This window comes from Thalia democratica, chromosome 2, assembly GCF_965202585.1.
Source record: "Thalia democratica chromosome 2, ktThaDemo2.hap1.1, whole genome shotgun sequence".
Taxonomy (NCBI): domain Eukaryota; kingdom Metazoa; phylum Chordata; class Thaliacea; order Salpida; family Salpidae; genus Thalia; species Thalia democratica.
This window is the reverse complement of record NC_139166.1, coordinates 30,715,977-30,860,155: the sequence shown is the minus strand read 5'-3', so window position 1 is coordinate 30,860,155 and position 144,179 is coordinate 30,715,977. Positions and strand designations below refer to the sequence as shown.

At 25.1% G+C, this 144,179-nt stretch overlaps 6 protein-coding genes across 7 annotated transcripts in view; 4 read left to right on the top strand and 2 right to left on the bottom strand.

Moving 5' to 3' along the window:
• The window catches only part of LOC145829551 (calcium homeostasis modulator protein 6-like), a 6,107-nt gene extending 1,886 nt beyond the window's left edge, over nucleotides 1-4,221 (bottom strand). The window contains exons 1-6 of the mRNA XM_082937390.1: nucleotides 4,165-4,221; nucleotides 2,665-2,789; nucleotides 2,042-2,132; nucleotides 1,665-1,795; nucleotides 1,487-1,605; nucleotides 1-166 (exon numbers count right to left, since the gene is read on the bottom strand). The exon at nucleotides 1-166 is cut by the window's left edge and continues 17 nt beyond it. Coding sequence (XP_082793516.1) covers nucleotides 1-166; nucleotides 1,487-1,605; nucleotides 1,665-1,795; nucleotides 2,042-2,132; nucleotides 2,665-2,789; nucleotides 4,165-4,189 — 657 coding nt within the window. The 5' untranslated portion in view covers nucleotides 4,190-4,221. The remainder of the gene's footprint in view (nucleotides 167-1,486; nucleotides 1,606-1,664; nucleotides 1,796-2,041; nucleotides 2,133-2,664; nucleotides 2,790-4,164) is intronic.
• An 8,139-nt stretch (nucleotides 4,222-12,360) lies between these two features.
• On the bottom strand, nucleotides 12,361-22,610 carry LOC145829992 (methylosome subunit pICln-like). The gene is made up of 6 exons (XM_082937883.1): nucleotides 22,492-22,610; nucleotides 19,582-19,660; nucleotides 13,650-13,803; nucleotides 12,895-13,020; nucleotides 12,702-12,779; nucleotides 12,361-12,618 (listed from the first exon to the last, which is right to left on the bottom strand). Exons 1-6 carry the CDS (start codon nucleotides 22,605-22,607, stop codon nucleotides 12,560-12,562), a joined length of 612 nt encoding a protein of 203 aa, XP_082794009.1. The 5' UTR covers nucleotides 22,608-22,610; the 3' UTR covers nucleotides 12,361-12,559.
• A 9,566-nt stretch (nucleotides 22,611-32,176) lies between these two features.
• On the top strand, nucleotides 32,177-34,239 carry LOC145828536 (GILT-like protein C02D5.2). The gene is made up of 5 exons (XM_082936291.1): nucleotides 32,177-32,414; nucleotides 32,649-32,723; nucleotides 32,801-32,908; nucleotides 33,681-33,884; nucleotides 34,129-34,239. The coding sequence occupies exons 1-5, from the start codon at nucleotides 32,202-32,204 to the stop codon at nucleotides 34,237-34,239; spliced, it is 711 nt and encodes a 236-aa protein (XP_082792417.1). The 5' UTR covers nucleotides 32,177-32,201.
• A 7,816-nt stretch (nucleotides 34,240-42,055) lies between these two features.
• LOC145828535 (macrophage mannose receptor 1-like) lies at nucleotides 42,056-58,290 on the top strand. Its single transcript, XM_082936290.1, has 22 exons — nucleotides 42,056-42,136; nucleotides 42,266-42,393; nucleotides 43,103-43,251; nucleotides 43,928-44,115; nucleotides 44,255-44,387; nucleotides 45,762-45,897; nucleotides 46,140-46,314; nucleotides 46,860-46,998; nucleotides 47,739-47,878; nucleotides 48,096-48,217; nucleotides 48,760-48,916; nucleotides 50,818-50,997; nucleotides 51,204-51,281; nucleotides 51,516-51,627; nucleotides 51,821-51,979; nucleotides 53,257-53,436; nucleotides 53,683-53,808; nucleotides 54,044-54,255; nucleotides 54,518-54,706; nucleotides 55,275-55,435; nucleotides 57,313-57,467; nucleotides 58,112-58,290. The coding sequence occupies exons 1-22, from the start codon at nucleotides 42,056-42,058 to the stop codon at nucleotides 58,288-58,290; spliced, it is 3,279 nt and encodes a 1,092-aa protein (XP_082792416.1).
• A 4,026-nt stretch (nucleotides 58,291-62,316) lies between these two features.
• LOC145829519 (X-ray radiation resistance-associated protein 1-like) lies at nucleotides 62,317-86,289 on the top strand. Of its 2 annotated transcripts, none has more exons than XM_082937344.1 (17): nucleotides 62,317-62,440; nucleotides 63,748-63,827; nucleotides 63,893-63,937; nucleotides 65,712-65,856; nucleotides 66,396-66,493; nucleotides 66,973-67,118; nucleotides 67,507-67,654; nucleotides 67,788-67,905; nucleotides 68,188-68,242; nucleotides 68,630-68,748; nucleotides 69,363-69,478; nucleotides 71,656-71,812; nucleotides 74,315-74,418; nucleotides 75,069-75,165; nucleotides 76,418-76,625; nucleotides 77,172-77,276; nucleotides 86,161-86,289. In XM_082937344.1, exons 1-17 carry the CDS (start codon nucleotides 62,362-62,364, stop codon nucleotides 86,174-86,176), a joined length of 1,836 nt encoding a protein of 611 aa, XP_082793470.1. In that variant the 5' UTR covers nucleotides 62,317-62,361; the 3' UTR covers nucleotides 86,177-86,289. The 2 variants fall into 2 exon arrangements, with proteins under 2 accessions (XP_082793470.1, XP_082793469.1); XM_082937343.1 differs by lacking the exon at nucleotides 86,161-86,289 and adding an exon at nucleotides 82,231-82,476.
• A 4,732-nt stretch (nucleotides 86,290-91,021) lies between these two features.
• Nucleotides 91,022-108,645, top strand: LOC145829219 (uncharacterized). The gene is made up of 14 exons (XM_082936957.1): nucleotides 91,022-91,173; nucleotides 92,493-92,616; nucleotides 92,841-92,958; nucleotides 93,394-93,472; nucleotides 94,211-94,300; nucleotides 97,724-97,919; nucleotides 99,145-99,289; nucleotides 100,381-100,583; nucleotides 103,442-103,601; nucleotides 105,729-105,845; nucleotides 106,383-106,504; nucleotides 106,774-106,882; nucleotides 107,251-107,328; nucleotides 107,751-108,645. Exons 1-14 carry the CDS (start codon nucleotides 91,127-91,129, stop codon nucleotides 107,876-107,878), a joined length of 1,716 nt encoding a protein of 571 aa, XP_082793083.1. The 5' UTR covers nucleotides 91,022-91,126; the 3' UTR covers nucleotides 107,879-108,645.
• Nucleotides 108,646-144,179: the final 35,534 nt, after the last annotated feature.

The following is a 144,179-nucleotide window of genomic DNA, read 5'->3' as shown; positions in this document are numbered from 1 at the left end:
CTGTTCATAAGAGAATCTACTTCTGCATTTAGTAAAGCACATACTAAACACGCCAATCAGAAGTCCAGTACAAATGTAAAACCATCCAATAATATGGCTCTCAGCTCGCAAATTTCTTGCAATTATTTCTGCTTCCAATGAGTGAGAAAAATATTTCGGATCATAACTGCGAGTAAGTTTTGTTTCAATAACGATACTATTTAGTTAAAATTTTAGTTACAAATACTTTAAGATGTTTATAAACTATTTGTTAATTTTTCAAATGTTACGTTTAACAATTTTGTTAATGAGCTATTTAAAAATCTTATCAAGTATTTTGAAATACTTTTAAAGCTTAAATTAAATAAGGTCAAATTAAACAGTGTACAACTAGTAATTCATATATTACTTAGATAAATTTTATTTAGAACTGATATGAATAGTATTTCAATTAAAAGTATTTAATAAAACCAATATACATTTTTATTTTAAAGAATTCTCAAACTAAATGGGTACCCTGAAACGTTAGTTAAAAGAATAATAAAGTCGCGTTAACAAGGTTAAACAAAGCTAAACCTTATGGACCAGAAAAATGTCCGATATTATTGAAACAACCATATGTCAGTACTGAGTCAAAACTAATTGAGAAAAAGATAGTTGACATGACAAACAAAACCTATTTTTCAGTAAATCCTAGAATTCTTTTTACGTCTAAACCAATACTCCAACGACCAGGAAAAGACCCAATGCTATCAGAAGAAAAAAAAATCTTATAGTCTACAAGTTTAAATGCCACTTTGAAAGTAGTTACATTGGACAAACTTCTCGTAACCTAAAAACAAGAACAATAGAGTATGTTCCAAAATGTATTATCTCGCATATTAGTGACAAAAAAGATAAAAAGAGTGTAGCAGTCAAAAATCTGATGAAAAAATCAGCTATAGCTGAACATTTAGTAAACAATACTTGCCGTGGAAGCAGTTTTGATGTATAAAAACTAAGTATTATGATACAATATTCAAATACTTTGAAGTTAATAAGACTAGAAGCCATTCTAAAACATTTAAATAAACCTAATTCATGTAAAAAGAAAGAATTTTATTACACTTTAGCCTTGTTCAGTTAAAAACAATTTAATTTTTAATTTCAGTTATGTTGATTACGCTTGAACTTAGTTTATTGATTAATAAGTATATCTTGTAATATATATTGTTTGTGTTTTATCTTAGTTTATTGTTTCAACTGTACTTTCCCTGACGAAAATTAATGAAATATATTTGAAAGAAAACATTTCAGTCATTGTATTTATTTAGTAAAGTCAAAAATAAGTCTAATGTTTAAATTGTTAAAATAAATGAAGTTATTTAATTTTTTTTTGTCCAACTTTTACAGTTTTAAATGTTCTGTGATGTAAACTGTACAATTTACTAGTTAAAAAAAGTACTGTTGTAACTTTTTTTTAATAATATATACTTCCTACGTCTGTACCAAACATTTTATAACTTACTGGTGTTCACAAGGCTCTGGCAAGTTGCTGTTGTTTTGCTGAGGCATATGCAAACTAGATCGCGTTTCGTCCGTTTCTACATACGGATTCGGCCAATAAGCACACGCGTAGTAGTCACCCTTTAAGTTTCATATTACTTATTTAATATTGTATGTTTCAGCAATGTTCCTAAACTAACCTTTAGCAAAGCAAGTAAGAACCACGTGGCCGGTGCGATTATTGCCTTAGATCCAATTTGAGAAAATATGAAAACAAAATGAATTATTCTTTTACCGCCTTTACCCACACCTTGTGTTCTATGGCATAGTCCTGTTCAAAAATAAACATACAAAACAAGTTAGACTAGTTTTTGAATTTTTTTTTTTCAATAGTTTAGATTTTGACAGTTTTGTCAGTAAATAAAGTACTTTAAAATTGTTATAAAAGCATTAACTAAATTAAAAACAGGTCTAAACGTTAGAAAACGTAAAAAAAGCTTTCGACCAAATATACACTAAAATTTATGTTTTTATTCTTATACCTTTTTAATAAAATTTTCTATAGTTAATTTTGTACCTGTTATAAGTCTCCAAGTTCTTCTATTTGCTAAATACCCAGCAAGTAGTAATATTAAAGCAGGTCCCAAAATAAAAGATAATCCATATGTCTATAATTATAAAAAAGACACAAAATCAAAATTCATGTTACTTAATTTTAGAAGATCGAATACTATCTTAACTTAACGTATCTGAGTAACTAGTTACAACTTTAAATAGAATTAAAAAAAATTGCAAAAATATTCTATCCTTCATTGTAAACTTTGATCTACTTGGTAAGTCAAATTTCTTTATATTCTTTTATTTGTAATCTAACTTTTAAAGAAAATCAAGTTATAATTTTGTTATGTTAATAATAATAATAATGGTTATAATAATAGTAGTAATAATAACTAAAGTTTTACAACAATTTTTGTAATTATTATTGAGTATAAATACATAACATGTTAGTGTTTTCTAATTTATATCTTTTTTTGTTGAACTTGCAAGAGCAAAAAGCACTTAAACAAAACCAAAAAATATATTTAAAAAAACTGCTAAAAAAATCAAAATTTTGTAAAAAAAAATATTCTATTATGTGTAATGTCTTATTAGAAAGTTTATTTGTTATACTATGGTATGTAATGTAGTCTTAATACTAACCTTATTTTGTGGGTAGTTGCATGGACAGTAAAAGAAAACAAACTTTGCAAGTTCTTCAGTTGCTATTGTTATTCCAACAATCCCAAAGTTTTGAACTGAGCCTTTGTTATTACCAACAACTTTTCCTGTAAAATATTGTATGTTAGTTATAACTTAATGCTTGTCGTTTTTCATACAGTCTTTACTTTAAGGGATTTTTCAAAACACAATACGTTATAAAAAGTTATAAAGAACTTTTTATATGTTTTGAAATGACAAAGTTTTTTTTTACATTAACAAACTTTTAGTCGTAACAACGTGAAAATAGTTGCTTTGATGTTTTTTTTCTTTTGGTATATCTACTAGCTTTAATCAGTTTAAAAATAATTTTAACGACCGCAGTTGGTTTCGCGGAAAAGTGGTAAAGTACAAAATCCGGGTTAATAGTTTTTTGATTGCGTACTATTTGTATATGTCATGTTTAGTTAATGTTTGATAAAAACTTAAAAGTATAACTAAAAATAAAACTTCTATCAAAGCTAATTACCCTCCGAAATATCTAGTTTAAAATTTCCGCGAAAAAACTAAACTCGTTAGTGTAAATTTTTTTAACTAAACATACAGTTTTAGTTGTTTTTAAAATTTTAAAACATTTTTATTTTTTAACATTAAAACTTTTTTTTTTGATTAAGCTATCTTTAACATAAAAAAACTTTGTGAACTACTGAATTATATTTAAAAAGTTTTACTACTGATTTATTAATGAATAAGAAATTAATGTTTATCTGTTTTGAAAACCCAAACTATTGCTTTGTTTTTTTTGTTTTTGTTTTAAAAAATATTTAAAACCACTTTTATTATAAAAAAATGTTGAGTGTTACTTAGGATATAACTATTATATTATATAAAAAGTATAATATTTGAAAAAATTCATTATATTTCATAAAAAACTCTACAAAATTTTTATTTTATACTCATTATATTCTTTAAAGTACTTTCAGCAAACAAGTTGAATATAATAGTTTCTAAATATAGTATTAAGATAAAGACAAAAAATCACAAAAAATAATTTACATACCTAAGGACGATTTGAGAATTTTAAATATTATAATGTTATAACATTAAGATATGACATAAAAACTTTTTTTTTTTGCTGCAATTTTAACTGAAATGAAGCATTTTTAATGAATGCAAACCAAACTATATTACTAAAAAACCATTTTTTTTTTGTTTATTGATAACATCTAATTTTATAATATCTATATTATATATATTTGATGCATCTCATTATTAAAATAAGTCGTGAAACTATTTATAAAAGTTTATTGAATTTACAAAAAATTGTTTTAATTTATCTCTACATCAACCAAAGATCTAAAAACAAAAAGATATAAATTAAATAACTATTCATCTAAAAAATTAAGATCTATAAGCATATAATTAACGTGTACAAAAATTTTCAGACAGCAGTTTTAATAAAGTGAATTACTAGTTCACAATATAAAACATTAAAATACTTACCAAAACTTGCAAAAACCGTGGCCATCTATAAAATTTCTACTATAAATTATTATTTTTAATCTACAAAATTAAAACTTCTAGCTCATAAATTCCTAAGTCAAGATGACAGTTTAAAAAAATATCTTAGACGTGCTTAAGGTAAGCAAAACTAATTTTATTTTAAAAATAGTTAAAATTTTATTTGATGTTAACAGTTAAGAACCTTCATCACTTTTAAATTGGAAATAAGAAAAGTTTCATTATTAGGGCGGTGTCATGTCTATAGTATTAACAGAAGCCCAGCGGCATTTTATTAATTTTAAAATTGTCGTATTAAGTTGTTAACTTGAATAAAAACTACAACAAAAACAGATTTTAAATAAAAAAACTATAACATTTTGCACTACAATATTTTTGTCTGCTTTTCTATGTTTAAAACTATGAAAATACAAGCCTAAGCCTTAAAATAATAATTTTTTTAGTTTATGTAGTCTATTATGTGTTTACTTCATACTTTTAATTATTGCTTTTTGTAGAGCTTGCTTTCCAAGGCTTTTAAATATATTTTTCAAAAACTTTATTTTAAAAAAAGACAAGCTTTTTAAGTGAAACTTAGTTTTAACCAGTCACTGCTTATACTTAGCTAAAAATGAAATACTTAAGTTATATCAAAGTTTTATTCTGTTTATATGTATTTTTGTATTAAAAGCCTAATATAAAAATAGCAAAACTTGTAAATCACAGCTTGAAAATCAGATTAAAAACTGCATTCAAAAAACATCACTAATTCAGAATTTGATTGCATTTTACATTTAAAACTTTTTTCAAAGCGTTAAGTTCTGTTACACAACAAAATTACTAATTAATATCGTAAAATTATAAAATAAATTAGCGTAATTTATTATTTTATTAGTTAAATTATGAATTAAACTTGCAGAAAAACTTAAAATATTTATTATAAATAAATAAGTGTAATTAACTAATATGCATCCTCTTCTTAATAACAGTCTATTTACTTATAACTTTTTGTATAAAATAATCGTTTTAAGTAAACTTAATATTTTGTAAGGAAGATATTTTAACTTGCCTAAAGGGTTATTTATTATTCAAATTCTACAACCGCTAACAGCATACTTAAAATCTAAGCTATGTATGTAATTTAAGTCGCTAATGTTCCTAAATAGAACTGGTTTTTAGCCTTTTATGTTCGTTTAGAAACAAACTGTTGAAAAGTATGTAAAGTACATAAAAGTAATATTTAATTAAAATGTTTACTAAAAATATATTTTGACTGTGTTTTTGGCAATGTTTTGTTTGTAAATGTTTTATTTGATTACATAAGATTTTGGTATTTTATATATCTTTTTCAAAAATTATACTTATTTGTAAGTCACTTATAAATTTATACAAATTGAAATTTATCTTCGCTTTTTAAATATTTTTATTGAAGTAATCAACTGTTTGATAATTGATATATAATGACAAAACTTAAATACATAACATCTTAGTTTATGATAGTCTTTTAAAATATAACAAGAAAAAATTTCCACCTTCTAAAATCTAGAAATTGTAAATCTTAAAGTTTAGCAAAGTATTTTTAAACTTATTGTGATAAGTTTTTTTGAGTGATAAATATAACAATTTTGTTGTTTAGAATTTTTTTTTATTTATGGACTTTTTAAATATATATAGCTCATTATATGAAAGAGCTTTTTTCAAAATTAAGTTCATTAAGCACATTTATATGCGTCACTTTTTTCGTGTTAAAAAAAATTTTTGTTTACTAATTACTAGTATATTCGAAATCAGTGTTTCGCAATGTCGAATAAAAAGAAAATATCTAACACTAAAAAGAATATTTACTGTGCACAAAATACTTGATGTGTACAAAACATATTAATACATTTTTAAATTTCTGATTATAAAATTTAAGGGTTACATGACAATTCAAATTTGGATTTTATTTAAAAATCTTTAAAAACTTAAAAGGTCACAACTCAAAAAGGGATATATATAAATATTAAAATCCGCATGTAGGTCTTAAAAAGTACTTAAAAACACTATTTTATATTTAAAAAAAAATATTCTTTAAAAGAAAGTTTTAAAAACTGTTAAAAATCACTATAAACTAAAAATTATTTTATTTCTATCTCCAAATACATTTAAAACTTTTCGAAGAAAAAAAGTTTTTGACGATTAGTTAGACCTAAAAACGTATTTTTTATTTTTTCAAATATATATTACTTTTTTAGTTGTGATCTTTTAAAATATTTTTTTTAAGAATAATAAGTGTCGTCATTTGAACTGATCGAGTCTTAATATTTGTGTACCCAAATTTAAGACATTAAATAATATACGTTACAACAGTAGTCCTGATAATTATTAAACGATGATATAACAACAGAATAATAATAAATGACTGATGTTTTATAACTGTAAAAAAAACTAGATTTATTTTTATTTTTAATGTTTTATAAAATTACTTTATGTAAATAAGCAAAAAAATATTTTGCAAAAAAACTTTGCTTTTAACAAGAAGACAAATTCGCATACGTTTGATACGTTATCAAAGACAAAGCTAACCTTTCTATGACTTATATACAAAATTAACTCTTAAACGATTTTAACATATGAATAGATTTTATAAATTGGAAGAAATATTTCAATTTTCCGATAAGCAAAAAAACAATTAATTCATTAAATTAAAACAGTTTGTTATAAAATTTTAAAATGTTTACAATAACTAAACTTAAAAATTTAATTGCTAAACAATTACAAGGAGCAAGTTGTAGCAATACTTTCTAACATTACTCAGTTTGTCACATAATTTACTTTAGATTAGAAAAAATACAATGTATAGCAGGGTTAGCCAAAGTGGGTAATACTATTCATTTAGGGGCGATTTTGGCTATCAGTGGACGTTAATTAAAAATAATTAATAAGCGGCAAAACGTAAATTGGTAAATAACTAGTATAGGAGCAATATCTAATAACGGGTACGTTTCTTTGGTTAAAGGGGCATTTATGAAAATGAATTAAATAAGCCCTGATGTATAGCCACCTGTTTTATACCTGCAATAAAAATAAATGTTAACGAAGCTTTTTAATTACCAGTTTGGTAGTCTGTAATTTTTAAAAAACTAAGCTGTACAAAATTAGCTTTTCATAGTTTATTTTATTTTAGCCTAAAAATTAATTTAACATTACTTTTTTTTAATTGTTACAATGAAATATAACTGGGATATTTAAATAAAACAAGATAGTTTTATCTTACACTTAAAAATAACAGTATAGGCTTTAAATAGGTAAGCTTGTTGGAAAGACTGAAACCACACACAGTATTTACAGCACTTGCAATCTGCAATCTTGAGAAAATTACGAGAATGATATAAGTTGCAATTTAAATAAACGATGCACCTGCTAGCATTTAAAAAACTACGTTTCATAACTTGAATCTTCTATGTATTCTTAGTATAGTGCATTTTTATAAAGAATATCAATATGTAATTAATTAGTTGAATACAACATAAGATAAGGAAGAGCCAATAGATGTTAGTAACTGTAATTAAAGTTGACGAGCTACTAATTTTCTTGATTGTGTTTATACAAAGTCTGTAACTCTATAACAAAAAATGTTTTCATCAAAATGCAAGTATTAAAAAAACTTTCAAAATATTTTAAATTTAATATGCGAACAACAGAAAATATCTGCTAGATCCAAACGACAAGTTACACTAACAGACATGTTTTCAAGAGCATCTAGTTATAAAAAAAATCATTGTCGTTGTATGTTATTTTCATTTAATATCTAAAAACTGATACTAGACTTTTATACGGGTTTTACAACTAACTTTAGTTATGGGGTATGTAAATGTCAATTCCACAGATTATTATTTCCGTTTATCCAAACTTTTATGAAACTTTTTTAATTCTTTTGTTCCTATGCTATAATCAAAAGGCATGCGAATATCAATTGCATTGTACTTTATTAACGTAGATACTTAGATAAACTGCAATATTTTTTGGATTTGATATTTAAAATGTGGATTCACAGCTTTTTTTTTAATTCCTTTAGTTTTCGTTTTATTTAAATTGAATATAAGAAAAATTATTGCAAATTGATTGTAAAAATTTTGTGTTACTACTATCAGGTAACTATTTTTTATTTCAAAACAAAACTAATGCTTTTTGAACACGCTGTTTTTTGTTTAAAAAGTGCGTACTCAACAGAAAGTGCGTACTTAAGAAGTGCGTATCTAACCAGCAGGTTACTGTATACTGGAATTGTTCATTTAATGGTTATCACAATCTTAAGTTGATAAATAAACAACAGTTAAGTTTTATTTTATTTAAATATTTTATATTTCTTAGATTTTTTCAACTAAACTATAACTTAATTTTAAGTTATATTTACAAGCAAAACAAATAACTTATGTTTTCAAGTAGATTTCTTAGATTTTACTTTATTATCACTAACATAGTTTTTGCTCTTAAAATAGACCAATCGTTTTAAAATGTTTAAACACTAAATATGCATGTGGGATAAAGCAAGGCTGCGTACTTGTTCCAACTTTGTTTGGAATCTTCGATTTAGTCCTATAATAGCATGCTTTTGGTTTCTCAACAACTAAAATTGAGCTCCATAAAAGAACAGATGGACGACCTTGCAACCTAAAAGCTAAGCGAAATCTGAAGATTGTCACAGAAAGCGATCTTCTATTTGCTAATGATGCTCCACTAGTAGCTCACTCTACCCAAGAACTGCAAACACTACTGAGTCAGTTTTCATCGGCATACTCGGATTGCGACCTTACAATAAGTTTTAAGAAGACTAAAGTTCTAAGTCAAGGAACAGGTAACTTTCCAATTAATCAAGATCAATGACAAGTATGTCGAAAATAAAAAAAGAAATTGTATATTTTGGCTCAAATGTTGCGTTAAACGCATCATTGGACACATAAATGAATAGTCGTATTGGTAAGGCCTTAGGCACTTTCGCTCGTTTGATTGCAAGAGTTTGTGATAATAAAAAGTTAGGCATTTGCACAAAGGCTAACGTTTATTGTTCCTGTTGTTATACGGTAGCGAAACATGGACGTTGTCTAGCGTGTAGGAGAATAAAATCAATACCTTCCACCTATGTTACCTTCGTCGCACCTTTATAACAGCATGGCAACAAAAGATCACCAACGAGGAAGTGTTGAGACGTACTAGTCTTACCACCGTGTATTTTACCCTCAGTCCGCGCTGGCTTCGTCATGTTCTTAGAATGGGTGCTAAGCGAATCCCAAAGTCTCTGTTGTATGGCGAGTTGTTCCTTGGCAAACGCAACCGAAGTCGTCCAAAATTGCGTTTTAAGGACGTACGCAGGCGCAAACTAAAAAGCTTGAATATCAGAACTGATAAGTGGGAATCGCTTGTTTTAAAAAGTACTCAGAGCCATAGACTGAAATTAAGTATTGTTAATAAGTTTTAAATACCTATGAAGTTGTAATTAAAGCAAACTGAATTACTGTGCTAAAATTAAAAAAATATTTTTACTTAAAAAATTTGAAAAGTATATTAACTTTCGAATGGATACCATAGTGGTTAAAAAAAGGAAAATGCTAGAACCTAACTTTAAGGTTGAACTACAGATTTTGAGTAAATAGATAAAACATTTTTTTATATGTACAGTATAAAATTGGTGAAAACCTCCGTGCACCCTTAATATTTCGTGCAAAACTTAATAATTTTTGTTCACCTTAAAAATTTTGCCCTTAACATAAGACTACTGACATAAAACAACAGTTATTAATTTTAAGTAAACGCTCAACTACAGTAAACTATATGTGACAGTTATGTAAGCTATGGTAAAACTGTCAACTAGTTTTAATATAATAGGTGAAAGTTCACAACACAAACGCATCTAATATTAAACTTAAGTTAGATAACATTTAATAAGATAATTCATTTTGTTGGTTTAAGCTTTAAAATTATTGAAAAAATCATAAATGAATCGTTAAAAACATAAAAAACTGTCATAAGATTTGTAAATATCGAAAAGCTAAATGTACATAACTGAAAAAAATGTTCACAGAACTTGAAGTTTTAAGAAACTGTTTACAAATAAACGTACAAAATAAAAAATTCCTGTGTATTATGTTCTATCAGCAATGTATAAATTTAAATACATTGGTGCCTATTTAGTTTTTGCTACCTCAAAAATAAATTATATACGGTAGAACCTCAGCTGTTTTTAAATAATTTTTATAAAACCATTTAAATGATTAAAAAACTGTTTTCTCGCTAAGTATAAAAGTTTATTCGACTTTTTTTTTATTTGAGCTAGCAATGCTTAAGGGCAGTTTAAAAAAGTTAGAAACAAAAGAAACATATCTTAGCAAAACTAACTTTATTATTGACATGAAATACCTAGTGTTTAAAACAAGTATAATACCCATCACTTAGCTTTAAAACAATAGTTGAAAATATCAAGGTTACTAAAACATTTTCGTTTGAAATGGTTTACGGTCATTTCTAGCTCGGTTATTTTTAAATTTTTCATTTAAAGCTTTATTATTCCAATTTTTATCGTTTTCAACTTTTATCTTTGTAGGCATAACAAATTAATCAGCACAAGCCAAAAGTTCTTTGAAAAAATTGAAACCGGTTTCATTAAAGAAGGTTTTTAAGGATTAATGACAGTCAATAAACATAAAATATTTATTTATAATGGTTTATTAAGTTTTACTTCAAACTACATGTCTTTAAACTTATGAAAAATAATTTGCAAAAATCACATTTTATATTCTTTAAATTTTCTTCGTCATTAAATCAGTAAAATAACTAGCTAAAAACTATTGTGCAGATTGAGAACACAGTTTAGGAAAGAAAACAAGTCCCCAGATTATGACTTCAAAGACAACAACTTATTTACATTGTTATGCTTATAGAAAAAATCACAAATATTAAACAAACTTGAGTTGATTGATTTATCACACTAAAATTTAGGAGATAAAATTATGTAATTTAAACCACACTAGAAAGAAAAAAATCAGCTTTCCTTTAAATCATTTTATTTATTGTTGTACTTAGGGTTGCCATAGGTTATTTGTAAACTTTTTCCAGGTTTTTGAAAACATAAGTTTTTGTACATTCTTAGTATTAAACTAATTTGAAGGTAAAAAAGCTTTCATTAATAATATAAATGTTGAAAATATACTGTAATACTAATATAAGGTTTATAATAAATAAAACTCTAAATGATAAAAAAGTTATTGTACACCAAGTAATTTTCTAACATTAAACAACAGTTATTTATAAAAACATCTAAAACAGTTCATACAATTAATAATACAAAAATAATAAGAATATTTAATTGTATCTATATTATATTTTTTGTTTGCCAATATATATATAATATTAAAAAACGTTGCAACAAAATTTAGAAAAAGTACTTTGGTAATAATGAGAATGTGATACCTTAATGTAGGGTTGCAAGAATTTATAACAATGTTTAATTAATAAACTATTTATTCTCTAAACTTAAAATGTCATACTAGAATAATTTTATCTACTTTGTTGATGGATTAATTTAACTTTGATTAGGAATTATTAGAAATAATCGAAAATAATTATTTCAAGTTTAGCTAGCAAATTGAGTAGTTTAATTTTGCTTAATATACTTCTCGTACTAAAAAAATCTTTGACACCTATCTAGTTTTGTAACATTTTATTTAAGTTGAATTCAACTTTTTCACTAGCTTATTTTATTTATATTACTAAGCTTATTTTTAACTTTAAGATAAATAACTCACTACCAAATTCAAACTAGAATGTAAAATGATCAACAGTTAGTTAACCTAAAAAAAATTAAAAACTCGAAGTCCTGTCACTTTTATCATAAGTCAAATGTAGAAGCTGATAAAAGTAAGCGCTGTTTTACTTTTTTTAAGAGAATTATATAAATAGCAAACTTATTCAAGTATTTATTTTATAAGTAATATATTACTGGTAAATTTTAATCAATTATAAGGTTATAAATGTACTCAAAATTTTAAATATTTGTACAAAAATATCAAGTGTGATAAAAGTTACTCTTAATAATAAACAATGTTTACGACTGTAGATATTCATGCTAATATTAATGTTATTACGTTTTTTTGATAGCTTTTTGGTGAAAACTCAAAAAATAGCAATTTTGGCTATTTAATAATATTTTCTGACAAAAATAGATTTATTGAAAAATGCCACGAACGAAAACGAAACAAATATTAAATGAAGACTTACATCTATATGAAAGGTTTTTTTTTTGACAAATCAAGAAATTACTTTATAAGAAAAAATCTAAATCTAAAATTTAAAAAAACATTTCTTTCTACAGAAAAAAGTTTAATCTAAACAAATAAATTTCCTATTTTAACAGAACAAACTTCTAGCTCATCATTGTTTCTTCTGTTTTCATGTCCTCCATTGAAGCAACGAGCACTTCCTCTGAGTTTAATAAAATAAAAGTTAAACCAAGCAAAAATTAGAAGTTATAACAAAACAACATATTTGTAGTTTATTATACAAACCGTCAACTGGTGCATCCTCCATTTGTTCACATTGACTTTTTTCTAACAACTCGTTCAACCTCAACATAGTTATTTTACCTGTTACACAAATAATACTTTGAGTTTTTCTTCATCTGATAATTAGCAGTTCGAGTCAAGCAAACAACGAATAAAATATTAAATAGTTTGAAAAGTGATAAAAATTTAATGAAACCTTGCGAAGAAAGTTTTTCAAAGCCACTTTCATCAGAAAAATATTGATCTGCGTTACCACAGCCGTCATCACCTGAGGGTTCACTCAACCTGATGCAGTCGTTTATTACTTCAAATATTTCATGAGCTGTTCAATACAGATACCAATTAAATTACAGCACTATAACGTTTTTGCTTTATTATTTCTAAACAATTTAAACTCATAATTAAAAAAACATACTTATATCGTGTTACTTTTGATATTTCAGTTTAGTTTCAAAATACAAACTTTACAGAGAGTTTAAATTTTAAAACTTAGATATTTATTCAATAAATACTATTGTTAACAGCTGTATTTAAGGTTTGAAGAAAAACATGTTATCATTATTTAACTTTCATTTTTGTAGTGGTTTAGTTTCATATAAAAAGCTGTTTAGTTAGTATTAGTCATACTTGCCAGATTGGCTTTGAACTTATTGCCACACAATTACTAGAGCATAAAAATCTTAATAAAAAAAAACAAACTTTTAAGTCTTTTTATACCTGAAAATTTTCTTAAAATTCCAACAACATTGGCCTGAATAATATACCTTTAATTTAAGGTTTACTAAATATAAAAAATATAAACTGTTTTTGAAGTACTTAGTGTCCTATCTTAAACTTATGACACATTGAAGGACTGAGTTCTTTGAATTGAAAAGATAGCTTATACTTAAGTGAATTCCCTAACAAAATAGTAACTAATTAAGTTTAACACCAGCTATAATTGTTAACAACCTTGTGTTGATTTGCTTGGTGTGACATACACGAACACGTTTTCACCATCGCATATATCAAAGCCACCATCATCATCTTCAGCAACCTGCTGCACCGAATCTTCATGTGATGAACACATCAACATGACACACTCTTTTGTTGAATCAACACTGTCCTTTGCATATTTTCATTATTTAAAACAGTCTTAAAACTGAAAAATATTATCTTTGAAGAATACTTTTTATTCAAGTTACTAAAAACCTTTTGAATTTTCACAAAAAGTTTATTTTACTTGTAAGGATTTAATTCATAAATTTAAAAACATTTATAAATACAACTTGGAATTCAAAATCCAAGTGTTGAGTAGTTATAACTCTAAAAACAGTGCGTATTCGAAACTTGAATTAGAATTATAAAATGTTAATTATACCAAAACAAGTTTTCGTATTAAAATATCTAAGACAACTAACAGAATTATACACTGAAAAATTTCAAAATTGTTAAAAAGTAATTGAGTTAAATGCTGAGTTATAAAAACTTTTTTTTTCATACAAGGCTTAATTGATTTAGCCTGAATTTATTTTAGGCAAAAAAAAAAACTACAAACGTTAAAAAAAAACTTAAAAACTACTGAACTACTTCCAAAAATATAAAAACAGAGAACTTTAAAATAAACATAAGGTTCTATTTATCTAGCAATCCTTCATAATAAGTATACGTAAAAAAACTTTAATAAACCTCATGGTATGCTTAGTTTCTTTTCAGATGAAAAGCTAGAAAAATAGTAGCTATTAAAGAAACCGTGGTTGGTAAGCAAAATTTTGCAAAGTTAGACTAACATTCGACAACTAAGACTCACAATTTTTAAACCTTTGTTGGTTGGAACCAACTTGGGCTTATAACTGCATTAAACAATGTAAACTATTAGATTTGTGCGAACTGCGTAGCCTAATATTAGTATAAAGTTTTAGCACTTTTTTTTTTCAAAATAAGTACCTTACTATATATGGCCTTAGAAGTATATCATAATAATTCAGTTTTTGGATCTTATAGTGTTATTTAAGTGCTGCAGACCTATTGAGCATTTTACTTTCAGAGTGCTAGCTAACCCAGTCTTAGTTTTCTTAGTATAAACTTAATTACAGCTGCACTCAGTTTATGATTCACCTCTTCGCATGAATTCTTGAATGTGTCAATTGAAAAGTATATTTCTGGTAACAGGGTTCGCACTAAAATTAATAAAAAATATTGGGAAATCCTTAAAATATAGCAAATTTATAAGGAAATTAGCAAAAAAAAACAATGAATTTTGAAGGTTACGAACATATTTTGAGGTACATAAAGTAAAATATGTTATTAACTGTTAATCACCACAGTCTTAATAAAAAACTTACGAAAGTTCGAGGCTTTTTGAGCTCTAATTTTAGTTAAATAAGTAAACTTGAGATAAATTTTATTTAATATAAAAAGAAAATATATACGCTAGGTGGCGCAACAAAGTCACAGTATTGTAGTGAGATTGCAAAAATTTTGTTTAAAAAAATTATTCATTTTCTAAATGTTTTTTTTCACTACGCGGCGCTGCTGTTTTGGCTTTCTAATTTCAATCACCAAGCAAAAAATGTAACTTCTAGGGATTTTCATATATTTTTCAATTTCTTCTAAAGATTTATAGGGACTTTTCAGCATATTGCAAATTTATAGGGAAGTGGGAACCCTGTGGTAAGAAAGTTATGTTTACTTAAAACAAAAAAATCTGAAACGTCTTTTAGAAACTTTCAAACATTTGTTCTCACAAATATGGACGTATTGCTTAGAAAAAGCAAATGCTTATTTGGAAAGAAACTCATATAGAAAAAAATAATTCTTAATTTTTAATTAACAATAAACTTCACCGCGCAAATAACAACAACCGCATCCGAGACATTCACGACCGGTTTCGTCCTTTTTAGGACTCATCAGGCAGGCATAGTCGCGAGAAACAGCTGTTGTGATCATAACCAAGCAGGATTAAGTGATGAAGTGAAGCAACCGTTTGTGCAAAAAGCCGAAAAAATTGACGCACCCAACATCTAAGACATTGTCAGCTTAATGTGATATTTAGTCTCTCTACTTGTTTTTATCAGTTTTAGCCAGTATTTATTTCGGCCAATCATCAAAAAAGTTTAGATGTTTTCCGCCATCTACAATAAACAATGAACTTAACCGCACGACCAACAACAACAGCATCCGAAACAACCTACGACCGGTTTCGTCCTTTTTAGGACTCATCAGGCAGGCATAGTCGCAAAAAGCCGCTGTTGTGATTTTGACCGAGCTGGCTAAATATTTTTTTTAATTTAGTAATTTTTTAGCATTTAAAATGACAAAAACTGATTATTTGTTAATTAATCTTTCTTTTGATTTAGTAAATTAAGGATGCAAAAATAAAATGCTTATTTAAAATATTTTCACAACTTAACAATTTACTCAAAAAGAAAAATTGACTGTCAAATTTTAAAGCATTTTAAGAGATAAAAGCTGACCTTTTTGACTATTGTTTCAAAAAATATTTAACATGGTGCATATCAACCCTGTAGTACACATATAATATAGGTACAATACATAAACATAGTAGTTATTTTTCATATTTTAAATGTGGTTATGACAAAGAATATAAATTTTTATTACTGTCTTATATAATTTTTGAGATATAGCAGGTCAAAGTCGGAGGTAACAAACGGTTCGTTTTGGGAGGCGCAAACTAAAACGACAAAAAAAAACTATTTCACTAAAAATTTATCTCCTACGTTTTTTAAGAAAAATACCTAAAACTTTTAGTAAATGTTCCTTGCAGTATTTGGAAAATTCTGTTAAAAATAGTATCAAAGAAAAAAAAATCATGACAAAAAATCTAAAAAAACTGTTTGTTTTTCATTTTTAAACAATAAAGAAGCTGTGTATAAATATCTAAATTTAATTAAATAACTATTTATTAGGTCGTGATAATATATGTTTAATATTTTCACCAAAATTTGCATAAATTTAAGAAGGCTTTTAAATCATTTAATCATAATCAATGAAGTTAACCATTTAAAGCATTTAACAACTAAAATAGTTATTAAGCTCTTTTTTACAGCAGAAAAAATGAGTTTAGCAAACTAATTGACTTCATTAAATAAAAAAACTTTGAGTTCAAGTTTTGATAAAAAGTAGCTGCTAAATAGTAACCAAAAAAAAGTTGATTAGGGTTCATTAAAAACTTTTATGCTGTTTTAAAACTGAAAGTAACATGTTATCAATTATTTTTTAAACATTGTATACTTTAACAATTCTTTACTCTATAACAAGGGTCAGTAGGTCGAAAAAAAAGAACTATTTTAATTGGGTAGCTGTCTAAATTGCGCGAGCGTACAAAATTGCACGAAAACACAAAATCGCACGAAAACACAAAATTGCACGAAGATACTTTTGCACGAAGACTGATTTGCACGAGAGCACACAATTGCACGAAGATAAAATTGCACGTAGACAAAATTGCACGAAGGTTCACTTTTGCACGCAGACACTTATGCACGAAGGGTCAATTTTGCATGAGTGACAATTTAGCACGGAGGGTCAATTTTGCACGAGTTTTGTTTCCTACCCAGGGACGGGCCAAAATTGCGCGTAGACATTTTTGCACGAGAGAACTCTTTTGCACGAAAAAATGTGTATAATATACTTAAAAAAAAACTTAAAAAATTAATAACTAAATAATAGAAAAATACGACAAAAAACTATATAATATTAAAAAAATAAGTAAAAAATATTAAGTAAAAATTAAAAAAAAAACAATTAAAAATAAAAAAGTAAATAAATATTTAGTAAAAAAAAATAAATTAATAAAAGAAAACAATAGTTACTAGAAAAATAAAAAAAAATGATATTTTTAAATTTAAAAAAGTTATTTTTAAGAAAAAAATAAGTATCAAATGTTAAATAGATTTTAGTAAATAATAAAAAAGTCAGAGTTTAAAAAATCAAATAACTAAAAAATAAATAAATTTTGAAAAAATCAAAAAATAAAATAGATTTATAAAAATTAATAAATTAAATAATAAATACATAAAATAAAAGTCCAAAACAAAAGTTAATAAAATTAGTAAAAAAAGTTAAAATAAATGAAATAAGTAATTAGAAAAGTTTAAAAGAAATACTAATAATTAAAAAATTCAAAATGAACAAATTAAATAATAAACAAAAATCAATCTAAAAAAAAAGTTTATAAAAATAAAACTAGATTATAAAATTAGATTCTAACCGTTATTAAAATATAACTACCAAAAAGAGTTTTGTTTATACTAATAATTTTTTTTTGTTTAAAATAGAAATCAAGTAATTCTAGCTGTTGTACTATTATGTTTGTTTTATTTTTATTTCAGACGGATTTTCTCCTTTCTAAATTTATTTGATTGATTCACTGTTTTGCATGCTCGTTTTTTTCTGTGCAAAAATATCTTCGTGCAATTTTGTCCCCTCGTGCAATTTTGTACGCTCGTGCAATTTTAACACCTACCCATGTAAATATTATTTATTTTTTATTATTTTTTAATCTTGTTTTATTTTATATTAAAGTTTAGTATAATTTTAACTTAATTTAAGTTTACATCAATACATGTTTTTTCTTTAATAAGGGATATTTTTATTAAAATAAAACCCTATTTTTATTTTTATTAAATTTTTTTTAGATTTTTTATTAGTTTTTAAACACAATAATTTAGTTTCAATTTAAGAAAAGCTAAATAAATTAAAAAATGAATAAAATTAATAAAAACCTAAATAACTTAAAATTAACTACACTAATACATGCTTATTTTATTTTTTTTTTTATAAAATATAAAGCTTTTAATATATTTTTTATTTAGTTATTTTAAGTTAGTACTATTTAGTGCAAAATTGACCCTCCGTGCAAAACTGTCTGTCGTGCAAAATTGACCTTCCGTGCAAAATTGTAACTCGTGCAAAATTGAGCTTCCGTGCAAATTAGTCTTCGTGCAATTTTGTCCCCTCGTGCAATTTTGTGCCTGCGTGCAAACTAGTCTTCGTGCAAAAGTATCTTCGTGCAATTTTGTACACTCGTGCAATTTTGTTCTCGTGCAATTTAGTCCCCACGTGCAATTTAGTAACCTCGTGCAATTTTGTCTTTGCGCAATTTAGACCCGTTCCCATTTTAATTTGCTAAAAAAAGATGACTTTTATTTAAGTTTTTGAACAAAGTTTAGGTGATGAATTACCTTTTTAAAATAACATGAAATATTTTGAATATTAAAAAATAAATTGTTTTAAATCATTTATCACAAGTTTTGTATGTGGCCCTCGGGCCGCAGTTTGCCAACTCTTGCTCTACAAAATGAGTATAGATTTTTTAAACTGTAATTAAAAAGTTGCCACACTTTTAATAAAAACCTTTCAAAATTCTAAAACTTACTTTATAAGTTTTAGGAAAAAAATTTACACTTTTACATTAAAAGTATTAAGTTGAAATTTATAGTAGGATTAATCTAGTTGTAACTAACTAGAAGAGACTAAACTTTTTTTCAATAAAAATGTTTGTAATATTTAATTATTGAAAATACTCAAATTGTAGTAGTATCTTAACATTTACAGGGTATTAAATGGTTTTGAAAAAATATTTTTAACATTATAAAAATGTCTTAATTTTATTATCAACTTTAATTGTAATGTTAGATAAAAATAACTTAGATATTAATATATAATTGTGCTCTTTTAAATACTTTTAGTTTATGAAAAACTCTTTAGCGCACAGTGTTTACAAACAACAATAAAATATTTTACTAGTGTTTGATTTTAGCCTTAGAGAAAGAAACAATTAGATAACAACATTAGTTTTACTCATAAACAATATATAAATTAGTAAATCGTTTGATTTTTGTTGTGCTAAGAAAAACAATAAACTACTGTAAAAACATACTTCACAAGTTGCATGAGTAACAATTTTGTTGTAGTTAAACTCCATACCAATGTGCTCATCTGTGATCCAAGCTACATTTCTGTAAGAAGTTTAGTTTCATAAAATAGTTATGAGAACTATTAGTAGAAAACTATAAAACTGTAAAAATTATCTGAAGGTATTGAAACAATAACAATAAACTTTTAAAAATCTTTACTTACTACAAACAGTTGCTAAACTTAACAAAGAACATAGTTTTTATATGAAGTATAAACTCAAAACATTTTTATAATATTAGGCCTACTTAGAAAAAAATGGTTATAAATAAACAGTTATAAATAAACAGTTTAAAATGTTAGTAATGTCTACATGGTCACCACTAGTTTCTTTATCTTATGTTGGAAAATAAAAACAATAAGTTATTTTTTTAAGTTTTGTTTAACAAAAAGCTTAACCTTAAGTAAAGTCTAGAGTAAAATATTTAGAAAAATTGTTTTAGATATATATTCTTAATCACAAAGACTTGCATAGAACGTTTAAAAGTATAGGATACACAAGTTAAAATTGAAAAATGTTTACTATGAGATAATTGAGATAAACAGTATAGAATAAACCACAAAATAAAAAAGTTAACTCTTCGTTTTATGTTTTTTTTTTTTTTTTTTTTGGATATTATTGAACTTTCTAGTTAATACTTTACTAGGAACCCTGTATAAATACGCATAAATAATAGAAAGAAATTTGGTTAAGAAAATAACTTTTATTGAGCCCACTTAAGAGTTTTTAAATTAAATAAGTAAGTTTTTTTTTAATGGCAAAAAAAAGAACATATGTTTTATGCCAAATTCAATTTCAACAACTATTGGCAGAAAATGTATAAGTTAAATAAAAAATCATATAAATACATTAACAAAAACTTTCAAGAGGCATTATACGCAAATTCGCTATTAGAGTATAGCAATTTTGAAGAGAATAGTTAAAGAACATATCCAATAAGCATTAAAAAATCCTGAAACTTTAAGTCAGTGGAACTACAATTTGAAAGGAGGAAATTGCTGTTTGTAAAACATTTTTCTTAAGGAAAAGTTAACTCTGACCTTGAATTTTTCCATTAGCTTATGCTCAACTCAGTTCAAGTTTAGATATGTCAACCATAATTTTCTTTTTAAGCAGTGAGTATGAACATGAGACTGAGCTATCAAAGTATGTTTGCGGCTTAAGTACAAAATCATTAACAAGAAAATTTCTGCTGATGTGTTAAAAAATACACAGCCTATATCAGACGGTGATAAACCTGGCGTGTAGACTGTGCTGAAAAATGCTAATACCAATAAGTTAGCTTTAAATCAATACAGCTGCCTTAACAAGAACCATTATGAATTCATTTCATTTGTTGGGATTAATAAAATACTGAAAGTTCAATAATTTTCAAGTCACTTTTTGAAATTTTATAGATTTTTTATGTTAGTTTGAAGCAAAGTTGAATCATTGTACAAAACTGTTTTTAATAAAATACAAAATTACATCACAGTATTTTTAGTTTTGTGTAATTTATTTTTCAAAAATAAGTTTTAATTTAAATAGGTAAAGACAGTTTTCCATTAAAAATACGTTCAATTTCTTTTAATATTGTCCAAAAAAAAATTCAAAGTATATATAATATACAACATTAGAGGAGATAGATTTTTAGTTATTTGCTGTTTTACTTTGCGCCTCCCATAAGAAACCTATTGTTGCCTCCAACTTTGACCGGCTATACCTCAAAAACTATTTTTAACTTTTAAAACCTGTATAAAGCATTTTGTAGCTTAGTAAAAACTATATAAGTAAGATAAAATTGTGAAAAAAGTGTTTTACCAACCCCCCTATGCCCTTAAGTTGTATAAATATTATCTTACACCAAAAATACTTAATTTATTGATTTCAAATTATATTGAAAATTTAATTTAATGAATTGGTTAGTAATATAACTTAATAAAAAAAATGTTGCAAACTAAATACATTGCAAGATTGTGAAAGAACGAGTAAATGAATATATCAAAACAATTATTTGATTTTCTTGATTAGAAAAAAGTTAACAAAAGAAAAGGTCCCTTATATACAATTTTTTTATTAATTAAGAATACTTTTTATTTTTCATATACTGTTTTAGGTGATATGACAGCATTTATACCTTTTAATTAAAATTTTGTTGATAAAATTAAGTAGAAAAACTTTTTTTTTGCATCTGCTAAATACCTCCTAGCTGTCACAACTAAAAATAATTAGTATAAGCTTTAATTCTGTCTTTTAAATTTTTCAAATTAAATTATTCAAAAAAACAATAAAAAGAACAGAGGAAATACATTTTAAAGAGCTACTATATAAAGTTTGAAAACTTTTGTTAAAAACTAAAATTTATTATTAGTTTTGAAAATTTATTAGCTACAGTCTTGGGATATCTTTAAACTTAATATTTTAAAATATTTACAAATACTGATTTTGTATAAGATTAAAATTACCTATTTAAAGTTTAATGTTCTTGGGCCACTGTGTTTATTGGGAACCGTTCAAATACTCACAAAGACATTTTTGCACATAGAGTCATTTTTGATCGAGAGTAAAAAATTAAAGTAAAAAAAAAAAAAATAATTCAACCCATGCAAAAGTGTTTTGTGCATATTTGACTCCTACCCATGTTTATGAAATTTAAATATTTTGTGAAGTTTCAAACTATCAAAATAATTGTAAGTTTAAAATGCTAAATTAGAGACTAAACCTTAACTATATAGTTGAACATTTTTTAATAACTTAAATCATTTTGAGGCACTTTTTAAATTTTATTATTTACTTTGAAATAATTCTGATTTAATATAATACTTTAAAAAGTAAAAAATATAAAAAAAATATTTGTAATAGTAAACGCCTATAAAATAAATTTAAGAAACTAACTTTTCAGATATCACTATAGTACCAGCACCATATTCTTCTTTATTAACTCTTAGCTGACAACATTGCACAGTCAAGTGAATTTTTTCAGTTACTTGTTTTACAGGTTTAAGAAGCATTATATATACTAAAACATAATTTTAAATAAACATTTTGTTTAAATTAACTATTTCTTTTTTATGTTTAATTGTTTCACTATTCTGTAAAATTTGGCCACCTTAACAGTCACTTCATTAGACTAAAAAAGGTGCACATTTTAAACTATAAGTTTGTAGGCATGACTAAACAATTAAATTGATCAATTTTAAAGCATATACAATAAGATTGCCTAAACTAGCGTTTCCTAAATGAGGAATATTGCTCTTTTAACCAATTTATCGAGAAAAATGAATGATTTCCTAAAGTACAAGATTTCACTCCCTAACTTAAAAACTACTGTTAAAAATAGCAGTTGGAAACTTTTCACTTTTACAGCCAACATTCAACTTCTTAGATATTATAACTTTACTAAAAAATTTTGGATAAAAAGGTATGGACTGCAAATTTTTAAGGGATAATATTCTTAGAAATTTAAAAACCACTAAAAACCTATTTTCTTTTTTTGAGCATGTGATTTCAAACTTTTAGAAAACGTTTCTTTTGTTGTTTAACCAACTTAATATGTTGTGATTTTAAAAAATTATAAAAGCACAATTTTTGTTAAAAAAGGGTGTTACATTAAAAAATTTTTCTAGTTTAATATATTTCTGCATTAAATCTGTTCAAATTCTAGTAATGGACTTTCTGTGAAAATTTAAAGAAGATTGGTTTAAAAATAAAGGCAAAGATAGATTTTAAATAAACAGTAATTTTTTGCATTTTTGGTTTGCACCATCCGTAGGAAGCTATTGATCACACTGACTTTGTTCGTTTGTATCTTAAAAACTACTTTGAATAAACTCTACAAATCAAGATCAACCTATAAAGATCAGGGTGGACTTTCAGGTTTCCAGAATTTTAGGTTTTTCCAGTTTTTTAAATTAACTTTTTAATTCAGGGTTAAATGGGCACATAGAAAATATCAAAAGAACATATTATTCAAACTAATGGTTTCACTTAATTAAATAAGTAATATATGAAAACTATTATGTATAGTATATATGAGTAGCACCGTGTGGAACTTTTATTAGGGGATGCAGAAAAAACTACAAATATTTTTAAAAGTCTTTAATTTTTTTTTTGAACTAAGTTAGTAAGATATACAACAATTACAACAAATTGTTTTCAGAAAATTTGAGATAGTTATCTCAAAAAACGTAGGAGAAGATATATTTTTAGTGATTTGCCAATTTAGTTTGCTCATCCCATAAGGAACCTATTGTTCCCTCCAACTTTGACCAGCTATATCTTAAAAGTTATTTTGAGTTTAGTAAATCTGTAAAAAGCATCTTGTAGATTAGTAAAAACTATATTAAAAAGATCAAACTGTTAGAAAAGTGTTTTACCCACCCTCTATGCCCTTAATTAAAAGGTAAATTTAAAAATAAGGGCAGGTGGAACAACACTTGATGAGCTAAAAATCACTTGCTTGACCTTAAGAAAATGTTAATTGTTGCAGAGGGGAGAGTGATTTCTGATGTTCTTCTACCATAAAAAAAAGAAAGAAGTTGTTCAGTTATAGTTTAAAAATATTTATTAAAAGTATACAATTAATATGTAATATATTTGAACCAGATTTTTTTGTAACTCAGGTTATCAATAATCTTGTTGATTAACTGAGTGAAATACAGTTTTAGGAAAAATTGGGGAATTAATACTTTGTATATTTTAAAAGAAAGTTTTGGTATAATCAACATATATATGTAATAAGTAAAAGTTTAGTCTAGCTTCTGCTAAGATTTATTTTGAAAACTGTGTTATGGTTCATTAGTTATAATTATGTATGATTACTATTATTCAGAGTAACAAAAATTATATTTAGAAAGGGCAAAGTTTAGAGTAAAAACCCAATCATGAATTAAAATATTTTCAAATATAAATACACAAAAATATAATAAAACTTTTATGTTAAACTTAATTTAAAACTATTTCTGCCTTTTTTGTTACGATCCGTAACTGGCCAGATGTAAAATTAAATATACTAATCCGGAGTCCGGAGTCCGGACCTAAATTGTGGATAGGATACGGTTAAATAAATCACAACAAAAATCAAACGTTCATCGAAATAAAGAATTACTGCTCAATAGCTCTTGTTAAAAGTCATCATATTTTGAGCTTTTTATCATAATTTTATTACAATTGTGACAAAAATAACATAAAAGTTTCAGGGAATGTTTTGACTGATTTTTACCAAAAAAAATATGTTCTAAACTGATACGGCAAACTATTTTCTAAAAATTGTCTAATTTTAATAAAAGCAACCGTGTAGATTACCTCTCAATCAATAATTAAAATAATACACATATAATAGCATATCCTAAATTAACTTTTTATTCTCACTCAAAATAAGTTAGTGTAAAAATTGTACAGGGAACCAAAATAAAAACGTTAACTATAAAAATTAAATAAGGTTCGAAGTTTTGTTTGCATTAAAAAAAATCAACTACATTAAAAACATACTGCATTGAAAAAACAAAATTTTTCATTCAAGTTTTATCAAAAATTAATTGATTTACAAAAGCTCAAAAACTATGCTCGAAAAAAACTTATTAGAGCTCCAGTCAAACTTTTATTCTGCAAGAAAAACTTTCAGTAATTATTTGGTCATCATAAAACTCCAGTGTAATATTAAGATTACTATTTATTAAGATTTTCCATCGGTTCTAAACTTGCTGACCCATCTGTAAATTATTGTATGCTTAACACAAAAATTTAAGATATCAAATTCAACTGTTTTTTAAAGAAATTGAATAGTACAAATAGGTTTCTGCCAAAAGCTTGTTTTAACTATATACACTTTTTGTTTAGTAGTTTATGGCATATTATACAAACAACTTTCATAAGCAAATTTTAAGTTTAATAAAACAAATATTTATTTAGTAATACTCAGAATTATGATTATTTAGTATGATAGCGGGCCTTTTATTTATTATATTGATGTTAAGATATATCATTATTTATGTGGTGTACGACTCGATTATCGAGATAAAAGGTCTTTTTGTACACCCAGGTCCCAGATCCATAAAATAATCTATTTTAAGCACTTTCATTTTTTATTTTTGTTCAATAAAGTTAGTATTTAGTCATTCTTTGTAATTTTTTAGCAACTCTAGTCCGTAGCATCTTTAGAATCAAATTTTGTATACCTTTGTAACAATTTTTTTGTTTAAGTCTAAAAAGTATAACGAATCGTTAAACTAATTCAAATTTTGTTTCTACATAAATATTCATTATGTAACTCTATCATATATAAAACCAAAGTTTACATTAAGTATATTTTAATGCAACAAAAATAAACATTTAAAACTTTATTTTGACACTTTTCTTGTAAAATCAAAAGTGTAAAACTTCAAAAAAGTAAGTAATCTTCCTGTTAAGCATACATTTATCAGTCACCTAATTTCTGTTGACTGACTACGTAGTACGCACCTATAAGTCAAAGTTTTTGTATTAATAATAAATTTATCCATTTAAACTAACAACTTTTAGGAACGCACATTCTGTTGAGTAAAAAATTTTAAGCTGTGTTCAAAGAGCGTACTCAGCAGAAGTATTGCCATAATATATTAGCTTTCAGTTTTATATTTCAAATATTTGAAATTATTAAAATATTTTTTTAATTCATAGCATCTTTTCTTTCATTGAATGTAATTGATTTAAAAGCACGTATTTACGCATAGCATTGCTTGATATTGTATGTTTGTTTTATAATCAATTAACTTTACAATTACTACTTTAAAGTTAATCTTGATTTGATGCACGACTATAAAAATTCTGAAAATTTAAATTTCGATAATTGCAGTTCTAATAATTGTAAGTTATGGTAAATTAATAACTTTATTACCTTAATTTTTTTAGTGTAATAATCTTATTCATTAGAACTTCACAAATTTTTTTTTCTGATTTTACATATTTTAGAAATACGAATAAAAGAAGTTTTAAAAATTATTTAAAATATAGCTAACTTAAGTAAATATTAATTTTATTTCTTTCAACTTTATCATCATATTTCTATTGATAAGAACTTCTTTATTTTTTTAAATTATAATTTACTTTCTGATATTTATCAATTTAACGATTTCATAACGATTTCAGTTCTCGAAGTTTTAATTGTCAGAATTTAAACTGTCATGTAACCATTATAAGGTTATGATACACCTTACTTTTATAAATACTTTTTTTATTAATTTCTTTTAGTAAATTAAAGTGATTAATAGTTTTTTTAAACTAATATAATTTACATTAATGTTAGTAATTTAATGTAATAACTAATTCTTTTCTTTTTTATACAATTAACTTTTAAGTAGAGGTATTTTAAAAATAAGAATTAAATTTCCTCAATCTAAGTGTTTTACACAATGAAACTGTTTTATTTTAGTTGTGTAAAACTTTTAGGCAAAATGAATAGAAACTAAAGTTTGATTAAAAATAACAGATTGAAAAGCGAAATAGAGTAAATTAATTTCATTCAGTAGAATAATTTTTAATTGTAACTTTCGAATGGAATTGTTTAAAAGGGTGTTTTGGTAGAACTATAAATAATAAATTAACTAGGGTCAGTTAAAAATAATTTGTCTGTGTTTGTAATAAAGATTTTTTGTTTGTAAGGAAAAAAAAAAAAATTTGACCTTAACTTTTTATGACAAAACTAGTAAAATGTAATATAGCTAACCAAGTTAATTTCAAAAAAATCTAATGCCAGCGAACAAATTTAAAGTTTTAAAGGTTATGTTTTGAAAAATCTTTAGAGATTAAAAAAAAGCATTTTGTTTACCATTCTATACTTGTTTATTTTCTAGTCTATTGTTTCTTAAAAGAACTTTGGTACAACAAATTAGTAAGACTAGTCAACGTGGCTGATTTATTAGTAAGTTACATTAAAAAATCGTCTAATGTAAGGCATTTTTTGTATTCATAAAACAAAAGGAGAGTTTTTAATAAGTTTTAACAACCTTAATCGTAACAAACAGTTTTAAAAGTTGGTTGTATCTACTGTTTTAAAGCTATAAATAGCTATTTGAGTGTAGTATAAAATATATATTTTGTTTCTAAGTTTTTGAAAATATTTAACGAGAAAATTATCTACTTATGGTATTTGTAAACTGTGTACTAATTATCGGTCCTGGAAATTACTATACATTATATGAATATGTATGCTGTTTTTAATAGATTTTTTTGAATATCCATATAATTATGCAAAAATACTGTGTGCACATTAATTTCTTATTTAAGCAAGTGAATCAATTTAGAAATAAGAATTTAAAGAACGTATCTTACAAACATGAACATTTGAAAAGTATTTTGCGAGTAATCATAATTTACTCTCTTAATTTTAGTTTTTGATATTTTTCGGTCGGGCTTGAAAATTGTAGAAAATTTTAAGGTTTATATTGTCTGAAAGTGTTATAATTAGTACATAAAAAAAACAATTTTCGGTTTCCTCAAACTTCTGCTGCTACCTGAGTCTTTTGCTGCCTGCTTCAGTATAGACTCCTTCCCTTTTCTTTATTTGAAAATCTTTGCCGTAACTTAATTAACAAGCTCTAATTATCAGTTTCTTTTTTTTAATAAAAAAACGAATTTGTACATAATGCTCTTTGTTGTAATAATAACTATAGCTAGCTTTAGCCTCATTTTAAAATTATTTATTGTCTAAATGGTATACTACCAAAATCCACACGCGTTCAAAATCCACCCAATGTTTTTAATACTTTTTTTATTTATTAATTATTTTATGTTTTTTGCATTATTTAAAACTATTTTTTGTTTCATTTTCACTATCACTGTTACCCCAAACCTTACTCTCGATCGGTAAGCGGTTCTTGAACTTGACTAGGTGGATTTTGAACGTGTCCCGTATAAATACTACGCAAACTGTACAACTGAACTATTATTGCAGTGTAACTCGAATTAGTTTATTTATAGTTATAACGAAATATTTTTTAAACACTAATTTTTATGCGTTTTATTTTTTAATTTTTATATCTATATAATTTAAGTTAGTTTTAATTAGTTTTACAAGATAAATTATAAGAGTGATTATAAAAAATGTTATTTCTCAAAAACAGTGGTTATCAAGCTAATAAAAATCTGTTTACCCGAAATTGCAAAACAAAAAACTTGTGTAATGAATGTTTCCTTATTAAGAATGTCTTGTTTAAGTTTTTAAAACTAGCCTTAAAAGCACTTAAGACCTTTTTTATTTTCGTTTTTTCATCAAAATCTCAAGAATGTTTAGTGTAAGCTGTAGAATTTAGAACAATTTTTCATGCACCCCAAAATACATTTTCTACACACTTTGATAATCACTGCCCTAAAAAGTATTTTTCTAAAAGTTAAATTTCTACAATTTTAACATTTTGTTTATATTTTAACAGTTACCTAATAATTAAGCTATCAATTGGTCCTTTTATTACCTTGTTAGATTTCATAAACATTAGTTATAATTAAAAAAAAGCAACAATAAGTAAAAGTAATGTAAACCTATTATAAAAACAGAGATATACTTTAACAATACTTCTGCATTTTATAGTAGGCGGTAGCTATGATATGTTACTAAAATTAAAAAAAGGCGCTTAAATATATTTTAAGTTGGAAAGTTTAAAGTTTTATAGATAAAAAAAAAAATATTTCATTTGTTGCTGCTTATAATAATTGCCTTTAAAAATTCTACTTTTAAAAATTAAACGTATAAAACTTTAAATAAAAAATATTGTGTAGTGAAAAAGACATTCGTTATTATGAATGGTTTTATTGTATCGCTACTAAAGTAAAAACTACCAATCAGTTAATACATAAATATATCAAATGTATTCCAATACAAAATCTTTAAATTTATCTCTTATCAAAAAACAAAGTTCTCTATTAGCTGATTTGAGAATCTATTAGCTATAGTTCAAGTTAACCTTAATGGGCTTTATAGATAAAACTTAAATAATTAATCTGCTTTAGTTGTGCTAGTAATTAAAAATGCGATAGTTTTTGTTATAAATAAAATTAAAAACTTAAATGTGCATGTTATATTTCTTTAATTGTTATTTTAAAAACTTTGTTATTTCATTAAACTTAATAGTTAGTCGCAACCGGGGAAAAGTTTTGTTTTCTTATTACTTGATTGTTACTCTAGTATGAAAATATTGGAATTTTTTAAATTTATTAATAGTTTTTGTCATTTAGTATCCAAAATTTTATTTATTTTTTATATTTTTGTTTTTTTTTGTTCGAAAGTTGATTTGTTTGGTTACAGTAACATTGGTTTAGTTTAAATTTCAGTATTTTCTATCTGGTTGCATTTTAAGATTATTCTTAAAGATTACTGTTTTAAATTAAGTTCTGAATACTAAAAAACTTTTTTTTCTTATGCTTACAGTTTTTTTTTTCTTTTTTAGCATGCAAATGTAAAAAATAGTTATAGATGTTTTCACTTTAGCAGAAAATAAAGTATTTAAATAGTAAGCTAAGATAACTGTTCTAAGCAAACTTAAGTTAATTTACTTACTTTTTTTTTGAGGAAATTAAAGAAAAAATTCTTCTTTTTTATGTTTGCAATTGTTGCTTGCTTTCTATAATTACAGTTTTAGACTTAGACAAGTATTCAAAAAAAAAAGAAAATAAAAAGAATATTTAAGATAAAAGGAAATTTGTTGTTGTCAATATCATTACTGTTAAAATTATTATATGTATATATTTTTTTCTTTTTAAACGCATAAATTTTACAGTTTTTATCTTCATATTTTATAAAAGTTAAGTTCAGTTATTATAAAAATCACTTCTTTAAAATTCTTAAAAAAAAATTTACAATAGTTTATTTAACTATTCAAACGTAAAATTGTTTTTACTGTTCAAGTTGAATTATAAAAAAAAAATACTTTTTTAACAAAAATAATTAAAAAAAAAATTTATTAGAAAATTTCAGCGTATTACATTTTAATTTTTTTAAAGAAATTGTAACCTATAATTCAAGTATTCACACGTTTGTTATTAGTGCTGTTTATCTACTTTTATAAAGTTAATGTAAAGTGAAATGTATATTTTTTAGTTCATAGGTTACTAAACAAGATTCATAGTACATTATTAAACAAAAAAATTCAGTTAATTTTTGTTTAGTTTTATTTTCTTTCATTTTTTTCTTCGTTCACCTGATTGTTTATAACTAAAGATTTAAATATTTAAGCTAATAAAAAAACTGTGTGTAATAGCTCGTAAGAAACTCTATAAGCATGTGATGTACGACTCGATAACCGAAAGGTTCCTTTGTACACCAGGTCCTTAGACCAAACTTTTTGAGCGCTTTTTTTATCGTACAATAAACAATATGTATTAAGCAAATAAATGTTATTAATCTTTGCACTAAAAAAAAACCTTATTTTATATAGAAGTTTAGTTTGACAATTAGTAGTGTATAGCAGTTGATTTAATAATTCTAGTGTAATCAGGTGTTTTAATCAGTAATTCAATTCAACAAATGTTTATACCTTACATTTGTGTTTAAAGAAATAATGTATTATGTTGATTCAGTGGATATTAAACGACACAATTTTTTGGTAATTTGTTTTAATTACAAATATAGTGAAATACTTTAGCACAGTTTGTTTAGTTGGTGTTGTTAGAGACTTTATAACTATAATTGCTTACTACTGGTATTTAACTTTATGTTTTTTAGATTTTAAAAGGTAAATATAAAGAAGACTTAAAATGGTTTTGTAATTTTAAACACCAAAACAAAAAATAGTGTTGTTAGAGACTTTGTAACTGTAGTTACTATTAAAACTTTATTTTAGATTTATGTTTTTAGATTTTAGAAGGTAAATAAAATTAAGATTTATAAAGGATTTATAGTTTTGTGTAAATCAATATATTAAAACTTAAAAAACTTGCAATCGTAATTTACTAAAGGTATGGTGTTTTTATAGCACAAACAACATAACAATGAATTTATGAGCAATCAAAAAAAGTAGCGTTTAACTTAATAGTTGTTAAAATGCTACAAGTAGTTAAACATTTGCGCTATTCATGTTGAGTGTATCCAGTTTCAAGTAGTTAGTTTAAAAAAGTATAACCAATCGGAAAAATTTTTATTACTAAGTAACAAATAAGTTAAGACTTAATCTGTAATAATTATCTAGTGAAGTTTTATTACGGGTATATAAAGTTATAACATTGATTTCATTTATCACGACATTACTATTATTAGAAATATAATTAGATTATTTCACATGAAATCACAAGCACACGTGTTTGAAGTTATTGTCAGTTAAGCGTTACGCAGTGTTTCAAATATTGTTTCAATAAAAAGATGAATCCAAAAGTTTATTTTTTAATTTAGCTTTTTGTATTTACCTAAAATCGTAAAAGAATATAGTTTTTCTAATAGTGTTATAAACATAAATACTAGCTTCTGTTTAACATAGATTTTCATACTTAAAGTATTTGTTTATCATAAGTTAAAGATTTAATTAAGTCGTAACAAAGTTGTAATTAAGTACAAAAAAGATTTTGATCAACGTAGTGTAGTATAAAATTTATATTAATGAATTAATTATATAGAAAAAGTAGTAACAATTAAAATTTTCCAAATGATGAAAAGTCTATTGGCTGCTATTTTTCTCCTTTCAACAACAGTAAAAAATGCTCTGTCACAATCAAATCCAGTAAATATTGAAGTTTATTTCGAATCGTATTGTCCAGATTCAATAAGGTTTATTAATAACCAATTATATCCAGCTTGGAAAAATTTCAAAGGATTAGATGTTATTGACCTTAAACTTTTTCCATATGGCAAAGCAGAGGTATTTTATAAACTTAATTTTTAATTTTAATTTTGCTCTTAAATTTTGAACATAAAAGTAGATAAATGTAATAAAAATAAAACTAAATGTTTGAAATATATAAACAAGTCTATGTACTTCTTAAAAAAACATGGTAAAAAGTAAAGAAAAGGCTTAAAAAGTTTAAGGTTGATAAATTGTTTGATGTTTTGTCTAATAAAAGTGAAATAACATTTGCATTTTAAAATTGCATAGAGAGACTTTACTGACGGACAATACGAATTTTCTTGTCAACATGGAAATAAAGAATGTCAAGTCAATATTATCGAAGTATTTTTATTACATGTTATACTTGTCCTTTATGTTAGTTTTTATAAGCTATTGAAAACGTGTAATAATTTTTGCAGAACTGTGTAATAGATGTAGCTGAAAATAAGACAAATATTTATCTTCCAATAATAGACTGCTTAATGAGAAATCGACGAGAAAAACAACCGGATGAAGATATTGAAAATGTTTTAGACATTTAATTTTATTATTTTTACTTTAGTTATTTTTTTAATATAAACAGTACACGTACTTGAAATATCAATACTAAAAAATACTATAAATTCAATTAATGCTGTAAGTTTATAATATCTTGCTTTCAACTTAGTTTGTTTGAAAAACCTTACCAAAATAAATAAGCAGTCAATATTAAACTTCACTACCTGATCAACAACAACAGCATCTGAGACAACCTACGACCGGTTTCGTACTTGTTAGGAATCATCAGGCAGGCATAGTCGAGAGAAACCGCTATTGAGATCTTACCAATCCGGATTTGCACAGAAGCGACCGTTTGAGGGTAAGGTATCGGATGCTGTTGTTGTTGATCGTGTGGTAAAGTTTAATATTTATTATTGGTAGTGCGAGGCATCTCAACTTTGTTGACGATGGCCGAAATAAATACTGGCTAAAACTGATCAAACGAGCACAGACTATAATATCAAGATAAGTTGACAATGTCTAAGACGTTGAGCTGTGAATGATTAAGCTGTGCCATTTTTTTCAACTTTACCCACAAACGGTCGCTTCAACGCACTTGAACTTAAACCGGCTTGGTAAGATCTCTATAGCGGTTTCTCGCGAATATGCCTGCCTGATAAGTCCTAACAAGGAAGGCGCGAAGCAGCTTAGCTTTGTTGATAATGACTGAAATAAATACTAGCTAAAATAAATAAAGAAATCATTTACAATTTTGTTTTCAAAAATAGATATTTAAAGTTTATAATAATTTAAATTTAGTGTGTTGTGCAAGGAGATATGGACTATAGCAAAGTTCAAGAATGCATGGAAAGTGATCGTGGTAACGAATTGTTGTTTAAAGCAGGAGCTGCTACCGACAATTTGAATCCAAGACTAACATATGTTCCATGGGTGATGATAAATGGAATGAGAAATAATACAGCCGAATTCAAATTCTTTAAAACTGTTCAGCAGGCTTACATGGTTACTTTAGTTAAATTATGTTTTTTTAAATTAAAAAAAAATTTTTACTGTTTTCTTAAACACAAAAATTTTCAACGTTTATTTTATTGTCAAGCATTTTAGTAAGTTGTTTTTATATATTATAGTCAAAATAAAGTTTTAAAAACACTTTGAACACGTTTTTTATAAAGTTATTATACATTATTATAATTCATTTAAGTACTTTGATTTTGAATACATCTAACTATTAAAATAAAAATTACAGCAAGAAAATGGTCAAATAGCACCAACAAATCCTCCTGGAGGATCAGCATACAAAAATTTTTCAAATCTTACAATTTTTATTGTTTCTTTACTTTCTGCTATATTGATTTAAAAAAAGTAATTTTTACGATAACAAGGTAATTATTATGAACAGAACACTGTTCTACTTATCACTTTACAATTATACGTTTGTACGGGATAGATAACTCGTTCCTAGCTCTGCTTTATAAATGTAAAACACTTAAAATGTTGTTATAATATCGTGTAGTACTGTCAATTTAGTAAACCTTTGGATCAATCAAACTAAACAAACTTTTTCATAAGATAGTTTAAAAATTATTTACACTATAGGGTATAGGTAACCAAGTTTTGTCCTAAAATTTGCTTTTTATTGTTTTTATCTAGTACTAAAAAATAAACTATTCTTTTCTCGTCATGTGTAGGATTTTTTTTGTTATTTTACTTTATTAAAAACATATACGGAACTTATACCAAAAAGTTTATTTTTAAAAATCGTATATATTTTCATTATTAAAGTTTTGTTCTTAGTATCCTAAATTATACTCAAAAATTCAAGTTATGATTTCAGTTTTTTTTATAATTATAAGGTATTCAACGAGAAAAAGTTTAATACTCAAAAATAAAAAAAAATTTTAAAATCGTTATTCGCGATTATAAATAATTTCCATAAGTTCTAGAATAAATGGCACAGTAATTACCTGATAGTTTTTATTATTTACGCTGTTTTCCTAGAGGTTATGGTTTTTTACGTTAAACCTATGTTTTATAAGTTACTTTGAGAAATTTAACAAAAACTTACTTAAAAATAGGCGTTATTCAAAATAATTACTAGCGTTTTACTTGCAGTTATTAAACATAGTTATTAAAATTTAATAAAGTATATTTCAATAACATAATATTGTTTGTATATGATATGTTTGATACTAATATAAAACTACTGCTTTTAATTCATAAAGGTGTTCCGTATTGCAATCACAGTAATTCTGTTCTATTGAATATTTGTTATCAAATACAACTTTTATTATTCTCATGTTTAATTCGATTTAAGATAAAACAATATTTTATATAATTCTTTGTTCTTAAAAAACAGAAAAAATTTTAGTACACATCTGTGTCAATAAACAAAACAAAGCGCAATAGTTTCGAAAGTTTATAATAATTTTGTTAAAACTTTATTGCTGTAAATATTTGCAAAAAGGTAATAAATGTCATAAAGGTAGGTTATTCATTTATTGAACGACTAAAAACAAGAAGCTTAAAATATTTGGTCCTAGGACCTGGTGCAAGAAGAACCTTTGGTTATCGAGTCGCACACCACGGATACCTTTTAACGTCTTGCCAGGACAAAACTATTTAAACACTTTAAAAAATATACTTTATCAAAAATAAATTCTTCAAGAGTCGGAAACTAAACAAAAATAGTAGACTGATTTTTTTAATTAAAAAAAGATTTGTAAAAAATATTTGGTAATTACTTGTTTTCATAAATTATACAACAAAATTTAAAAATAAATTTTTAAGTAAAATCTAAGTAACTAACTTATTAATAACTTAGTAACTCTAAAGTTTTAAGTTAACGACTATAAGTAAGGAGATCTAAGATTCAAAATTAGTTCATCTTTGTTAAGCATGCATAACTACGATTTAGAAATTTAAGTATAATCGGTCTGCTTTATTAGTATACACCATGTAACTAAAACAAATGTCTGAAAACTATGCCAAAAGTTTAATGTATTTGTTTTGCTTTGTAAAATGAATTTCAAATCAAGTTATATTTTGTTTTTAACTAGCTAAAAGGTATTACACGATTAGATAAAACCTAGTTGTCTACTTGTCGATTGTGTTGTTTTTTCTAATGTGTTTTAGAATATTCTAGGTATTGTAAATATTAACGATTGTGTTACTAGTATATAACTGCTACAAAAATGTACTGCTAAAAATATTAAGAATGGCGGTCGTGTTATTTTTTAGCATAATGATGTAGCTTTTGAAATTTTAAACTCAAGTAAACTTTATTTCTAAAATTTTAGTACAATACTATATTTTAATTTTTTAACAATATTGGTTATGATTTTTTAGAAACACGCTTAACACTACCAAAAGATTAAATTTTTGAAACGTAGTTTTTTAAGTGGGGACAGATGAACAAAAACTCGTATCGTTTATTTAGGTTGTCTCTTCTATCAGCTTAAGCGATCGCAATTTTTTTAAGGATACAGGTGCCGTAAATAATGCGTTGGTTTTTAGTTTTTCCAATGTTATAAATTATTTCACAGTCTACTTTCAAGTAAAGTTTATTTTTTTTAAGTTCCCATATGTATTTTGATAGTTATGTACCATTTTTTTAATATGTTTTAAAAATATTGTTGTAGTTGTATCATCTTGTTTACAGTTAATATAAAAATACTATAAACAAGACCACAAACTTCACAAATAAGTATTTTAAAGTTGCATGAATAACTTTAATAATCCAAAAACCAACCGGTAGTACCTAAAAAACAAAAAGATAAAGAAAACAAGACACTTTGGAAGCAACTATCGAACAAACAATAAATTCCCCTCATTAACAAATTTTTGGTCAATAATGTTATACATAAAGCAACAGTTAGCTTAGCAAACGAATCAAAAACTACTTAGGATCAACAGTTGGTACAGCCAAAAAATAAGTTATAACCACAGCTGTGACTTTAAAACTTATAAAAAAAATTGGTACAAAAGTATTAAAATACATTTGGAAACTTGAAATCATCAACATCAACTTTAAAATAGACTTTTAAATGTTTTATTGTAAACATCTTGCCCTTTGTTATTAAATTGTATTTTAGTTTTCGGCAATTTTGTGTGTTAGCGGTTAATGTTTTTGTTGTTTTAAATTGTTGTTCATATTAGCTGTTTTTTTACACTAACTTTGATAGTGTCAACCTGAATCTGAAAAATTCTTTATTGCTGTTATTAATTTATTACAAGATTAAACTATTTGCAAACTTAAAACTGGTTGTTTTAATTTTATAAAGTTTTTAAACTTAAGTTAAGGTTTTAAAATAAAGTTTTAAAAACTATTTAACAAATATATATTTTATAGTGTTTAATTTTAAATTTCTTGAACATATAGCAAGAAAATGTAGGTCTTGGCCTCATCACCAAACGCTCTAAGCGTTTTGCAGTTGAAAAAAATTAAAAATAAGAATAAGAGGAACTTTAGCTCTATATCTAAAAGTAATCACTTAGCGCACGCCACAAGGGTTACATTATCACATTGCAAAAAACTAAAAACCAACAAAGTATCTACGGCACCTGTATCCTTGAAAAAATTGCGATCGCTTAAGCTGATAGAAGAGACAGCTTAAATAAACGATACGAGTTTTTGTACATCTGTCCCCACTTAAAAAACTATGTTTCAAAAGTTGAATCTTTTGGTAGTGTTGAGCGTGTTTCTGAAAAAAAATCATAACCAATACTGTTAAAATTTTAAAATATAGTCTTGTAATAAAATTTCTAAAATAAAGTTTACTTAAGTTTAAAATTCCAAAAGCTACATCATTATGCTAAAAGATCATGCAACCGCGATTCTTAATATCTTTAGCATTGCACTTTTCTAGCAGTTATATGTTAGTAGCACAATCGTTAATATTTACAATACCTAGCATTTTTATAACACATAAGAAAACCAACACAATCGACAACTAGACAGCTAAGTTTTATGTAATATTTAATTTTTTTAGCTACTTTCAAAAAATAAAAATTACTTGATTTGAAATTATCTAACTTTAACTTTTAGAAACTTATAAGCAAAATTTTTTCTAGATTCATTGTTGTACTCTAAAGCAGACCAATCATATTTAAATTTTCAAAGCGTAAATATAAATTTCAAAAACGGCTAACTATTTTTGGATCTTAGATCTCTTGATTATAGTTCTTAATCTAAAGATTAAGAGTTACTTAATTATGACCAAATTGGTTACTTAGCTTTCACTTTAAGACTATATTTTGTTTGACTTGTATAGCTTTGCTTCTGTTCACTGTTTTAACTAATTGCTTAATTAACAATTAATTTTCCATGACTTAAAAAAAAGGATTTTTTTTAAATTTAAATAATGAAGAGCTCTTTGAGCGAAACTTTGTATACCAAATAAGCTTTAATAAAATAAATAGAAAATAGTTGTTATGGTATCATAATTTATTTTAGTAGAAATTTTTAAACTAACTAAGTAAAAAACAAGATGTTACACTTACAACAAAATTTGAATTTGTTGTTTTAAACAATTATTCAAAGTACGTTTACTGTTTATACAAAAAATTAACTAGCAATAAAAGACTATATAATTTATTTTAAACGTAACTAATATTTTTCCGGTTGTATTTCTCAACGATTTCACATTAAACAATCTATCATTGAAAGATAAGTATTTGTTTTTTGTAAGCTACATCATTTACGTAGTTCTGCAAAAGTTATTAAAATATCTTAACAGTTTATAAGAATTAACAAAAATATGTATAAAATTTATTAAAAATACTTAGACAATATTATTTATTTCCATGTTGAGATGAAAATTCGTATCGTTCTTCAGTATATTATATAGTCTAAAGAACTTTTATTTTGAAATCTAATATTGTTTTATGTTAGTTAGTAATAAGTACTTTATTAAACAGTATATAAGCTTTACACTATTTAGTTTTTTTTCTTTATGTTAAAATTTATTTTTCAAATTTTTTTATTTTAGATGTTTTATTGTAGATTGTTTATAACTAAATTTTGTGTTTCTACTACTTTGAGATAATTAAAACTTGCGTACTTTATACTTTAAAGGTGGCAATTAAAGTTCTCAACTTAAATATAATAAAAGGAGATTCTATTTGAATAAGATTTTAAACAACTGAAGATCTCGTTTTCAAACGAGTGAAACATTGTTTTGTTTAATAAAATTCAAAAAATATTTTTGATAATTAAAATTTACTGAAAAGTATATTTCAAGTATAATTACTAGCTCTTTACTTCAAAGTAATAAAATTCTTGTTTTAAATTGGCAACTTACATCAATGCCATAATCTTGTTTGTATACAGTAATCTTTATTTAGATTGCATATTAATATCAAACTATTTATCAGTGCATAAGAAGTTTCGTACTGAAATTCAAACTTTTATTATTCTATATATTAAATTTTTCTAACACGGATTATATTGTTGATATGTTATTTTCAACTAAATTTTTATTTTGTGTAGTTAAATAAAATAAAATTTTTAGTATAGGTTAATTATTGAATGACAAAAAAGTGCTCATAAAGTTTTGTTTGGGGATCTGATGTACAAAAAAAACCTTTCGATTATTGAGTCATACACCACGGATACAGTTAAATGTCTTGTCTAGTACTTGTCTTAATAAACAAGAGTAGCACAATAGCATCAATTTTTAAACAAATATACAGAAACTCGATTGCCGCACAGTTTAGCAAAACAGTCTCTAAATTTCATAAGATTGCGTTTTAAATTTAACAATTTAATAAATATACTTTATCATGATTTTAACCTAAATTAAAAACAGATTCGTATCAAAAAAAAGTATCGACTGACGAGGACGGCTATCATTTCAGTAAAAAACTACAGTAAAAATATTCAATGCATTCATGTATTCCTACGTTTGTTTAGTTTTATTCTTTACGGTTTTTGAAAATACTTTATTTTTATAACGTGTTTCAACTAAATATGACTCGGTGTCCTAAACTTTTTAAATTGTTCACAGGTTAAGAGAAACTATTACTAAATACTATTTAAAGAGACAAACTTTTTACTTTGGTTTTAATAAACTATTTCTTTTTTTTGATCAAAATTACGATGTCTAACTTATTTTTCATTCTAATTACTGAAAAAATACTTTCAAAAAGCCGTTCTTATTTTTATATGAATTTTATACTGAATTTAAATACTTGAAAACCTTTTACGCTAAACCATTAATGTTTTAAGTGAAATTAATTAAAACTATTAATGTTCCTGTGCTGATAACTAAAATTAAATTAAGTAAAACTATATTCTACTGATGCAAAAAAAAAGCTTAAGCTAAAATGAGATTACTTTTAAAAAATTCCGATATTAAACGAGTAAAAAATATGCTGTTGCCTTTTAAAAGTTACCAATCTGACTTTATACTTTATTAAAATATCATTGTTAAAAATGGCTCCCTAAAAAAATAAAAATTATACATGGTTGTACAATATGAAATCAAAAAAAATATAATTACAATATAAAATTTGCTAATGTACTTATTACCAAACTACATAAAAGAGCTTAAAACTTTAATATAAAAAAACTTATAGAGTAACTCATTAAAAAATGTATAAATCGAAGTACAAAGAGTTGCCCCTGTAAAGCTATCTCATAAAAGGTTTTCTAAATCTGTTTCTAAATCAAAATTAGTATTTAACAATAAAAATCCAACTAAAATTTTTAATCAACTTTAATATGGATATGTTGTTATAAGTATTGAGTTTAAAAGCTAAAACTTTTAATTTAAGTACTGTAATGTTTAACGTATTGGTTACGTGATTGGCACTACTGTTTTTAATTTGCATAAATAAGCTATCTGTAACCGTAAAATAGTTTAAAAAATAATATTCATTTTGTACTTCAGCAAAATATTTTATTTTCTTGTTTTTTCAACTCATTTTGCTAACATAAATTATTAATCACATTGCTCACTTTTATAAAATGTTTTTTATTATTGCTAATTTTATAGTTAAACTCCACTTGAATACTATTTTAAGTCTTATTTAATGATAACTTTTAAAAAATAAATAGTTAATTAATGATTATATTCGAAACTGGTTAACCAAAAATAGTTTTGCTGAGCTATATTTAACTTAAATCAAACCCTTGGAACATTACAGAAAGTAATAAGATGACAAATATTGTAAACAAAACTTAAGGTCTAATAAATTAAGAATTTTGTCAGTAGTAAATAAAACTTCTTATGTAAAAGATTTGTACAGAATTTTACTGTTTCTTAAAATAGTGCTGTATTTTTTTAAAAGTCTACATATTCTAATTTTTAATAATAAATTTCAGGTATAATAAACTTAAAAAATAATTTTATGTAAGTACTTAAATTAACAACTACAGGAAAGCTGAAATACCACGTTGACTATAAAAAACAGACTAGGCCTGCCCACGCTATATTTAAGTAATTGTTTGAGACAAAGGGTTAACAGCAATTAGATTTTAGTTGCTGTAAACGTGTAAGCACAACTGACTTTTTATAAGTTACCTTTAAATAGTTGTTTTTTTGTGGTTATTTTAAAATTGTATCCTTTTTTTCCTTCAAAATTTACAATGTTCGAAAATTCAGTTAAAGTTGGATAATAATGTTTTTGAATAAGCAGCTTAGTGTTATATTATACAGAAGTAAATACTAAAATAACCCTTACTTTTATCAAGAATGAATAAGCTAGTGTATCATTTTACAGTAGCAATTGTTTTACAAGGTATTTTTAACTCTTATTCTTTTAAGGTATTATCTTGTAAAACGGTTGTTTTAATTATTTATCTGGTTTTATTTTAGTTACAGCTCACATAATTTATTTTACCAGTTTTTATAATATTGAACTTAAAACGCAAAGAGTAACCAAATAGACTAACTTTAAATTAAAACGATCGTAGTATAAATTCATATAAAAAATCTAAACTAACTAGTTTTACAAGTTTTACTATTTTTATACAAAAACTTTATAAAAAACCTTAAGAGCTAACAAGTTGTATGTTCAATTGAAAGCTAATATAAAATAAACTTTTTTTTTCTATTATTTTTGTTGTATAACTATTTCAAAACGTTTTTTCCTCAGTTGTATGCTGTGCTTGTCCTGACAAATGGACGCAACAGGGTCAATCTTGCTACTACTTCTCTCAAAAATACAATGAGATGTATCCTTGGCACGAGGCTCTGTCCTGGTGCGAATACATGGGTGGTGATCTCGTTGAAATCGATGACAAAAAAGAAAATGTTTGTTGTTTATGAAATTAACTTATAAATGTAACGTAGTTTGAATGAAAAAATCAAGTGCTTGCCTTTTGTTTTACTAAAAGTCGCTTTTGTAGTTTTCTAAATGTAAAAATTAAAACTATATCTTAGACGTATCTTTTCGATTCGTTGAAGTCACGGAAAAGAGGAGTTATCGAATCTGGGACGTGGATTGGCCTCCATAATTTCCACGACCAAAAGGGTTGGACTTGGATTGATGGCAACAAAAGAATATTTGAGTTTGTTTTAATATTACTAAAAATGATAAATTATTTTTAATTTTCATACATTTTCTCAAATATGTATATATAAACCCATGTTTTAACTTCGTATAATAAATAGAGTACATAAAATAAAGTTGTAGTTGAAATTAAAAATTAAATTTTGGTTTTTAAATCGATGAAATAAAAAAAATCGCAAAATGTTTTTCTACTAAAAATATACATTTATTTATTTTCCAATATTTATATTTAATTGAATACCTTAAAGTTGTAACTAGTACTTTATGTACATTAGTAATTATGTATGATACTCGTATCAGCTATTACTTTAAAATATATATTATTCCTTTAAAAACAATATTATAACATTAAAAATTTCTAGTTCAAAAAAGTATTAATTTTATCTAAATTTATTTGTTAACTAATACTTACAACTATCGAAGATTGTATTTAAAAGCAAATAAAAACAATTCTCTATATTAATTTATCATATTTGTCAAGTTTATTTTGTTTTAAAATGATATTACTATTATCGTTTTGATTTAGTAATCGAACTATGTTTAAATTGTTTAGATAACATCGAAAAAAAGTATCAAAAAACGTTAAACTATAATTTTTTTGAATTTGCAACGAAAAAAATAAAAAATAAAGGCATACTGATTTTGAATACATAATTTGAAGTGTATAAACTGAATTTAAAACAAATTCAAAACAATACTAACCGTAGAAACTGGGAACCCGGTATGCCAGATAACGATAAAGATGGAGAAGTGTCGGAGATGTGCGGGGAATTGAAAAAATGGAGGTTTGGAAGTTGGAATGATCAGATGTGTCGCGACGAACAGTACTTCGTGTGCGAAAAACATGTAAACGCGGGTGAGTGTTGAAAAAAAAACATTTATTAATTCAATTTGAACACACTTTTGATATTTTCGTTCAATGCTGAAGCATTAACAAAAATATGCTGCTTCCTATCGCTAGAGAAACAAAATAGCTTATTGCCATTGTTTTAACATCGATACTCAGTGAAGCAAAAGTGCAGGAAAATTAATAACAATAAAATATCCTGCATAGCAACTTTATAAAATGCTTAAATTAAGCTATTAAAAACATTTTAAGTTTTCAACTAAACATTTGTTATATCTTTCAAGTTTTACAGTGAATAAGAAAACATCATTTTTGAAAAAAAAGTTATGGTTATAGCTAGCATTTTTTCTAAATAGGTCCTCATAAAAGGTTTCTTATACATTGTAATAAGAGAGTTCTTTGGCAATTTAAGCTTACTTTAACATTTTTGCTGTTGAAAATGCTTTTTTAAAATGGTTATTTAATTTTGTAAAAACACTTTACTTTTAATATAAAGGAGAACAAATAACAGGCTAGATAATTGTAGAACTTATTGTTAAGTCACAGAAAATAGTTGTTTAAAAAAAAGTGATGTAACTAAGAATCTGTGTAAGTTGATAACAATTTTTTAAATGAATTAATCATAATCTAAACTAGTTTTTTTTAATTTTTCCAGTTTCCAATTTACGGTGTAACACAAATGAAGGTTGGCTCGAGCACAAGCATAGGTGTTTTAAGTTTTATTCTGATTTGAAAACATGGCAAGATGCCAACCAGGAGTGCAAAAACAAAAGAGCTCACTTGGCTGTTGTCAATTCAGCAGACGTACAAGACATAGTTTTTAAAGAAGTAACGAAAAAGACTGGAAACTTTTGGATTGGATTATCAAGCACGGTTTTAATTTCTGAGTTTTCATCTTGAAAATTTAAAACATACGCGTAATTATATATTTATGAAATAATGTTCAATTTAAAAAAAATCTTAAAGTTTATAACTTTAGTTTTATTTCTTAACAAAATTTATAAATATGCAGGATAGAGCTGAAACCAAACTGCAGTATAGCGAAGGCACCCAACACTTTCATGAAGACTCTTATCAGTACTGGGTTAACCGCCATCCTAACTTAGTTAAAAACTCTTCTAATTGTGTAGAAGTATTATCTAAAGGTTAGGTCATTAAATGTATTAGACTAATTTTTAAGATAAAATTTCGGCTTTGTTGTATTTTTGGACTTTTGAGCATTTTTTAAAGAAAGCTCATTTAAAACCATTAACAATTTGTTATTTAATTTACAGGGTTTGGTACGTTACTACCGTATAAGCCCAATAAAAGTTAATCTGAAAAGTAGTTGAATTAAGTTAGCTTTCCAATGAATGCAATAGATTATGATTTATAAATGATTTAGTTCTTTTCCATTTACATGATTTGTATTTGAATAAAAAATACTTAAAACAAGGTATATTAAATCAGTAAAAAAACCTTAATAAAAACATGAATTTAAAATTAGACTTTAAAATATAAAATACAAACTAAAAATAATATTAAATATACTTATATAAACAATAAATATCTAAAAGTTAAAGTCTTAGTAAGCAACTAAAAAAAGTATCTTTTCAAGAAGATGGTCTAGTTTAAAAAAAAATATGTAAAGACTGTTGCTCCTTATGTAAATATATGTTAAAATTAAACTTAATTGATATAGATTTAAAATGACTTTTAATTTCAATGAAATTAAGGACTGTTTTCAGAAATTTTTAGTTTAAATAAATAGTAATAAAATTCTATTGAAAATGTTTAATAGAATATTTTTTTAAAGAAAACACAATAGTAGCTATCAAAGTATATTTTTTACTTGAAGAACAAATCATGGAGCATTTCTAGTTTATTTTTACGTACGGTGACCTTTTTGAATAAAGAGATACAAGTTTTGATAAAATATACTAAAAATATAACTTAGAGTAAAAGTAATTTAGATTTACGGTTGTTCTAAATAAAAGTTAGTATTAAGACGTAAGAATTTATCTTAACTTACTTTATCTGGTCTCCGTTTCGTAATACTAATCAATTCGTTGATAGATTCTCATTGGAATGTAGATAGATGTGAAAGCAAGAAAAATTTCATTTGTGAACACTCATTAAGAGGTAGTAGCTTTTAACTTGTTTACAAAAAAACTTTAAAATAATTTACTATAAATATTACTAATTTACATAACTTCGATTAATTTATGAACAGATAAAAAATCTATGAAAAAGTTTTAAGTAGATTAAAATTAAAAATATATTTGAAAAAAATCACTTTCAACTTAACAAAACAGTTTAAATAAACGATTATTTATTCTTAATACAATAAATTTTTAGTTACTATTTTTTCTTATATTGAAATTAAAAATCAATTAATATAAAAACAATCAAACAATTTTAAAGACGATAACTTTTAAGTTTTAACGAAAGTAATTAAACAAATTATCGTTTATAATGGTAGCCTAAACTATAAAGTACTTTTAGTTTCTACGAACCAAATAGTTTAACAAACTTTTCAGAGACTTGTGCACCCGGATGGAGGTATGTACTTGGAAGATGCTACTTCATAGCTGATCATCCAAATATTTTTCTCAACTGGCCTGATGCGGATAAGTTCTGTACCTCTGCAAATGCCGCCTTGCTCGTATTGAACAAGTTTGTAAAAAAATATTGTTAAAATAGAAATTATATAAATTTTAGTGCCATATTTTATATTGCTTTGAATTTTTGTTAATTTTTGATAAAACTTTATTAGTTTATAATCTTTCAAATAATAATTTAAGTTAAAAATATTTTTTTGATAATGTTACTGACTTTTCGTGGTATTTAAATAGACTGCATTGAACTGTTTTGTCAATGCTATTTATTAGACTTATATTTAAGTATGTTTTCCGCAGCAAAAAGGAACATGACTACATAAGATCGATGATACCTTTGATCAGAAGCCGCGGCAGCAACGGATTGTGGGTCGGCGTCAGCGACAGAAGCGAGGACGGGAATTTCAAGTGGGTCAACGGGCTAAGTGAAATGAGTGAGGGGGAGTGGTTGAATGGTCAACCTCACAACAGAGATGTTAGTTTGATTGAAACGTTTTTGATCATAATTATTTCTGTTGTTGAAAATAAATTTTTTTTAAACTATTTATTAGATTTTATAATATCTCTTTTCTAAACGTATCGTTTTTAGTTTTGATATCATAAAATGTTCTAGACAAATATTGAGTAAAAATTACTCTATTGGTGTTTGAAAATAACAAAAACTAAAGAAAGGTTTAATTTTTTAATAAAAAAAGGTTCAATTTTAAAAAGATGGCATACATAAAATCTAAAAAGTTCAAAGTGTCGTTATACTTTTTTTTTAGTTTTTGATCATTGTTTTATAAGTTATAAACCTATTATGAGACTCAGTAATAAAAAAAAAAAAACTAGTACTAAGTTAAAAAACATATAGGTTTACTTTAATGTAAAAAAAAAAAAAAATAAGTTACTGAAAATCAAAGTAATTTTTTTCTAAAATAAAAACAACACAAAACTATGTTCTCAAACAAAAACTATGATGCGTCAAAAATAGATAAGTAAATAAATGTCGTTGTTTGTTTCAAATTATACTATCTAAAGGGTTTAGAAGATTGCGGTCAAATTGTTACTGAAAAATATTTTACTGGACATTTAGAAACTACAGAGTGTTACAAAAGACAAGCATACATTTGTGAAATAGATGCTGGTGCAAAAGTAAATCCTGTCGAACCAAAAACAGGTTTTTTAGTTTAGGATAGTTCGTAAGTTTTCTACTCAACTTGTAATTAAATATATAAAAACTTAAAGAGTAACTAACAAAACTTTAAATTTAGAACAGATAATTTGTAAAGGTATTGAAAAAAAAAATTGTATCCAATTCTTTATTAGTAGCATAAAGGTGGTAGCTATTATCTATAAAAACTATTAATAAAAGCAAATGTTTTACATATAAAGCATTATCTGATCTTTACAAGAACATTTGAGTTTTTTAAGTTATTTTTTTGACTACAGGGTATAAATAAAGAATACAGTAAAATACTGCGAAGTTTCGAGCTTTTTTTACTGTAAAATTTCGTTACATACAAGGATATATTGATTTATTTCATGGGCAGGCCAGATTTACTAGAATAATTCTTCCGTGAACCGCGTAATATTTGAAAATTATAATAGTAAAACAGATTCAAATTAAACAAGCACTAGTGTGTGCTGAAAGTACAGTTAGAGCGAATTTCAAAATATTTTTTATAAAAACCTCAGATTTATTTGTTTTGAACACGTTTTTTTAAAACTAAATTTGTAATGAAGACAAGAAATTTTTGTTTGCTGACCGAATTAAGCATGCATGTATCCAACTTATTCTTTAAACAGGCAATATAACAAGTAAGTAAATATACTTTTAATAAATTTCAGTGAGAAAATAAATAAACAAAACTTTTAGGAGTACATAATAAGTAAAAAATTGTTGTTTACTACTTTTAGAAAAGCGAGGAAAAATCAAAGGATGCCTTGAAGACTGGTTCAGTCCTTCAGAAGAAAATGAGTTCTGCTATAAAGTATTTCAAACGAAAAATAAAGAAACAAACGAGCTGAAAACAGTTTGGGCTAATGCAAAACAACAGGTATAATGTGGATTATAACAACTTTATGTACAATATGTATAACAATATATGCCTTGTTATAGTACAGAACACTCAATATTTGATATTGAGTGAACACTTAATATTTTTAGCTATGCTATGATTATATGTGCTTTAAAGCTTTAAACTATGGTGGCTAGTTTTAGAAAAAAAATTCAAATAAAATTTTTTTTGTTAACTCTTTAGTAACATTTTATAGTGCATGACGTACAATGCAGATTTGGTAACCATCAAAAGTATCGAGGACGAAAAAGTTTTGTTAAAAGAATTATTGATAGCTGAGACTTACAATGAGCCTATATGGATAGGTCTCGCTAAAAGGTTATTTCGAAGTTTATGTCAAAAAGCTTCTTGTAGTTCTTTATATTTTAAAAATTCACCCAACTAATACGAGTTATTTTCAAAAAAAAACACAATAGTGTAGTTTAAACTTCACAAATTAAAATAAAGGTTATTTACATGCTGATAAGTATGAAATTTTAGGTCATAAAAATGAAATTAAAACTTATTTAAAACAGAGTTATAAAACTTATACTATTAGACAAAACTTTTAACGTTAAATACAGTTATCTGTAATAATTGTTTCTTTAAAGCAACCTTATTGATATACATACTATTATCGTATACTTCTAAAAATCAAAATTACATTTTCAGCTTGTCTTCTTACATGTCTACCTTATTTTTTCAAATTTTATTAACAACTGACGATCTCGTTTGATTGAAACATTCTTTTAGTAATAGAATAAAAAGATTTGAAGTTATACATAATATTTTTAACTAAAATCACTTTCACCTATTTTTATTGAACTAACCAACTTATTTAAGAAACTCAAATTAAGTTTTTAAAATAATAAAATATTTAGGGGCGATTCAAAATGGCAGTGGCCTGGAGGTAAAAGTTTAAGTTTTTCTCGCTGGCAAGATAGTTACCCTCAAAATGATCAGTCAAAACTTTGCACTGTATTAGAATACAATTCAGAAGTAGGATCCGGGAAATGGAAAAATGTTAACTGCTTGGAAGTTTGTTAACTTTTTGTATATAATCATTTTTAATCAGGATAGATATGAATAATGTTTAGTTTTCATTCAAAAAAATACTGTTAAAAGTAAATTGTTATTCGCAGATAAAGTAAAGTATCTGCTTAACTCGGAGTATCGAATATTGTGTTGGTAGAAATTACTGTAATAAACTATTTTTTATTAAAATTGTTTAAATTTATAATGTTGTAAAAATTAGACAAAAACAAATGTTTTAAAAAGTCGGACTATTTAATTAAACTCTATTTCGTTTGACATAGAAGATTTTTGAAACCAAGTTTTCGAAGTAAGCACACATTCAAACTAATTTTCTTATGAGTTTAAAAAGTTTTTTTTCTCAATTCTGTCACAAAAAGTATCAAGTTTAAAGTAAACGACTAATATAAAATTGATAAAAATATTTCTAAAAATAAATACATTTAGTTATAGTATCAACATTTTTACTAAATTGATAATTACAGCATTGACAATCAGAGTTTAATTTTTTGAATATTTTTTCAATAAACAGCAAACATAACTAGACTGTTCGAAATCTTACGTTAAAGAATAAATTCCGAAATAAAAAACAATTAATTTTTAACCTACTGCATTTCAGTATAAAACACTATTACAAAGCGGTAATAGAATATAAAGATTAAAAATTAATAGTAAAAACAACTAAAAATATTTAACTTGGGATTTAAAATCATCAAAATGAATTAACATTTAATTAGCCTTAAGTGTAACATTTTAAAATCAAAAACCAAACATTTTTATTCAGCACTGTTATTGTTAAGATATTATAAACAATTAAGAAATCAACACTCATAATATGGTCAAAGCAGTACCTGATATTTAGAAAGAACTTCTGGTCAGCTACACACAACTTATTTAATTTAACTATTTCAAACTATAAAATACTAAAAAAAAAACTTAAACATTAAACATTTTACTTTTAGAAAAATTAAAAGGTAAAAGTAAAAAAAAAAAACAAAAAACAAAACAAAGTATGACTTTTTAACTCAGAATAACTATACATATAAACTTAAACGGCATTCAACCTGTACTAAGACATTTTGACTCGAATAATAAACTTAGCTCTACTGATAATTCTAAACTCTAGAATTATATTAAATAGTAAAAGTTAAAATATGTGTGCTTTATAAAAAAATAAAGTTATTTTTATCTAATTTAATGTATATAATTTTTATTACTGTAAATATATATACACATCTAACCAACCAAAATATAAATTTAAGCGTTTGCTAATAAAGATCCTAGCGAAACAAGTTCACTGGAATATATAACAATAACAAATTTAAACAGTAATTCCATATGCATCTATAAATTAGATTGAACTCCAAAAAGATAAATCTCGGTGAAAAACACAAAAATAACACTTTAATTGTTTATTATAAGAATATCCGTATAAGAAGAAAAAAAAACAATAACCACCTAAGATATTTTACTTTGGTTTTTAAGAGTAATTTTAGTAAATATTATAACTACTTATTTTTTTAAAGTCAGTTATAACAAAAGATTAGTAAACCTGTCTACATAAAAAAAAGTAACTTATTAAATGAAGTTTTAATAATATTTCAAATAAAATATAAACATACCAGTAAAAGCTTCAATATAGACTGAATTAATGTCATTAGAACCCAATCAACTAACACATTAAGGACTTTCTTTAGATATACATCTACTACTAGTATACTTCTGAATTGTATAAAAATAATGGACTAATTGCAACTTATCTACATTTTAGTATTTTCAAGTATCCGTTAAATCAACTCAAAATTTTTCAAGGTGGCCCTAAAGGTTTACACAATTAGGCAATCAGTTTACTACCCTGTTAACTTATGAAATATCAGCTTTAGTTTTATGTTTTCAATCACTAACAGAGATATGACTTTGTATGCCAACATGACAAACACGACTACCCGAAAAAGCCCGGCGTAGTGTCACTAGGTGGAGTTAGTGAAGAATGTGGGAGCAAGACGGATGGAAAGTGGGTGAAGTACAACTCAGTCTGCTATTTGTTCAATGACCACGAAGCTGTGGATTTCTATGAAGCTGAAAAAGTAAAACAGATATTTGAAGCTCAATTTTTTAAACATTAAAAAGTTTTGTTCTTGTTGTTTATACATTGGTTGTGCCGCAGCCTTTAATTAAGATATTTTGCACAAAAACGTAAAGGGTTTTATGCTTGTCATTTTTTAGAAAAAAGTTTAATATAAATCTCTTGAAAATATAAATGGTATACTATCAATTTTATTTTAAATAATAGAAATGCAATGAAGTTGGAGCACACACAGTTTCAATACATGATGTTGATGAACAAGCTTTTATTACAGGACAAATAAATGTTAGAACTTTATCTTTTTGTGAATAAGATAGTTTTCTTTACTATACGTTTAAAATTCGCATAACTTGATAGAAATTGTCGCTTACATATTGTTAAAAATTTCTTAATTCTATTTTATATTAAATTAAAAGTAGAATTTTAGTAAAATTTAAATGATAAACTTTTATTATTAAGTATTATATATTTATATATATAAAGACAAACCTATTTTTCTAAGATTTTAAATAAATTTAGACAATGACATATTTGTCAAAATTTTGGATTGGCCTCCATGAGAAGGGCCGTATACACGGAGAGTACGCTTGGACAGATAGTAGTGTACTTGACTATGTCTATTGGAAGCCAGGTTTGAATGTTGCTCAACGTTAAAGCAAAAGTTATATTTTTTTTTACTGACCTTAGGTAACAAAAAATACTTTCAATAAAACTTTTTGTTTGTAAACTTTTTACATTTTTATAACTGGCCATTGTATTTGAATAGGTTAGTTGAGAATCAAATTTAAAATTTCAACTAATTAAAAGTCAGCTAATAAACTCAGGTCAGCCAAATGATTTCGGGGATGAACGTTGTGTGGTGATAGACAAAGGTGAAGGAACTTGGTATGATAGAAACTGTGGTATTAAGCAACCCGGATTTATTTGTAAGGCCAGGGGAAGAAATAACCCGACAAAACCTTTTGTTACTATACCTGCAAATGGTAAATTTCTGATTTTGATATTTTTCTAACTTTAAAAACTACTAACTTGCTTTCACAAATTAAATTGTTTTGAACTGGTTAACTATTTAATTACTTTAGTAGGCAAGGTAAAAGTTTTAAGTATGTATTTTAATTTTTGAACATTTTATTATTTTTCTTTGTTTCGTAAAAAGTAGTATACATGTTTATGGTATGCTTTAAAATTAAATGGTTTTAGTGCTTTATGCAGTTTTTAAAAACAGTAACAATTTTTTTCAATAAGTATATTTCAGTAAAAAGCAAAGGTCGGCAGCTTTTCATGAGTAACGATCAGGATTAAATAGATAGATTTTTTTTTCGCAGACCGTTTTAATTTTGAACTAATATTCTAAAAAATAGTTTTTGATAATTTTTTACGAGATAATTATCGAGTAAACACCACTACATCACAATTGAAAATAAACGAAAAAGTATACTTGTTAACTTCCAATACAAAATTAGATATTTGGTTGTGAAGCACAAATCTTTTATTTACGAAAAGATAAGTCGCAAAACAGGTATGAACCGTTGGCAGTAGTTTGTCGAAAAATCGTATAAAGGTTCAAATTATATACAGGCATTTAATGTTACTATTTTTTTAAATTTTTTATTAAAACTTTATTTCATCTTTTTTACCAGAATAATAAGAAGTAAAGTCTTTATGAAGTGTTTTTTTTGTTGTAGCTTATACGTAGGCCTTTGTGAAATTTGAAACTTATATAAAAAATTAGAAAGCAGTATTTTGAAGTAGTTTCGTTGTTTTTATGATATTTGTTTTAAGTGTACTGTATAAGTCTGTAAAAAATATGGTTTTTAAAATACTAATACTACTTTAAAATATTTTTCTTTAATTTGTTTATATCAAGCTTGTTCTTTGGTTAGTAAACTTATGGCGCAACAATAAATCTGACATTTCAGAGGTTTTAAATAATAAGCATCAAAAGAAAAGAACAATAGCATGTATTAAAATAAATACTTATTGTTTCATATCAAGTTTTAAGTTTTAATTACAATAAATACTCTTTTAAGCTTTTAAGAGTTTTTATAAGCAATAAAGTTGCCATTAATATTTTTACGTCAACTAACTATTTTTGTAATTTCGAAAAATAAAACTATTTTATTCACCTATATTCAGACTTAGATTGATCTACTACAAACTTCGCTTTATTTAAAATTTGTTACAACTAGTCTATTTTATGTCAATAATAATACGTAACTTATATAGTTTCACTCATAAGTATAATATTTAAAATTTGCAGGGGGATGTGAAAAAGGATGGTACATGTATCACAACTACTGTTACAAGCTATTTGGTACAAAAGAAGAGTGTTCAAGTAATCCTAAAAAATGCTTGAAAAACTGGGAAAACGCACAGTCGACTTGCAGGGAAAAATTTGGTGCCTTGGGTCTAGCAAGTATAAGTGACATGCACGAAAACTGTAAGTTTTAAAAGATGAAATTTTTACTATAGATAAACTTGTTATTGAACTTTTTTCTTTAAGCCGTTAATACTTGTTGGTTAACTGTGTATACTCACAGCTAAAATGATTTGATATCTTATTAGATTGTATTACTTTGTTTAGTTAAAATGTTTTTTTTTAACTTCTCTTCCGTCTAAATAGTTTAAATTAGTTTAATATTTAACAGAGTTTTCTAGTTTTTTATGCAAATATATTTTTTAACAGCATTCATTGCATCGCTGTTAGTAAACGCAACAACTAACGCTTGGATCGGTTTGAACGACGTTGCTTTTTGGAAGAAGTACGTGTGGGGTGACGGATCTCAAGTCAATTACGTCAATTGGAAACATGGTTAGATTGTCACATGTTTTAAAGAAATTTTTTCGTTAGGATTGTTAGATACAAGAAATAATTGAAATTTTTTACTTTTTTTAGATATTTTTGGAAAAATAAATATTTATCTATTTCTTGTTAATATGACTTTCTTTGTAAGTTTAATGTTTACAGTATACGTGAAAATAGTTTGAACCAAGACTCAAATATACATTTTTATATGATTCACCTCACCCTTAATTTTTATTTGCAGGTGAACCATCAAAAAGTGTGGTAGAGACTGAGGAAGGAAGGTATATGCGGGAAGAATGCGTGGAAATTTTGAAGGGAAATAGTTTAGGGAGGTGGAATGACAACAATTGCAAAAATGAAATGTCTTTTGTTTGCAAGAAAAACCAAAACCCGAGTATAGAAAGGGGGCTGGAAGTCAATAACAATAAAAAATGTAAAAGCGGCTGGAAGCAGGTCATTTAAATTTTCGTTTTAACTTTTGTTTTTAAAGCAATGTGTTAAAAAGTATAATGTTTTACTATTAAAATTTAGAAAAATTAAGATGTTTGTTTAAATTCAGCAAAATATTTGTAAGTTTTTTAATTCAATATAACAAGCATTTATAGTTATAAAAACATGGTCATATTGAAATAAACAAATTATGTAAAAATATAATTATTAGAGCTAATTAAATACAATACGAAACAAATAAGTAAGTATAAAATAACTTAAACAGTTTGATTATCCAAATGGAAAACATTCGTGCTTTTTTCTTGGGCAAACGAAAAGGAGCTTCGGAGATTCGATGGAAGAGTGCAGCAAAATGGGAGGAAACTTAGCAAGTGTCAACGGTATTTATGAACAAATGTTCGTCAGTAGCTTAGTGAGATCAAAGCAAGTGTGGATTGGATTGAAACTTGACTATGTTAGATGTTGAAAATTAAAAGCTTAGTGTCTTTAGAAAGATCTTATATTAAAACTTGCAAATAAGCAGTAAGTTATTTAATTAAGTTAAAGAATTACTTTATTTAAGCTTAAAACAATTGGTCTACAAACAATTTTTTTTAATGTTTTTTGAAGTTTAACTTTAGGTAATAAATATAGTATAATTAATATTCTTGTATAACTAATAAAACAGTCATTAGTATTTTTTTTAAATAGGCTTTAATACAAAAGTAAATGCAAAAGTAAAACTGTTCAGTTCTAATACTGCTTAGATTTTTATAGTTTAAAAATTTTTTGGTTTATTATTAGCATCATTAAATTATTTTTACTTCAGTTTTTATTTTTTTTCAAAATTTGGTTTTTTAATATTTTTACCATAGAATTTTTGGTTTAATTCAAAGTTATTTTATCTTTGAAAATAATGTTTAAACTAAAACGTCTTGCCGTATGATGTCATTTTAATTAGAAAACATAAGTTCGTAGTTCATACCTGACGACAGTAAACTATTGAAACTAGCTTCTTCAACAACGTTTTTAACAGTCTGTAGGGGCACGTACATGGTCATGGGTCGACGGAAGGCCTGTTAGGGCGACTTTTTGGGGTGAGGGGTATCCCCGTGTGCAAGAACGAAACGAATGCGTTGCACACAAGGAAGGTAGTTTTGAAGGAGAGTGGGTGCAGGCCGATTGCAATGAGAAGCGAAATTTCGTTTGTAAAATATCTACATGTTAGTATGGAAGTTATAACGTTTGAGCTTAACTGTAAACTTGTTTAAATAACCAAATAGCATAAATTTAATATTTTATTTGTAAGTAGTACAGTAGACTACCGCTTAAGTACGCAAATTGAACCCGACCAAAAAGTGCGTACTTAGCACGGGTAGTGCGTACTTTTTGACAATGTAGTATAATATGAAATTTAGTTGTTTGTTTTCTTTCTTACAACTAGCCACCAAATAATTAAACCAAATAAACAAGTCTTTTTATTTTGAATAACATTTGATACATAATTCTAATTTGCAAAAATTTTTAATAGATTTTAAAATGATTGATTTTTTCTATAAAACGTTTCTACATAATACTAGTTAAGCTAAGTTTAGTTTAGTTAATACATATATTATAATTTTTCAATAGCTAAAAAGTGTTTAATTATTTCAAAAAACGTTTCAGGACTGTTTTTGTAAGAAAGTTTATATCAGTAGAAACATTTATAGTATAAGTGCACAATGATAAGATGCTCATTAATATTTTTTTAACTTTATGTTTTTTTTGTTGTTGCTTCTTTTTATATGTTTATTTTGACTTTATAAAAACTGTAACTAGTTTTTGTGGTTAACTAGTTTTGTATTATGTCACATTAAAATTAGCCTTTCTTTTGCAGTTATTCTGAAAGTTTTTGAATAATAAAAATTTAGAAATTTTAGAAACATTTAGAGAAATTTAGAAAAATGGATGGAAAGCGTCAGAAAATGACTCTATGGAACAAGTCTTTAGAAAAAATCTAAGTCTAAGAAAATTTAGAATTTTTTTGTCCTTCTAGGTAAGTGCGTACTTAAGGCGAGGTGCATACCAAAAAAAGTGCGTACTTAAGCGGTAGTCTACTGTATTTACAAAGCTTGTTTTGTCTCTAAAAAACAACTGAATCTTATGTTTTTCAGTTATCACAATCTTATTTAGTGCTTAGTAAAAAAATACTTAATTCTTTTTGCTACCAGTGACTAAAAAAAATACTACACCGACTATGATGAGGGGGCATTGTAGACACCCAGAATGGAAAATGTTCGGAAACTTTTGTTTCTTTTATCAAATACCAAACTATCAGTTTAAGTAAGTTAATCACAAAGTTTATGGACTTTTTAATTAAAAGCTTAGTAATACATTTTACTTTATAAATACAGTAAAATAGTGAATTTCTATAATTGCAAAGCTATGATTACCTACAAATAACTAGTGCTAAAACAGTTTGCATAAACACAAATGTGTTTAAACTAAAAAGTTTTTTTTTTCTTAGGTGTTTCATTTCTCTTAAAAGCTTACTGAGACAAAATTAAATCGAATTAAATAGTTACTTACTTATGTGGTTTTAACATATTCATCATCCCAGTTATTAATAAAAAGAACATATCTTACCTGTCACGGTAGATGTAAAATTAAATGGTATAAAATAAAGCTATAACTACAATTAATAAAAATTATTTCACAACAAAAAACAAAAATATTTGCCTTAACTTAATTTCACTTACAGCTTAAATTTCTAATTTAATATTAAAAATACGTGGATTGCGTTGAAAACGATATTAATTTTTTTAATTAAAGGACAAGCAATTTTTTATTTGACTTATTTTTTTATTTAAAACACATCCAAATAAAATAATAAAAGTTTTATATTGCTTGCAACATTTAACTATTTAGTTTGCTTACAACAAGTTAAGTTTAACTTTTTTTTAAAGAAAGTTTTAAATAATTCAACCTAAGAATCTAGAAACTTACATAAACTGTTAATAACATGCTGTAAGTAAGTTTTAGTATTAATTTAAGAAAAATTGAGGCTTGTAATAATAGTATGACTTTTTAAATTAATTACAGTGGAGCAACTGCATTAGAAGCAGAAGATCATTGTAAAAGAGAAGGTGGTAACCTAGTGAGCTTGACCGATGAAATAGAGTACCAATGGCTGAATTCCTGGCTAAACAAAAACAAACAAGAGACGTTTTGGATAGGTCTTTACAAAAACGATAATGGTTTGTTTTTTTTTGAAATAAACATACAAATAGCCCAGTATATACCTATAATAATAGTAAGTATTTATTTATATATTTTGACAGGTTTTTTGTTTTTAAGTTTTTTAACACTTAAACCTGGATTTCTTTTTAAACTTTTATATAAACAGTTTTTATATTAAATAAGTGAAACTGTTTTTAGTTTTAAAGATTACAGAAATAATTGTTTAATTAATACTAACAAAAGTTTAAATTCGTAATTCTAACTATCATGTAAAATATTTTATATAAACTACTTATGTATATGATAGATTGAAAAAGCAGTTTCTTATTTTAAGGCTTTGATTAAAAAAGTTGCTTACGTAGAAAAATAGAGTATCTAATTCAGGGGTCGGAAACTACGGAAAGTTGCTCAATCTGTGTTGATTCGATTCAAATATATTAAATATCTTTTTTTATAGAGTTTATGTTAAATATACATAAGTATTATTATTAGTACCTACTTAATGATATTTTCATTAAAATTCTGTTGTTTAAAGCTCTGAATATATACAAAAAAAAAACTAGATATTCTGTCGATCCGTAGTTTAAATTATCTAGCTGTTTTTCAAAACTATTTCTTTATACGTTTAAGATACATTAAATAGACGATTTTTATTCTTTAGGTGGATGGGAATGGACTAGTGGACTGCCAGTTTCTTACTTAAAATGGAGAGTTGGAGAGCCAAAAAATATAGAAAATGAGGAGTGCGTAGAAATGTTTGGAGAGAGAGGCGAATGGAATACTGAAAGTTGCAGCAAAAAACAAGGATACATTTGTAGGGTACCAATGCGTGAGTCCTAGCTTTTTCTATAATTTTAACATAAACAAAATGCAATTTTTTGGCAAAAGTCCTTGAAAATAGTTTTTATTTAATTTTACTAATTTTAAAACTTCATCAAAATGTAAACTAAACTGTATACTTTTTTGATTAATTGTTTTTTACTTTTTAAAAGATAATTAATAGTTTTATTATCTTTATTTTTAAACTTTATTGCTTTAAGCTTTAAAACTTTTTTTGAATTAAAACTATATCTAAACACGGTAAAAGTTAATACATAAGCTGTTAGTTATATGTATAAACTATTTTTTTTCTTTAGTCAATGGTTCCGAGCCAGTAAAAGACAAAGAACAGAAAGTTACTATTAAGCCGGTAAGAATGAATAAAACTATACTAACAACTAGTACAACTAGTGCCACACCCGGTAAAATAGTTGGAACAGTAATTGGAGTTTTAGTGTTTTGTTTTATAATAGTTTTGGTTTGGAAAAGAATGAAATTCACTCGATATTTGCCATTGTTAAGAAGTAAGTTTTATTTACTACCTCACTAGTTGATAAAGTTTTGCAGCTTTATAGACAAAATGGCTGACAAACATTCCATTTTGTATACATATGTGTTTTTCATGGAATATTTAATAAACTTAATAAGTAATTTTTCAGAAAACCGAAGAATTGTCAAAAAGGAAATGTTAAACAATTCTTTTTTTGAATCACCACGTATTGAATCTTCTTCTATAATTGAACTGACTCCTCAGGTAAGTAAAACTTTGAAATTAACTTTGAAATTTACATAGTAAAACCTTTTAAAAATGTTTAGCGTTGTAAGCATCAAATCAATAACCATCTTTATAAAATATGTACACGTATGTAATAAAAAAAAGTTTTATTTTTACAAAAATTCACAGCTAAAACTAGTAACTTCTGTATTCAGATGGTTTTCTGCTAAATATTTTCGAAAGTGATTTTTATTTAGTAAAACGATTTTTTTATAAATTAATGCAAACAAAAAACGAACGTATTAGAAATTACAATTAAAACTAAATTTTTCCAGATAAAATAAAATAAATAAAATGTTGAAAAATATTCTAACAGCACGAAAGTGATTTTGGAGATTAGCAGTCTAGTACTTGAAAAAGAATGATCTTAGTATGAAGAATAACTGTTTAAGTGTTTTAAGTCTAAAGAACTAATATGTTTAATTGAACTGAAAGATATTTTGTTTTTACTTTTGTTCAGTTTGATATACCTAAAGTATTTTGTTTATTGTTTTATTTTTAAAATCGTGTAAAAAAACTATTGTTTTACTTATTGTAATAAATTTTCTATTTCAGGTACAGTATTTATTTTACTTTTAAAACGAAAGTTTAAACTAAGAACACAATTATAACAAAGCTAATAAAAAAAAAACATTAATTAAAAGAAAATTTAACAGCTCTAAACTGTTTTTATTTTATAATTAGTATAAATTTATTACTATTGTAAGCACTCTAAACAGATTTTTTTATTTCTACAAACACTTATAGAACCTAGACAGGCTACAAAAGGTAAAAAATATATAAAAGTTTTGGTCACGTGATTTCTAATTATTACCACAATCATAAATTAGCTTAAATTTTATTATAACTAAGTGTTCTAATAAACACCTTTAAACAGATCAACGGTGACGAAGACATTAGTGTAGACTTATAACACAAATTACCGTAATATAGTTATATATGTACTTTATTTTGCCATTGCAAATATTTTTGCAACTTAAACGAAAAATTACTTTATTCTATTTTTTGTCATAAAATCAATATTATTTGAGGTTGTTAATATTGCCCAAACTAGTAAACACAAAAATTATTAATAATAAAGAATAACAAAAACTTAACATAAAACGAAAACTATTTAACTTTAATTTAAATTTTACTAAATGAATCATTTTTTACAAGAAAACGTAATTTAGAATAATTTTTTTAAACACGAAAAAATAAATTCTAACCACCTGATCAAATTAACTGTTTTAAGCAAGAAATAAATTTATAAAGTTTAAAAACTTAAGCTTCAAAGAAAAAATAAAAAATTATCAAGATACGACGATAAGTTTAGTAATAATTTCACATAAAAAAATTGATTGTTAAAAAGACAAAGTAAAACTTGTTAAAAGTATTATAAACTCGACATGTTGGTTTCTTACAATGTCAAAAAATAGATAAGGTTGCAAAAATTAAAAACTACGCAACGATTACGGAAAAAAATAGTTTAAGCTTTTTAAAGTGTAAACATAGAATTGAACAAATAACTTAACTTATAATAAAATGAATAAAACTTATAATCATACAAAACACTAAAAATGTATTCTAATTTGTTTTACGAATGATAAATTAAGATATTTCCAGCTTAAACTTTCATCGGCAATTTCAGCGTACAATTTAACTATATAACTATTTAATTAATAAGTTTAAAACAACAAACAAAAAATTATAATGAAACAAAATATATCTAAAAATATAAACTTAGCTTCTTTTTTTTTCAAAAAATTAATCAAAAACCACTGCAAAATAAGCTAATATAACTTTGCTCTATTTAAAAAACTTTGAAGAGCCTCAGATAAACGATTATTATTTACTTACTAATTTCTTACACTTTTCCCTCAATTAACTAAAAATAAAAACAAGTCTAAAACTAATAAACTTTACTTAAAATTATTTATTACGCTTAATTAGTTCTAATTTTTAACATAAATAAATTCATTTTATAGTTCATGGTGATTTTACCAGTTTATTGTATTTGACAATTATTAGTATCATTACAACATTTTGTATACCAGGTCCTCGGACCAAATATTTTGAGCGTTTTTTTTTGTCGTGCAATGAACAGTATTTAGTTATCAAACAACTGTGAAACTGTAGTTTTGCATTAAACTTAAAACTAATAAACAGTTTAAAAACAGATTCTTAATATATCAAAAATTATACTTCAAAAAATCTACAAATCTTTGATTTAAACTTATTATTTTTGCTTAAAGTACTTTTGAAACCTTCCTCAGCAAACAAGTGAAACATTAACTGTTTATGCAGTAATTTATATTCAAGCATGTTATTAAGGTAGCATGACGTAAATATAAAAATTAAGTAAATTGTAATTAAGAACTTACTGGATGAAATAAAATACTTTATTTATACTTTAAGTCAGTAAATTGTTGCGAAAACCTTTGAACTATTTAAAAAATAGTTTTAAGTTGGAGTTTATCATTTTAAAACTTGAATAAAAAGTTAATTTAATATATACGTTGAAACTATAATTAGACTTAACTATTTAAACATTTTAAAACTTGCATAGGTTTAGTGTTTTCAATTACTTAATTACTTTATATGTTAAAAATATATAAACAGTTTTCAAATTTTATTTTATTAACAACACTTACCAAAAAGAGTATACATACACTTTAAAACCACTATTTCATTTAGCTAGCTATACTACTTAACTTTTATACGAAATTAAGCCAAGGTGTTTTAGAGGTAAACTAATTTTTTCTGAGTCTAACTAAGTATTTCTAATTTAATCTGGCTTCGTTCTATATATTTTTTAAAATAAGTTAAAATTTTGAATAACGGTGTATCTGATAAAAGTTAAAAGTCTTTAATTCTTTTTAAAATTAAATTCTTTAAAGTTTAAATTCTATATTAGTTTACTGTTTTTGCGCTTATTTAATTTAGTTAATTTTGTTAAACCTGATAAAATTATTTATGAAACATTTTTTGCTAAAATAGTTTGGTTGTATAAATATCTATAATAAATAGAACCACATAACTTATTCACGACTTTTGAAGCATTTGCTTAACCTTAAACTTTTTTTGTTTAGCTATTGTACTGTATAGAAGACTCTTTTTGAGCACTGCACATGTTAGCAGAGCAGACTATTAATTATTAAAACTAAAGCAAGTTTTTACAAGTAATAAACAGTTATGATCGTAGTTTTTCATACACTAGATGATACATTAAGTGCAGCATGGAAACATAGAAAGCTTAAACCTTGAAGTAATAAGATTAAGTATATATTTCAGTTTTTATAAAAATATGTAAAACTAACAAAAGTATAGAATACATAATGTGGAAGTACGAAACAGATGCTCCTTTGTGTCGTAATAAGTTTCCTGCAAGAGGGGTTGTAAGAAGTACTCAAGAAGGTTAGTGTTTTTAGCAAAAATATTAAATTTATACTTAATAATTTGTCATGTCCTGGACAAGGCGTTAAAAGGTATCCATTGTGTGCGACTCGATAACCAAAAGGTTCTTATTTTGGTAATCTGGATAACCAAAAGGTTGTGCATCAGGTCCTAGAACCAAATATTTTGAGTGTCTTTTTTTTGTCTTTCAATAAACTATAATGTGTGTTTTTTAGTGTAAGCCTACTGAGTTTTGTATGAATATGTTTCCTAGAAAACGTTTATCATTTCAAGGGGTAGAGTTTGAGACTGATGTTTTTTACCATAAAAAAATATATATATTCTAATACATGTTTAGCTAGTTTTGGTTTGTTGACAGGTAAAATTAAGTTGCAGAGGTTTATTAGTATACATACTTCTATATTTGCTGTTTTCTTAATTTTATTTGTTGTTGTTTTTTCTACTGAGTTGTATTTAAAAATTATATATGCATTTTTAAATGTTTATAATTTAAAAATTTTTCTAATTTATAAACATTTTAAAAGTAAAAGATTATTATTTTCTTCACAACTCTCAATCATACTTAGTTGGTAAGTATTTATTCAAAAATGTTATTTAATAAAATATAAAATTCAAAATGTGTTGCCTAATGGTTAAGGGGTTCTAATGATGGCTTTGAAAACTCTCTGAGTTTAACGTCGCTAGATCAAAACTCAGTTGTCGGCACATATACAAAAAAATTTAAGTGTTTAACTTTGTCTAAATAAAAGTTGTTTTTTTTAAGAAAAAGTATACATAGTATGTTATAAATGTAGTTTATGTTTTTTAAAATATTTTTTATATATCTAAGTATTTTGTATGTAATTATAAATAAATTAGAAATTTAGGGAATATTTTATAACCTTGCTTTGGTTTTATTAAAGTGTTTGTTATAAGAAACTTTACACATGTTTGATTGAAGTTCTTTGAGTTTTGCATCTTTAAATAAACCTTTTTATTAATAAAGCCCTCAAGGTGGGCTCAGTGTGAAAAATTTAATTTATTAAGTTAAATAACTTAATTCTATATATATATATATATATATATATAAATGCTTAAATCTTATAAATCTTTATAAGATAAAAGTGGTTTTTGTTTTAAAAAGTTACAGAAAAAAGATAAAATCTTATTCTTATTGTAAAATAGTATTCCTATTTGTTTTTTAACTAAGTTTTCCAAATCAAAAAAAAAAAATTTTAATCAAAAATTTACTTTAAATCTAGTGTTAAAAAAATTAAAGAAATATTTTTTTATTTTTAATATTCTTCATTAAAAATTTATTTAAAAAGGTGCTGGATCTTGGATTGTAGCTTACCATGAGGATGTATTGAACAAGTACAAGGCTCCACTAACTCCACTAAAAACTGTGGTGCGTTTTTTTTCTTAACAAAGTTTTATTTCTGTTTTGAAAAAAACTAAATAAATTATATTTAGGAAATAGCAGAATCTTCAAACTGTGTTCTGAATCTCAAGCTGCTTGTTAGTTATAATTTTCTGTTTGTACTTAAAATTAATAAATATTGCAGTAGAGCAGGTGGTCACCAGCATAATATTTTTACAGCTTTTACTCTTCATAACTTAGCGTAAGTTTTAAGTATCTTGTGAAATGTACCTAAAACCTTTTTTTGTCTTCATTTTCAAACCCAGAATATCTGGTGTATTTTTTTTTTAATTTTTAGGCTGCAGGTTTTACTTTTTATTAACTACATCAATTTTATAATAAAAACATGCTAATAGGTCACAGTTTTTTGACCATAGAGTCTTATTTAATGCTAGTTAATCTTGTTATGATGTAAGGGTTGTGTCTAATTTTTGTTTAACTTTAGATTAGGAGAATTCCTTAAGTAATTAAATAAGTTTAAAAAACTAACCTAACTAAATTTAACTATCTAGGCTTCAAGAAGTCCCATATTGTATAGAATTGCTTCGTTTTGTAGACAGTTTAAAATGTTTAAAAAATATGTATGACAATTAAACAATTAATAAGTGCATGTTGTAATTTGTAATAAACTTTTTAACAATTTAACTTTTGTCATAATTGTTTGCTAATAAAGATCCTAATGAACAAATTTGTTTCAATATACAACAATAGCAACAATTCAAACAATATTTTCTTTATTCATCTATCACACATTTCTTTGTACTAAACATTAACACAGCTCCAAGGAGTTCTGAAAAAATAAGTACTACAAAAAATAGTAGAAGATATATGAGATTTATATGTGTATTTACTAAGTATAAGCCATTAGCATAATTGATGGGTAAAATAAAATATAAAATGATAAAATTAAAAAATAAAAATTTTATAACAAAAAAACTATAAAAAACTGTTTTTTTATTTTTTTTTTATATAAAATTTTTATTTCTCAACTTTTTTAAAATCTGTTCTGACAGAATTTTTTAAATATATCAAGGAACACTTCCTAAAAATTTTAGATAGTTATCTCAAAAAACATAGGAGAAGATAGATTTTTAGTGAAATAGTCTATTTTTGCAGTTTTAGTTTGCGCCTCCCATAACGAACCTATTGTTGCCTCCGACTTTGACCGGCTATATCTCAAAAATTATTTTGAATTTTTAAAATCTGTAAAAAGCATCTTGTAGCTTTGTAAAAACTATAAAAAGTAAGATCAAAAACCAAAAAAGGGGGTTTACCCCCCCCCCCTCTATGCCCTTAATATGATGTTAATACTACTACTTATTATTCAATTATAATTATTGCTTGTATTTGGTAAATACACATATTCATCTTCTAATCCTTTTTGAAGTACTTATTATTTCAGAACTCTGTGGTAGTTTGTTTACTATTTAACACAGAGATACTTGCATCAGTTAAATAAAGAAAATATTATTCGTAATAAATCTAGTATACATTCAAACAAAAAACTTAAAAACTTAGACCTAAATCTAAATTAATGTTTAATATCATAACTTTTTACACACTTCTTGGGAAGTATTGTTTTTATTAGATAATTAATTTTATAATTTAAACAATGCTTTTAATTAATTCACCTTGTAAGAAAACATGTCACTCAAAATAAAGTTTAACTTTCATGAAACTTTTAGTTGTTGTAATAAAGTTTTATTTTTAATTTACTAAAAAGTATTCTTTTGCTACAAGTTTAAACTTGATTTGTTTTTTTTTTGATAACTATCCCATAAATTTCTAAAAAAGTCTAGTTTAAAAAGTTTTGATTGAACAGTTAATAAATAGGTGTTTAAAACTGTTCAAAGATAAATTACAAATTTGCAGGAAGACAAGTATATTTTAGATAGACTGACTGATTTAAGCAACATTGATGTTTTTGGTTGCAACTTAACACATGTTGATGCACTAGGATTTGACAAACTAACTAACCTTGCTTACATTAATGCTTCAGAAAATTTATTGTTACTAGGTTAGGAATAAAGATTTGAACAATTAATTTTAAGTTGATATTATGTATAATGCTAATCGATATGAACGAAATCTTTTACTTTTTGATGTTTTAATTAAAGCTTTACCAATAAAAAGTAATTTTATACTTTTCAAGTATATAAATAGCTAACTAATACTAGTAAAATTTTAAACATTGAACCAATTAGAGGTCGCCATAAACGTAAAAAAGTAACTTACTAATAATTATTGTATGATTTTTACAATACTTTTAGCAAAAATGTTATGGTATACAAAAAACAGTAGTTAACTTTGTATTGATATCATAGTTTTATGTATTACTTGAGTTGTTTGTATATTTAAACTTTGAATTTTCATTGAATTAATATCAATTAAGATAGACCTTCCCTAGGTGTTTATAAACTTTTATGACAAATGATTCAGTTATTTTAAGAAAAAAAGACCATAAAACTTTACAAGGTAATTAGCTATCTAGCAATTGTTATAGTTTACATTGAGTACTTTTCTTTAAAAACGTTTTCATTTTATTTGTTTTTTTAGAGCACTTCAGATATTTTCCATGCTTGCGAGAATTGGAGCTTTCATTAAATTCAATTAACAAAATAAATATAAAAGATGATGACTTTCCCAATCTTCAAGTAAGTCTACTAAACCTTAAATCTGCTACAATTGGCTAATTTATTGTGCGTCAAAAACTTTACTGTTGCTGTAAAACATAAAGTTGGTAAGAAATTTCAGTTCTGCTATGTATTTAGAAATTACAAGTTATGATCTATAATTTTTAAAATGAAAATACGGTTAAGATTTCTTGGTTTAATGATTAATCTTTGTATACTTTTTAAGAGTTTTATAAACAAAGTATTATTTTTTTCTAAACAAAATACGTGAAGTATAATACTTGACATTATTTTTCTCATAATAAACTTTTTCTTTTAAAGTTTGCTATCACTGACTTTTTTTATTATTTCTTTACTAATACATAGTAGTATATTCTTTTTTTCTGATCAGATATAATTTTTAAATGATATATGCGTAACATGACTGATGATAGCAACTTTATTTTTAACTAAAAACATTTTTCTATGAAAAGTTTTTTTGTATTTATTTGTATAAACAGGTTTTAGATCTATCTTACAACAATTTAAAGCTTGATGATTTTTGTTCATTAGCAAAAATATCAAGTTTGAAAGTGTTACATTTGACTGGAAATAATTTTAAATCAAAAGTGGAGGAAGTTAAGCAAGAAGAAAACATAAACGATAGGTTTATTTTTGTATGCGTAAAGTATTTGAAGTTTTAATGCTAAAACTTCTTTATTTTTTATTTACTTAAAGTTGAAAATAAAAAAGTTTTAAATTATTATTTAGTTGTTAAAACTACTTAAATTGTCTGTGAAAACTTATTTGTCAATATAATATATATAACAAATACAAAATTTTTCGGTACTCTTTCTTTATTAAACTTACATATGTTTCTGTGTGTCAAGCGAGTTAACGCACAGAAATATATTTTAGTTAAATAAAGAAAGAGTACTGTGAAAATTGGGTTTTGTTATATTTTCCAGTGAACTTGTCTCGCTAGGATCTTTATTATCTTTTTATTAAAGTTTTTTAAGCGATTAAATAGAAGTAATAGTACAATGGTATTTTAGAAAGGCCGAGTTTAGTAGTTTGCAAATATTGTACATGGATGACACAAAACTGTCAGACAAAAACATTTTCAATGTTCTATCTCCTCTTCCAAAGCTTGTAGAGTTGAATCTAGATAGTAATTTTCTTACAGGTATTCCTGTTATACAAGTTAGTTTTGGTTCAAATTAAAAACAATTTAAAAGGCTTTCTTTTAACCTTAATTTAATTCTATCGTTAATTTTTCTAAATGAAATTTACAGTATCAAGTTGTCTTATTAATATTATAAGATCTTTTTCACAGACTAAGTCAACCAAAAGTTCAGACTTTTCTCAAATTGAAGTTGACACGATCAAAAAAGATAAAGATGCTCAAAAAAAAAATTTAGAAGAACCTAAAACAGGAGAAAGTAATTTGTTAGGTAGAGTATTTATTTTTGTTGTTAACAACCATTAGTTTTACAAAACGACGTGTTGCATTTGTTTAGTTTACTGATTCTTAAACTATATTTCGGTTTAACTATGACGTTACAAAATGATTGTTATTTAAGTGATTATTTGAGAAATATAAAACAATTACAATGACTATTACTAATTGCTAAAATAGTTTTTATTTTTTGTTGGATTTTTATAACTTAATGCATATATACTTGTATACTAAACAGTATTTTTACACAATTCAATTTGTTTATATGTTTTTTCAGAAGCAGAAACTCAACAGTTGTTTGAAAAAACTATACTACCATTCCGAAATCTCAAGTAATCTTTATAATGTTTTGTAAAAACACTTATTTTAAAGCTTTGTACTAGAAATTGTTATAAAATGTGTTTACTAAACATTTAAAAATTAATTTTTGAAATATAAGTTAATGATTGAGTCTATTAATTTACCAACTTTTTAATTTTTAAATGGCAATCTCCAATTAAACCATAAATTTCATAAGTGTTATTTATATAATTTAAATAAAGTTCATAGTTTATGTTAATATTATGGTAATATTTTCTTATGTATACTGCAGATAAGCATGATTTCACAATATTTAGTTTAGTGTAGTTTGTGACATAGCTAGATAGGAGTACACTTAAAGTCTAAAGATTTTAAAAACTTAATTGTTAACTTATGCTTAAGAGATACTTTATATTTAGGTCATTAAGTCTTTGCAACAACTTAGTAGAAGATGAAAAAAACGTTGTCTCAGTAGCTAATTGGCCTTCGTTAAAGCAAATAAACCTTAATGACAATCCCCTAGTCAACACAAAAGTTGGTTAGTTATTAGAACTATATTGGAAAAAAGTTTAATATTACCACCTCACTAGGTTACATTAGCTATTATAAACTACTTAAAAACTTGTGCTAGTTTTAGTTACTTTAGCTACCCAATTTCAAGTCTTTCAAGCTGTTTTAATAGAGTACAAAAAAAGTTAATTTTGCCAAAAAAATAACTCAATTTTGGTTATAAAGCTCTTAGAATTAGTATATAAAGAAGTTTAAAAACCTTTATTAAATACATGTGGTGAAAACATACTAACTCACTCCGTTTATGATATTTAATAAACTAAAGCTATTTAGTTTTGTTATAAAGATCGATAATATTGTACAAGTTTTTTGTACAAATTATTTTTGAAAAGGTAAATTTTGTTTGATATATTTTAGTGTTTCTGAGTTTTATTAGACTTAGTATAGTTCTTTTGCATCAAACAAGAATGCCCATGTAAAATAAATAAAAATAAACTGTTTAAAAGTTTAAATTTTATATTTAAAGTTCGTCAATTCGTGTTTTTGCAAAGGATTTACTTTGAATGAACTTAAACACAAAAAAGTTCATTAAAAGTTTTACTTTAAATTAAATAAATTTAATCAAATTAATAATTTTTTAAGGTGAACCTCCCTTACTTTCTTATTACTTGAGCAAAAGGTGTGGAATTGAAGTCAAAAGAAATAAAGTATCAATGAACAAGTACTATGTTAAAATTAACGACAATCAAAAACGAAAGGTTTGTTTTAAAACTTTGTAACTTTATTTACAGTCTGTACGATATGTTATAAGCTAAAAGTTATTTTTCTCTACTTAGTTATAATGTAAGTAACAAAAAAATCCTTGCTTAGTTTATAAGGTTTAATAACATAAGTAAATTTTTTTTTATTGCAGCTGATAATTGATCTATGTACTCAAAAATACTAAGCAGTTTAGTAACAAGGCTAATACTAACCGTACACCATAGTTACAGTAATATTAAACATTCTTATAAGTAGGTCCAAGTAGTTACTGTGACTGTTACTGAAAGTATGTGATATTTTTATTTATGAATGTTTCGATCTCTGTTAGCAGCAAATTCAACAAAACACTGATGATGAAATGCCTAAAAATAGCTAGTTTTCTTTTGGTAATTGCTCAGAAAGTCCGTTAGCTTATTCTTATAATCACAAGCTGCTCGTAGATTGGATTGTATGAATTAGATTAATACCAAACAGTTTTTAAAAATATCTGTTATTATTATAAACATAAAACTTTTTTACTGTGAAACTTTTGTAGGTGTTATCAATAACATGGCTAAATTTCTAACTACTATAGTTTTATAGTTAATTTAGAATAGTTAATTTTAATGGTTTAAAGTTTTATAGATTGTAGCGTATTGTTTAGGTTAAAAACTTATTTACGATCGTCTTCTCATTTTTTATTGTAGGCCATAGAGAGGTTTAAATATTTTTTTACTAAAATTAATATTGGCTTTTATATGAAAGCTTTAAGTACTAAATATAAGCCAATTTTAAAACTTATTTTTCTTGTGAGATATATAGTAATTCTTGTGAAAAGTTTTTCATACGAAGGTATGGAACCCATAATGTTCATCATCAATTTTCTTGGGTATTTGAAAATTTACTAAAAGTCTACATTTCCTTAATTTTTTAAAATAGAGGAATCAAATTTTTAAGAAATTTTTTATACATAGTTTAACAGAACTAAAGTTTTTAAAGTTGTATAATGAAAAGTAAGATTTCAAGATAAAAAAAAAGTTTTTAGTAAAATAGATATAATTATTTTTTTAATTTCTAAAATCCTGTATATGAAAAAAACTAAATATTAATAATGGACATACTGTAAAGTTTGAAGAATGTTACTAAATTGTAAACATTTTGAAAAATATCTATATCTCGAAAGTTATTTATTTATTAATATTTAAAAAAACAGACTTTAAGTTTTTACTTTAATCTTAAATTTAAAACCAATATATTATAAAAAATGATCTCACCTTTCTATGCTCTTAATTAATTTAGGAGAACATAATATTTGGAATAAAGTACTCCTTTTTTGTTTGCACCTTCTATTCGAAATATATTGAATTCACCAGCTTTGATTTCTTCAATAGATAAATTACTGTAAATTTTGTTAAACTGTAAAACGTATCTGAGATAAAAATTTACAAAGTAAGACCATTTATAAAGAAAAGTTTTAGGGCTTTTTCATGGTTCTAAGTGGTTCTGAAATAATAAAGTGGTTTATAAAACGTAAATATTGGTAGTAACATGTTGATATTTAGTGTGTATATTTGTCATTAGTAAGGGTACCACCTATTTCAATTTTAAAACTTGCATTAATTTTTATCTCTAATACTTCAACAAACAAAGCAATTCCAAAACCTTTCAATCACTTTGGTTTTGTATTTTATGTTAATCTAAACGAGCTTAAAAAGTAAAAAATATCACATATATATAAAAGGATAATAGTTTTGACTAACGTCCATATCGATACTACATTTTTTACCTTATCAGGTATCTCTTTTTTATCTTGATCTGTTTAAACTTTAGATCTCTTGTATATCAATATTTATTCATCATTATTTATTTTGTACTTTAAAGATAGTTTAGTTTAAAAGCTACTACTTCTTCTATCTTGTGTTGAAGAATATATCAATAAAACTGATTAACTATACGTAGTTGTTTTTTTTTGTAAGTGTCTCCATTAGAAATAAAATTTAAATACCGTCTACCAATAAAAAGTTTTTAAAAAATGTTGTATAAAGTAATTTAAAAGGTTTTTGCATTTATTATACTTTTCATTTCTTTACATTGAATTTTTTTTATAATGTATACAACTAATTACCCTTCAATAAAAGCTTTAAAGAAAATAACGCTAAGTAATCAAGATTTTATCAAAAGTCTTAATGCTTAGGTGTCTGAGATAGTTCCAAAGATTCCTAAGCAGCCAGTTGATGTTTTAATAAAAGCGTTCAGAGAATCACTCCCGAGCACATCTCCAACAAAAGCTGAGGATAAAGATAAAACTGACAAAACTGATAACACGAATCAACAAATACCTCAAGATGAAGGTTTGTTTATATTAAAATATTATAACTAAAAGTAAATATTTTTTAAATAAGCTGATTACAGTAAGATTTTTTTATTTTATAAGTACTTATTTGGTAGATTAAAACTGAATTTTTAGTGTTTTTTCAGTTATTTTTTCATCGTTGAAGTATCATATTTTGTTTTTTAGATCAGTAAGTAAGTTTTTGGCGTGTTGTGTTAGTTGTTTTCAAGCTTATCGGTTAGATACTGTTTCCTGTTCTTCGCGCGCTTATTTTCTTGTGTGAATTTTAATTGAAGTATGAAATTAAATTAGCTCATTTTTCTTGTCTTTTGAAATTTAAAGCAATAAGCTAAAAATAGGTTCAGATTAAAGGAAAAATTTTAATGAAACTACACAACAAATATAAGCTAAAAAAATCTGTATGCAATGAAAAAACTAACACACAAAAATAATATAAGCAAAATGATATTAATCACAGTATTCATTATTATAGAATGTTCGCATGTCTCCGCCTAAAAATATTGCTCTAACAACTCTACCCCTAAGAAACACAACTTCTTTTTTATATACCATACATCCGAGAAAATGTACTCTCTTATATAAAGATTTTTTTTTTGGTTTTACAGTAACTTTTTTACCAAAACTTCAAAGAGTGTTTATTTTTAGAAATAAAAGTAAAATTTTATTACAGTCTAAAGTAAAAAAAAAAAGTCTTTACTTTAAATGTCTTAATTAGTATTATTACTTGGATTTAATTTTTTTTTTGAATTAAAACAAATGAAAAAGTTTAAACAGTAGTTTTTTAAGTATTTTGAACTATAATTTTTAAAATGAATACAATTTTTAAAAGAAAGTTGTTAGTTGAGTTTAAACTAGTGAAAAAGCTGAAGTGAATAAATATCATTTTAACAAAAAAAAAAGAATAACTGAATAATAAAGTTATATCAAATTGTTTAAGAAGCTTTTATAATTCTATCTTATCAACGTTTTTGAATTACTACAATAAGTTTAATTTTTACTTTCATAAATAACTAATGATGTGCTAAAGTTATCTTTTGAGTAATATAAGTTAATAAATTTACAATTATATCTATCAACAATGGCAATAATTTTGTATTAGTTTGTTTTGTTTGAAAAATATAGGGGCAGCGAAAGAAAATGTTGGCCAATAGAGGGTCCAATATTTTTTTATTAACATGGGCTGTTAAATGAAATCTTAAAGTATAAACTACAGTTCAATTTTTATAGATTTTTTTTTTTAATTATTTTAGTTTTTGTTTAAAGTTTCCGATACAAACGTACAAACAGCAAATTTTTCATTGTTAATTTTCTCGAAAATTAAAAAACTCACTAAAAATATATATTCTCCTTCATTTTTTGAGCTAGAGGCCTCAAACTTGGTGGATAAATTTTTTTAAGATTAAGAAACTTTGAATGTTGGTATTTAAAAATATAAAATTTTTAGATTAAAAAAAAACAAAAAAATCAGTTGTTTTTTTTTTAACTTTTTATTTTTAGATATAAAACAATAACATTAATGTATTGAAAAGATTTGAATATTTGTAGTGGACTTTCTGTAAAATTTTAAACAAAATTGACTGAAATGAAGAAAAGATAGATTTTTAATGAAATAGTCTTTTTTTCGAGTTTTTTGTTTTGCACCTTCTATAAGTAATCTATAAAACTCACCGACTTTGATCGCTTATATCTCAAAAATTACTCTGAACTTTCTTAAGCGGTGAAAAATGTCTGATAGCTCAAACTAAACTCGACAAAATAAGATCTACTTGTAAAAATCAATTTGGACCTCCTCCTACGGCCTTAATAATTTATAACTATATATGTGTTGTGTACAGATCAGGATTCCCAAACTTTTTTTCAAATGGCTTTCTTTTATATAAATTAAAAAAGCTATGGCCATCTTGTACTAAGATTACTCAAAAACCTACCATAAAAAATACCTGAGACCTTTTTTTTTGCTTTTCATCAGCAACCCAAGAATATCTAGTGTAAGTTTTAAAACTACCGTAAAAAGCACATAATACTTTTTTTTTGTCTCTTCATCAAAAACTCCAAAATATCTAGTTTAAGTTTCAAATTATGACCTCATGGCCCCCCTGTGACTCCTTAACTACTCTTGTTCCCCCCTTCCCTCCCCCCCCCCCCTTTAGCACCTTTGCTGCTCGTGGCCCCCTGAGTGTCTGTCTTGGTCCACTTTGGGAAACCCTGGTATAGATGGTGTAAGCAATGTATTTAAATCTATAAACATGTCAATATATTTAACAAACATTTACCACTAACACTTTCTTTGTTTTTATTTATTTTTGATAATCACTGCATTGAATATAGTTGATAGGTTTTTGATTAAGACGTCGTTATACATTAAATTTAATACTGCAAATTACAATTTTTGATTCAAATTAAAAAAATTTTTTTTAACAAAGTCTTGTTGTTTTTCTTTGGTTATATTAACATTTTAAGCTAGTGCTATTTATAGTTTAATATTTTTTAATTGTTTTAGAGTTGCAAGGTGAACCAGTATTTTTAACACAATTGAACGAAGATGAAGTAAAATCGAGACCTCAAACTCAACAAGAAAATATCGATTATCAGTCTAAAATATCTGTAAGTTTTTATTTATGGGGTATTTTGTGTGTCTCATATTCATTACTACAGTACTAATGCTTTGTTCTTAAGTGTTATTTTAAAGCTATAGTTACAGCTCTTATTTATAAAGATTTAAATTTGTTTAACTAAAGAAACTTGTTGTACATACTTCATCATTCACATTGAAATAATGTGTTCGTAAACCCAACATATAAATATTTCAAATTAATAAAACCACACTAAAAAGCTATTATTAACTGTAAACAAACTTTCTGAAGTTAACATGATATTATACACATTTTTCCATTCGTGGTAAAAAACTTCAAATTAATTTTTATAATGTATATTAAAATAAGTGTAACTTTGTAATATCTGGTTATATAAATGAAGTTGCTGAAACCAGTTTTAAATGCATAACATTTTTGTTTTCAGAGTTTTTCACTTAAAAATATTAGAATAAAACTTAAGTGTATCAAATAAGTTTTAGTTTATATATTAGCCTTATTACTTTTTACATCCACTACTTTTTGTATGTATAATATGCGTATCTCTCTTATACTAGACTTATTTGTCTGCTAGTATAAAAAAAACTCAAATTATTTAAAAATAGTTAATTGATTGAATATTTTCTTACTTTTTAGTGTTGTTTTAAATCAACTATTTGTTAGGTAGTAGAAGAAGAGCCTCGACTAACAGATGATCGGTTTATTGGTTATGAAATACTGTTAAATACAAAACCAGATGAAAACTTCATTGAGCCAGTGGGTACGTTGCAACTTGTTTTGTCTGTTATTAAATCTTCAATTTTTCAATTACTAAACTAAATATAGTTTGGAGTCATTAAGTAGATTTCAATGTAAATAATTTAAAGTTTTAGTATAAATATTAGTTTAGCTGTTCAAATAGCTTGTGAAGTATCTATCACCGTAACGAAATTCTAATTTTTTTGTTAGAACTCTTTGTTTAATTAATCAATAGAATATATATATATACATATGTATACAATATGGGAACGGGTCAAATATGCACGAATACACTTTTGCACGGAGAGTTACTTTTGCACGGAGGGTCATTTTTGCACGAGAGTAAAAATGTAATTAAAGTTAATTTTAAAAACGAGATAAATAAAATACAAAAAGATAAATTAATAATAAAAACCAAGAAGAAAAAGTAAGTTACCGACCGAGGGTAAGGGTTAGGGGTTACAGTAGTAGTAAAAATAAAATATAACTAATAAAAAAAAAGTTACCGACCGAGGGTAAGGGTTAAGAGTGATAGTAAAAGTAAATTTTATAAAAAATAAAATTAGTTAGAAACATTTTTAACCCGTGCAAAAGTGTCTTTGTGCATATTTCATACCTACGCTTATAATATACATAATAATATGATCTTTTTAAAATAGTTTTTAAACAAAATAACAATCTAGTGCAAAAATAGACACTTAATAGACATTATAAAATAAAATTTCATTAGTAAACACATTTTTAAGTAAATGAAGTAACTTAAAAACTTATCTATTTTTATAAAACATTTATCAATAAAACAATACTTTTAATATAACTAAGTTGTCTGGTTAAGTTTTAGCAGTTCAAAAAAGTGACAGAATAAACTAAATCAGAAAAATAAAATGTTGTTGTAAGTATAACAATAGTTTTTAGATATGAACAATTAGTAGTAAATTTTAGTAGTAAATTAGTAAAATTAGTTGTAAAATCTGGTAGTAAACAAAATATTTAGTTTGCACATTTTTAATTTACTTGTTTTGTTTATTTATTTTGTTTTCATTTATTTTAATTATATATGAACAATTTAAAACACTTTATAGTTATATTAAGATAGTTTTTTTGTTTGCCTGTTAGAATTTTTTACCATAAAATTTTAACCATTTTATGTTTTTGCAAAACTTGCACTTTTTTAGAAACAAATGCAAGTGTTCTTTCATGTCTAGTTTGTTAGTTAACTAGGTTTGTATTAGTATAACCCACTAAGTAACTTTTTCTTTATATAAATTATAAAGGAATTCAAAACAACGTGAAAGTGTTGAAGAAAATGCTAGATAGAGAGCAGATTTGTCTGGATGCAACAGCAGTGTTGGACAGGGTAAAACCTGTTTACCAGGGTAAAAAGTCGGTGACTCTGGAAAAGATGAAAATTTCTCGATATCCTAAAATTCAACCTACCAAGAAGCAACAGTTTGATGTTGCCCTTGACAGTATGAAAAACAAGTTAGTTTTTAATGATAATTAGATGTTTTAGAAACGAGTGAAATTGATATTTTATGTTAAAAAATATACTTTTAATCAAAATAATTTTTTAATTTGTAAATAGATTGATAGATAATTGAACTTCATCTAATAATTTTTTGTAACTATGTTTACTGTTCTTAATATGCATAATATAGTACAAATATTAAAAAAATTAAACTAAAAGAAAAACTAAAAACTTTTCTTTTAAACTATTTTTTGTTGTTTGAGATAAAAATATTTTTTAAGTTATAAATTTTGTAAGTTTACTAAAAATAAGTTCAAAAAACTTAAGTTTTTGGTTATTGACACTTTTTATTTTCATTTATTAAATAGGAGCAGTAATAAAAAAAACGTGAGCTGTTTGAAATAAATGAAGTAACTTATTTTCAATTTCAAACATAATAAAACATGCTTAACTTATTTATAATACGTTTTAAGTTTTAAAATAGTAATTATACTATAAGCACTAAAATTGAATATTATAATATTGTTGTAATTTTTAAAAATCTAACTATACATTCACAGAAATAAAGCAATGGTTACTATCGAGTTAACAAAAGCATTAAAGTCTAAGGAAATTGGTAAAAAAGAGGCAGAACAATTACTTAAAAGTGTGCAAGAAAAATATGTGTAAGTTTTCGAACTTCATATATTTACTATGTATTTACTACCCCTTTAGAAAACTATTAGTATTTTTTTTTGTTTTAAATGTAAGTCAAATTAATTGTTTAAACAATTTTTCGTTCGAAATGTTAGTAATTTAATTAATTTGCAAGCAAGTGTTACTTTGTGGGGAACGGGTCACAAATACACTGAGTCACTTTTGCACGAGCTTAAACACCTATTATTAAAAACTTGTTTCTATAAACGTTGTTTTCCAATAAATAAATAAATAATTTGCGTGTACATTTAAAAATTTAATTTTTGATTAAACTAAAGTGCAAAAGTGACGCCTGTTCTGATACCTACCTGTGATATAGATTAGATTAAGTTTTTATTGAAGAGTTGAGCCTTAAATTTAAGATAAAACTTTTTTTTACAAGTATATTTACCATTTGAGATTTCATGAGGCTTAAACACAAATATACTGATAGTTATGTTATTCATCAGAATCATATGTTTATAAATAAGTTAATTTATTTTGATAAATTTTTAGACTAATAAACTAAACTCTAAAGCAGGGTTTACCAAAGTGGGCCAAGTGGGCCTAGGGGGCCATGACAGATACTCAGGGGGCCAAGAGCAGCAAAGGGGGAAGAGGGGGGGGCCATGAGCAGTAAAGGAGCCACAGGGGGGCCATGAGGCCATAACATGAAACTTACACTAGACATTCTTGAGTTGCAGATGAAGAGCAAAAAAAAAAAAGGTCTCATGTTTATTTTATGTTAGTTTAGAAACTTACACTAGATATTCTTGAGTTGCAGATGAAGAGCAAAAAAAAAAAAAAAGGTCTTTGATGTTTTTTATCGTAGTTTATGAGTAATCTTGTTGAAGGGGGCCATTGCTTTTTAATTTTCTATAAAGGGGGCCATTTGCAAAAAAGTTTGGGAAACCCTGCTCTAAAGGCAACGCACAAAGTATTACTCAATATAAGCATCTATTTCACCGTATGGTAGTGACAAATTTGTTTACGTTTTTTTATGGCACCTGAGTGTTATATAAAAAGTATAAAGAAAAAATAAAAGCTGATAGAAAAAACATTTTAAGTTTTAAGCTATTTGAAAATTTAAACAGTAGAATATAAGGTGGGTTTGGCAAACTGCACAAAGCAATATGTACTTTAAAACTAAATTCATAAGTTTTTAAGCACTATCATAGGCAGGTTTTTGAACGTATTTATATACCATTTGCAACTTATTATTAACAGATTACTCATTTTGTTTTATATTTTATTTCACATAGCTTCTCAAAACTATAATAGTTTCATTCTCAAGTGATAAATGTTAAATGAAATTTGAAAAAAAAATGGTCAGTTAACAGCTTAAAAATAACTTTAAATTATGACGTATGAATAAATTCAAATAAATACAAAATTTAGAGATTTAGCAACTAAAACTAAAGTAAAGGTATGTTTATTATGTTTATTTTGCTTTTCTATATTTATTGCTATTTGCGTATTTAAATTAGGTCGCCCTTTCTCAATCAATATTGATTCCAGGCTGTAGAGTTCGCTTTGTTTACATCTTTTCAAAACTTTAAAGTTTTGAACTATGTCAGAGTTTTGACAGGGTGTGCAATTAAAAAGATGTTCAAATATAGCGCTGTTTTTATCTGTTCCGCAGTGGTCTGTAATTCGTCGGAATATTTGCCGTGATGTTTCTCCAATGTAAGAGGTGCTCTGATCTGCAGAGCAGGTGTATTTATAAATAACATTTGCGTTAAATACTTTAGAGCACTTACTTTTGTTGCTGAAGTAGTCAGAAAATTTTTTGCTGGTGTAGGCCGGTTTTTTATTAATGTTGTGATTTTTAAATATGAATGCTTTTCGTTTTTTGAAATCTCATTGAACAACTACCTACGTAAACTTATACGTTTGAACCTACGAAATAAGAGTAGTTTTCGGTTTCTGTTTTCTTTTCATTTTTTGTGTTAATATATTCATTTTGTTTAAATGTTGAATTATCGATTTTGTGAGCTTCAAGAAATTTGTTGATTTTAGACTCTATAAGGTTTTTTGGATACTTATTGTTAAGCAATAAGTTTTTAATTTTTGTAAGTTCATCTTTAAAAGCGGTACAATTTGAGCATATATTAAGCGCTCTGTTTAGATAAAAGTTTATTAAACCAATTTCCAAGATTTTGGACAAATACTAGTGTATTGCACTATTAGATCTGTGTTTGTTGGTTTTCTGTACACATTTGTTAGTTCAGTTTTTTTTTTTTTTGTGTGACTACGAATATATCATCTACATATCTTGTGTAGAATAGAGGTTTTGTTTTTGAATTTGTTTGTAATTGGTAATTTTCTTTTGATGCTACAAACCAATTAGCTAGGGTTGGGGCCAATGGGCTGCCCATTGCAACACCGTCTATTTGTTTGTAGACTTTTTCACCATAAAGGAAAATACTTTGGGAGCACAATTGTAAAAATTTTCTTTGTATATTTTTAGTAGTTTTAGCTTCTTTGAAAATTGATTTGATATTTGTGTCATAAATTGTTGTTAATATGTCTTTAGTTACTTCTTTTAGCGGAGCGTGAGTATACGGGCTTTTGATGTCTAAACTAGCAAAAGCGTTTGAATGTTTTATATTTAGCTTGGATATTTTGTTAACAAATTCATTTGATGATGAAACACTATATTTGTCATACAAACAACTTTTTATTTGTTTTTCTAACCATTTAGCTATATTGTACTCTGGAGTGTTGATAGCTGATAATACTGGTCTTATTGGATAATTTTCTTTGTGCGTTTTTACTACACCATATAATTTGCCTGGTTCTGAGCCTCGTGGATAGATATTGTAATAGGTTTTTTAGGTTACTATGTTTTTAATATGATTTCTGCAATAATAAATGACTTTGTTTTGTTGTATAATTTATCTCCTTTATTATCTGTTCAATAAGATTCCAAAAACGAATAGCATCCATATTTAAAAAACACAACATTAATAAAAAACCGGCCTACACCAGCAAAAAAGTTTCTGACTGCTTCAGCAACAAAATTAAATGCACGGAAGTATTTGACGCAAATGTTATTTATAAATGCACCTGCTCTGCAGATCAGAGCACCTCTTACATTGGAGAAACATCACGGCAAATATTCCGACGAATTACAGACCACTGCGGAACAGATAAAAACAGCGCTATATTTGAACATCTTTTTAATTGCACACCCTGTCAAAACTCTGACATAGTTCAAAACTTTAAAGTTTTGAAAAGATGTAAACAAAGCGAACTCTACAGCCTGGAATCAATATTGATTGAGAAAGGGCGACCTAATTTAAATACGCAAATAGCAATAAATATAGAAAAGCAAAATAAACATAATAAACATACCTTTACTTTAGTTTTACTTGCTAAATCTCTAAATTTTGTATTTATTTGAATTTATTCATACGTCATAATTTAAAGTTATTTTTAAGCTGTTTACTAACCAAATTTTTTTCAAATTTCTTTTAACATTTATCACTTGAGAATGAAACTAGTATATTTTTGAAAAGCTTTGTGAAATAACATATAAAACAAAATGAGTAATCTGTTAATAATAAGTTGCAAATGGTATATAAATAAGTTTTTAAACAATACAAAATTGATTTTGTTGTAAAAACTTACATCTAGCTCTTAATTCAAAAATTTATTTTTTTAAATACCACTTGGATCATCAAACCACAAACTTTCGGTAGACTGAGACCAGGAAATCTTGTGGTCTGATCAAATTTTCTTATTATTAAAACTAGTCAGTCAGTCGCAACCGAAAAAATCGGAGTCGTCGATAAAACTTTGGTTTAGATTTAGATATTTCATATTTCTTAGCACAATCACTATTATTTATTAAATTTTCTGCAGTTGAAGATCTTTTAGCTGCGTTTTTGGTTGCAGTTGTCTTAATTTCAGTTTCTTCTTCTATAAATAGGTATCTTGCATCTAGGTAAATTTTCCTTGATTCTGGTTTTGAAATGCCTTGAATTTTGTCCAATCCTTGTTCACAGAAGCAATTGAATTTGTATACTATACAACCATTGTTTAAATCTGGTATCGGATTCTTCAACTGAACTTTTAATACTGGTTTGGAGACAAATATAACTCTTATATTAACTTGACTGTACGTGTTTTTGTTAAATGTTTCACTCAAAGCCCATACATACGTGATGTTTCTCCAATTAATGGTAGTTGATTTGATTAAAAAGGTTATAAAACCACATGATAACAACCAAAATAAACCTAAGATATACGGATCGGAGAAGTTCCCAGCTTTTTTGATACTACCATATATTTGAGAAACATCACGTGTGTTTGAGGATTATGTTTGTCTCGAAATCAGTTTTAAAAGTTCAGTCAGAAACCAGTATTAAAAGCAGAACCTGAAATTAAGACAACAGCAACCAAAAACGCAAATAAAATATTTTCAATTGCAGAACATCTAATAAATTAAAGAGATTGTGGTAGGAAATATGAGATATTTAAGTTTAAAATAATTAATCATTGCAATAGATTTTTTGACTTCGTTAAGTTAGAGGCTATCTCTATATTTTTATACAAACCATAATTGTGCAAACAAAAAGAATAATTTGATTACAAAGTGTCTTTGTTTACTTAAATTAGCCAATTTGTTTCATTTAATAGTATTTTTAAATTAATGATTACTTTACACTGATTATTTATAACGCTTATTGGTTACTTTGTTAGTTTTATTTTTTTTAGTGAAAAACTGTTCATAAGTTTATGTTCTGTTCTACTGTGAGTTTCTGTATAAAAGTAGAGAAATATATGTTAAACTGTCACAAAAACTTTAGAGAGTGCTATATACTTGTTATGTACCTAACTAAAAGCAAAAAATGTAAATCTTTTACACAAAATAATTTTTCTGTAAATATAATGTTAAATATCAAAGAAGTTATTCTGCAATTATATTTTTCTAAACAGAGATCTGAACCAAACTGACTAAGAAGGTTTTATTTTGCTCAACAACATCCTCATATTTATAGCTTTTGAACTTATTTTTTAAAGTTTCATCAAAAGTTTTAGTTTAAAGCTTACACAGTGGTTAAGATTTTTAAAGAATTTATACACTATGTATTATAGGCCCAATATAAAAATAAAATTTTATGATTAAAAAAAAAACTCATAAAATCAAATTTTGATATAACATTTTACCGGTTTTTCACTTTGAATTCGGTTATAAGACATGTATGTTTTTTATTTGTATGTCTGTCTACAATAAAAACAGTTTCATTATTTCTTGTATTGTTTTCTTTTCGTATTATTGGTATTATTCGCCTAAATTATTTCTATATAAAACTATTTTATACATAAAGTTAGAGTTTGTTGAATACAAAATAGAAAAATTTACGCAAAAAATTTTTGTTCAATGGACCTGGTGAATAGAAAGATATTCCAGTCATCGAGCTAATTTACTAACTATTTACTATATTTATTTTTAGCTATAAAACTAAGGAAAAAGTATAAACAATATAGTAAGACATAATACTGTTGCTTGAAATTTATAATGAAGTTAAAATATAACAAATAAAGTTTAAAGTAAAACGTTAATAAAAACATGCTTTTAAATTTCATAAAGTGTATGTGGTAAAGTATTTTAAAAAAGCTTCATAAAAATTTCTAGGGCTATCACAAGGCTAGTTTTAATTCAATAAACTTGAGCAAATTCAGGCTAGTTTTTTCAAAACTTTTAAGAAATAATATTTTTTTTTGTAATTAGTATTTATAAAATTCTTAATTAGTTTCTGGTCTGCTGTTTAACTTAAATTAATTAATATCTCTTGCGGATAGCTCTACCTTAACATAACACTTCAACTTTATTAGATTGCTGAAATTAAAACTTATGATGGTAATACAATAGTTCATATTAATTTGTTTAAGTTTTTTCACAGTAATATTCTAATAGTGTTGTAAGTTAAGTGGTTTTGTGACATAAAGATGGTGTAACTTATTAACACTAATTAAAGACAAACAAATTTGTAAAGTTGTAACACTCAACAGTGTTTTTCGCAGTCGAAAGTGGCTTTCTTTTCTCTCAAATTTATTTAACTTAAATTCAGTAACGCGCTTGTTTTGGTGAGTTAGTTCTCAGTGTCTTAGTTGATAACGCTTATCTATTGCAAAGTGTTGTATTCGCATCGTACACTTGTACGATGGCGACTGTTTTTTATATGAACTTTTGAATTAAAGTAGTTTATTTGTACACTTTGTAATATTTTGTTTAGTCGTTATATCTATTCATTATAATACTCTTTTATCTTCAGAGACTCGATTTCTTTATATAAGTAATTAAGCATTTTAACAATCTTACTACTTAATTAGGCTAAGCTTAAATGGTTGTCTAAGTTATTTAGCTAAGTCAATTCTAAACATTTAAGTAACCGTCACCGATATTGTTATAACGCGTTAAGTCAGTTAATATCCAGGTTCGCGTATGTAAGTAACAACAATACATCGGTAAATGGTGACCCTAAAAATTTGAGCACGCACCTTAATTAAGTCCGTAATCTTCGTCTTCTTCTTTTTTGATTTCTACGTTTTGTAGATGGTGACCCAAAATTAGGTTTCGTCCTTATTAGTACTCATCAGGCAGGAATAGTCGCGAGAAACCGTTATTGTGATCTTAAACAAGCGGGGTTAAGTACAAAGTACTGAAGTGACCGTTTGTGGGTAAAGTTGAAAAAATGACACAGCTAAATCATTCACAGCCCAAAATCTTAGACATTTTCATCTTATTGTGAGATTATAGTCTGCGCTCGTTTGATCAGTTTTAGCCAGTATTTATTTAGGCCATCATCAACAAAGTTGAGATTTTATATGCCATCGATAGTAAACAATGAACTTTACCGCAAGATCAACAACAACATTTATATAAGTAATTAAACATTTTAACAATCTTACTACTTAGTTAGGCTAAGCTTAAATGATATTCTTAGGTTAATTCGCGTTTCATAAATCGACATAGATAAATAACTTAGCTAAGTCAATTCTAAACATTTAAGTAACCGTCACCGATATTGTTATAACGCGTTAAGTCAGTTAATATCCGGGTTCGCGTATCTAAGTAACAACAATACATCGGTCGATCGGTAAAAAGTGATTTGTTTTGTAACGTCAGAGCGACTTTTCATAATTCATTTTAAACCAAATAAAAAAGAGTAAACTAGCTTCTTTCATTGCTAAGATTTTTTTAGGTGGCTTTTATTTCTAAATGTGTTTAATTTAAGTAAAATATATTTTTTTGCTAGATTCTTTTAAACTTATTTGTTTCTTACATAAAATATGCATAATTTTTTTTCACCAGTAAGTCTTTTAAATACATAATGAGTTGAGTCAAGTTAAGTAAATAAACTAAGTAACACTAATAATAAATAACAGTTTTGAGTATTTTAATAAATAATTTACACTTAAATAAGACATAAATCTGATAATGCAACATTTTAAGTAATTATATATTGTGTGAAAACTTAAAACCGTGAAAAAACGAAATAATTATAAAGTTATACAAAAATATGTTATTATTTATTAAAGTTTGTTGATAAGTGTTATCTATCTATCGTAAATATGCCTATTAGTAAGTAAATCATCAGTAGTGATCTACAGAATCCACTAATTAGGATCCGTCAGGTCCAGATCAAAATATTTGAAACTTTATGTAGTGTTAATAGAGAAAAACTTGAAAAAATTAATTAATATAGTACCACTAGTCAAAAAAAATGCTCAAACTAAAAACACGCTTTTACTTTTAAACTATTTTACTAAGAACACTAGTTAAAAAAATAAACGTCTTACAAACAAGACAACAAAAATTCTATCTAGAATTAATATAAAACATTTTTTCTTAGTTTTTATTATTTGTATAAATTTAAATTGTGCTTCCTAATAGTAGAAACTTAAATATAGTAAACTATAATTTGTAAAGATACTTTTCTATTTTTTGATATTAACAACACAAAACTTATTTCGATAAATTCAATTAAATAAAGCAGTATTTTATTTACAAAGTCTCTTATATAACTGCTAACAAAATTTTAAATAGTTAAGTTATTAAATGAATCACTGTAAAAAAATAATATGATAGCTATTTTGTATTAATTTTCTTCTTACAAGATTTATTGTAGCAAACAAATTCAGTGTATTAGTTTGCTGTTTTCTTACGTAGTTAATGTTGTTATAATATAATTTATATGTACACAACTACATTTATAAATATTTAAAACTAGTCAATAAGCCTAAGTAGTTGTTCTAGTAAACATTTATTTTACAACTAAAATACTATTTATGTATTTTATTTTTGTGACAAATCAGATTAATCAGAGAAAAAAATCATAGTGCGTTTAGTTTCTTTTGACATCTTTTTTATTTTTTTTATTATGAAAACTACAAATTCTACATGCTAAAAGTTGCTACTTTTCATTTGTTTTACAACACAAAAATCTATTCTCAACAAGACGATAAAAGGTATCCTTGGTGTGCGACTCGACAACGAAAAGGTTCTTATTGCACCAGGCCCTAAGACCAATTATTTTGAGCGTCTTTTTTTGTTGTTCAATAAATTATAATATCTATACAAAATCTCACTTTTAATTTTAAGATATGATTTTAAGCTACTTGTACGATTGAATTTGAATTTTTGTTCCTTGTATGATATTAAAAACAAAACTGAATAGTTATAAACAACGAACTTTAACAGTTGTTTTTTTGATAAGTTTAAATTAAAGCTTTATGTGTAGATTTTTGAAGAAGAAGAAGATTAAATTCTTTAGAAACTGTTTAGATATACTAAAGTAAGTAATTAAGTAAACAATATTTACTCATATCCACGCTATCAAGCTAAAAAGAAACCTATTCTAGATTTTTAAAGGAGTGATGAAGAAATAAAAGTTTTTCGCCGGTCTTTGGAAACAACCGATTTTGATTTGATCGAACAAGTAACCTCCCTCAGAAAATAATCTTTAAGAGTAAACAGAAGATGGAGGAACCGAAATATACTTCCACAAAGATAAGACAACAGCTTCTTTAATTTTTTTAATTAAATTTTTTTCAGCTAAAAAAATATTATTTTATGTTTTAATATTTTAATTAATTGAATCTTGTTGCTCGCTTTTGTGAGTGGCTGTACTTGTTTCTGTTTCAAAGTTAGGTTGGAACGATAAAAAGCTATTAGCAACATAATTTGTAGATAGTTGACTTTTAGGATTATTAGGTGTTACTAGAAGAAAAAGACTACTTTGAACAGTCTCATGACAACTATGCAATTTTGAATTCTAATTTCAACAGCTTTCCAACCTGCTGTTTGAGAATAGGAGGGAAAAAGTTAACTCGTTAACGTTGATCAACAGCTGTTGTGACAGACAACAAGCTGTTATAATGAAGGTTTTAGTGTAAGCTGTTATTTGTAACATACAACCTTCTTTCGGAAGCTCCTCTATATTTTCTGTTAAGGTTGTAGAACTACTTTGAATTTGTAAACTATTCGATTTAAAACTTTTTTTTAAATCAGTACTTCTGCATGCTGAAATACACTTGACAGCAATACGTTCTTTCTATTACACTGCTGCTACACTATGTAAAAAGGTTAAAGGAGTTTAATAATGTTGCTAACAAGTTGCCATTATTCAGCTTTAACAATAAAATCAAACTTATTGTAAACCACGTAGTACTGGACACTTTTTTTTCTAGTCTTTTCAAACCAAATTTAAATTTAAAATTACCTACTTAAATGTTAGAAAAAAAATTGTTTTCTTTTGAATAAAACCAGTAATTAAAAAAGTTTTACAAAATTTCACGACTATTAATTTCAGTAATATTCTTAACATTATACGTTCATTTTTATTTACACAAATCTTTGAAATATAATTTTGTTTCATAAAATCATTCTTCTTTAAAACAAGGCTTATAAATAACTTATTCTGAAACTGCAGAAAACAGGAATCTTAATTTATTTGTTAGAAATTTAAAAGGATCTAAGGAGCAGTAAAGATTTCTATAAAAAAAGGTTTTTAAGTATAAACAAAATAGTCTAAGTATACAACTGAAAGAAGCTGATAAGGGAAAACAAAGTATTCTCAATAAAATGGATCTTGATCCAACTAAATATTAGCTAGGATCCGGCTGGTTCAAAACACGTATATTTTTTAAAATTTAGGATCCGGCAGGATCCCAGTCCAAGTAAAAAACATCTAAACTTATTGGTCTCAGTAGATTTCTAATCATCATTAATAACCTTTTTATACAACTTTAGTAGTAAAAATTTGCTTCAATGTTATTGTAAAGTAGAACTGAATATTTTCGTAAAATTTTATAATACTAGTTGAATTTTTTTTAAATTTAGTCTACTCTACACCATACTGTTTTCAGCCTGAAGCTGCAACTCTTATATGTTTTAAAAGTAAATATGTATAATAACAATTTAAATATTCGATAAACTACTTTGTGTTTTTACAAAAATAAAAAACAGCATCTATTGTAGAAGTACAGCTTATTTATTATAACTGAGGATCTCAATTATTAGCTGAATGAAACATCGTTTTAAGAATAAATTTAAGAAAAATAAATTTATAGAAATATAACCAATAAAAGTTTTGCAAAGTTTTTAAAAAAGTAAAACTATCGACTTTTATTCCATTTTTGCTTTGATTTCAAATTATAATGGTTTTGTAACAAATAAGTTAAGTACCCTAGTTTTAATTACTGTATTTTAATGAAATATCAATCTTAAACGCTGTGAATATAACGCAAATAAGATTTATAGTCTTTTGACGTATTAAAAAAATACTTAGAACTTAAAATTGTGTTACATTAGTAATAAACTAACAAAAGCTATAAAGTTTCTGAAAAATGTTAAGTATTTTTATTAAAATAAAGAATTTAATATTTTATCTTTTTATACGAAGTGTTACAAGTCCTGAACATGACATTAAACTGTATCCGTGATCTATGTCTCATTAACTTTAGGGATTTTTACTTATCAAATAAAAAAAACTCTTTACGAAAGTTTTCAAACAGATTAGAAGTCTTACTATTATTTTAGTTGAATTTAGTTAAATCAAAATCATGTTTTGAAAAGATTTTTATAAAAAATATATTTTATTTTATTTTTACACGTTGCTTTTAAGTTTAAGACGAAACATTTTTGTTGCTTAGCCGAAACCTAATAGAGGGCTGTACGTTTATTAAGCCTAATTTAAAAGAACATAAGTTAGTTTATGAAAGTTTTATAAAAAACTAACTATTTAAATATTTTACTAGTTTAGGTTTTCAAAAAAAGCTTTCAAATTTTTTTTTTTATAATTTAATACAAACTACTACAAAATTTATCTGATATAACTTCTTTTAATTTGGTTCGAAGTCTAATATTCTCAAGTTCAATATTAGTTGATTTAATTAGGGAGCTTTCGTAATAATGTTAAAAAGCACTTAAGCTAATATAGTAAAAATAACCTACTATGAAACAGTAATTCATAAAATGCTAGAGAAGCCTTGCTGAAGTTAATACTTGTTGTAACAAAACAGATGCAGTTGTTAAACAGCCCTCTTATCTGAGCTTACAGACAAGAAATAAATTAAATTATACCAGTCTTTATATTTAATATCTTGATGTAAAATAACTCTACGTTTCTTTAGAGTTTAAATACTTCTAGTTTCATTTTTATCAAAATAATTCTAAGTATTATGTTTATTTTTTGTATAAGTGTTGAGTTTTTAAGTATAATGTAATTAAACTAAAATTTTGTTGATTGTAAGCATATAGCTAGTTTTTTTTTGCTAATTACTTTTATTTTTAATTTCTTTGCATTATTACCTTATGACAATATATTTTTTTAACTTGATCATTTATTGCTATAAAGAAACTGATGAGATAGTAAATAAACTTTGTTTAACTGAAATTTAATTAATACTTTATCTATCGAATATTTTTTATTTGCTTTTATTTTTAAGCTTGAATGATAGTCTTAATTAGGTTAATAAAAAGTACTGTATTTATTTTTTAAGTATGTGATTTTATTTTATAAAAATTTCTCTATATTTATAAAATGGTTTAATAGTATAGAAATTGGTTTTCGAACAAAAAAAAGGGTTCAAAATATTTAGTTCTAGGACCTGGTGCATAAAGAACCTTTTGGTTATCAAGTCGCATACCATGGATACCTTTTAACATCTTGTCCAGGTATAACGTTTTTAAAGTTTATAAGATAATGTATATATAATTAACTTTTGAAATTAGTTCCAAATTAGATATTGTCAGCTTTTATTGTGGTTAGAAATATAAAATAGGGTAAATTTTTACAATAACTCAGTGTTAAGGTCCTTAAAAACTATCATTAACTTAAAACAACAAAACATAATTTTTCAGAATTTTTGAAGTCTTTTTAAGTGAAATATTTAAAAGCAAACTAGTTATAAACTTATTTTATACCATAGATATATAAATTTTATTTTACAAATTTTACTTTTTTTCTGTTATTTGAAAAATATTGTTTTTATAATTTGTACTAGTATTCTACTAGATCCAAACGTCGCATTTGGCCATCGCTTATCAAGATCTAAATTTAACCATATTTTAATTTGAAAACTATATTTGAATTTGGTTTTGTCTGGATCTTAACTGAAAAAATTCTCCTATGTGGTCTTGTTAATCTATGTCATTAATTTATTTGCATATTTTTCAAGTTTTTAAGTAATGGTTAACAAAAGATTTTTAAAGTTTTCTTTTGAAGTGATATTTAATTTGAGTATAAAAAAAAATTTGCTTTATAGTTATTTTTATTAAATTATTACAATTTATTTTTTTAAATTGTTTCTTATACTTCAACATTAGTTTGATTATAAATTCTTATACAACTTTCAACATGAATGTTACTTCGTTTTGAATTATAATTATAATAACTATTATATTACTAATTTACACAAGTTATAAAAAAGCTAAATTAAATTGCAAAATGTTTACCTTTGTACACAATAATTTAGTTTAACCACACTTTGTAAATTTATATGTAACTGATTTACAAAAAATAAATAGTTATGTTCTAACTGAAGTTCAATTTTTATAGAAACATAATTTACTTATCATAAAATTCTTATAAAGCTTATAATAATGTTAGTTAATGATATTTTTGTTTATTTGTCAAAGACATAAAGTTAAAGCTCAAGTAAAGTTCCTTTAATTGATCATAAGTCAAACTTTTTTTTGTAATTAAAGAACTATAATTATTTTCATTTGTTATTTTATTTGTGATATTTTTTATGAAAGACATTAAGTTTTTACTAAATGCTAATATATTTTTAAATGATTAGTTTTCCTTATGAAATTAGGTCATTACAGTATTTAAATTTCTAACTTATAATTGTTTGTAATTAAGATTTTTAACAAGTTTGTTGATAAATTGTTTGTTTTTTATTTTGTAAATTGTTTCCTTTGACAGTAAAAATAAGTTTGATGTTTTATAATAAACTTATCCTACAGAAAACTTTTAATTCAGTCTAAATTTAGTTTTACTTCAGTTTTAGAATTATTGTGATACATTTACTAATTGATTTTAATTTAAACAAATGTTTAGTTTTTTAAGATAATATTTTAATATGATGAAAATATTTAAGGTAATGAAATAAATGATTATCTAGTTATTTTGTAAAAAAAAAAAATTTTTTTCTAAAGATTATAAGACTAATATAGCAAGTTAAATTTTTGTATATTTAGTTTTAGATATAAAAGTATAAAAGTCAACAGTGTTTCAAGTAAAAACTAAAAGCTTGGTGTAGAAAAACCGTAAGCAATATTTTTTGAACTTGACTATCATTACAATTGAAACACTCTGCAATGTCTTCAAACTTAATTAAATGTTTTACAGTCTTCAAATGCAATAGGTAAGTTTTAATTTTTTATTTATATTAAAACATATGCAGTTTAACTTACATAAAAGCTAGTTTTCTAATTTTATAAAATAAGTAAATATAAAATATAATTTTAAATAGTTATAAATAACTTTAATATTTATTTATGGAATTTTTATAATAAATTTTATTTGTTTATTTAATCTCTTAAGTAATAATATCTGTATATATTTTTGAAAAACAAAGGTGTAGTTTCAGAAATATGTTTTTTATTTGATACTAGTGGTGTAACGGATCTGGTCATAGCTTGTCAAGATATAGACCCAACTATAATTTGATTATAAAAATTTTTTGATTATAGTTCTAGCTGGATTTTGACTTCAATAAAAAGTCGTTTCTGATTCTGCTACGATCTCAATTTAGACTAAAAATCCAAATCAGGACACATATATTTTTTAATTGATTTGGCCTGATTAGGATATTATTTTTAAATTGCTGTCAGTCCAGAACAGGGTAGTACCATTTTTTCAAACCAAAATCTGGTCAGACCTGGTTTCTAGCAAGCCATAGCAGAACACATATTAAAACATTACATACCTTAAAGTTTACATAAATAATTTATAAAAGTTAGTAATTATAATTTTTTTTCATAAAAATGTTTTTTTATATAGCTTTAATAACTTATCTATTTTAAACTTTTTTTTTGCTTCTGAAAACTGCATTGTGTAAATCTAAAAATAAATTTCAACTTAATTTGTTCATATTAATAACATTTTCATATGATATTTTAATTACATATTTCTACAGAGTTTGTGAGCAATAATGTAAGTACTTAAAAGCGTAAAACATATATGAAGAGGTAATGTGTAATAAATAGTTTTAAATGTAAAAGTATTTCAATATAAATATTGTAATCTTTCAAGTATTTATTTTATTTTGTTTATTTATGACATTTATATCTAAATAAGAACTGTTTTGCTAATTTAACATAAAAACTAATTTTGAAAATTTTAAACAATTGTGTTGAAATTGTTTTTAGTATTTACTAATGAACTTGTACGTTTGGTTATTTTATTAAAAATGTTATCAATATCTAATATTTTAAATATTAAAACATTTGTACCTACTGGATATTTTGTATTTATAAATAGAAATAACTTAAATTGCTATAAAAATGTCTTTAAAAAACAACATATAGCCTTGAGTTTCAAACTTTTTAACTTTGTAGTGCTACACAGTCAACTTTTATTACAAATTTAAATTAGTTAGTTTTTACTTAGTATAAATTTTATTGCCTCGTTCTAACTTTTTACAATAGACAAAAAAAAAAAAAACACACTTTTGAATTTAAGGAAGGTAGAAACAATAGACAAAAGGCACTGTAACCTTTCACAAGTTCCAGACTTTGTTTATAGGTATTCAGGATCACTTGAAGAACTTTTACTTGATGCAAATGAAATTGTAGATTTACCAAAAGTTAGTTTCAAAAAAAAAGCAATATATAGTTGTTTTTATATGGAATTTATTTTTTTCCTTTCACTTTAAGATGTTTTGTTATTCGTAAAGATTCAGTTCCTTTGAATCTAAAGTTTCTATTTAAATGTGAGTGAAAGTAATAATTTTAATCGTTATGTAGTATGAAAATTAAAATTTTATGGAATGCTATGTTTTTAAAACAATTTTTTAATTTTTATTCATAGAAATTCTTTCGCTTAACAAAGCTTAGAATACTTGGTCTCAGTGATAATGCTATTCAATCTCTTCCTAAAGAACTGTCTTTCTTTATAAACCTTGTTGAGTTTGACATCAGTAAAAACGGTAACTTGAGATTTAACCAATTTAATACAGATATTATAAGATATTGACATAAGATAATTCTTTTTCATAAGTTGACTATACTAGTTTGTATTGCAGTACAATTTATTTTTAACAAATTAATTTTACTGCTATTACTACTATAAACAATATAATTTATCTAAACATTCAATCTTTTTTTTTTTTTGTAATTACAAAACTTTCAATAAAATCAAGATTTTAAGCCTAACTATCTTTCAATTTATAATTCTCTTAACTTTTGTACTAAAGAAGTTCTTGTAATTTGCAATAAAGAAAACATTGAAATTAAACCACTTATTTAGTTTATCGTTTTACCTAGGATTTATTTTAATACTAAACTTGGAACAATAATTTAAATTTAAGAAAAAAAAAATTAATAGTTCTTATTTTTAACTTAAAAGTATTTTAAAACCACAGACCTTCTAGAATTTCCAGATTGCATTAAGTTTTGCAGAAGCTTACAGATTTTAAATTTAAGTGGAAATCCATTAACAAGGTATGTTATAAAATATCTCTATACTATACACTATGCAAAAACACTTATAACAATTCGAAATGTTATATTATTTGAGTTTTAAGCTTTGTTCTAAACATTATGATTACAATAAATAAAATAACTTGTGTGCTTCTATGCGGTAAAAAAGTAACGCTATTCTTAAATCTTTGTTTTTAAAAAGTTAGTTTAACTTTCAAATATATTTTTTAAAACTTAACAAAAATTTTAGTTAAAATAAAAAGTTTTATACTAAACATTTATATAAAAAATATATTATAGGTTTAGTCAAGTACAATATTTACAACTTTATAAACGCAGATTTTTTGAACTATTTTAGCTAAATTAGTTGTATTAAATGTGTTTTTTAAAGCTATTTTGTACTATTTCCATTTGACCAGTTTATACTTATAATTTACAATTAACTTAACTGTAATTAAATAAATATTTATAACTTTCAGAATAATTGAAATGGATTATATATTTTTGTTAGTATGTAAAAATAAGTATTTTAACCTAATTTACAAAAGATATTGTACCTTGTTCCAAAATAAAAAAAATAATAGCTACTAAGTGTATTTGATTAAAATTTATTTTATATTTTGAACTACAAATTTAATAAATAGTTTTAAATTTATAATTTATGTCATCGCAAATTTAAATGTATATAATGTTACAAAACCTATTATAGTAAAATATAGTAAAAAAACCTATTATAGTAAAATAACTATCCAATTAAAGGTTGCCAGAAGGAATTTGTAGTTTGGAAAATATGAAGCAGTTAAATTTAAATGACGTTTCACTTATGCAACTACCAAACAACTTTTCAAGGTAATTATTTTTTTTAGTTTTAATAATCAAAATAAAATTGGTCTTTTATATGTTATTATAAAAGTTAAGTATATAAGTAATTTAAGTAAGATATCCAGACTTCATAAAATTAAAGTAGTAAAAAAATGCATTGCATTTTACTATTTTAAACTTCAATATTCATGTACAGACATTTTTCTTGTACAAGTTTGAAACAAATACTTTAAGTTATTTTTAAAGTATAAATAATTCAATATAGTTTTGTATTTGCAGTAATTGCTGCCGTACAAACTTTTGTACCACTTTAATTTAAACATTTTAACTGATGTTTGGTTTTTAAGGAATATTTGTGACTTTTGAAATAAAAAACAAAATTATTGTAATGGCGTCTATAAACTTTTGATCAGTTTCAATAGTGTTTGATATATAACGATTAACGACCAACCTTTTATATGTAAACAAAACTCTAAATGACTTAAGTTATGTTTTATGAATAAAGCAATTTTAAATGTTTATTTACAATCATTAGGATTCTACTCTACTTATTTATATTAAATGATAATCTTGTTTTCAATGTAAACAACATGCAACTCTTTTTTGAATAACTATAACCAATAAGTATAACAAAAAAATATTTTGTAATAATTTTAAATTCAAATTTTTGTTTTAATTAATACTCTTTAAGTGGTTGTATATGCTTCTAAAAACACGAAAGTAACTTCAAATAACATAATGACTATTACAACTTGCGTACAGTAAACTTATAAGCAAAATAAAGTATCAGATAAGCTTTCCAAGTCTTGCAAAAGCTTAAAATTAATTTTACGAGCTAGGCTCCTTTTTGTATTTCTCAAAAATGCATCCTAGTTTGTAGCTTTATTTAACTTGAACTGCTTCTCATTAATCATTTAAACAGTAATTTTAACTTACAAATGCGGATATTTTTTTAAAAGACTAGAAGTATTGAAGTTAAGTAATAACAAGTGTTATCAAAATAATTTTAAACATGCATATTTAGTTATATAAGCTGTTGATAAATATTTGTCATAATTTTAGACAGTTAGCAAGTTTTACCGCTGAATCAACTACGATTCTGTAATAAAAATAATATTAAAATGACTTACTGGGCAAAAATTTATAATAATGTAGTTGAAATAAAATATAAATTTTTTACTGAGTTTTAACTATTTATTTTTAATTGGATGTGTAGTTTTTGATTATAGATCTTAGATTATACTTCAAAATAGTTTTTATTAGTTTCCAACTTTAATTACTAGCATGATTTTTATTACTTTAAAAATTTTGTAAAAAGTTGTGAAGTACAATATGCTAGATAAGGTAAAAATTATGTTTTAAGATTTTTTTTTTCAAAGTAGTTCACGTTTATTTCATATGGACGTACAATTGACTTAATTTAGATATAACAAAAACTTTTTTAAAAAAATTTGAAAGTTTATTTCTGTAAAATCAAAAAGTCTTAAAAAAATGAAATAACTGTTAAAAAATATAGGTTTACTCGTTTGCTAACAAAAGATCTGAAGTCATAACATAAATCTGAAGGCATTTTGCTTTCAAAAGCTAATTTAAGCATTAATTTTATAGATAAATGTTACTAAGATATGAAAAATCGATTTGTTTTTTGTGTACAGTATTGTCTTTTTAATAATCTAAAATAAATATTTAAAATTAGTAGAAGTAGTTTTTACCATTATGTTTTTAGTTTTTTTTTAAATAAAATTGCACACTTGTAACTTTTATCCGTGAAATCACTGCACAAAAATTCAAAATTTTTGCTATGAACTCTTTTGTTTGCGACAAAAACAAAATTCCTTAGCTTTTGTAACGCCCTTATAACTTTACTCGTTGATCAACATGGAAATTACGACTTTTAACAACTTATTTCTGTAAATACATCGTTAAATGCTAAATATTATAAAGTTTATCAAAAGTTTTATAAGCTTACTCAGTTTAAATTTCCTTATTTTAAAAATCAATAAACATTTTGTCTATATTAATAGTTTTTAGAATCCATTAAAAAAATCATCATTTTACTGATAGTGTGTTAGAAATTGATGATCAAGTAATATTCGTTTTGTTTTGAAATATATAACTTTATAACTTTGTAGTTAAATTAATAAAAAATATTAAAGTAGTGGAGAATTTTATTTTAATAAAACTATTTATTTGAAATGTTTTTAGTACAGGCAAATTTTGATTATTTAACTTTTAAAAGTAGTTGGTAAAAAAAAGTTATACAAATTGATTATCTTGCGAAATGACCAATGTTTTTTTTAATTACAATCTCATCTCACTCATAAATAATTAATTTTTTCACCACTCTCTGCATTAAAATATCCTCTATTATAAAAATTTAGAATAAAAAAAAGGCTTAGCTTCATTTAAATAGGGTTTACAGCTGGACTTTTACCAAAATTTGTTTGTTATTTAAATTTATTATTTTCCTAAACAGAAATAAATTTTTCATGAAAACACTTCAACATAAATTTTTTTTTTTTTTGCTTAAGCAACATCAATTATTTATACTTAATTGTTAATAGATAAATAAAAAAATTATTAGTAAAAATAAGATTAAAAACTGTTATAATTTAAAAGTTAATGTTTAAAAAAATAATCGTAAATATTAGTATTTAACATATTGTGCTGAAGTATGTAGTATTTTTTATACAAGTTTTAAGTTGACCGCGATTTTATTCACAACTGTTAATATTTAGTTTTTAAATTTAGAAAATTTATTTATTGAAATTAGATTTATATTTCAAAACTAAATAAACTTTTAACCAATAAAACAGACTATACTGTAAAAAAACGATTTTATGATATAGTTTTAGATAATATATAAATTTAACATAAAAAAATTACTTTTTGTTTAAACAGCAATGTTTCGATTTTAAAACGTAAATATTTTTTGTCACAAAATATATAGTTTTTCTAAATTTAAAATTGACTTAAACGACAAAATAAGTCACACTACGTTCACATGGATGAATAGTCTTTAGTTATCCATTTAAAAGGCGTTTTCTAAGATAAATATAGTTTGAGATATATTTCTCCTTTAAATTGGAATTTAATTTCAAATTTCATGCTTAGTCAGCGTATAAATCTTCCAAATTTTACTCAACTTCTTGTTTTAGTTTAAAATGTCTAGTTTAGCTTACAATATAGCTTATATTTCTATGAATTCAAAACAAACTTTAGTTTAATCCGACAAAAAAAAAATCATATAAAAAAGATATAATTAGTTACTCATTAGTTTTTTTTTTGTATCTCTTAACTATTATCAAAAAACTAAGTAAAAGTTTTAATTTTTCTCCAACAACAAATCGTCTACAATAAAAACACCTTAAAAAGCTCTCTATTGTGAAAAGTTTTAAAAGTAACTTAACTTGTACCTTGCTTCTTTTTTTAACTCTCCTAACCGAACAGACTGTGCAATTTGGAGCAGTTGGAATTGCGTGAGAACCTGCTGGTTTCCATACCACTTTCTCTGTGCGCCATATCGTCACTGGTGCAACTGGATGTGGGCGGTAATGACCTGGAAAGCGTCCCTGACAGCATCGAACAGCTGGTCAATTTGAAGGAGCTGTGGCTGGACGGCAACCACATCAGCCAACTTCCACGTGTTTGTTCTAAATACCATCAGTATATAAATTCTTCAATTTTTTTAATTTAAATAAAAACATTTGTTTTTTCGCATAAAACAATGTTCACTAACTTTTATGCTATCAGTTATTTTAGCTTTTTAATTAAAATGTCTTTCTAATCCTGTAATTATTTTTTCAAATATAGTTTTGATATTTTGTTATTATTATTTTTTTCAATCACTTCAAGCAAAAACTGCTACTGCATTAATTATTTTTTTACTTTTTGTCAACCTGGAACTTACGGTTTCATATTGTTATGATTATATCTACGTTGACTACTTTTATAAACAACCATTGATGAAAATTTATTAACATTAAAAAGAAAATTCTATGTAAATCAATATATTTAGCGGCCCCTAAAACAAACAATACCGTTCTTTTGAAACTGTCTTAATTCATCAAAATGTCAGAATTTACAAAAACTTGAACAGAAAAGTTTGAATTTTTTTAAGCGTTTTAAATTCTACAAAATGCATTATATGTATTTTTTAGTAAATATTAAAGTAATATTCTACATCTAAAAAGTTTATTACGATTAAAAAAAGAATGATTTATAAGAACTTAGTGCCGCGTTTTAGCTACAAAAAGCTTTACATTCAAAATTTTCAGTTGTTTAAAAAATTCTATAAAATTCATGTAACAAATTAAAAGTACATATGCTAATAATGAGTTTTAATTTTATATTTTTGTAGTGTTTTGATAAGTTGTAAAGTTAGCGTTTTTTGTAGTTTAAGTAGTTACGAATTTTGTTAGAAGGATAAATTTAGTATGTAAAAATAGTATGGAATTTAAATGATTTAATTCTAAATAAAAGTTTAAAAGCAGAATTTTGTTTTATTTAAAAATAAATTTTAAAATATTTAGGCAGGTTTGAACTTCAACCACTATGATAATTTTCTTAGATTAGTTTTATAGGTAATTTATTTAAATCTATATTTTGTTTCTTAAACGTCATTCATTATACGTAAGCTTGCTTATAAAGCTAATTACAAGCATTAACAATACAACATAAAATTTAAAGTACAACTTGTATTTATTTTGAATAATAATTTTTTCAAATACAATTCAAACCTTACTTAAATTTTTTTTGTTAAAAACTTAATTTTTCAGTTTATGTATTTTTTGTTTTATGTTTTACTGCTCAAGTTTGACTAGCTTCAAAAAAAAAGCTATTGGTTTACATAAAATTATTTTAAACAACAGACGTTAGGAAAACTAAAGTCTTTGACGTATCTTGATTTAGAAAACAACGAAATACAACAATTGCCTGAAAATTTAGGAGAGTTAAAAAACGTAACAGATCTTACATTATCTACTAACCAACTGGAGTTTTTACCGGAGTCTATTGGTAAGTTAAAATGTTGTTTTTAAAGAATCGACACGATAAGGTATTTAAAGGCATGTTTTATATTTTTTTAGGTTTACGAAAGCTGATTTTTATGCACAAAATAAATTTTTGAACACTATTAGGAATGAGCATCTTTTTTAGTTGGCAGAAAAAGTTATAAGAAAAATCTTTTGCAGACCGGACTTGATATAGCAAGTCTTACCGTACCTAAAAATTTGAAAAAGTGTATTATATAATTAAAACAACTCCCTAAAAAGTACAATAAAATACTCATTTAATAAACATACGGTGTACTAAAAATTAAATTAAAAGCACATTTATTTTTAAACTATTTTTAGTAAAATGTTAAATTTCGTTCCATTTCAACAAAAAAATTTGAAAGCTAAAAAGTATGTCAAGGGTCAGAGATTTATGTTGGAAAGCAGTAAGTTGCCCTCCAATAAAATATATCTTGTGTTACAGTAAAAATTAATAAGCGTTAAAAAAGTTTGTAAAATGTGTAAAGTAAAAAATAAAATTAATAAGTGAAATTATATGTTTTTCAGTTATAGATAGTCAACAATAATAAATACCTTACTATAAACGAATAACGATAAAAAATAATCTATTTTATTTATATTTTAGTGGTATTGGAATACGAAGCGATACTTAGTTTTATTAAATTTAAAAAAGTTCATGGTTTCTTTGTATGTATAACAATAAGATTTGTAACGTATATTTTCTACTGAAAAGTATTAAATAAATACTGTTTCATTACTTAATAGCATTAATTTTTTTAAATTTTATGTAACTTTCGAACGAACTTTTAACAGAATCATATTTATATTTAAAATAAAATTAAAGTACATAAATAAAACTTGAAACCTTTTCTAAAGTTAACAGTATTTTTAGTTTTACTGTACAGTACATGATATAAGTTAACTTGAAGCAGTATTAAATTTAAATAACTAAGAACTTAATTGCATGATGAAATAAGATTTTAAATTTTATAGTCTATACAGTAATAAGTCTTGGTTTTCTAATTTTGTAATAAACTTAAGAAAAACTATCCATCAGAGCACTATTTAAAACAAAAAAATGATAAACACCAGGAAACATGAATAAGTTGTCTATATTGAAAGTAGACCACAATAACTTGAAAAGTATACCAGCAAGTATAGGAAATTGCAGAGAACTTACTGAAGCAATGATGCAATACAACTTCATATCACATTTACCTGCTTCCATTAACCGTTTGAACACTCTAACTACACTCAATATCGACTCTAACAAACTTTATTCAATACCTAACCAGGTTTTGTTAATTTAGTATCTTCTAAAAAAAAGTTGGAACTGCAAAATTTTTAAAATACCTAATTTAAAATATGTTTGAACTAAACTTTTGGAATACACAAGAATATTTGTGTGTTTTGTAATTTAAAAGTCTGAACTTAGTTTAAAAAAGTTTGACGTAACTATTTTAAACCTTGCTTAATCGTAAAACCTCAAAAAATTAAAATTAAAAAGACGATTAAAAATACAGCTTAATAAAAACTATGTTAGTGAATTTAAAAATTATTGCGAAATTTTTTGTTTATAGATATTAATTATGTGCTAACTAAACTTGTTAACTTTTTTGTAGTAAAAATTGTTTTGTAGATATATTGTTTAAATATTATTGTTTCTTATAAAACATTTTTGGGATAGTTTGCTTTGCAAAATAGTTGTAAGTAAACCCAAAAAAATAGGATATATTTTTATCATTAAAAACAATAAAATATGTAAGTCTTTTATGATAAAGCATTAAGCATACTACCTTTTTTTGGAAAACACTTAACATAAATGTTATATTTTCTATTTGCACATACTTTAGTTAATATCAAAGGTCGTGTAATTAATTTTTAAACATATCTTTTTGTGTTCACCTTGAGATTTAAATTAGACATTATATTAAACAATATTTTTTTAAATAAAGTCAATACAATAAAAGTAAGTTTAACTTTCATTAGTGCTTAATAATTTAAAAGATAAATTTTAATATCTCTATCAATTTCAAATTATCTTATTAAAGTTAAATATACTATTAAAGTTTAATATGTAGTAAAAAAATTGTTTATAAAAAATGTTTTGAAGTGGTCATAAGGAAATATTGTTATTATTAAGGAAATATTTTTGTTGCAACTAAATTTTTGAAGCTACGGTAGCACACACTAATGCTAGTTCTTGATTGTAACAGTCAAATATTCAAAGAATTTGTGTTTGAATGAGCAGGTCACACAAGTGTATTTTGTGTTGCCACTGGCAAGTTAAAAACCGACTCAAATTTGTAAACAATGAAGTTAAGATGCAATTTCTAAAGTGTCCATAGCATTGTTAATAAACCGGTTTTTTAAACTTAATTTTGTCTTTGTTAAATTGGATTTTAACTTTAATTAATAGTTGATTAAGATTATAGGTACTATTTGTTTAGAGTATGTTTTTAACATGTTTAACTAAACTACTTTCATTTATAATGTTTTATTTGTTGTAACATATTGTATTTGTTTAATTCTAAAAAGTTACTAATACTCTCTAAAATATAATACAAAAGTATTTAAATTTAAGTTTTTTTACCAAAACCAAGTTTTAATCTTCAAAAGAAAGAACTGTAAAACACTAACCTTACAAAAGCAGCTTAATAAAGATCAATCTTTAAAGTTACTCTTGTCTGCTAAGTGAATCCGATACTACTTTGCCCAAAAATTATCTAAAAATTTTTGTCCCAATAGATGAATTTAGCGTTTTCACTGTTTCATTAAACTACATTGATTTTGTGCCTGTCTGCTGTCTTTATGCACATGTAAGAAGGATTAGGAAAATTTGAGCTCAAACAGTTCGTCTTTTAAAGATTTTAAACCGATACTTTCGTTATATATTTTTAGTACATTTTTATTTTTTCTTAATCTTGTTGTACAAAGAAGAAAATTACTTGTTTGCTATGTAAGTGAAACAAAAAATAATAAGTCTTTAAAAAGTTAAAGTTTTTTTTTCTGCTAACCTTACGACACTTTTTTTTCAGAATACATTTTTATGTTCTCTACTAGATATCAGACATTTTTCATTAGTTTATTAATTTTGATCAAATCATTCTTCTTTATGAAACTCTAAACTTTTTCATATACAAAGTTTGTTTATCATTTTTATATATACATCTGTTTAATGTTAAACTAATTTAAACTTTTTGATATTTGCTTGCTTGATTTTATTTATAAAACTATGAAATACTAAAGTCAAAAATATACCCATAACTATAGAAAAAATTATTTTAGAAAACATTTTAAAAAGTTAGTAAACGTTAATCTATTTAGTTAAAATAATTATTTTTGTTTTATAGAGTTTAATACTAGTTATTAAAATAATCATCAAACTTAAGTAGAAATTATTTTTATTGTATTTTTTACGCTCTTGACACTTTGTAAATAATTTAATACAATGTATTTACTTGTAACTAAAAATAAATGTTTTTAATTAGTGTTATCAAACTTATTTTTAGATTTTTATAACTAGGTTTGATAATTAAAGAGAGCTGTTTATTAATTGAGTTGACAGCTAACTCTGCATGGTACTGGTTTGGAAAGTAGTGGAGATAAGGAAATATAACAAATACTTTTAATTTTTATAAACCTTCAGTCCTAGGCAAGTTGGCTGCTTCTTGACTCGCATTAAACTACGTCCATTTTGAATCTAGTAGACTTTGTTTATATATTTTATATAAGCGCCTAATAACTAATTTATACTACTGTTAAACTTGATATAAGTAGAGTTCGTGAGCATTAAAAAATATGTTTATTTACAATGAGTTAAAAACGCGAAAAAATAGTAACAATAAAAACTATAAAATTAAATATACAAATTAATTAAATTGTTCAAATTTTTTTAAGATACTAAAAACATAAACCAAAAGAAACTGAATACCAAAAGCGTTCATCCAATAAAGCCTACATTGAAAATTTTATGCTTTTTAAACTTATGAAATAAATTTTAAAGTATTTAAAATTCGTATAATATATGCCTTACTTTCTTCAATATATTTAAAAAAATGTAGCTTAGTTTTAGTAAAGCAAATATTTAGCTAATTTATTAGAAACGAAATATCATTATCTTGGTTTTTAACAGTTTATTATGATTGTACAGATTGGGTCGTGTAAAAAATTGTCGATATTTTCTGCAAGAGACAACCAAATAAAAGAAGTACCTGATGAAATGGGAGATTGTACAAATATGAAGGTTGTCGATTTGAAGGGTAATTGTTTGCGCCATCTTCCTATATCCTTGGCTAGACTACACCTAAAAGGTTTTATTTTGAAAGTTTACATAAATGTTGATAAAAACAATAATCTTTATTTCTAATTTAGAAAGAACACTTTTGTAAAAGATTCAAATTTTGAATGACTCATAAGAAATAAGTTTAAACTTGTTGCGTTACTTATTTACTACAGGGAAGGGGTCAGAAAAGCACGGATGACACTTTAGCGCAGAATGACACTTTAGCACGGTGTGACAATTTAGCACAAAGTGTCACTTTAGCACGGCGTCATTATAGCCCGAAGTGACATTTAAGCAAAGAATTTGTTTTGCATTTTTTTTCATCACACTAGGTATTGTATTGTTTAAAAATCTAAAATCGAGCTATGCAACATGTAAACTAAAAGTTAATAAGCTTTAATTGGGTTACAAGTTTAAACTTTAGTTAAAACTAAAACAAAAGTAAATTTAAAAACGTTATTAACTTGTTTTACTATTTAGTTTTAGGTAAAAATATTTTGATACTTTTACTTTAAAGTTATCGACTTAAAACTATTTTAATAAAGCTAGCAATAAATACAAGCTCTAGGATTGTTAATACTTTTTTTAAATGCTTAAAATAATTTTAATAAGGCTTAACTTTAAGCGTAAGTTTAAAAAAAAAAGTGAGATATATAAAAGTTTAGAAACTTTCTTATTTCATTTTAAGCCCATATTAAAAACTTTATTTATAATTTATTTTAAGACGATATTTTTAAAAGTGTAAGAACTAATTTTCACAATTATTTGTTTGTTAAGTTAACTATTTTAGATAGTTAAACATTATTTAAATGAACATTTTAACAGATTAAAACTTATTACGTGCAAAAATGTCACTCCGTGCTAAAGTGTCACCCCGTGCTAAAGTGTCGACCCGTGTTAAATTGACGTTGTGCTTTTCTGACACCTACCCTTTACTAGTATAGCAGAGTCTGTTAAAAGGTGTTAATTTTTTATACGTTAGACGAAAAAAAAAACAATTGTTAAACTATACTGTAACCAATGGTCCGTTTTTTATTTTTAAGTATTTAAATATATAACTACTCAACTAAGCTAGTAAGTTAATAAGTTAGTAAGTAAGTTAATAAGTTAGTAGTGATACTTTAAAATTTGTAAAAATTTATATACTGACAATTCCCACCCGAGCACATTTTCCCACCCAATTTTTTATATAACTTTTGTTATCTGTTTATTATTTTTCTGTTTTTATTTTATTATTAATTTTTATTTATTTTTCACTATCACTGTTACCCCTTACCCGTGGTCGGTAAGCGGCTTTTGTATTTTATCGGGTTTGAATTGTGCGCGGGTTGGAATTAAGCGGTTCTCGTAAAAATTACAAATGCCTTTGCAACTAACATATGGTTTTTTTGTTCACCTGATCTTTTAACAGATGACAGATAAAATTTAAATGATTTAATGGTACTAAATCGATAGCTTTTTATATGTACTTTTAATGATTACTATGTGAGATATAAAGTTGTTAAAAGTTACAGATGTAAAATAATATTTACAGAATTGCCAAAAAACCTGGAATTTGTCAATTAGGGCCAAAAAAAAATTGAAAAACCTAGAAGTTCGAACAAAAATAACTACAAACCTGGAATTCAGACTATTTTTACAAGCAAATTAATGAAATTTCGATTAGATATGTAAAATCTATCTTAAAGATAAACTTTTTTTTTAATTATTAATTTTTTTTAATCAAAAAACACACTTAAAGTAGCTTTACTATATCTTTTTTATATTGTAATGCTATTTAAGACAGTTTTTCACCTTAAATTTAACTTTATATTTAAAATAGACCAAAAAAATTGTTCTTTAAAAAAAACTGGAAGAAAATCTGGAAATATCTTCAAAAAACCTTTGGCAACCCTGTATCTAGATTCTAGATGAAGGAAATATTTTGAAATTCCTGGCTTGTTTTCAAACTACTTAAAATGATGTCCTTGCTTTTTTTTTATCTATAAAAAAAACTCTTTTGGTTTATTCTCAAATAGTATAAGACAAAATCTAATTAAGAATAGCATTCACTTTATATAAGTTTACTGTAATTTTTTTGTTTATATGTGTACTACTTACATTCTAATTTTAAAAGTAGTGATCCTTGATATAATAACGAAAATTTAAACATCAGCTTTGTGGTTGTCAGAAAACCAGTCTCAGCCTCTTCTGAAATTTCAAAGTGAAGTGAAAAACGGATCAGAAGTCCTAACATGTTTCCTTCTACCTCAACAAAAGTCAACAAGCCTGTGTACGTTTTATACCTTAAATTTTTAATTTAAAAAAAAAAAATTAACCTGTTTACTGGCGAAGCTAGCTAAAATTTTTGAATTTAAACTTTTAGGTCTTTTTGAAAAATTACAAATGCAAATATTTTTTTTTTCGTTTATTATATTTTTATCATACAAATTATATATTTAAAAAAATCACTTTAGAGCAGTATTTTTTTTATTAAAAAATGTGTAAGTTATGATGGTTCTCATATAATTTTTAAGTTGCAATGTTGTTTTTAACAAGTACTATCAGAACTAAGAAAGTAATTTCAACAATCATAAGAAAATGATAATAATAATGATATTACCTTTTTCGTTTTTAAAATTTACATTTGTAAACCTAACATGATTCTAGTGTACATTGTACTCTAGGCCCGTGACAAGTTTAGGAACCATCGTAGTGAAGATAAATTTTTGATAAGGTTGAATACACAATAAAAAAAACTTATAAGAGTAAAAAAAATACTTTAAAATTTTCCGTACTATATATAACTGTTAATTTATCTTTTTTTCAGTAAATTCAAGAAAAACGGGAGCATCAGAAACACTGAATAACTTGAGTGATGTGAGAAATGAGATGCAGGTGAAAAGAATAACTTTCTTTCAAGAAGAATTGGACGAACTAAGTAAACAAGGAGTCAGTTTTGTTTTAGTTTTAGTTTAGAAAATATATCGTTGAGTTTTAGATTACTTGACAAAAGAACAGAAATATTGATGATTTTTTAAGCTCTGTTTTATTTTTTTACACATAAATTATCATAAGTACAAGCATAATTTATCACTTAAACTAGTTTTAAACGCATTAAATATACTAAACAGCTTTATTGCTTTTTTATAATGCATTCAACTTGCTGATGTTTCTGTATTTTAAAAAATTGTTGGACGAAATGTACTATACGATATTAGAGTGGGCTTCACAGACATTTGACACCTCATCCCAAAGATTCCAAACGTCAAGAAAGAAGCGAAGTTGTTCAAAATATAAGAAAAAAAGCAGCACAGAGAGTTTTTAAAAGTTTGTTTGATCTTTTCTGTTAACCAAAGTAGTTATTTGACAAAAATGATTTAGATTATGCTACAAAATGAATCTTAATTTTTTGTTCATAATCTTTCTATAACTTTTTTTCAAGTGTGTACTACTTATCTAAAATTAATTTTTATTTACAACAGTGCATGTTTTGTAGACTTTTTGAAACTAAGATAATAAGATATTTTATATTTAAATTTCGAAAAATTAAAATATATTGCAATAAAATTCAAAATAATATATATAAAGTGAGTACTTATTTGCTTTAGTTTGTACATTTAACTCAATTAAGTGAAATTTTTTTCTCAGTTTATACATTACAAAGCAAATTAGTGATTTTTGTACTTAACAAACAGACAATTCTGAAGATGATTTGACATATGACAATTATGATGTCACAAACGATCATTCTGCTCTTATTTATAATCAAAATGGTAACAAAACTTTCTTTATATATTAAGTATACGTTTTTAAATAATCCAGCATTTAATGGTTTCGTTAAAGTAGTTATAGATTATTACTTTTTAGTTAACCATCGAATTTATAAGACTCATAAAAGGTATTTTTAATTAACATACAAATGTTGAGAAGTCTAAATAGTTTTTTAATTTAATATACTAAAATATCATATTGGTTTATTTTTGTAACTTTAAAATAGATAAAATATAATAGTTTATTTAGAGTTCATTCAGACTCCAGTAATAAATTTTTATTTTCCCCTTTGTATCTTAATAAAAAATAAGAACATTATTTTTTTATTACTATAATTTTATATTAATTTTTATATCTTGTATCAAGTGTACGCTTTAAATTTATCTATTTGAAATTTATATCTTATAAATCGTGTAATTAACAGATATATCATCAAGTTCAGGAAACAATTTGATTAATTCTGACAGTTTTTCTCGAAAAAATGAAGATGTAACTCAACAAATACCAAAATTTTATGAAAATACGCAAGAAACCATGTTGCTACATACGTAACAATTCACTTTTAAGTCTTTTACAGAAGCTAAGTTAAACTTTATGAATTATTATTTTTTTTATGAAGCTTATCAATTTACAGTCTAATAACAGTTTATAACGTTTTTAAAGGTAAATAAATGAAGCAATTTAATTGTATTTCTGTTTAAACTTAAATGCTTTGAGATTAGATCGCTTTATTTTTTTAATTTAAACAGCTTCAAGTTGAGTCTTGCCTTTTTATTTTAAGCCATATTTACTAAATGTTGTTTTTTAATTTACTTTATATTTGACCAAAGCTTGTATAGTCTCTTAAAGCTCTATTAAAACATCTTGGTGCTAATGTGTTTAATCTAACTTGTTTTCAAACTTTTCTAACAATCTTTCTTTTTGAAACTCAGATATTTTTAACTTTGCAAAATTAATACAACTCAACGAAATTTGTGTCAAATTTAACACATATCAGTAAACAATAACTGCTGTTAAACAATATTTTTGACGTCATTAACAGATATTCACTGTATAGTTTAACAATCATCAGTTCCATACGGTATATTTACAATAAAACTGTAAAAATATAGTTTTAAAAGTTTCAAAAAGTGATAAGGTTAATGTTAATCATTTGAAACGATTAAAAAATGGTAAAAAGTCAATCGTATAACAGTTTTTAGATGCATTTAGTAATTTACAATAATCGTTGAGTTTTTTATGATGAACATGTTTTAAGTTTGAGCAAATTCTCTAAATACTTTTTTATATTCATAAACTATCAACAATTGGTATAAATTCTGACAATTTCTGATTGATTAATTTATACTTTTTTAATTTTATTTTTTTACAATAGTTTTTGTATACTTTAATTGAAATACAAACTATGTAAAATATGTTTTGTTTGTTTCTATCGTAAAATGATGCGTCAAACTAAATGCGAAAATTGTTCATTTATCATAAGTTTTATAAATGATGCTAACTAAATTTGTATTAAGTTTTTAACTTTCAGATATGTTTTAAAATTACTTACTGTATTTGTATCAACTATAAGGTTAGGTTAAGTATCCTTTTTTTAATTTTTACTTCAAAAACTATTAATTCTACAAGTGTAAATATTTACGTAGAAAGAAAATTGGGTATCAAGATATTTTCTAAAAAATAACGAATTAAAAAAAAACTTTACATTGTGTCTAACTTTATTACTTACTAAAAATTATTTTACATATTTTAAAGTTTGTTTTAAACTTAGTTATCTCCAAATGATTTTTTTTGAATACTAAAAACGTCTTAGTATATTTTTATACACCATTAAACTTAATTTAAATATTTTTTAAAATAATATGGTTTTTGAATAGCTTGTTAATATAATTTTATTAGTTTTAACTTATTCATGTCGAGGAAGTTTTAAATTAACATGCAAGGTCGACTAAGTCTTGAGTTATGAACAATATTTTTGTTTCATTTTTTCGACTGTACCCACCAACGGATGCTTTAGTACTGTATTTATATCTAAGTATTTCTGTCATTTAATTATGTTTGTAATTTAGATTTTTAACTTTTAAAAAAGTTTTTAATTATAAAGATTAGAAAATACTTTTATAAAAGCCTCACAAAAAAAATCAAACTCTAGAAAATTTATTGTTTACATGTAAAACTTTACTTACTAGTAAGTATTTTAGTAAAATAAGAATAAAGGTAAAGTTGAATAAAATTACTAAGTTTTAAGTGGTTATCAAAGCTTTATTTTAGTCCAGAAGTTTTGTAAAACTTAATTTTTTGTTAATTTTTATTTGTTCACTTAAAAACATCTATCTTCCTCTACAAACATTTCTGTTCAATTCTTTTGAAATCCATCACACTATGACCTTTTTCTTTTATTAAATCGATTATAAGTATTATCTACATAATTCTAATCCACCCTATTCTCATTTGATCAGTTTACTTTTGGATCAATTATCGCAAGCCAAGCACTTTAAAAGTTTACTTTAACCTAATCTAAATAAAAATTTAAACTATCAAGTAATGCTAGCAAATTGATAGATTTTTTGATAAGAAGATATTTTTTAACCTAAGTTTTTAATACACTTTTACATGATTAAAACTTTAAATGTTAGTTTAAAGATTTGCAGAAACTATACTGTTTTTAAGTTATATGAGTAACGAACAGAAACTATTACGAAATTTAAAAAAATAACAATATAAAAAGTATAAAATAAGTTTTGTAGTTTCTTTTTTCCATTAATAAATGTATAAAAGCTATTGAATCAATAACATCTATTTAACCTTTTTTGAAATAAAATTTTTAATTTAAAATATTTTAACCTTAAGTTAATGTTTAAAAAAAAACTTCAGGTTATTATTAGTAACTCTTTCTATCAGATTAATGTGCTATTTTTGAAATAAATTTACTTAAATAAATATTTTGTGTTTATATTATTATTTTGGATTGTTTTAAAACATAAAACGAAAGTATAGAAAAATAAATATTTTATACAGTTATACTAAAAAAGCAATATTCAGAAATGAAAGGGTTAAGAATGTTAATTATCTAACTAAAAAGAATGGTGGATAAAGTACAAACCAATAGTTGACACTATTTGTAAATTTAGTTCAGACTTAGTTGTTCAAGAAGAATAAAACTTATATTTACGTATTAGGGTATTAATGCTTTATATGTTTAGGATAACAGTTTATATTTTTTGTCTTAATTTAAAAAAAAAAGTATTGTCGTATAAAAATTAAATTAAAAGTAATTGATTCGCTATCAACAACAGTTCGATTTTTGTCGTTAAATTTTTGGATGCACGACTATTCAAACTATGACAAACTAAGCTTTCATGATTCAAATTGTGAGTTATCTTATTTTTAGATGACTTTTTTCCATCATAATTTTGTCAATTAGACCATTAGTTCAATTTTTTCTAACTAAAAACTTTTTTCTAATGACTAAAAGTTTAAAAACTTGCTAAAATAAGGCTCTTTTTAGTACTTATGAACTTTTTCTTTTAGTATTTGAAAAAAATCTATTAACATCATAATCTCATCAGTTAGACCTGCAGCTATTCTTTTTATTTAACTTCGATTTTTTTTATGATATTTGGACCCTTGAAATTTGGAGACCTTTCATGGGTAAACTGCATGGGTATGATTTTGTTAATAAACTGTCTAATAGTAATCAATCTGGTGGTGTTGCATTTTTTGTAAGAGCTTGTCACTCTTTTGAGGTTGTAGAAGGTGTGTCATTTAAACAGTGCGATGTAGATGATTTGTGGATCTCTATTAAACTTTGAAACAATAAATATCTTATACTTGGTAATGTGTACAGACACCCAAGCTCTACATTTAATACTTTTAAAGAAAATTTCGTTAAAGTTTTAGATATATTAAATGAAAAGAAAAAAGATTTTGGTGGTGATGTAAATATAAACTTATTTAATAGAGATCAGCGTACTTGTGACTATTTGAATTGTGTTTCTAGTGCTGGTGCTAAACAATTTGTTGATTCCCCAACTAGAATTTCTTCTAATTGCTCCTCTAGTTCTTTTATTGGCCATGTTTATTCTAGTTTTGGGCGTGAGAAGCTAAATGTTAATGTTGTAGATTATGATATATCTGACCATATGCCTTTTGTTTGTGAAATTAAATGTTTAATGAATAAAAATGAATTGTGTTATCAAAAATCAGTTCAAGATTTTAGTAAGTTTGATGTTGGAGTTTTTTTAAATGATCTTAGAAGGAACTTGGGTAAATTGAAAATGAGTATTACAAAAGGTGAGGATATAAATGAGTGTTAGAATGAGTTTGAGAGTGTGTTTGGTAGCACAGTGTTTTATCATGCACCAATTAAAATTTTTAATAAAAAAGATTAAAAACTAAAAGCTAAACCTTGGATTTCAAAGGGGATTATTGTTTCAATTAAAAAGAAAAATCTAATGTTTAAGTCTGCCATCAAATATAAAACAAAAAAAAATTCAATTACATTCAAAAAATATAGAAATATTCTGAATCGGGTTATTGAACGATCTAAAATACTTTACTTTAAACAGGTTGTAAACAAAAACAAAACAAACAGTAAAAAGTTGTGGAAAATAATTAACAATATTGTTGCTACTAAGCCTATCTCTCATTCAAAAATCAATGGTGTGCTTGATGTGCATGGTAATGTTGTGTTGAACCAAAAAAAATTGGTAATGTAAAATTTTGTGTCAATTGCTGATGATTTAAAAAAAAAGAACACATGTTGCTTGTGATTATGATGAGTTTTCAATAGGTTCTGTAAAAAATGGTTTTGTTTTTAAGAATATATCAGCGAGCGAAATTGAAAATTATATTAAAACAATGAACCCTAACAAGAGTCTGCGTTCTGATGTCCCTAGTATTCGTTTTGTGAAGCTTAGTGCAAAAATAATTTCTCTCTACCTTTCTATGTTGTATAATAGTTGTGTTGAGTATGGTGTGTTTCCTAATTCTCTTAAACATGCTGAGGTAGTGTCGATTTATAAAAATGGTAAAAAAAAACAATGTAAATAATTATAGACCTATTTCTCTTTTGTCTCCTTTTTCTAAAATTTTTGAGTCATTGGTGTGTGAGAGACTGAGTGGTTATTTTCTGTCAAATAATTTACTGCACTGCAAACAATATGGGTTTAGAAAAAATAGTACAACTGAGTTAGCAGTAAATCAGATTGTTGAGGAACTAATTGAGGCTGGTGAAAAAAAAATGTAAATTGTTCTGTTTTTTTGGATCTTGCTAAAGCTTTTAATACTGTTAATCATAAAATTTTAATATCAAAACTTAAATGTTATAATATAAAATTCTCAATGTTAAATTTTATTGAAAGTTATTTAAAAGATAGAAGTCAGTCTACTGTTGTAAATAATGTTGTTTCTGAGCGTGAAATTTTGAATGTTGGGATACCTCAGGATTCTTGTTTTGGTCCATTGTTGTTTCTTGTATATATAAATGTCATATTTTCAGCTACAAATATCAAATTGAGATTGTTTGCAGACGATGCTTTTATGAGTTATCAACATCGTGATATTGACCATGTTAATGCTGTTATAAATATGGAGTTGAAGAAAATTGATGAATGGATGTGTAAAAATAGCTTGTTTATTAATTATTCAAAGACTAAGTTTTTGCTGTTTAATAGAACTGCAAAAAAGAATGAATTCAGTGTTAAGGTAAATGGTTTTGTGATTGAGCAGAGTGAAAATATTAAATACTTAAGTGTGGTATTAGACGATAATTTAAATTGGAAGGCACATTTAAAATACCTTAAGTCTAAGCTTTCGAGAAGTTGTTTTATGATGTCAAAATTAAGATATTATTTGGATACGAGTACTTTGAAAATGGTGTATTATAGTTTGTTTTATCCTCATATCCTGTATTGTATATCTGTTTGTGGTGGTGCTGCTAGTTGTCATTTGAAACCAATTGTTTGTATGCAAAAAAGAATTGTAAGATATGTTTGTCGCGTACCTGCACTGACTCCAATAAATTCATTGTTTTTAAAAACTGGTATACTGAAATTTAATGAGGCGTTTAATTTGCAAGTTTGTAAGTTGATGCTGAATACTTTGAGAGGATTTGAGGTTGACCACAGTTGTTTTACTCCAGTAAGTATGGTTCATACATACTATACAAGACATTCAAAAAATAATAATTTTGTTATTAAAAGACCTAGAACACAACTTAGCCTAAACTCCTTCAAGTATTTGGGCCCTAAGTTGTGATCTAGTGTTCCAGAAATTTTTAAAAACCTAAAAAAAGATCAGTTTAAATATAGTTACAAAAAATTCTTGTTGAGCCAGTATACTGAGTAGGTTTAGAGTGCTGTGGTTGAGTATTTTGTGTTGCATGCATATTTTTATTAATTGCTTTTGGTTGTAATTTTTATCTGTTTCTCTTAATATATGTATAGTCAATTTGTTTGTGTCTACTCTGATCATGATTGGCTGGTTTTGGTCTGTTGATGGGGAAATATATTGTATGGTTGTGCGTGATTGTTTATTTGCTACTATCCAATTTTTATTATATTTTTGTTATATTTATTTGTTAGCTGTATATATTAATTATTGTTGCATAGTTATAAGTTTTTTTATTTCTTCTTACTTTTATTAGACTAAAATTAATTCCACCAATACAAGTTTCAGAAACTACATTTTTCTTAATAGTTTTTGTTTATTTTATAATTTTTATTTATTTTTTTTTTTTTAATTTAGCTTAATTTTTAGATTTTTTTTCTGAGTACCATTTCAGTAAACTAGTTAGTTATCAAGCTTAAAGATAGTTATTTAATGCTAATGTATTCATTATAATACTAGTTTTATGCATTTGCTCAACAACTGATTGTGAGTTCATTATGGTGGCGGTGATCACATGATTGGATTGTTGGTGTGATTTTTTTGTTGTAGCGCCGGTGAACACTTACTTGGGGATTTGAGCTTCATGATTTTACCACACTTTGTGGTTTTTAGTGTTGAGATTTTAGCCTTGTGAGTGTTCTCCAAATGGCGTGTCACCAAGGGCTTTTTTTTTTTGTTTAAAAGATAGTTTTTTGTTTATTTTATTTTTGGATAATTAAAGTTAAATATTAATGGGACAGGTAAAATTACATATGATGTAACACACTCACTTTTCCCCAGAAAACGTTTATCGTTGCAAGGGGTAGAATTTGAGACTGATGTTTTTTACCATAAAAAAAAAAAAAGTTTTTAAAATGAAAATTAAATTGAGTTGTGCAGAAATGTTACGTCATAATAAGTTTAACAAATTGGTCAATAATTTATGCAGCTTAAAAACATGAAGTATTAAATTTGCAAATGTTTGTGATTGTAAATGTTGGTGTTGTGAAATAAATAAGTTCATATGTAGACAGAGTTATTTAAAGTAGAATCGTCGGTTGTGGGGACAAATATTCGATAAATCTTGCCGCTTATTCAGAAGTAGTTCTGAATTTAGGAGTAAGACCTACTTCAGAATAAGCGGCAAGGCAAGATTTACCGATAGAACTATATCTATTGGTTCTCTTTCATTTAAGTTTAAACTTTTATTTAACTCATTTTTTAGAAATAGACTTACAGTTTTGCAAAGCTCTTTACCGTTTTATAACTTCAATTTTTATTTTATATAAGTTTTTATGTTTTAGTTTTATTTACCAATTTTTTTGGTTAATTTCTATGCATTTATATTTATTTTTTGTGTATTTACAAGATATTTTGGTGCAGCTGGTTTGCAAGTTGATAGAAAAAGTGTTCAAATTTCATTATTTGTACTTTTTACAATTACTAAAACAGTTTTATTTCATCTCATATATTTGTGTATTGTTAAATAGCTTTTTATGCTCATAGTTGTTTATTTATGTTGTTAACTTTTGCCCTAATTATTTTTAAATTTAAAAGGTTTATAAATGTTACTTATACTTTATTCTTATGTCTAATTTTAATTTAGTCTTTTGAGCTTCTTCATTGATTAAGTCTATTTTTTTCTTCTTCTTACTTGTAATATTATCTGATGTTTTTGCTGTATTTTAATATGTTCATTTATGGTTACTTTTTTGCATAATTGCTAGATTTACTGCTAAAAAACGCTAGAGATTAATATTTTGAGTTACACAGTTATTAAACATTCAGAATTCTTTATTTCTGTAACTCTAACAAATCTAATTTGTAGTAATTGTTAGTTTTCCTTCTGTTACTATTATGTGTTTTGATTTATTTAATTTAATTATACCTTTCATTAAACATCTTGTACTTTTTTATTTACTTTTAAAATAATTGATATGTTATATAAACTAAACAGTTTTTATTCGAACTTCTTAAATTTACTATTAAATTTAAGTATAATTATAGATTTGATCCCATTTTCTTTTAAATAGTTATGTTAATTATTAAAGACAAAAAAGAGTTAAAGTTTGGTCTAAGACCTGGTGTACGAAAAAAAAAATTCGGTGATCGAGACGTACTCCACAGATACAGTGACTTCCATACAGATACATACAAATACAGCCCACGGGCAAATTCGGAATGCATTTTACTTTATTTTTCTAACTTTTCTTTCTATATTTTTTTCTAAGGCGTTCGACGAAAGTCGGACTATTTTTTTTTAACCATTTTTTTTTCTTGTCAATTAGATGTGTAAGTTTCTTCTTTTACTATGTTGAAGTGAAACTTTTATATCGATCTTCTCAACTTTTTTCTTAAGTTATTTATGTTCTTTAACTTATTTTGATTTTAACTGTGTGTGTCGTTTTTAGAAATTTTTCAGTACTTAAACTTGTTTTTTCAAAAACAATCTTTAAACAACTTTAGAGTATGTTTTTGTACGTTGCAGCATTTAGTGTAGTATTCGCCAAGTATTCGATGTAATTTTGTTTCGGAGAATTCTAATATAAAGAGTCAAATTTTTAAAGACCATTTTTGTCTCTTTATATGAGAATTCTCCGAAACTTTTTGATTATAGCAATTGTTTTTTTTTCCTTTGTGACGTCATTTTTGAAAAAAAATACGTCAAAAATTAAAAATCAAAGACTGAATTGCAAAACTACAGACCTTAAGGAAGACGCCAATACCTCTTTTAAAGACTAACTTTGACTCTTTATAGGAGAATTCTCCGAAACAAAGTTTTTTTAGGATATCAATTAGAGAAAAAAAAATACTACTATTGTGACGTAATTTAAGGTAATTTAAAACTTATATACTTAAAAATAAAAACTGTTTTCTAAAATTTCAGACCATCCAGAAAATGAAGGTACTTTTTTTTTTGGTATTTACTTAACTTTTATATGATAAATTATCTTTTTAAAAAAACTTCGAATACTTGGCGAATACTTGGCGAATACTACACTAAATGCTGCAACGTTGTTTTTGTTGGAAACTGCTTAAAAAATTAGCAGTTGTTATTTCAAAACAAAAAAAAATTCTTGTATAGGGGAAAATAGAAATTAAAGAAGAATATTTGGCTAATGAAGAAAGCACGTCTGAACAATACTCAACGATATCTTCTAATTCAACATCAGTTTACAGTGATGCTTATAGTTATGAAACCATTGATAACCATACTGTCGATCTTACTAATGAAAATTACAAATCTAACAAATGATCTAACAAATATGAAGATATTGATACTGATAGTCATGTTCAGAATGATATGAATGTCACTAGTTCAAATGAAGCAGTATACGAAGAAATGCGTTCTTTTTAAAGAACGGCACTTTTAAAGATATATAGATTATAAAGATAAAACAATTTTTTTAATAGTGATATAATTTAAAATGAATTATAAAAATTTAAGATTTTGAAAAATAAGTGTGTTGAAGTATAGTACTACTTAAAAACTATCTATACAAAATAAATCCAGTTTTATAAACACAAAAACACAAAAAAACTTAGTTTTTTTTATAAAATTAAAAAAGCTGTTTTGTACTCTATTTATAAGTTATACAACTTGAAATTTAGCTCTAGCTAGAACCTACACCAGGGTTTCCCAAACTTTTTTTCAAATGGCCCCTTTTAAAGAAATTACTCAAAAAACTAGCATTAAAAGCACCTAAGACTTTTTTTGCCCTTCACCAACAACTACAGAATTTTTAGTGTAAGTTTCAAATTATGACCTCATGGCCCCCTGTGGCTCCTTAACTGCACATACCCCCCTCTGGCCCCTTTACTGTTCATGGCCCGCTGAGTATCTGTCATGGCCCCATAAGGGGCCACTAAACCCACTTTAGGAAACCCTGACCTAGACTAATACTGCTTTAAAACATTTTTTTTAAAGTTTGGTAAGTTGGAAAATATTTATTATGAAGTGTCAAAAAATATTTACCACTATCAATATTTAATAAATTATTTTTACGTTACACAAAAAAATCACTAGATTAAAAACATAAGAAATCCGTTTTTTAATAAACAAATTAACATTTGTTATATTTTATTCATTAGAGATAAAAATAGTTTTTCCAGGATAAAAACGACGTTTGATAACATTAAATTATTATAAGCTAAGTCTATAAAAGCTTTAAGAGCATAAATAGCTTAAGAGATTTTAGTTGCGTCTACATAGGAATAGTTTAGAAGAATACTTTTAAACTTTTTTAATAACTTTATATAATACGAAATATATATAGTAAACAAACTAAACACTCATTTTTCTAACATTAGAAAGCAGATCTCAACAAACATAGATAATCCCCTAGGTTTTATGACAATCTGAGAAATGTTAATAATAGTTTTTTTTTTTGGTTTGATGTTGCAGAAACTGAATGTCTAAAATTTAAAGAGCTTAGATCTAAACTAAGCCAGTGGTCAGGATAGTACACCTATAAAGATACTTAAAAATAGTAAACAATTTTATATATCCAATACTATGTAAACTAATTAACCAAGCATTTTATTAAGGTATATAAACCAAGTAGCCTAAAACGTGCAAAAATAGCCTTTTTAAATCAAATTATAATATAATAGTATAGTTATAATCAAAAACTTTATCAGGAAATTATAGACCCATTTTAATTATATCTAATTTTAATAAAATAATTGAAAAAGTACTCTTCAATCGCCTGTACAGTTTTTTTTTATCTAAAAACAATGTTTTAAATAATTCTTAGTTTGGTTTTCAATCACCTTAAATTTGTCAAAATTTGTTGGAGGGGTATTGTCCAATTTTGATAAGGGAGACGCAGTTTGTGCAATCTTTTTGGATTTAAGTAAAGCATTTGATAGTGTAGATCGAAATATCTTACTAAATAAATAGAATTGTTATGGTGTAAGAGACAATATGCGTCTACTAATTAGTTCATATCTAGATGGAAGGGAACAGTTTGTTAGCTTTGAAGAATATGAGTCAACCAGTGAAAAAATAAAGTTGGGCTACCACAAGGCTCAGTATTGGGACCGTTGTTTTTTCTAATGCATATAAATGACTTACAGAATAATACTAGTCTTAACGTCCTCGACTTTGCACATGATACAATTTTATACAGATTCAAGATTCACAAAAGACACATACCTAAAGTACAGTAAAAAATTTAACACAGAACTTAGTTAGGCACCAGATTGGCTTATGGTAAACAAACTAAACCTTGACAAAATTAGAAGTATGCTTCGACATCAATCAAAAATTATTTTTTGGAAAAATATAGATCTTAATGTAAAAATAGGTAAAACAATTATCAAAAATAATAGTTGTAAGTATTTAGGAATAGTTATAGACAGAAATTTAATTTGGTCAGAACATATACAAACTATATAAATAAAATTACAAACAACATTGGGTGTATTATATAAAGCATTATATATAATCTTTAGTTTTTCTTTTATGAGAAATATTAGATATAGTTTGATGTGCTGGGAATTGCACACCCTGTCAAAACGCTGACGTACTTCAATACTTTAAAGTTTTGAAACGATGTAAACAAAGCGAACTCTATATCTTGGAATCAGCATTGATTGAGGAAGTGCCACCTAAGTTAAATACGCAAATAGCATTAGATGGAAATACAAAATTATTAACAATTTATAAATAAACATATCTTACTTTATTTTTACTTGTTAACCTCTAAAGTTTGTATTTATTTGAATTTTTTCATACGTCATATTTTGAAGCTATTTTTTAAACTGTTTACTAACCAAATTATTTTTCAAATTCATTTAACATTTACCACTTGAAAATTGGAATAGTACAATTTTAAACAGCTTTGTGAAAAAAAATATAAAACAAAATGAGTAATCTGTTAATAATAATTTGCAAATGGTAAACAAATTGATAAATAGAAATAAGAAAGCCTAAAGTGGGGACATATAACAGTCAGTTCTATAAACAATCTTATCTTGTTCCAATAAAAAACTAAAAAAACTACCTAAAAAATTTTTTGCATACTTTTAGAAGTACAGTTTAAGAAAAAAAAACATGAAGATATTTAAGTTATCAATTTATGTGCAACAAATTACTTGCAAGCTTGTTATTACAAATTACCTGTAACTAAATCTTGTAAGCTGTTTTATTTGTAGTATAAAAACGTAAGAATTTATTTACTTATTTCTTGTTTAATGTTTTTACAAATAAATAAAGTTTACATAAGTACAACAAAATGATGACTTTTTATTTTTACCTATATATTGTACTAAAAGCTACCTAATACTAGATTTAAACTTTTTAGTTTACATAAAACTTTTAAAAAATTAAACCGGTTGGGTCAAATTTATACAATGATGTCTTGAATTAAATTAAACTATTTTATCAGCGAAGTAGTTATATAAAATTATGACAAAAAGCTTTTGACTGAATAAAAATAAATAGAAAAAAAACCATCTACATAAAAATTTTAAACATATAAACTTATTTATACATATATATGTCTTAAAACATAAATATTTGTTTTCATAACTTTTATCGATAAATAATCTTATATCTTTTAAAAATCAACGCACTATCAATTTTTTTTAGGTTTTAATTTGCACAGTTTTGTAGTTTGTTTTAATACTTACTTTAGTCATATGATGGAGTTTATTATTCATCATTTATTATATATTGTAACTAATTGTTAGATAATTTTGCTTAAGCATAAATGGTTTTGATCAATTATATTGTTCAGTTTATTAGTATTTGGTGATTTACAAACAAGTTTAGAATTTATATATTTCTTAACCCTGTGTTTAGTAGTTTTTTAAACCTTTGAAATTATACAAACAACATTCAACATATATAAATCATGTATATATTTAGTAATAAACCAACGCTTTTGTTGTTTTTGAAACTTTGCTTACCTAACCAAAAATTTTTTCATTAAAAAATAAATTGTAATAATTTAACTTCTTTATGGTTTATTAAACGACAGAAATTTAAAAAGCGCTCAATAATTTTTGTGACCTGGTGTATAAAAAGCATTTCAGTTATTGAGTCATACACACCGATACAGCTTAATGTCTACATTTTACGAGCATAAATGTTTATATTGTACTATAAAAATCATTTTAAAGTAAGCAAAAATAACTTTAAATAACGTCAGTAAAAGTTCTAATGTTCTAAAGATATTTAAAACCATTTGTATTTTTAGACAATTGACAGTGTGTTTTAAATTTAAGTTTTTAAAAGGTATACATACATCTATAAAATATACGAAATATTTTATTAAACTATCTCGCAAATACAAGAATACACCAAATAAATAGTTACTTAGTACAAATAAGCATATCTAGTTTGTTGAGTAGTTCCTTTACGCTAAAATATCTTGCCTTTTAACTTTAAAATAAGTCAATATAAAGTAAGTGACATTAAAAGTTTCATAGTGATATCTTTTAAAGATCTTAGCAGTTTTGTGGGTAATAACGTAAGATTTTGAATGAGTGGTAAGCAGCAATTTATATATAATTCAATGTAATTCAAAGTATTTGCGTATACAAAAATAAACAACATAATTTATTGCTTAAACTAAACAATCAATAAAAAGCGAATCTAAGATTCTTTCGGAAGTAAAATCAGTCATTTGTCCTGGACATGACTTTAAACTGTATCAGGGTGTATGACTCGATAACCGAAAGGTTTTATCGTACACCAGGTCCTTGGACCAAATATTTGAGTGCTTTTTTTTCGTTCAATAAACAATAAACATTTACTTGACAGATTTTTTTAGAATTCGATTAGAAAAGATGTATCGGTATTTATGTTAATTAAATTAGTCTGTGAAAGTATTCGGGAAGCTAAAAATTATCAAAAATATTTAAACGATTTCAAACAACTTCTGCAAAGTTTTAATTAGTCAATAAAAGTTACAACTTTTTTAAAATTTAAACAGTTAGTATTTCCAACGGCTCGATAAGCTTTGTAGTTTACAAACTTACTGTTTAGATGGTTGAATATAAAATCAAAGATTTTTTTTTTTACAACTCTAAAGTCAATTTAAATTTATACTTGTTCGTTCTTTAATAAAGTAAGTACGTTTTTTCTTTATTCGATCACGCTTATTTTTTTTTCATTTTAAACAATTAACATCTTAAATGATTTTTTTGTTTGCAGTTTTCCTATTTTTAATTTATATTGAGTATAACCTAGCTAAATGTTTACTTGTTTGTTCTCTATAAACGTAAGTAAGTTTTTTCTTTAACAAATCATGCACACTTCTTGTCCAATACAAAAATCTAGCAGTTTAAAATATAACAATATAGGAAAAGGAGTTATAAAAAATAATAGAAAACAATATAGAAAATATAAAGCAACAGTTATGCATAACAATAAGGAAAATATTTACATTGGTTCAACCGGAAAACAATTCAAAAGTAGATTTTATGAACATACGCAATCCTAAAGAAATGCAAAAAAAGAAAGAAAGTACAAGATTAAGTAGATTTATTCACAAAATCAAAAATGGCAACGTTGATTGGAGAAATATAATAAAATGGGAGACTATTCATCGTAGTAACCAATACAGACCTAGTAAAATTTGCACCCTCTGCAGTTTGGAGAGACTTGAAATTGCATTTACAGACAACAACAAACTTTTCAATTTTAGATCAGAATCGGTTGGAAAATGTAGACATTTCAAAAAATTTTATTTTAAATCTTAATTTACCAAATTTAACTTTAATTTACCTACCTTTGTTTTCATTATTTAATTCAGTTTTTTATATTGTCCTTTAGTTTTTGTTTCTTGTTAATATTATATTTTACGTTAATGTTGATTTATTATGCTGAAAATTACTTAAATTTAATTAATTAATTAAATGCCTAATCAACTAATTACTCATCTAAATTATATAAAGTGTTTGTCCATTGCAACTTGTTAGTTTGTTTACTTGTTTAATTGTGATCATCGGTTTAGCATGAAACAATTCTTAAGTAATAAACTCAATATAACTTTTGTCTTAATTGTAAATAAATTATTAAACAGATTTAATATATTTTCACAGAACTATGAATTAAAATCATAAAGGTAGTTTTCAAACTTCATTTTCATACACGATTGGTTATCTGAATTTTAAAGTACCCAAAATTTGTTTATGCAAAAAACCTTCAAATGACTCGCTTTAACTAGCACAACAAAAGTTGTAGATGGAATTTTAAAGCTTTGCTTGAAGCTTTTAGTTCAAAAGACCTTTGGCTTCTGCTCTGCTGACTTTCGCCGATGTTTTTTGTTGATCGTACAAAACGAGCGTACCAGATGTCTTGCCTAGTGCACAATGTTTTAAACGTTGCACGGCAAATGACAATGCTGACATCACTGATCATTGTCAGCAAATGGTTGCTTCATGTGAAAGCATGATAAACCGTTTGTAGGTTGACGACTGCTAGTATTTCGGTTGTGACTGACTGTCCTAATAATTTGAGTCCTAATAAGGACGAAACCGGTCTCATTCTACCGAAAATTGTGGTCTAATGATCGAATTGGCGTGATCAACCATTTTTTAACTTAAGCTTGTCTCACGGCAAACGAAAGTCCAGGCTTCTGCTCTGCTGACTTTCGCCGATGTTTTTTGTTGACCTTTGGATTTCTGACTATTACTTCTGAATTTTTTCTTTCTAGTTGCCGGCTTACTGTGCTACCTTTTTTTCTTGAATAATTTAACTTAAGTTGTAATCTTTTTTTGAAATGTAATTGCTTAAATATGTTTAATTTTTTTTATGGTTTTTAGTTTTATTATTTTTTAATAGTTCTATAAGGATTAATCTAAAAGGATAAAGTTTTAATCTTTAGTGTACAATACTGATTTATTTTTAAGTTGATATGAAACGTGTAAAAATATAATGGCTGGTCTTCAAAATTAGTTGATATTTGCAACTTTTCAAATTATACAGAATACTTTAACAGGTTTTAATGTTATAGTCTGTTTGATAGAAAACATTTAAAAACTCGTCTTTTGTATCAAACTGTTTTTAATTGATTTTAAGCTGTTGATTTTGAGATCACTTATGAAGCAGGGAAGTAAGTTTTATTTTTTGGAATTTGATCTTTATAACTTTTCCACACTTTATGGTTTATAATGATATATTTTTAACTTCGTGAGTTTTTGATTTCCAAACAACGTTGTACTAAAAGTTTTCCACTCAAAACGTTGTTTAATATTTAAACTTTTATTTTTTAAGTTATAGGTGAAATGACGCATTACGTAACTTGCTCGCTCGATTATTGTTAAGCGCTAATTATTGCAGAGGGAAGAGAGTGTACAAATATCCAAATATTTACGTTATGTTTCTACGAGCAGCAACACAGTATTGACAAAATGGCAGAAAGTGTGAAATAATTACCAAAAAATGTGCAATATTTTATTTTAATTACAGATTGACGAATTCTCATCAATAGTGAGTAAATGTTTTTTTATTTCGTAAGACTAGTAACTGGAATTAAATATGTATAGACAGCAATTAGTTAATTTACTTAAAGTCAACTTGTTTTTAAAAGAAGCTAAAATACTCTGATTTAAATAATATATCACCTCATGTGAAACTTAATAGATTTTATCAAATAAAGAGATACATGATAAATAGTTATTATGGGTTGATTACTTAAAAATTTGGTCCAAGAATACTTGCAATTTGTTGTATGTATACTGGTAAATGTTTAAGAATTCGTTTACACTCTTAACTATGAAATCCTTCATAAACTATGTAATTGAAACCATGAACGAAAAAAAAAAGTTACTACTTCATTTTACAAAGAGCTGTGTAAGGAAATGTTGAGGATTTATTACCCAGTAATACACTAGGAAGTAAAATATTTATAAAGTTATCCAAAAAAACTGCTTTAAAACTTCTTTGATTGAATTTATAAGTCATTTAACTAATTATAAAGTAACAGTGATTTAAAAAACTAATTTTTTGAACATAAACGTTACATTGTATATTTTTCGGACCTGCATGGTAAGCTTGACATGCTTTGAAAACATTTAAAAACAAAGTCATGATCCTAATAAAACGACAAAAGCCAATAGTTTAGCATATAAATTTACTGAATAAATAAAAGTTTAAAGTTTAATTTTTTTTTTTTGGTTTAAAAATTAAGTTCTTTAATTAATTAATAACTTTCTAAAACAACTATAAAACCGTAGAAAGACGCTTTGATGAAATTTTTAGTAAATTTTAAACCAAGTTATAAGATCTTTTTAAGAAATTCTTTGCTAAACTTTATTACAATTACACTTAATAATTACACTTACAGCTTCTCAGCCTACAATAAACCTATAAAAGTACAAAATTTCCACTTTAAAGATGATACATGATTAACAAAAAAAGCACTGAACAATTTAAATTAGAGTAAAAATAAAATACAAAAAACATATATGTTGTTCTTCATTTTGTTATGTAATCGTGCAATATAGAGAGACTCTTCACTAGAAAATGTAGTTGCCAGTTATTATTTTACATAAATCACAATAGTTTTCGTGAGACTAGCTTAACTATAATTTAGACTAGTTCGTCATTCACATTTACAAACAAAACATAAAAGTAAGTCAAAAATTACAAGCAATAGTACAGTTTCACGGAAAAATGTAAAAACAAGTACAAGTGCAAGTGCAAGAAAAGAATAAAAGTAAATGTACAAGTGTATTTACTAAAATATATGCCATATTTAGTATAGATTAATAATTAATTATAGTAGATAAAATATATGTTGTATGATTTGATTGTAATACATTTTGAAATGGAGCTTTATATCTTTAAATATAAAAAGCAATCAGTTATAACAAGTATATAACTATTCATAGTACTTATGTTTAAAATAACTAATTAATGCTTATCGATGGACTCTCCATTACATATTATAACTGTTGGACCATATAAAATATATTTTATTTATTATAAATCGTTTATCTATAATAACTATGGCATTTATTTTAGTAAACACGTTTGTTTGTTTTATCTGCTGTTCTTTTTTGTAAAACATTTTATACAAAATTTCGTGGAAATTTGTTAACTTGTTTAACTCAAAGAAACATATGTTAGTTAAATAGAGGAAAATACTGTGGCGATTGTCTTAAGGTTATATATTTTAACGGACTTGCTTCTTTAGGATCTGTAATAACAAACTATTACCTGAAAAAACTTTATTATTTTTTAAGCATTGGTTGGTCATTAAAAATAGCCAGTTAAAGTATAATACGGATCAGCAAACTGCGGCCTGGATACTATTTATCTCAAGACGTACCTTTAAAAATGGAGATATAAGCCTTAAATTTGGCTCTTACTTTGATAATTAGTTATTTATAGTATTTTATAATTGCTATTTTGTCACATTTTTGGCTTAAATTTGTATTTAAGTTATTCCTTCAGCTATTTTAAATCACTACAGCACACGAGCAATATTTTTCTTAAAAAAGTTGGGATTTTACTTATAGAAGGTGGACTCCTGCATAAGGGATGCATAACGTTTTCAAACTATCAAAAACAAGCGTTAAATATGTTGAAAATTACTAAAATATTTTTCTTTTATTTAGTGGTTGCTTGGCGCAGTTGTTTTTTTTTTTCTTTTCATAACAGACCCAAAATCCTAGTGAAAGTTTTAAATTTTCCCTTAATTAGACCACTGTTTTTTACTCATCTTTTCAAACTTCAAAGTATCTATACTTGAAAAAATTTTTCTAATTTTTGTAGGCTGTATCTTATTTAAATAAATCCATGCTCGCGGGCCACAGTTTTCTGAACTCTGAGCAACCAGCAGTCTCGAAGCTTTGTATTTAAGCTAAGTTTTGGTTTAATTTTAAGATCTCTTTTTTTTACATTTTACAAAGAATTTGTAAAAAACCGTCAAGTTAGATTATTTTTTGTCCGTACTAAAACTTTCCTAGCTAATGTTAAAGTCGGAACTTTAAATTTTAAATCCCTAATGTATTTTTAAAGGGTGGTTTTAAGTTTTTATTTGTTGTTATTAAAATAAAAAAAATTTCTCGTATATCTACTTTTAAAAAGTAACTATATGAACCAACGTATGCATAATGTTCTCCGTTGCTGTAACTGTCGTTATAAAATTTGTTAGTAAACAATTACAATCAATAAGGACTTTTTCTTAGCAATTGTATAGCTTTGATTCAAAAATATTTCTCTCTTGAAGTTTTCGGTTGTGAGACAGTATCTGATCTTTATGTTTTGCGTGTAAAGTAAAAAAAATTCAAAATGTTTTTGATAAATATTTAGCGTTACGGATGCATTTGACTAGAGTTTTGGCGAACAATCTTAGGAAACGTTTGCCAATTTTCAAAAACCCTTAATCAACGCTACCCGAAGGTTCTCAAAATTTGTTATTATAAAAACACATTAAATTATTTTAAGGTTGAATAAAAACATTCTAGTTAAATATTTCGTTGAAAAAATCATACAATTTGTGTGGTCTGATATGCATAATCAGTTATTTTTTACACAACTTCTAGTACGACTAACATTCCAAATACTTTAATAACTAAACCTAAAAAAATATTAACTGATATGCTTTAAGTAGTTTCTTGATACTTGTAAAACGAACATAGCAAAAACTGTAATATTTCTAGTTTATAAACAAAAGATATCAAAATGTATTATAGCTTAATTTTTTCTATTTATTACAAACATAAGGATGAAATGAAAGTTTACTTTAAAGTGACACAATATGAATTATTTTATACTAATTTGAGATATTTAAAAAGTTACCTTTTAATGTATACTTTTCAACTTGCATAACTTCAAAATTGTTTCTCATAAATTTGGTCATTTATAACATTCTGAAAGCCAGCAAAAAACGTATTAAAAACTTTCGGTATTAAAATTTAAGAATTCATTTTATTTCTATACGCTCAAAAACACTGGTAAGAAATATATATTCTAGCTTAAAGTTTGAGAAAATAGTTTATTTAGTAGTTACGTTTATTCTTTTGTTTTAGAGAAGCGCTAGTTTTACGTAGTTGATTTTTTTCCATTTTCAGTTATATATAATATATTAATAGAACACTAAGTTTAATAATACAATTTTTTTTTCTGTTCTGTTAGACAGAACCTCTCTGTTCCAGCATTTACATAATAATAAAAGTAATATGTATATGTTTATACCAAAGTATAAATGTATATAAAACAATACCAAAACAATATTAAATATACTCACTGTGTTTTATAGTTCACCTCTATGTAATATTCTATCAAAAAAATCCAACTCAAAAAACTCCAAGAGGAAAAAACACAATATTCAGTAAGCTCATGCACTAAAAATCACTTTTGTTTGTTTGGCGGCAAAACAATATAAAAACCACCTAATGTTTGCAATATTGAAATGTTTATTTAATTTTGCCAGAGGCGTTACAGTTTTATTATAAAGCGTTGTCAATAGTGCTCGAAAAAGAGCTATGTATTTATCTATCTATATAAGAAAATACTTTTTTACATATACTGTTGCATTTGATCATCAGACAAACGTTTAAGGTGTATATAGTTTATAACGAAGTGCAAAGTTTTAAAAAAAAAACAGTAGTTGTTTCATAAGAACTTATGCAAATAATACTCAGCAGTTTGAATATGAAATCAATGTTTGCTTCATTTCAAATATATACAACTGAGGATTATATGCATAAGCATGTATGATACAAATATACTTTTTTACACATTATTTATTATAAAATACAGCATTTAAGAAAACATTACTCTTGTTTTATATGCTTTTGAATATAATAGTTATACATATGTGCAAAAGCAAATATGAAACAATTTACCGTTTATTTGATACATATAACATGTTAAAACAAAATATTCAAACGTCCATCAAAAGTGGACTCAGTGAAAATCAAGTTGTTTATATAATTTTATATATATTTATATACAAAGCTTCAAGACTGCTAGTTACTTGGAATCAGAGCTCAGAAAACTGTGGCCCGCGAGCATGGATTTATTTTAATATGATAAAGCCCACAAAAAGTGTGGAAGTTTCTCTCAAGTATAGATACTTTGAAGTTTGAAATGATCAGTACTAAACAGTGGACTAATTTAGGGAAAATTAAAAACTTACACTAGGTTTTTGGGTCTGTTTTGACAAGAAAAAAAAATTACAACTGCGCCATGCAACCACTAATTGCCTGCCGACCCCTGTTTTAAACAATCATATAAGGACATGAGCTTACGTCATTTTTAATCAGTTGTTTAATATTTCTAGATGGATAAAGCTTAATTACATAGAAGATAGTTAAGTGTTTAAATTTTGCTTCTGTGTGTCATAATTTTAAATTAAATTTGTTATATTAATGATCACATAAATTTCAAGGAGGTATAAGTTTTAATTAAAAAAGAGTTTACAAAACCGTCTTTCATGACTTTTAGTTAGTTATACGTTAGATAACAATAATAATAATCCATGAGTTTAGACATGTTAACCAAAGTAAATCAATTTTTTGGTATTTGAATAAAAAAAATTCTATTAAGTATTAACTTGATGATATCAGTTCAATAAAACAACAATTATTGCTTGACAAGCAACTATACTTATGAAATACTTTAATTTGAAAAAATTCATATTCTATTATTAAATGTATAACTAAGTTATATACCCAACTGTTCAAATTCACTTACTTGTTTCAAATACGTCTAGTTGTAAAACTAAAAAACTAAATTAAGATGTTTAACCTTAACACGTCTTTTTTTTCTGTAAGTTTAAAGACGTTAAAAAAGTTTAAAACCTTTTACTATATGAAGATTTAATAAACTTAGAAATATTTATTCTCACCACTTATATCATCTTTCCTAATGTAGAAAAAAACATTAATCGTTTTAAATACTTTCATGCTTAAAAGCAGTTTATTTAAAAATATAACATTAAACGAAACTTGCAAAGTAAGATAAGATTTCACTTGCGTTTATGATTTACAAATTAGTGTTTAAAAAACAAACTAAGTTAAATTTGGTTTAACTTCCGTTTAATGAAAGAACTATTAATAGAAATCTAAATACCAATTATTCTTTGATAATGTATGCAAACAAAAACTGACTATAAACTACGGTTAACTTTTGAAATTATTCTATGAACTGTAAACATAATTTAAAAACTTAGTCAGTGTACTACTACTTAGAAATGTACATAAGAACAAAATTTAAATGGATCTAGCTTGAAAGAACTTGTAAATTGTCGCTTTTACACTTAGGACATGCCGTAATATCCATCAAATACTTTTCTCGAGGATGGAGCTTACATGACCTTGACCGGATTCTACCTGATAGATCAATGTATTTTTTATATAAGCATCTTTTTTATTTTAACGTAGCAATTTTAAATAACATAATAATAAAATAATACATTATCTTTTTTCATTAAATCCTAAATTATAAACTGTTTGTATTACTAACTATCCGAAAGTTTACAACTCCTGCAATTGAATTTAAGGTTGAAAAAAAGCTAGTAACAGATGTAAAAATTAAAAAAAAATCTGCCCAAAAAAAATATACCTTAGCTAAGAACAGAAAGCAAATCGATATTAAACTTACATTAAATTAAGAGTTTTTGTTGGCTATTTGGGTTTTTATTAACAAAGTTTAAATCGACTTTGTTTCCAATTAATACTTTAATTTCATTTTCTAATAATAATTAAGATCATAGACTAAAACAAAAAGTCTATATAAATAAAAAAGCATATGGAGTTCCGACCTCTTAACAAAAAAAAAGTACTTTTGACTTCATCCATAAAAGAAAGTCCTTTTTTTATACTTTGTATTAACATAATAATATTTTAGAGCAACTTTTATTTACAAACATCACATTTCCTTATTACCAGAAATTATAGCACTAGTTTATAACTAAATTATTATCTTTAACCATGATTACTAAATATTAAGGCTCTCTTTGGTTTGCAACCGTCAAACTGTAAAATTTATTTCTATAAGTAGTAAACTATAATAATCGAATAGTTTAGACTGAACGTCTGCTTAAATAATATATAAAACTAATTAATATTTTTTTTAGGTTTAGTTGTTTACAACTTTTATTTCATCTAAATACTTTTTTAATCAAACACTATAGACAAGCAAGAATTATTATAAAAACAAGGACTGACAATATTAGCCTAAATTAAAATACTTTTTAAAATCCTTGAACTTTGTTTTAGCTTCTGGCACAAACTACTTATACATTATGTTAATTTTTTCTTCTTAAAAATTTTCATAATAAATTAAAAGCCATATTATTGCTTCTTCATATAAGCATTTTAAATAAATATTATTAAAAAAAAAATTAAAACTAGATCAACTAAATATCAATCAAGATCTTAAAAACAAACTGTTTTAAAATTTTTTAAATCTTTAAACCATCCTGATTAAATTTAATAATAAGAAAACTATTTGAGTGATCTTGAGATAAAAGAAAAATAATAATATGCCAATATATTGAGTATCTGTAAGGTGTGGAAACCCTGATATTAAAACGAAATTAGTTATAAAACTTAACCATTTTTAATTATTTAGGAAAATAACAACTACGAAGGAAATATTCAATAATATAAATCTGTTATAATTAAATATACACAGTTTAGTTTTATTTTTTATTAGATTTATACAACTAGTTGTGTAATGAATTCAACTATGACTATACTTAGTTGTTTTAAAATGTATACCTCTTAAAAGATGTAAGCAATTTCTACAAACGATTGGCTTCATTTCTTCCTGACAAATGCATTTCACACTTCCAGCCTGGTCCCTGTTCTAAAACATCATAATTAAACTATAATATTTATTTATTACTAAACTAATAATTAGTTTTCTACAATTTAAATCTTTTTTTTTAAACACAAATTAAGAAAATAAATTGCTTAAGTGAAACTATTTTATAAACAATTATTTTTTAAATCAAGTTTTTATGAAATTAGTATTTACTTTAATTGAAAAAAAAAGTACAAATTTTTATTAAAGATCCTCATATTAGCTATGAAGTTTTAAAATCTTACTCTTCTGCCTCTTTTTTATTTATAATCATACTTGGTTGTATTCAAGTTTTCTCATTGATTTAAAAGGATAAGTTAGTTAAAAATTTTTTACTAGAATTTTACTTTAGAATTTACTAATAACTTTAATATTTCTTTAACAATTAACTTCAAAATATGAAAAAAGATGTTTCTTATAATTTTTTTTAGATTAACAAGATTTTATTTTTTATGTTATCTACTCTCATTATTTATTTTAGATTTTTTACTTTACTGAAGAAATCACAAGACCTTAGCTTTGAGTTTATACAATTTAATTTTTAAAAAAATATCAACTTATCAAAATTTATTTAAAATAAAAATAATCAATTTTATTGTAAGTTTAAGGTTTATTGTTCAACGCTTTGCTAAGTATAACGTAGAAAGTTTAAGCTGTTTATTCAAAAAACTAAAATTTTTACGAAAAAACTACTTATAAGTTTTAACAGAGTTGATACTCGTTTTTTCAAATTTTTTTCAAGGTTTTTAAAAGTACACATTTTTGGGTATGAATTTAGTTTACAGGGTTGCCACTCGTTTTTTCAATTTTTTTTCCAGGTTTTCCAAATTTCTTCCAAGTGTTTAAAAGTAAACATTTTTGGGTCTATTTTTAGTTTTTAGTTAATTTCTATAAAAGAAACTGTTTTAAATAGTAAAAAAAAAACATTTAAAAGATGCTGTAAAGTTACTCTAAATGTGCTTTTAAATAAAAAAAATTTTTGATGATGACAAAAAAATCTTATTTATATGATAGATTTTTTGTGTCAAATTGAAATTTTAGTACTGAAAATGTTAAAATTATTTAAAGTTCCAGGTTTTTCCAGGTTATTTTTGCCTAAATTGTCGAACTCCAGGTTTTTCAAGGTTTTTCCAGGTTTCCTGGTAAAGTGGCAACCCTGAGTTTAAAGTTAAGTTTTAAGTAAAAAACTGCGTTTTATAACATAAAACCCCTGAAAAGATACTGTAAAGCTACTTTAAATGTGTTTTTTATTAATAAAACATTTTTGATGATGACAAAAAGTTTTTACCTATATGGTAAATATTTTGTGTCAAATCGAAGTTTTACTACTGAACATGTAAAAATTGTTAAAAATTTCAGGTTTTTCCAGGTATTTTTTACCTAAATTGTCAAATTCAAGGTATACCCAGGTTTCCAGGTAAAATGGCAACCTTGTTTTAATTAATAAACTCTTTAATTTTCTCTCTTATTCTAATTTTAAATTTCATCAAAAAATTCAGCTATATATAACTTGCATAAATGTTAGTAAAAATAAAATATTTGATAAAAACATTTCATACTTTTAAAATGTTAGAAAACCTGCTAAAATTAGAAAAAATTGTTTTAAAGTAAGTTACGAACTTTATGTTAAAGGTATTACACATTGTTTAAATCATAAGTTCATGCTTCAATATTTTAAAAACTTTAGCTTCAATATTTTAAAAACTTTATCTTCATCATTCCTAGTTTATTACATAATGAAAAACTTTTAAATTTTATTTAGGTAAATTAAATGATAATGTGACCAACTTAGAGTTAAGAAAAACTTTTTCTTTATAACCATACATTTTAAAATAACTACAACATGCTTGATATTATCTATAGTAATCTTACTTTTTGAGGTATTATAACTATACTTTTGATGTCTTCATTGTCCTCAACTAATGGGTTACGAAAAATATTTGGAGTTTTTGACATAATTTGTTTTAGATAATGTGATACCCTAAGTACAGTTAAGAAATATTAGAGCTTAATTTAAATAAAATATTTGAGAAAAAACATTTATTTATTTTGAAAATATTAACATATATTGTAAGGTATATAACAATGTAACAGGGTGGCCACTAGTTTTAACAAATTTTCTCCAGGTTTTTGAGCCCAATTTTTATGGGTCGATTTTCAGTTTAAAATTAAATTCAAGGTAAAAAACTGTGTTAAATAGTATAACTACATTGAAAAAATGCAGTAAAGGTACTTTAAATCTGTTTTTTAAAATAAAAAATTGATGAATACAAAAACTTTTTATCTCTATAATATATTTTTTGTGTCGTATCGAAATTTCACTACTTAACATGATTTTTTTTTAATTCCAGGTTTTGCAGTAATTTTTGTTCAAAATTTAAGTTTTTCGTTTCAGAATTTCTCAAATTCCATGTTTTTCCAGAAATTTAAGGTTTTTCCATGATTCCAAGTTAAGTGGCTACCCTGAAAGTATATGCCAGGTACAGTTTCAGCAGCTATCAAAATTAAATCAAGCCAGTTCATTGAAAAACAAATTAATTTAGTTTTTTGTTCATTTTACTCTTAAAATAGTAGAAAAGCTTAGGTGTTACAAATCGCTTAAGGAGTCTTTTTTTGTTCCACAAATTAATTAGAGTCAGCTTAAAAATACATAAAGTATTTTGTAATCTATTTCAGTTTTGTCACTCTTTGAAGCAAAAAATAGAGTATGATTGACCAAAAACTTGCCTGACTTAAGCTAACTTAAATTGCCATAAATTTACAGAAAAGTTGAACAAGTAATAGTTTGATCCAAAATGCAAAAAAATAAAATGTACTTTTAATCAAGCTTACTAATATTAAATTTTAACAAAAGAACTTTACATAAGCTTAAGAAAAACATTTTAATTTAAAAAATAGCCTAAGATTTAGAAAATAAGATTCTAAAGTAGCAAGAGTTTGGAAAAAAAAAAGAAAAGCAGAAAAAAAGGATTTTAGTTATTCGTGTTTGTTAAAATATTTTTTTTTCTATGATGTAACAAAAGTAATAATATTTCTATCACACCATAAGCATTTTTGTTTTTTATTAATACCTTAATTTTGTTTCGTACAGTTTAACTAACTAAATTTTAAAACTTAATCCGTAAATAAGAATGGATCTAAGTATAATAACTAAAATAAACTTTATGTTTGGACTTTGTAAAATACATAAAAATACATTAAGCTAAAAATTAAGAAAATACAGGGTTATTACTCTTTGAGGCAAAAAAAAACAGTCTGAGTTATTCAAGCTAGGTTCAGTTGGCCTAAGTCTATGATAAAATTAAATAAAAAATAATGTTAATTGAGCTAACATTACAAAATAAAAATAAATTATTCAAGCTAGAAACATACTATACTCAGGTTTAAAACAAAATACCCTAATTGGTTTAAGTTTTGCTAAAAAGTTCTAAGCTTGCTTGAGATTTTCAAAAAAATTTTAAGCTTGCTTAAGTTTTTCTGAGTTAGTTTGAGTGTTTAACAAACCTTGCAATGAAAAAAAAAATTTTTCACATAATGATAAACTATAAATCATAAAACTTGTATAAAAACTAGCAAGAGTGTTACTGATGTCAAATTTTCTTGATTTTTGCTAAAGCAACAAAATAGGCTCAGTTGCTGTGAGCATATTGTATTGTAATGGAAAAAGTATACATATTTTATAAACATAATAGTGTGAGATTAAATAATGAACTTTTTAAGTTTAGAATTTGTTAGGTATCAAAGACCCTAGAAACTATATGGAACTTCTTTAAATACAGTCATTTCTTAATTATACATTGACCAGTTAGGACAAGAAAATTGTCAAATATTTTAATTGAAGTGTTGAAGTTAAGTTGAACCTTTATTCGGAATTCCCTGTTTTTCAACATTTGATAGATATCATTTTTCCATTGGCACATGCATGTAATCACATTCTAAATTGTTGCACATTTACAATGAAAGTTTATATAACCAAGTAGGAAAAATGTAAACAAGCAAAGTAAAATATAAGTACACTTATAAAACAAATCGTTTTAAACAGTTATAAATTTTCAAAAAATAATTTAATCTATAAATATTTAAAACAAAACTATAATTAGCTAAAGCATACGACTTAGTGTTATTAGTGACGAAAACGTTATTAATTGACTACTTACTTATATTTAATTTTGTAGAGCAAACTGGAATTATACAATATAAAGTATCAAAAAAAAAAACGTAACAAAGCAGATAGTTTAAATAACCAAACAAAGAAAAAGCATATCCCGTCATAAAATGAAAACAACTGATTTTAGTAAGTACTAACTTATTTGTACTGCTTCTCTACATATTTAAAACAACCATTTTTACGGAGTCAAAATACCCCAGGTGCAACTACCAGAATTTGAGTTAAGCGTAAAATTTAAAAATGTTTTAGTTTTACAAACATCTAATGTTAACGATTTAAAATCAAGTTTTAAAACAGTAAAGTTTAATTTAAGGTATTTTATAACGGATCTGATTTGCAAAAAGAGTAGAAAAAAATCCAAAACGATTTAAAATAGTTCGTTCTAGTAAGTTTAAAAATGATGCTTTGCTGCCAGATTCTGATTTTTCTCTCTATTGTACCGACATACGTTTCCTAAATAAAATTATCCAAATCTTTAGGTTAACGCAACCGTATTCTGTAGTCTGTACCACTAAATTTTCTTGAAAAAATTGTGAAAAACTTGTTCTCCTGCATGCAAAACATAAAGAGCCAGATAATACCAACCAAACAACCGTAAAATATTAGAGGATAAGATAAAAAAATAAAGCATCAGATAATGTAACTGCAGAGATAAATATAAGCTTGATGGCAATAGTTTTTTTAACAAATGCCATCTATATAGTAACAGTAAACAATAAGTAGTGTAGTATATGTATAGAGTCATCAGGTTTATCGTAAAAAGTAGATACACACGGTATAAATAACCCGAGATAACAACAAAAACAAACTTAAAACTACATTTACAACAAACATATTTTGATCTTTAAGGACTTAATAATTTAAATAAGGACTTAATATTTGATGGGAAATTTAGCACAAAAATATATTGAAACACGGTTTACTTTTGTAGTTTATAAAAACATGAGATCTTAAAACTTAAAATAATTGTTCCTTAAAAGAAAAAAAAAACATTTTGTTAATTGTCAACATTATTCTTACTGTTGATTTATGTGGTTATTAAAGTTTGTGAAAATCTTCCGTTTTTTTATGTAGACTGAATAATTTAATGACGGAACAAGGCTTAAAACTTTGCAGTTTGCAGTGTGTTTTTTTACACATGTTTTATTTTATAATCTGACTGATTAAAATGACTATTGAACTATCCTTTTTGTAAGGATAAGGAAACAAGTGTACAAAAAATCGTAGTGTTTTAACATTTATATACATATACATATATGTATTAGACATTACTGATTTGAGCTAATAATACTACATGCTACAAGACGTGATGTGACCGTATAACTACAGTACTTTGTTTATAATCTGTTATAACTGCGTCGGCTGCAGTTCTAAGGTCGATTTTGATTGGCTAGTACTTTACTTATTTTATTTCAAGTTTTAAGTAATAAAACTTTTTCTTTCGTTTTACTTTATATATATTTGGGTAAGGTGGGTTAGCGATAAGACTGAAGTTTAAAACTTTTGGGTAAGGTTAACTACTGTTATAACTAGTAGCTAGGGTAATTAGATAAAATGGCTTTTATAGTTTCATTTAAGAAGAATTTAAAAGTTCCCCGCCATGCTACTACACATTTATAGATTTATAAGATTTACTTCAATTGCTAGTACAAATAAATAAATTAAAGCACTAACTCACAAACTCATAAAGTGTTTCTTATGTTAAAATGATCATCCTAGCATGATGTCGCATCAATATCAAGCTGAAATTGTAGTTTAAAAATGTTTTATACTGAGTACAATACTGTAAAATAAAAGCAATTAAATATTTAAGTTTTAGTAGTTTATAATAAATAAGCTTGTTTTATTATTTATGTTTCTATAAAATGTAGTTTTTAGCCTAAAATTATGGTTATAATAGACCAAGAATAAAGTATAATTTCAGTTTGATATTGGTGCAACATCATGCGAGGTAATTACCCAGACTTTTTTTTTATATGTAGAATGAAATTTAGTTGATCCAATTTCATATTTTGTTGAAGTTTTATAGAAATTTAAATTCAAGATTCTCTACACATTTTTATTTTTTACTTATGGTTATTACCGCACTTTAAAACCGCTTGTAGTCACATTAGAGCAATGAAACTCCAGAATATTGTTCCATGTGAGTAGAACTAAGGTAAAAACAAGATTTAACATTCTACTAAAAAAATTAAATCAGTTTTTACCCTAAAAAATATTAATGAAAAAATAGAAGAAGCCTAGTAAACACACTTTAAAACCGCTGGTAGTCACAATAGAGCAATCATGGTTGCCACTTTACCTGAAAACCTGGGAAAACCTTAAAAAACCTGGAATTACACAATTCAGGCAAAAAAAACCTGGAGTTTGAGTAATTATGACAAAAACCTGGAATTTTAGACAAAAATCACTAAGAAACCTGGAGTTTTTAACAATTTTCACATGTTCAGTAGTAACATTTTTATTTGACTTAAAAAATCTATCATATAAATAAAAAAAATTGTCATCACCAAATTTTTTTTAGTAAAAAACATATTTAAAGTAGCTCTACAGTATATTTTCAATGTTTTTATATTATTTAACACAGTTTCTTACCTTAAACTTAACTTTAAACTAAAAATAGACCCAAAAGTGTGTACTTTTAAAAACCTGGAAGAAACTTGGAAAATCCAAAAAAAAAATTTAAAAAATGAGTAGCAACACTGAGCAATGAAACTCCAGAACCTTGTTTCATGTGCGTAGAACTAAAGTCAAAACAAGATTTAACTTCCTAAAACAAATAGTTACTGTACCCCCAAAAGTACCTCTAATGTGACCACGAGCAGTTTTAAAGTGTGTTTACTTAGTTATTTTTATGGTCTTTTTTGGGGTACCATAACTATTTGATTTTTTATATTAGAATGTTAAATCTTGTTTTGAAATTATTTCTACACACACAGGACCAGGTTCTGAAGTTTCATTGCTTTATTGTGACTATGAGCAGTTTTAAAGTGTCATTACTAGGTTTATTTTTTGGTACTTTTTGGGGTACAGTAACTATTTTTTTGATAAGAAGTTAAATCTTGTTTTGACCTTACTTATACGCACATAGAACTAGATTCTGGAGTTTCATTGCTTTATTGTGACTACCAGCAGTTTTAAAATGCTTTTACTAGGGATTTTCTGTTTTTTCATTATTATTTTTTGTTTTTTTTGGGGTAACATAAGTTTTTTTTTATAGTAGGATGTTAAACCTTGTTTTGACCTTAGTTCTAAGCACATGGAACAAGGTTCTGGAGTTTAATTGCTCTAATGTGACTATGGGCGGTTTTAAAGTGTGTTTATTAGGTTTTTTTGGTACTTTTCAGGGTAGTGTAATTATTTTGTTTTTTATAGTAGAAAGTTAAATCTTGTTTTGACAAACATAGGACCACATTCTGGAGTTTCATTGCTCTAATGCAGGGGTCAGCAAACTGTGGCCTGCGGGCCAACTGCAGCCCTCAAAGGGTAAATCTGCGACCCGCAAGCACGTTTTATTTTTAATGGAATGCGGCCCGCAAGAGAAATTGCTTCGACCCGCAAGCATGTAAATATGACCTGCTAAGCAAAAACATATTGAAGTAAATTTTTATGGTAATTCAGTTTAATTTGATTACTATTGTTTTAAGTTGCTGTATAAAATTTTAAAACAGTTAAAATAATTTACTGATTTGGCTTAAAAATGTAAAAAAGACAGAGTAGCATTCGACCAGTGATTTTCTATCAGTTTCATAATAACTCTTTTGATACAACAGCAAGTTATTAGCAGAAAAAAAATGTGTGAGAAGTGCTTGGATTCAGTAAGTTATTTATATAAAACATATCTAGTAAATAAACTAAATGCAAATGTTTTCACTGTGTACAAAAGTAATGCACAGTAACTAACTTAAATATATTTTCCTAAAAATTTAAGTATTTAGGTAACATGTAATTTATACCTAAGTTTTTTATATAGATATATTGTAACTATAAGTTGCATTTGAAACTACACAAAAACACTTAAAACAACATAATAAAAAAATTTAGGTTTATTATGTTTTAGTTTTGACACATTTTAGTTTTTAGAAGTTTTCTATGTTCTTGATTAATTACTATGCACATCAATGTACATGGATGTTTTCAACCATTATTTAACAATTTTCTTATTTAATTTTTAGATTAAATTTAGTTTAAGTATACTTTATTATTTTTATTGCTTCTGGATGTAATATCTAAGTGTGTACACAGACTAATTTAGAACAGTATATATGACATAAATTAAAATAGTTTTTGATAGGTATAAATTATAAATCTTTTAACAATATTTTTTGGCAAATCATATTTATTTCTCTTGTTTGCATACTAATATACACAAATATTATTTTTTAAAAATATCCTAAAAATATACTAAGTTTAGGGATGGCAAGTTTATTAAGTCTACAAACTGGTAATCGAAATAGTTCAAATTCAAGCAGTTAAGCAATTTAACATTGCCACAAATTCAAACATAGTTTTGAACAATTTTCAAATCTCAGGCCAACTTAGGCATTTTTCTAATACTTAGCTTGAATTGCTTTTTTTATTCTAAATCTAAATTATCAAACTAGTTTTTGGTCACTCATGCTGGCTTTTTTGATTTGAAGAGTGGCAAAAAAAAAACTTAGGATACATGTTTTGTTATAGTCACAGTTTTGGTTTTAATTATAGTGTATTTTATAATTTAAGTCTTGTAGCTGCAATAGTTTTTTATTTTTGTACACAGTAACATTTATATTTATACTTCAACGAAGATCCAATTTTATTCCTTGATTTGTAGACTTTTTTAACATCAAGCAAAAACTTAAGCAACAAAGAAGCCAAAAGTAAACTAGGACAACATATTGACTTTCCGCTTCTTCTACTATATTTTAAAACTGTCTGTGATAAAGTTTTTATCTGTCAAAACTGTGTTCACAACTTTAACTGTTAATTTAATTTCATAAATGTTAAAGTTGTTCTCTTTGCACATAATACTTCTTGATTTATTACTAAAAGAAGTTAATTGATAAAAAAGATAAGTCCAAGATCTGGTTTTAAAACAAAATCATATTACTATAATGTATTTACCAATAATTGCAGTAACAAAAACTTAAGATCATAACCCATAATAATGGTGCATTGCATTTTTGCTTTTAAAATGTCTTTACCTATTACTGTGCTTCGCATTGAAACTAAACCTATAAATTATTCTCAAATGTCAAAGTTACTAAAAACATCCTAAAAAAATTCTCAGATGAGCACTATTTGTTGTATAAGTACTCTCATCTTAACAGATAAATAAAGTCTAATTTGATTTATTTGATTTATGCGGCTTTATAATATTCAGACTAAAAAAATGCACAAAAATGACCCATAAACTGATTCAAGCTTGGTTTTTATAGACAGTTAGGTTGTAAGTAAAATAATAAAGTATTAAGTTAAACTTATTAACTGTTTAAGATAGTACATACTTTACTAAGACTTAATTATATATTATCAATGTAAATTTGAATTCAATAAGTATATATGTAGCTATGTAAATATAAATATATTTGTAGCTAAAAGCAAATCAAAATAGTAAACTGAATAAAAATGACTTAAAACTGTTACTAAAACTAAAACCATAAGATTATTTAAATATCACTAAAACTAAAACTGCGGCCAGCTAAGATTTTTGAAACTTGAAATTTGGCCCACAAGCACCAACTGCCTGCGGACCCCTGCTCTAATGTGACTTTGAGTGGTTAGTGTGGTAATGTCTATAAGTAAAGTATGAGAATGTTGAGAATCTTGAATTTAAATGTCTAAAAAACTTCAGCCTGGTTATTTTGTTATTTTATATACCCAATTTTTTTCAACAACATGATTTTTATAAATTAGTAAATGTTGTTTAAAAAAATTTTAGCCTTGCAACTACTTCTTAATTGTTTATAGAAATAACTCCATAGTTTTTTTCAAATCTTAAAATAATATTTATCAATTTTTGTGTTTACATTAAACAAAAACAGTTTAGAGATATAAAAGTTTAACTATGCATTAAAAAGTTTAAATATACTTTATAATTTTTTTTACTTATTTAATTTAGTAAAATTAAATTGTTTTATACGTCCTTGAATTATAGATAAAATTGTTTGTTATTTTTGATAAAAGAACTGGAAATTCAAGAAAAGTTACAAAAAGCAATAAAATTTACATAAAACTAAGGTTTGTAAACATAAAACTTTCTTTATATTGTTTTAAAATGTTCACAATGTGTTTGTGTGATTATTGGCCTCATGAAAAAAAAAATCAGCTTAAAACTCCAAGATTGCATATTTTGGACCCCATACATTTTCCATTGGAGTGGTTTTTAGAAAATCGGTTGGTGTTAACGTAAAAATTTCTTCAAATCATCTTAAATTTTGCACAGGGTGTTTCTATGATATTTTCAAAGTATAAAAAAAAAATTTAAGCGGAAAAAATCAAACAAGCTGTAAAAATAAGCACGCTCATACAGATACAATTTACATTTTGATTATTAATAAGAAAAATTAACAAGAGGTAGTAGTTGTAAGAAACAATTTTTTTTAAAGAATTTGAAAGAAGTACTCAGGATGAATCAGGGCAGTTTTTTTTCAACTCAAAGAGCGGTAACCCTGATATAACAAGTTTCATAAAAAGTCTGATACAGCTAAATGTAAAAAAAATTCAAAATTTTTCTATCTCCTTTTACTTTTAAAAAATAAATTACTTCAAACTTTTAGAGAATGTTTTTTTTAATATTATAACAACTTGTAAAAAGCAGAATTAAAAAAAAAACATTATAACCAAATAAAAAAAAAGGTTATCATTGATTAAAACAATAAGAAAAAATTTAGAATCTGTTTTCTACAAGTTATAACAGAAGTACCTGAAAGAGTTTAAGCTAAGTTATGTCTTGGGTCTTTCGATCTATTTGAATTCTTTGTATTGTGTAAATGGATAGAACAAACAAGTATTTATTGTTGTCAACATCTAATCCTGTTAAAGTATTATACATCAACTTGCAATTTATAAACATCATTTAATATTAAGGGCATAGGGGGGGGGGGTAAACACCCTTTTTTGGTTTTTTATCTTATTTTATATAGTTTTTACTAAGCTACAAGATGCTTTTTACAGATTAAAAAAATTCAAAATAATTTTTGAGATATAGCCGGTCAAAGTTGGAGGCAACAATAGGAACCTTATGGGAGGCACAAACTAAAACTGCAAATAACTAGAAATCACTAAAAATCTATCTCCTCCTACGTTTTTTGAGATAACTACCTCAAATTTTCAGGAAATGTTCCTTGCAATACTTAGAAAATTCTGTCGGAACAGAATTTAAATAAATTAAAAAGTAAAATTTTTATATAAAAAATAAACAAAAAAAACATTTTTTTTTTAGTTTTTTTGTTATAAAATTTTAATTTTTTAATTTTTTTAAATTCTGTTCCGACAGAATTTTCTAAATTTATCAAGGAACATTTCCTGAAAATTTGAGGTAGTTATCTCAAAAAACGTAGGAGAAGATAGATTTTTAGTGAAATAGTCTATTTTTGCCGTTTTAGTTTGCGCCTCCCATAAGATTCCTATTGTTGCCTCCGACTTTGACCGGCTATATCTCGAAAATTATTTTGAATTTTTTTAATCTGTAAAAAGCATCTTGTAGCTTAGTAAAAACTACATAAAATAAGATAAAAAACCAAAAAAGGGTGTTTACCCCCCCCCCCCCCCCTATGCCCTTAAGAGACCAGTTAGAAGTCAAAATTCTGATTATTAGTTTTTGAATACAAACAGTTTTTAATTCAGCAGTACAACCTCTTGCTCTATACAATATTTAATGTGTAAATAAAACAACTGTACTCTACATCAAGATCTTGTTTTCACAATGGAAACATGTACATCAAATAAACTTCCTTTTCTTGACATAAGTGTTAAGCTGGAAGAGAACAGTTTTACTACCTCAATTTACAAGAAACCATCAGACACAAATGTTCTATTAAATTTTCACTCTTGTACCCCGCAATCATGGGAGAAAAACTTGATTAGACAATTGTTCATCAGAAACAAAAGATTAGTGTCAGAAGAACTACAGAACCTAGAAACAAATAGAATAAAGATTCTTCTTTTGAGAAACGGTTATCTGATTAATTTCATAAACAATGAAATAGATAAACTTCAAAAATTAGAAGATAAGCCACAAATTCCTAAACAACAGTATTTAACAGTTCCTTATATAAAAAAGGTTTCAGAAAAATTCAGCAGAAATATAACAAAAAATTGGAAACAATTGGAATTAATATCAAAGTAGCTTTCAGAACATCTAAAGTTGGAAACTACTTTTCATTGAAAGAAAAGATCAACAAACTCTACAGAAATTGCATCGTTTATAAGTTTCAATGTCAAGGTGACCTGGATACCCAATATATTGGAGAAACGGAGCGACAACTGTTTGTCAGAATTAAAGAACATACAAAACCTACAAATAGCGCAGTTTTTTCACATATAGAACAATGTAGAAT

Coding starts and splice junctions, on each gene's coding strand:
- LOC145828535 (XM_082936290.1), top strand. CDS start 42,056: ATGTATCCTTGGCACGAGGCTCTGTCCTGGTGCGAATACATGGGTGGT. Junction 51,282..51,515: donor TTATTACAGGACAAATAAAT/GTTAGAACTTTA, acceptor AAATAAATTTAG/ACAATGACATATTTGTCAAA. Junction 53,437..53,682: donor AAGTGACATGCACGAAAACT/GTAAGTTTTAAA, acceptor ATTTTTTAACAG/CATTCATTGCATCGCTGTTA.
- LOC145829992 (XM_082937883.1), bottom strand. CDS start 22,607: ATGCTTCTTAAACCTGTAAAACAAGTAACTGAAAAAATTCACTTGACT. Junction 13,021..13,649: donor ACCAAGCAAATCAACACAAG/GTTGTTAACAAT, acceptor TGTATTGAACAG/CTCATGAAATATTTGAAGTA. Junction 12,619..12,701: donor GGAGGATGCACCAGTTGACG/GTTTGTATAATA, acceptor TATTAAACTCAG/AGGAAGTGCTCGTTGCTTCA.
- LOC145829519 (XM_082937343.1), top strand. CDS start 62,362: ATGTGGAAGTACGAAACAGATGCTCCTTTGTGTCGTAATAAGTTTCCT. Junction 75,166..76,417: donor AAACTTCATTGAGCCAGTGG/GTACGTTGCAAC, acceptor TAAATTATAAAG/GAATTCAAAACAACGTGAAA. Junction 76,626..77,171: donor CTTGACAGTATGAAAAACAA/GTTAGTTTTTAA, acceptor ATACATTCACAG/AAATAAAGCAATGGTTACTA.
- LOC145829219 (XM_082936957.1), top strand. CDS start 91,127: ATGTCTTCAAACTTAATTAAATGTTTTACAGTCTTCAAATGCAATAG. Junction 97,920..99,144: donor ACATCAGCCAACTTCCACGT/GTTTGTTCTAAA, acceptor TTTAAACAACAG/ACGTTAGGAAAACTAAAGTC. Junction 107,329..107,750: donor TCTTATTTATAATCAAAATG/GTAACAAAACTT, acceptor TGTAATTAACAG/ATATATCATCAAGTTCAGGA.
- LOC145828536 (XM_082936291.1), top strand. CDS start 32,202: ATGATGAAAAGTCTATTGGCTGCTATTTTTCTCCTTTCAACAACAGTA. Junction 32,724..32,800: donor GTCAAGTCAATATTATCGAA/GTATTTTTATTA, acceptor TAATTTTTGCAG/AACTGTGTAATAGATGTAGC. Junction 33,885..34,128: donor CTGTTCAGCAGGCTTACATG/GTTACTTTAGTT, acceptor TAAAAATTACAG/CAAGAAAATGGTCAAATAGC.